Source organism: Mustela nivalis (assembly GCF_964662115.1).
Source record: "Mustela nivalis genome assembly, chromosome: 6".
In the NCBI taxonomy this organism is placed as follows: Eukaryota; Metazoa; Chordata; class Mammalia; order Carnivora; family Mustelidae; genus Mustela; species Mustela nivalis.
The window spans coordinates 44,050,136-44,194,314 of record NC_139025.1 but is presented as its reverse complement, the minus strand read 5'-3'; the positions used below and the strand labels follow the sequence as shown (position 1 = coordinate 44,194,314).

The 144,179-nt window shown below is 41.5% G+C and overlaps 3 protein-coding genes and 1 long non-coding RNA gene across 8 annotated transcripts in view; 1 reads left to right on the top strand and 3 right to left on the bottom strand.

The window, feature by feature from the left end:
* The window catches only part of LOC309866956, a 3,028-nt gene extending 2,331 nt beyond the window's left edge, over positions 1-697 (bottom strand). Inside the window, exons 1-2 of the long non-coding RNA XR_014312897.1 lie at positions 386-697; positions 1-273 (exon numbers count right to left, since the gene is read on the bottom strand). The exon at positions 1-273 is cut by the window's left edge and continues 2,331 nt beyond it. This is a non-coding gene — a long non-coding RNA (uncharacterized lncRNA). The remainder of the gene's footprint in view (positions 274-385) is intronic.
* The window catches only part of FBXO34 (F-box protein 34), a 132,376-nt gene extending 91,110 nt beyond the window's left edge, over positions 1-41,266 (top strand). For 3 of the 5 annotated variants that reach the window (XM_082735068.1, XM_082735067.1, XM_082735071.1), the window contains exon 2: positions 38,027-41,266. In XM_082735068.1, the coding sequence (XP_082591194.1) occupies positions 38,037-40,175 (2,139 nt within the window). In that variant the 5' untranslated portion in view covers positions 38,027-38,036 and the 3' untranslated portion in view covers positions 40,176-41,266. Of the gene's footprint in view, positions 1-3,937; positions 4,104-7,448; positions 7,564-38,026 lie in introns of all 5 variants that reach the window. The other 2 variants (XM_082735070.1, XM_082735069.1) reach the window with 2 other exon arrangements.
* Positions 41,267-48,418: 7,152 nt separating this feature from the next.
* Positions 48,419-84,976, bottom strand: ATG14 (autophagy related 14). The gene is made up of 10 exons (XM_082735078.1): positions 84,704-84,976; positions 71,980-72,042; positions 70,616-70,658; positions 68,087-68,168; positions 65,054-65,291; positions 62,180-62,409; positions 60,082-60,199; positions 58,389-58,479; positions 58,225-58,310; positions 48,419-51,371 (listed from the first exon to the last, which is right to left on the bottom strand). Exons 1-10 carry the CDS (start codon positions 84,922-84,924, stop codon positions 51,065-51,067), a joined length of 1,479 nt encoding a protein of 492 aa, XP_082591204.1. The 5' UTR covers positions 84,925-84,976; the 3' UTR covers positions 48,419-51,064.
* A 1,996-nt stretch (positions 84,977-86,972) lies between these two features.
* On the bottom strand, positions 86,973-116,314 carry TBPL2 (TATA-box binding protein like 2; the record flags this gene model as incomplete). The annotated part of the gene is made up of 7 exons (XM_082735094.1): positions 86,973-87,049; positions 96,366-96,460; positions 101,466-101,633; positions 109,271-109,362; positions 111,384-111,471; positions 112,303-112,763; positions 116,261-116,314. The coding sequence occupies 7 exons, from the start codon at positions 116,312-116,314 to the stop codon at positions 86,973-86,975; spliced, it is 1,035 nt and encodes a 344-aa protein (XP_082591220.1).
* Positions 116,315-144,179: the final 27,865 nt, after the last annotated feature.

Below are 144,179 nucleotides of genomic sequence, written 5' to 3'. Positions count from 1 at the left end.
GATAATTTATGTGATTGGTTCTTTTCTTTGTTTCTCAGTGTTGGAAATTGCACGGTAAGGTGACTTAGTGTGAGTTTGGTTCTGTTCATTGTGCTGAGTACTGGATGAACCCTTTAAATCAGGGAACTACTTTGTTCATGACTTTCTCCCCACTCTCTTTATTTAAATTCATTTAATTACTCTCTACACCCAGCGTGGGGCTCAGACTTATGACCTCCAGATCAAGAATTGCATGCATGCTCGGGTGCGTGGGTGGCGTACTGGGTTAAGCTTCTGCCTTCGGCTCAGGTCATGATCTCAGGCTCCTGGGATCAAGCCCCCCATCTGGCCCTCTGCTCAACAGGGAGCCTGCTTCCCCTCTCTCTCTGCCTGCCTCTCTGCCTACTTGTGATCTCTCTCTCTGTCAGATTAGTAAAAAAAAAATCTTAAAAAAAAAAAAAAGAAAAGAATTGAATGCTCATGGGACGCATGAGTGGCTCAGTCCATTAAGCATCTGCCTTTGGCTCAGGTCATGATCCCAGAGTCCTGCGATCGAGTCCTGCATTGGGCTTCTTGCTAAGTGGGGAGCCTGCTTCTCTCTAGACCTGCCACTTGTGCTCACTGTTATGTACTTGCACTCTCTCTCTCTGACAAATAAATAAATAATATCTTTAAAAAAATTGCATGTTCTTCCAGCTGAGCTAGCCAGGCACCCCAATTTTCTCCCCTACTTTTTCCTTTTTTTCCCTCTTATTTTCTCTTGAACTCTGTTACTCAGGTATTGGACTTGCTGAATTGATCTTCCAGTCTTGTTTTGCTATTCTAATGAGTTTTTCATTTTGGCTATTGCATTTTTTAATTACCAAGAAGGCATGGTTTTGCTCACTTTCACTTAGTTTTTCTTTTCTTTTCTTTTTAAAGCTTACTGTTCTTTACATTTGTGATACTTTCTTTTATGTTTCTGAAAATATTCATGCTGTCTTTTTCCCCAGAGTTTTCTTCTGTTTGCATAAACTCTGTAAGGACTAGCTCTGTAATTTGCAGGGCCAAGTACAGAGTGACTGTGTCGGTCATTTATTGAAGAATTTCAAGACAATAACAGTAAAGAATTAAACCTAACACAGAGCTCTTCTAAGTGCGGGGCACTCTGACTGTGTAGGTCACACACCTATGAAGCTGACCCTGCTCTCCCTTCCAACTTGGTTTTTCTGTTTCATCTTTTTTATGCCAGAGAGGCCTTACAGTTCTTGGCTTTTGCTGATATTTAGTAGTGGGATCTTAGAAAGCTGATTGGAAGCTCTGAATATGTAGTAGGACTTAGCAGTTGTCAGCTTCACCATAGGAAGATCTGGCCAAACAAATTTTTTTTTTTTTAAAGATTTTATGTATTGGGGCGCCTGGGTGGCTCAGTGGGTTAAGCCGCTGCCTTCGGCTCAGGTCATGATCTCAGGGTCCTGGGATCGAGTCCCGCATCGGGCTCTCTGCTCAGCAGGGAGCCTGCTTCCTCCTCTCTCTCTTTGCCTGCCTCTCTGCCTACTTGTGATATCTCTCTGTCAAATAAATACATCTTTTAAAAAAAAAGATTTTATGTATTTATTTGTCAGAGAAGGAGAACAAAAGCGAGAGAGAGAGAGAGAGAGAGAAGAGAGAAAGCGCGAGTGCGCATGCAAGTAGGGGGAGTGGCAGGCAGAGGAAGAAACAGGTTCCCACTGAGCAGGGAGCCCAAAGTAGGACTGGATCCCAGGACCCTGGGATCATGATCTGAGCCAAAGCAGATGCTTAACTGACTAACCACCCATCAAAATTCCCCTGAACGAATTTTGATTGAGAATTTGTCATTTTCTTTAAATTTTTCCTAGACTAATTGGTAATATTCCCCTGACAAGTCTCTCCTAATCTCCCATGCCTGAAGATGAAGGCCTGACTGTCAGCCTTTTGGGAAAGGGTATTGATGGGGGAGCTAGGGTTGGTGACTAGTATTGGCACATTAGAGACAATTCTTAAATTTTTAGGAACTTTGTGAGTCATTTGCTAAATGTAACAGTTACTAAAGATTAAACAAACTTAAAATGAAATATTATATTAATCACATCAGTAATACTAAAAATTCACCACCTCCTAATTATTTTTTTACATTTTGTTATTACGGAAGCTCTTGGTGTTATTTACATCTAATTTATATGGTGGAAATACTGTTTAATGATAGGTTACCATGCATGTCTTCTGAACTCTGCCTATAGCGGTATTTTTTAGCTTGAAGCAGCCATGGTAAGAGTATTTATACCATAAAAATTTTAGCAGATATTACAAATAACTCCCCTTGTTCCTCCCCTGACACCCCTGCTCCCCCAGGTAGTTGTTAAACATTTACTTTTACCAACACAGCGTGGATAGGGATCTAGTACACATATTAACTTAAACTGCCTTCATCTTATCTGGTGATTCCTTAGTCCATATAACTCTTTGTTTTAACTCTCTTTAGATTACCTTCAGCCCATTTTAAGAGTGAGGGAAGGGCATTTGCCTGCCTGTCTGAAAGACTGCATCTGGGAATTTCATTTTAGGAAGATTTTCTGTTAACCCTTCCCATTTTATCTTGCTTATCCTTTTGGGGGAGTGTTCCCTGATGCTTACCTTAGGATTCAGTTTTCTTGGGTCTTTGAGTCCTTTACCTTTTAGCCATTTATATTTCAGCTTTCCAAAATGTGTGGCTATAATCTCTAGTACTCTTTGTACCTTTGGGTTTGTATCTTAAAAAAAACCAACCAAACAATACACTACACTACAATACAATACATAGGTGTTTGGGGAAGAATCAGCAAATAGTGTTGTGTGTTTAGTCCACCATCTGGTATTACCCAGAAGTCTGGGATATAATTCTTGAAATAAATAGGTACATAACCTTAGCAATTTAAGGGTGTTCTGAATAGGCTTAGTCAATCTCCTGCTGGTTTGCACGTCCTATAAATACAGTCAGGAAATAATTCTTCTGATTCTAGGAGATTTTTTCTTTTCATAAAGCAGGAAGTAACTATAAGTAGGTATTAAATCAGATGACTTGCTGTTAGGTTTTTATGTGGATGTGTGGGGGCGTAAGGAAACACATAGTGCAGTATCAGGTCACATAGTTTGGTTTGAGGGTACTTAATCATCCTACGTCTATAGCGATTCCGGTTGTCCTTCAGTGGCTCGATCTGGTGACCCTGGTCTTCTAATCCAGTCTGAAGCAGGCAGACATTGATTACTCCATCATCTAGTGAGTCTTCTAATCTTAAGACTCTGTCTCCACTTGTAACCTCTTCTGCTCAAATTCAGTGCCCTTTCCCCACATTAGATTTGATGTAATTGGGTTGGTTGGACTCTCCTTTCCTTTAATTTCATACCAGGCCACTTCATAGTCCATTGAGATCCCCCCTTGTCTACTGATGGTTACCTTTGGAGAAGGTCAGAGTAGGAATGTCATAGGGTACCAGGGTAGTAGCTCAAGTAAAAACAATTGCCTGTAATCTCTAAGAAAGAGAATGTGGGCCACTCTAGCATTTAAGATACCTGAAAGGTTTTAGCTGTGGATAAAAAGAATAACTATGTAACAGGATATAAATACAGGAGTATCCAGTTGATAAATTAAGCATTTCTGGGGCGCCTGGGCGGCTCAGTTGGTTATGCGACTGCCTTTGGCTCAGGTGATGATCCCAGGGTGCTGAGGTTCAGTCCTGCTTTGGGCTCCTTGCTCAGCAGGAGCCTGCTTCCCTCCCACCCCTCACCCGCCTGTGCTTGCTCCCTCCCTGTCTTGCTCATTCTCTCAAATAATTAAAATCTTAAAAAAAAAAACCCAAAACATTTCTGCAAAAAGGGCATCTGGCGACCACTGCTTATTGCTCCTTTTTCTTGTCTCTACGTTCTTCACCACCTTTTGTGTTTTTTTTTTTTTTAAAGATTTTATTTATTTATTTGACAGAGAGAAATCACAAGTAGATGGAGAGGCAGGCAGAGAGAGAGAGAGGGAAGCAGGCTCTCTGCTGAGCAGAGAGCCCGATGCGGGACTCGATCCCAGGACTCTGAGATCATGACCTGAGCTGAAGGCAGCGGCTTAACCCACTGAGCCACCCAGGCGCCCACCTTTTGTGTTTTAATTAGAGGGTTTTGTTTTTGGTTTTTAAATCCAGGTCAGACTCTTCATATGTGCTAATGGCTTTTTCTTTTTCTTTCTTTTTTTTAAATTTTATTTATTTATTTGACAGATAGAGACCACACGTAGGCAGAGAGGCAGGCAGAGAGAGAGGGGGAAGCAGGCTTCCCGCTGAGCAGAGAGCCCGATGCGGGGCTTGATCCCAGGACCCTGAGATCATGACCTGAGCCGAAGGCAGTGGCTTAACCCACTGAGCCACCCAGGCACCCTGGCTTTTTCTTTTTGTTTGGTTGGATTTTTAAAAATCGTTTGTAAGGGCACCTGGGTGGCTCAGTGGGTTAAAGCCCCTGCCCTCGGCTCAGGTCATGATTCCAGAGTCCTGGGATTGAGCCTCACATCGGGCTCTCTGCTCCACAGGGAGCTTGCTTCCTCCTCTCTGCCTGCCTCTCTGCCTGCCTCTCTGCCTACTTGTGATCTCTATCTGTCAAATAAATAAAATCTTAAAAAAAAAATCGTTTGTAATTTCTGATCTCCTGCCTAGGAAGAAATGCATCTCTTTCTCAGGATTGGTCGAGAGGATTAGGTTAGGTTTTTTTCCATATGTTATGTGCTCAGGACCAAAATTCTATGGAGAGCCTGAAAAGCTTTTTTTCCATGTTTTGAACTTTATTCACTTAAAAAAACTTACATGAGTCTAACTATTAAATCATCATCACGTTTTTAACAAATCACCGTAGGTGAAAACAATAGAATACTGTGAAATTGGGACTGTCTTGAGATACTTAGGTCCTGTGACTAGCATGCATACCATACTTACCACACCATAAATGCAAGCTCTCAGAAATGGACTTGGATTTACCTTGGTGTTGCCCACATCATACATGTGAAATAGGAAATCTATAAATGAGGGACCTTGTCTGCATGGTGTGGGGAGAATTATGGTAGCACTGTGATAGATTTAAGAAAAACTCACTCGGCAGTAGGCTTTGTCAAGATGACAGTGATTGCCTGCTGACCAGCCACCTCAGAAGAGCTCCTTTCCTCAGCGGTAGATGGTAAAGCAGCGAGCCTTAAGGTATAACTGAGCTGCTGCCACACTGCTCAGATTTTGAAATGTCCTAAGCCAAGTGGTAGGGTGAACTTTTCACCAAATTTATCAGCAGTTTCTTTTTTCTGCCTCCTTTCACTTAGGGGACACTTAAGTAAGTTTTAAGGTGAGAAAGTTTAAAAAATTTTTATGTACAGTCATGGTCTTTATTAAAACTTGTTAAAACTGGCTTGCTGTGGAAATAGCAGATGGCTGTGATAAAATGGGAACACGTCTAAAAAGAAACCAATGCAGATTAAGGCATAATTAAAAATATCTTTTATATGATTCACTAAAATGTTTTTCTTTTGGGCTGTTAATATTGTGTCCTCTTTTATTCATCTTTGACAAAACCACGGAATTTTTAAAAGGACAGAAAATGACTAGTGAAGGCTTTGAAATTTCTTCTTTTAGAGATTTTTAGGACTTGGACTTTCCAAAGTCAAAGAATCTTGAAAATAAGACAGTTACTTTTAAGAGCAAGGCTGATACTGGTTTTTTTGCTTTTTTTCTTCAGTGAGTTGTCAAAATATTGGTTACTTATCAGGAATACCTGGTCCTCTTGTAATACAAGGAATATCAGAAGGATTTTATCTACTGATGTCTTAAAATGACAAAAGTTTTACATATATCCCTCACTTCTCCCACTAAAAAGAAGAATAGGTATTTTCCTTTATTTCCTTTGCACCATTGCCCAAAGTAGGTATATATGACCTTTTGGAGGGATAGCTTGTGACATTTCTAACTGGTCCCAGTGCTTACCTCAGTGCCAAGACCCAGTAGGTGTTTAACATTCATTGAATGAAATGAAGCAATACTGATTCCAATCTGGTGTGTCTCCTGTCCATTCTCTATAAAGCTGCACCAGGGATCTGTCAAAAATACTGAACCAACCATGCTACTTCCCCTTAAAAATCCTTTAGTGTCCCTCAGCTACTTAAAGTTTACCTCTCAGACTTTTTTTTCTTAAATTGTTTTTGGTATTATAAAATCAATGTATATACTGTGGTCAGAAACCCAAACATTGAAAATAGATTAAAAAAAAAATGTCCCTAACTCTCCTCCCAACTGACCAGTTTGCTGGACATTAATGTATTTTTCTGTGTATTTGCAAATTACACATAGTCTTTTCAGTTTTGTTTTACACCAATAGAATTATAGGAAAATACTGTCCCCTCTTTCCTTCTTCCTTTCCATTGGTTGGGTGAAGTTTTTAATATCATGGAAATTAATCCTTTGTATATATTACAAATACTATTCTCCTAGTCTTTTGCTTATGTTTTAACTTTATGGTGTCTTCTCCACAAATAGATATTTAGAATTTGTATTTAGTCAGATATGTCTGTATTTTGTATATTTAAGGAAGGAGGAGTTACTTCCCACTAAGAATTTAGAATCATTCATATTTGTCAGAATTGGATTTTACTTTTTTTTAAAGTAGGCTCCACTTGGGGCATGAACTCACAACCCTGAGATGGAGACCTGGGCTGAGATCAAGAATTGGACACTTAACTGACTGAACCACCTAGGCACCCTTGGATTTTACATTTTACTCATTCTGGCACTTTGAAGTTTTTATGATGAAGTAGGCATCTACCTTTCACTCAGATATCCAATTTTCTCAGTTTATTCAAACATCCTACTTTAATCATTTAGAATGTTGTTTTCTTGATCTATTTCTGATCTCTCTGCTGTTTTGATTACTCTAGCTTTTATGTATGTTTTGGGAATTTTATTTTTCCCACCACAAATCTTATTGACTGTTCTCTTTTAAAATTTAGATATAAATTCCATGCCATAAGATTCGCCTTTTAAGAGTATACAGTTCACTGGTGTTTAGTATAGTCACAAAGTTGTGGAACCATCACCTAATTTTCATAACCCCTTAGAAGAAACTTCACACCTGTCACTCCCTAACCTCCGACCCCTTGTCCCCACTTTCCAACAAGCCCCTAGGCAACCATTAATCTACTTTCTGTCTCTGTAGGTTTCCTATTCTGGACATTTCCTGCATATGGATCATAAAATATGGGATCTTTTGTGTCTGGATTCTTTCACTTAACATACTGTTTTCAAAGTTCATCCATGTCGTAGTATTGTGATGAGCATGCTGTGAAGGTGCCCTCAGAAGCTGTGTCTTTCCACAGTGTCGGCTTTATTCACTCAGGAAGCAAGATTAACATAATTATAAAGCAGGTTCAGGATTCCAAACTCAATGACATTTCATCACATGATTCACTTGGCTTCTTACAGGGCACACAAAGCAGAACACAAGTCACACAACAAACATGATAACACAGGGGGCAGGGAGTTAACAAACCAAATGAGAAGTCTGCCTGAGCAGTCAGTCCGTGAACACACAGTTGAGGTAAGTAAGGCCTCTGTCCTGTCTGCTTACAGCTGCTTACAGCGTTCAAGGAGTGAATGATCTCAGTTTGAAGGTCAGTCAGGCAGAGCCTTTGGTGGCAAATGCCTTTTTTAAGTGATCAGACATAGAAGGGTCAATGTCTGAAGAATCTGACAGTTTGCTGCAAAAATTCTCTCTTTTTAAAGGGATTTAATCAATTTTGGACCCTGCAGATCTCCTCTGCTTCTGCTCCTCATCAGTTCTAGGGTGGTGTTAACTGATACTTTTCTTGGTGATACCTCATAGCTATAGTACCCTTATCTGCTTGTGACGTTGCTTGACACAGTCCCCTGGTTGATACAAGTGACTCCATCTTGCTTTCTCCTGAGGGGTGGGCAGAGGGAGAGAGAGAGAATCTCAAGCAGACTCCCTGCTGAATGCAGAGCCCAACATGTGCCTTGCTCTCATGACCCTGCGATCATGACCTGAGCCAGAATCAAGAGTTGAATGCTTAAATGACTGAGCCACCCAGGTGCTCCCATCTTGCTCTCTACAAGTGCTTGTACCATCACTTTATTAATCTGTTGTATACAGATACCGTAGTTTATCCAGTCATCCACTGATGGACATCTGGTTTGTTTTCACCTTTCACTTTTTACCTGTTTTAAATAGTGCTGCTATAAAATTTGTGTACAACTGTTTCGGTGTCTTGTCTTCCATTCTTTGGAGGTATATCCCTAGGAATAGAGTTGTTGGAACATGAGGTAATTCTTTGTTTAGTGTTTTTTGTTTGATTTTATATTTTGATCTTTTGTCTGGTAAGTTTTTGAACTATTAGACCAAGTAATATTTAATTTAATTTTTAACAGGAAAACCCCATAGCCTGTAGTTTGCAAATAAGGAGAGATTTTTGTCTCTTCCCTTTGAATATTTTAGTTTCTGTTTTTTGGTAATGTGCTGGCTGGCATCTTTGTTTTGTTCCTGGATATAGGATGGGAATCTTTTTAATATTTTGCTATTTGGATATGCTGTGTTCTATAAATTTATGTTAGTTTCCTTTTATTAAGGTCAAGTTTTCCTGTTTGGTAAGAATTTTTTGAAAATCAGGAATAGGCGCTGCATTGTTTCCTTTTAGGAATTTATTGCACTGTAGCATCTTTCCTTCAAACTGCTAATGGTTCAGGAGCATTGGGCTTGTACTACTTGGTTGACACCTGGTCAAGTGGATTTTTCTTCCCTTCCAGACTGATGGTTGTTACACATACACAAAAACTCATTGTAGGAGATTAGTAGGAGACTAATGCAAGTGAGAAAACTAATGTGTTTTGTGTATGTGTGACCAATCTGAAAACCAATCTAAGAACCTCTGTTCTGGAAAATCTGTAGCAGCGGCAAGTTCAGCAATGGTATAGAGCTGTTCATGTTAGAATATAGTCCAACATTTATTTCCTTCAGTCCATTTATTTTGCTCATTTTTTCCTGTAAACTAAGCAATTTAAAATCTTGCTATTCAGAATCAAGAAACACACTCCTTTTAAGTGTTTATAAATATATTCCATAATTGGTTCTACTGCTCCTCTCACCTTGTTCCTGATAAAAAACAAAGCTACAAAATGCTTTGAATTTTTTTTTTTTTTTTTTTTTTTGGTTAAACAACCAGTGATTTCATTTATTTTATTTGATAGACAGAGAGAGATCACAAGTAGGCAGAGAGGCAGGCAGAGAGAGAGGGGGAAGCACGCTCCCCGCCACGCAGAGAGCCCGATGTGGGGCTCGATCCCAGGACCCTGAGATCATGACCTGAGATGAAGGCAGAGGCTTAAACCACTGAGCCACCCAGGTGCCCCAAAATGCTTTGAATTTTAAGCAAGTGGCAAATTGTCTCTGTTCACAGGGTGCTCATCACCATAGTAACAAGAAGCCAACTCATTTTTGAAGTGGGGCAGGATGCTGGTCCATCGCTTTTCAGAAGGACCTAAGACAATCCAAATACCTTTTTGTAGATTAAACAACAGGCCTGCTCAAGGTGTGTCTAAATATCTTCAGCAAACACAAGTCACAGATGAAATAGTTTGTAGAGGAAGTAAAATCCCCATTTAAGGTTCTGTCACATTGCAAAGACTCCAGAACAAATCTAGATGGGCTTTACTTTCTGCCTGATAATTATCAAGTGGCTTCCTCTTAAGGCTTATTAATGCACCCTTCACCTCCATGTCATACATGTTGAAGACAGCTGGTAGGGAAGGTCAGGGGGACTTAGGGAATTAAATGAGGCAAAGGTAAAAAGTGAGTTTTAGATTGGCCCAAATTGTGTGGGCAAGGGTCACAGATGTAATCTTTGAAAATTTAATTTACGTGGTTAGATTTTGAATTGCCTTGTGTTAGATCTTGCTATGGAGAAAGGTTATTTGGGATCTAAATCTCAGAGATGTTCCTTAAGTATGTTTAAAGCTGTATTTAAAGCTTAGTTCTGGAGAGAGGGTTGGTGGAGAGAGAAAAATAGATCAGGATTTGAGATTTGTCACCTGAAACATCTACCATGACTTTTGGAGGGTGTCAGAAAACAAAACCAAATTTTCAGGTAGCTAGTAAAATATAGAGGGCTATCTAATCCTTTAGATTATGAATAGAATTAGAGAGTTCAGGTAAATCAAAATATAATCTATTGAAGGGAGTCTGGCTGGTTCAGTTGGTATAGCATGCGACTCTTGATCTTTGGGGTTATGAGTTTGAGCTCCATGTTGGGTGTAGAGATTACTTAAGGATAAAATCTTAAAAAAAAAAAAAATCCATTTTGGACTAGCCAAATAATATGGATAGTGATGGCAAATAAAGCATTTTTAAAAAAGTAAACCACTGCACCCATCATGGGCCTCGACATCTTGACTCCAAGATCAACAATCACATGCTCTACTGACTGAACCAGTCAGGTGCCCCTAAAAAGCACAAGTTTAATAAATTACTATCAGGAAAACCGGCAAGTTTGACATTCAGGATCGAAACACTCCTACTTATACAAACTCTGGGGACATTTTGACGTTTAGAACATTGAAGTTCTCCTGAAACAATTGGTGAGATTTTTATTCAACAAGTTTTGTCTATAATATACTCTTTTAGGCCTCATAAAGCAGTGAACAGAAGTCTTCTTGAGCTGATACTCAGTCAGAGGAAGATGCACCAACATGGATACATATCAGGAGGGAGGGAGCAGTTGTTGCAGAGAATGTAAAGGAAGGATAAAAGGAATAGGAATGTGGGGACTAGCACTTCTTTATGTGGATATTCAAGGGGTGCCTCTCTGAGAAGATGACCCTTGAGCAGAAAGATGGAAATAGTCAGTGATACAGTAAATACCTGGGTGTTAAAAAACAAAATTCATCCAAATAAATTTGAAGATCTACTTGGCTTTATTAAGTGATTCATGAATCCGCAGCATCCCACCTAGTAAGTAAAGGAGAGCTCCAAGGATATGTACAAAATGGAAGGTTTTTATAGGAAGAGGGATGGAGCAAGAAGGTTATTAGGGAAAAAAAAAAAGGGTTTTGGGCTAGATCCCCTTCCCTTAAAGGGAAGGGCAAGGGGTCTGATTATGCTGATTACTCCATCTTCCATTGGGGGACTGGAGTGGGTCCTTGTGACAAATTACTTCATTTCTCCTAATCAGAAAATTCCTGACTGACTGGATAAGACTGCATTTCTAGGGGAGGTCGATACTGCAATTAGGTCAGGTATTACTTCATTTGGTGACTTTGCCTAGCCCAAGTGATGCCATTTTGGGCCTGTGGTTTTATTTTTAATAGGGGTTTGGTGCAGAAGAAAATGATAGATGGAATTTCCCTTTTCCTTTATGGGATTACACTGGCTGCTGGGTTTGAGAGTGGACCAGCAGGAGTAGAATTGAGAGAACTAGTGCAGGCAAGAAATCATGGTGGCTTAGAACAGAATGGTAGTGGAGGTGGTGGCTGGTACAAGTTGACCCTTGAACAACATGGGTTTGAACTGCATGGGTCTGCTTATCTTATTTTTATAGTACAGTACTGTAGATGTATTTTCCCAATATTTTCTTTTCTCTAGCTTTATTCTAAGAATACAGTATGTAATACATACACAAAATATGTGTTAAACAGCTGTTTGTTATTGGTAAGGCTTCTGGTCAACAGTAAGCTGCTAAGTTTTGGAGGAGTCAAAAGTTATACTTAGATTTTTGACTGTATAGAGAGGGGAGGTTGTCTGTGCCCCTAATCTCCCTCATTGTTAAAGGGTCAGCTGTAGTTGGAGTCTGAGTATATTTTAGAAGGAAGAGCCAATGGGAATTCCTGGTGTGGTTTGTGAGAGAAAAATGCGGTCAGGGATGACTCTAGGGTTGTTGTTCCCCCAAATGGGGAGGACCGAGGAAGGGTGGTGTGGAATGTGCACAGGGAATCAGGATTTTGATTTTGGACATGTCAAGTTTGAGACATCCAGGTGGAGATTTAATAATATACAAACCTGGAGGTCTGGCCTCTTGGGCTGGCCCCTTAGTGCACATTTAGGTTGTATTTAGAGCCATTAGACTTGGATGGAACACTTTGCCAGTTTCTGGTCTGTTTGAGGAGCCCTGGAACATCTTAGTGAATTCACATGTGTTGCTGCAAAGTATTCTAAAATTTCTAAGGGAACAGTATGGATGGTGTGTAGACTTGACATGTATTTAAAAAAATTTTTTTAAAAGATGTTTGACATGGGGCGCCTGGGTGGCTCAGTGGTTAGGCCGCTGCCTTCGGCTCAGGTCGTGATCCCAGGGTCCTGGGATCGAGCCCCGCATCGGGCTCTCTGCTCAGCGGGGAGCCTGCTTCCTCCTCTCTCTCTCTGCCTGCCTCTCTGCCTACTTACGATCTCTGTCTGTCAAATAAATAAATAAAATCTTTAAAAAAAAAAAAAAAAAAAAAAGATGTTTGACATGTGTGCTTGTGTTTTTTATATTTCTGTATTTCTATATAAGCTGAGTGCAATTTTTTGTTTAAGATTTTACTTATTTGAGAGAGCGAGCACAAGTGACGGGAGGGGCAGAGGGAGAAGGAGAAGCAGACTCCCCACTCATCAGGGAGCCAATGTGGGGCTTGATCCCAGTAGCCCCCAGATCATGACGTGAGCTGAAGTCAGATGCCTAACCAACTGAGCCACCCAGGTACCCTCTGAGTGCAGTTTTGAATGTACACTTAGTGTTTCTAATAAAAGCAAACACAAAATTCACATTTTATTAAAATTGTTTCCCAATCAATCAGCCCCATATAGGGGAACTGATTGTACTTAATTAGAAATTTCGGGAGGGTGGGGTAGAGAATTTGCCCTGAAAACTATAGAGAATCACTGGATGGCAGCCCAGGAAAGGGCTGTTGGAGATTTGTGCAAAGTGTCTTTAAGAAGCAGTTTATTTCTAAAATTGATGCATATTTTGAATTTTTCTCTTGTATTCTCTTCCCATTCTTAACATTAGAAATGTTTTTAAAATTAATTCCATGGAATAACATTCACTGCAAGAATGAATGTTCCAGTATGTTCTTCTCTTTAAAGTCAGTATACTATTCAGTTTTAAAATGTGAAGACTCAAAATTTGGGAGAGCTGGATGGTAATGGATGTAGTCAGGCATCTTTAGAAGGAACGTTCATCTAGGGGTGCCTAGGTGGCTCGGTCGGTTAAGTGTCTGAGCTCTTGGTTTTGGCTTAGGTCAAGATCTCAGCCTCATGGGGCTGTGTGCTTGAGATTCTCTTTCTCCCTTTCTACTGCCCCTCCTGTCCCCTCGCGCTCAAATCTTTTTTTTTTTTTTTTTTTGAGAGAGAGACAGTGAGAGAGAGCATGAGCAAGGAGAAGGTCAGAGGGAGAAGCAGACTCCCCATGGAGCTGGGAACCCGATGTGGGACTCGATCCCAGGACTCCAGGATCATGACCTGAGCTGGATCCTGAAGGCAGTCATCCAACCAACTGAGCCACCCAGGCGTCCCCAAATAAATAAATCTTAAAAAAAAAAAACACACACACACAAAAGAAAGAAAGAACATGGTCTCGTTAAATTAGCAGCTGAAGAGATTTAGAACAATTAAGGGAATTAGCTCAAGCTCAGAAGATTATGAATACCTAGGAAGTTAAAATCCATTTGACCGTATTACAAGAAAGTATTTAATAAACCGAAGTTGATGAGGCTTTAAGGAGGAGCTTAAAAAAATTGTAAGCTATGCTTGTTCTGCCTTTAGGAAGGGGTGGAGGTCCTGAATTTTCTTGTGTTGAGGAAGTTCTTTTTTAAATTTTTTAAAAAATTTTATCTGTCAGAGAGAGGGCACAGGTGAGAGCGCAGGCAGAGGGAGAAGCAGACTCTCTGCTGAACAAGGAGATGGATGCCTGACTCATCCCACCTGGGATCCTGACCTGAGCTGAAGGCAGACACCTGACTAAGCACCCAGGCATCCCAAGTTCTTTGGTTCTTAAGGGGGTATAATTAGTCATGAGTCAAAAACTGTATGTACATGAGGATTCATCATAACCTGGTTGAATTATTCCTTAGGTTATTTTTCTTTCTTTGCTTTTTTCACTTGTAACCCAAATCTTCTGATTTAATAATATTGGGACCAGGAGAGGAGACACATATGAATGAAGGACTCAGGTACTCCAATTTCTGAAATTGGAATTTTGATCCTCATTATAACTTAATAAATCTACACTAATTTTTAGTATAAGCTAACCTTTAGAGCCTTGTCAACTCAAGAGTTCGGTGATAAAATTGGGTTTTCTGGTCCTGTCTAAAGACATGGCTAGATGGTCATCTCATGGTTCTTTGATTGATAATTCCCACAGTAAGGAGGATTCTTTTCAGGAAACCAAATAAACATTACACTTTCTTTGTTTCTGTTTTATTTTGAGCATGAAATAACAAGATTGGATGATCTTAAAGGATGTTTAATCAAGTTTTAAATTTCTTGATGCCTTTGAATTGCTTCCTTTCTAAAATTTTAACATAATTCTATTCAGTATTATTTTGGATACTCACTGAATTTTTCTGTTACTGGATTTGTGGGATATGGGTAGAAATGTGATAGTGGAATAGGATTAAAATACCTGTGCAACTTTTATTTAGAAAAGGCATTTTGGGACTTAAGTCTTTGTTTAAGACCCAAAAGAAAGTTTACAATAATTTGATTTTCTGATAAAATTTGCCTTTTGAGCCTTCCCATTTCCTTTTTTCTAGGGCCATGCGTGAAAAATGTTAATTTTAATACTGCCTTTTTTTTTTTTTACTTTATAGCTAGCCTTTATTTTTGTGTTACATTCAAAGATAATGCTTTTCCTGTTTGATTTGCCTGTTTTTTGTTCCTCTACTGATGTTTCTCTTTCCCCTTGCCATCTTCCCGAATAGGAACCTATAAGAAGGCACTTATCTGTAGTTTTGATTTGTATGTTTCCTGTAATCATGCAAGAAATTTAGAGCTGAATTGTATCAGATAGCTATGATATTAGTCTTCTCTTTCCATCAAATTTAATTTTAGTGTTTAAAACTTAGGAAATACTGTACTCGTATGCTAACAGTGAGTGACCTAAAGAATAATGTCTTGATTTTTTAATGTGATTCCTAGGTGTTCTTCCTTTCCCTTATATTGTCTCAAAATCTCTTTGAAGTTTCTTTGTGTCTCTTCATAAATCTCCTAAAATTCGTTTCAAATCTATGAGTATTTCAGGAATGGTGTGAGCACACACCAGGATCCGATTCAGTTCCAAAAGAGACCTTGCTTAATGTGCCATTTTGTTTCTATTATACTGATGTTCTTTTTTTTTTTTTTTTTAAGATTTTAGTTATGTATTTGACAGCAAGATCACAAGTAGGCAGAGAGGCAGGCAGAGAGAGAGGGGGAAGCAGGCTCCCTGCTGAGCAGAGAGCATGATGTGGGGCTCGATCCCAGGATCCTGGGATCAGACCTGAGCCAGAGGATAAGCCTTCAACCCACTGAGCCACCCAGATGCCCCTATACTGATGTTTTTATCCCATTTCTAGATTTGTCATGTAAATGGACACTCATATTCTTTCTAATGAGTCCCTATTTATTAAGAATTTTTTTCACTTCATTATGTGGTTGACTGTAAAACAGCTTTCCAAATCTTTTGCATCAAATATATTATTTATGTATGATACATATGCTCAGTACTTCCTTTTCTCTCTATAAAGAGCTTTTATGTACATATGCTTTATTAGTCTATTTTCCAGCTAGAAGGTTTATTTAATGAGGATGAGAATTTTTATATTTTTTCACTACTGTATCCCTGGTCTTTGGAAGAGTACCTGGGACATAGTAGATGCTCAGTAAATAATGAGTGAGTGAATGAAAGATCGAATTAGTATCTTAGCTCCCAAACTGAGATTTGAATAGAAGGAGAAATGATTGCTTGAATGTTCAAATTAGAGAGTGGAAATTATTTTATACTTGTGATGTGAAATGTAAGAAAATTTACCAACTTAAAGGATTGGTGAAAACTCCCAGGAATAAGAAAGGCCCGATCTCTTTAGGCCCCACAGATAGTTGTAAAATTTTTTTTTTTTTAATTAAGTAGGCTCTGTGGCTTGAGCTCATATGGCTTGAGCTCATGACCCTGAGATCAAGAATTGCATGCTCGGGTTGCCTGGGTGGCTCAACTGAGTAAGCATCTGACTTTTTGACTTAGGTCATAAGCCTAGGACACTGGGTTCGAGTTCCACTTTGGGCTCCTTGTGCAGCAGGATGCCTGCTTCTCCTTCTGCCTGCTGCTCCCACTGCTTGTGCGTTCTCTCTCTCTGACAAATATATAAATCTTAAAAAGAGAGAGAGAGAGAATTGCATGCTCTCCTGAGCCAGCAGGTGCCCCAATAGTTGCAGTTTGAGTGCAATGTTAGTGTTGCGGATTTGAATGAGGGTAGGTTTAGAGATCTCTACCTTCTGTGTTTTAATCAAATCTCTGTTGCATACACTCATAAATATATTAATAATTTTTCTTACGCTACTCTCATCTTCTCTTGCACTGAATAATTTCAGATCTGGAGCAGTAGTTTAAAAATTTGAATAACATGTGAATCCCATCCAAAGGAAATTTATTGAAACCCTTTAATATAGATAGAATTATAACATTTTTACGTTGCATTATTATGTAGTTACTAGTAAACCCTGTATGCTTCTAAATCTTATACAATTCCAAAGAGAAAACAAATACATAGCATATATAATACTTGAGTATTATTTTGACACTATTTTGAAGTCTGAAAAAACTTGGGTGGCTCAGTGGGTTAAGCCGCTGCCTTCGGCTCAGGTCATGATCTCAGGGTCCTGGGATTGAGTCCTGCATCGGGCTCTCTGCTCAGCAGAGAGCCTGCTTCCCTCTCTCTCTCTCTGCCTGCCTCTCCGTCTACTTATGATTTCTCTCTGTCAAATAAATAAATAAAATCTTGAAAGTTTGAAAAATTAAATTGATTACAGTATAAATGCTGACATTCACTCTGCAAATTCTTTTGTGTTTGTCATATTTTTATTTATTTATTTATTTATTTATTTATTTATTTATTTATATGACAGAGAGATCACAAGTAGGCAGAGAGGCAGGAAGAGGAAGAGGGAGAGGGAGAAGCAGGCCTCCCACCAAGTAAAGAGCCCGATGTGGCCCCATCCCAGGATGCTGGGATCTTGACTTGAGCCGAAGGCTGAAGCCCAACAACTGGGCCACTCTGGTGCCCCACATATTTTAAAGATACTATGATAACTCATCTCTACTTTTCTCCTTTGGGTTGCTGCTAAAACCTTTGTTCACATACCGGCTTTCATTTTGCCTTCATTAAATCAGGGTTTCAAGCACATTGGAGTATATTTGTAGGTGTTAAATAATTATTTTCCAATTGAATTCAGGAACTGAAGAATTTTCCGTTTGACTATCCTTGGGTATTTAGTATTTTTCTCACCTATACATTTTACTCAGAGCAGAAGAATTATAGTAAATGTTATTCTCCTGGAGGGCATTGGTATATGAAACACTGAATGAACTGATATAAAGGGTCTGACTTATGCATGAACCTGGGGTTAGCACTGTCACCTCTCCATTAGATTCCAGTTAGGAATCTAAATTCCATACAGGTTAGCTTCTGGTTTGCCTCTGGGTGATATTTAGTTCTTTACTAATGACCGTAGAAGGCTTTTTGGATACAAAGCTCTTTCTCAGGTTGTCTTTTCCTTTGCTTTCTAAAAGTTGGAGGGAAATGTTTTAGATGGGACTCAGTTCCTAAAGTAAGACATGTTACAGAGTATTTTCATAGGGAGAATTTGGTGTACCTCTTTATTTGAATCTTTTATAACTTAAGATGTAGTGTTTTGAGTTTGTAGCATATCAGAAAATGCTGACCTTTGAAGTTACGGCTACATCACTGCTTGATTTTGAGCAAGTTTCAGTTTCTGGCTTTTATCTTCTCTTCTGACCGTGGTTACAGACTGCAATACAAAAACACTGAAGGTTATAGGTTTGTGGTGATATGTGGACCACAGCAGGGGAGGTGTAAAGAGACTGGGGAGAAAGGAAAGAAGGAGCAGCTGGTACAAAGGAGCCAAGATGCAAATGATGTGAGGAACAGAAAGAGGGCCATATGAAATGTTTGCAAAAGTGCTTTGTTAGGTACAAAACATTCCTTACAGCTAAGGTGCTGGTATGCTTAGGGAAGATATTTGTTTTCTTTTTCCAGTGGGCTACTGTTTGTTCGCTTGTAAGACCATCTTGCCTAGGGCATAGGATCCTGTTTTGGGGCTGGCAAGAGCTGGACCCATGAGTCACAAATTCAGCAGTCTGAATTACAATTAGTTATTTATACTAACAGTCTGTTTCTATAAGATTAGCAGTAGGAGAGAGAGGAATAGGCTTACTACTAAATATTTGGGGGTGAAGGAGTTTTGTATCATTTCTAATTCTTACTAAGTTTGGCTATGCTATTTGGTATGTATAATTTTGCCACCTATTAGCCCAGCAATGAAATCTGATCTTGGGTACCAGGTTCTTCTCTGTGGTTTGGTTTGTTAATAATTGAAGTACCTAAAGATTCTGGGTATGAACTCTGCATACTTGATAATTAATTTAGAAACAGAGAATTTAGAATTTTCTGTTGATGTAATTAATAACAAATTGTGGCTTTACAATTAATGTATGTATAACTGTTACACCAAAATAACCAAAACATGATAATAGGACATAGTTTTATGTTTTTAGTGCCCTTTAAAGATGAACGTATTTTTAAACTTCTTGGTGTCCTTATTCTTTCAGGTTTGGGTGTGTACGAGTCTATTTATCAGAAATATTTTAGCACTAATGTTGGTTTGGCATTTAAAAAAATATATATGTAAACATGGCCCTAGACAGCTGTGTTTAATATAGTAAAGAATCATGGGGAGACTTTATGGTGTTTCTTGTTGGGACTCAGTGTATGTGTATTTTGGTATTTAAAGGATGTGGTGTGGGGCTTTGAAAATGAGAGGGAGGTTGCCTAACTCATACCTGAATGCGTGGATATCTCTCAGTTGTTCTGTCTTAGAGGTTATTAGCAACATAATAAATGCCTGGATATCTCAGTTCTGTCTTAGAGGTTATTAGCAACGTGAAAGTTATTTGTACCCTGGTGAAACTGACAGTACTAAGTTAGAAACCTTTTGTGAGAGTATTTGCACATGCCTGGTGAGTAGGATTTTCTTTAAAATCTGACATTGCATCAGAATGTTTTAGGTAACTAGCGTGCTGGGAAAAGGCTGCTGTTTAAGCCAAACTACGTTTTGCTTTGCAGAAAGGTAACCAAGATTAAGAGTGACCATGACCTGGAGAGTAGCCTCTATCTTTCCACCTCATCCACCTCGTTTCTGAGCTAGCAGTGCACTAGATCAGGAAACAGTGGGTGGAGTTGCTTAATTGCATCAACTTCCTGGGCTGCCCAACTACTCATGTTCCATTTAAAAGATTGTTGCTGATTGGCTGGTTTCTTTTAAATCTTTAGGTTTGACATTGATTCACTCTAATGAATGCTTTCCAAGCACAAGGTACTGCGCTGCATGCTCTGTGAGAGCTACAGAAAGGAATATGATTACTCATACCTTTCACTTTACATTATAGTAGGGAGAGGAAGACAAGATAGACAATGTTAAGTGTCCCAGGGGAGGCATATAGCAGCCATTCTGTAATATTGATGGGTGGGGCAGGGGATGAGACCTGGGCAGGGTGGGCCCCAGCTGAGTGAGCAGTTTTCAGTAGTTCCAGTGGGTAAAGAATGAAAAAGATGGTGGTAATGGGTAGGGAAAAAAGGCCAAATGGCCACTGTGAGGATGAAGGGAAAAATACAAGGAAGAACTAAGGCAGCAGCTGTTAATTAGAAGCCCTGAGATTTCCCAAAATTCTGTGCGGAATTTTTTGTTTGCTCTGGCCTTTTTTCTTGGGCAGAGAACTTTGACTTTTTCTCAGATACTGAAGTGTCCAGAATCAAAAAAGATGGAGAACCACTGCTAACTTATCAGCCTTTGATGACAGAAGATACTGAGGCTTTGTAGAGAAATTAAGTCATGGGGTGTACAGTTTTTTTCTTGCAGGAGGTAGGATTTGGAGGAACAAGTTTATAAAATTGTTTCTGGAGCAGGGCAGGGATTGCTTTTTCCAACTGGGTGACCCACCCAGCATGTCTGGTGGATCCATTAGATTGTGTGACAGTGAAGGGTAGGTGTTTTGAGTTAAAGGAGTTTCCTAAATCATTATTTCCCCCTTTATTTGGAGACCAGATTGATGTAGATTGTGGGCTGCCCAGATGCTGTTACAGAACAATTCCAAGTGTTTACTTTTCATAGAGCTCCTCTTATGTGTAAAGCGTTCTGTGCTTATCCCGTTTCGGGGGGGTGATGTATAAAATACCATACAGACATCCTTCCCTTAAGGAGTTGATGGTATGCAATGCTTATCTTTTGGCTTTTTGTTCAGCTTGGATCTATGTTTGTTCAGTTAATCTTTGAGTCTGATCATTTCCTGGGCAAAAAAAAAAAAAAAACCCCAAAAAACTGATTTCTATTAAAATGGACTCAAAATGACTTTGGTCTGTGACTTAATTTTCCTTTTAAAGAATGGAGAACAACTGGGATTTGAGGGTTTAGAAAATACCACCATAAATACACTGTACTCATAATTGGGAAGCTCTGCACAGCTGATTTGGTGACTTTGGGCAAATCATTGGACTCTTCTTACTGTTGATTTTATATCAATATGTGCGTATACACACACAGCTTTAAAATGTTATAAAGTGCATTTTATTTGTTTTAATTTTTATTTTTTAAAGATTTTATTTATTCATTTGAGAAAGAGAGAGACAGACAGAACACAAACAGGGGGAGAGGCAGATGGAGAGGGAGAGGGAGAAGCAGACTCCCGGCTGAGCTGGGAGCCAAACATGGGGCTCAGTCCTAGGCCCTGAGATCATGACCTGAGCCAAAGGCAGATGCTTAACTGGCTGAGCCACCCAGGTGTCCCAGACTTAGTTTTTATTTATTTATTTTTAAAAATATTTTATTTGTTTATTTGACAGACTGTGAGAGAGGGAACACAAGCAGGGAAAGGGGAAGAGGGACAGGCTTCCCGCTGAGCAAGGAGCATGGTGTGGGGCTCGATCCCATAACCCTGGGATCATGACCCAAGCTGAAGGCAGATGCTTAACGACTGAGCCACCCAGGCGCCCCCAAGTTAGTTTTTCATTTAAATAAATAAATGGTCCTTTAGGTCAGTGCTCTTTAACCTGAGTCCATGGACCCTGCTGAGCTTTAGGGAGGTGGTTTGTGAATCTCCTAGAATAGCAATCATGCCAGACTTTGTGGATATATGCCCCCTTTTCCAGGAAGATTCCTTTGCTTTCATCAGAATTTTAAAGGTCTTATAGTGCCTGCAAAAAAGATTAAAAACTGTATTTTGTACAGATGAGATTTTAATTAATAAGAGTGGTAACATTTTTTTCCCTTCTAGACATATTTTGCAGGAAGACAATTTTCCAGGAGTTAATTATTGGAGCAGTGAATATTCTTGAATGATTTGAAGGGTTCTCTTAAAAAACTTGGATTGTATGAAGATAGGATCAGAATAGTATACTTTTCTGTTCTTTTTTTAAAAGATTTTATTTATTTATTTGGCAGAAAGAGATCACAAGTAGGCACAGGGGTAGGGGGAAGCAGGCTCCCTGGGATCATGATCTGAGCCGAAGACAGAAGCTTAATCCACTGAGCCACCTAGGTGCCCCTGTTATTTTTCTTTTATGTGATCTTAAAACATCAAGCCTTAACCCCTGAGTTTCTTACATTTACCCCATTGTTATGGGCTGAATTGCAAGCTGCTCCCCTCTTCACATGTTGAAGTGTTACCTGGGAATGTGATTGAATTTGCCGAGAGGGCTTGTGTGTGTGTGTGTGTGTGTGTGTGTGTGTGTGTTTAAAAGATCTTATTTATTTGAGAGAAAGAGAGAAAGCAGGAGCAGGTGGTGGGGCAGAAGGAGAAGCAGGCTCCCCAACAAGCAGGGAGCCCAGATATGTATACAATGCTGGGCTTGATCCCAGGATTCTGGGATCATGATCTGAGACGAATGAAGGCAGAAGCTTAACCAACTGAGCCACCCAGGTGCCCCAGGAGAGAGGTCTTTTACAGAGGTGATCAAGGGGACGCCTGGGTGGCCCAGTCATTTATGCATCTGATTTTTTGATCTCAGCTCAGGTCTTGATCTCTGGGCTTGTGAGTTCAAGCCTGCTGTTGGGCTCCTCACTGTGTGTGGACCCTATTTTTTTTTTTTTTTAAGTGAGTAAGTTAAAAGAAGTAGACAGGTTGGGCCTTAGTCTAATTTAACTGGTGTCTTTAGAGAAAAGAGGAATTTTGAACATAAGAGAAAGACACCAGAGGCATGTGTACCCAGAGGAAAGATCCTACGAGGATGCAGTGAAAAGGTAGCCATCTACAAGCAAAGAAGAAAGGACTTAGGAAAAAAACAAAACAAAACAAAACAAAACAAAACCCACTGTCACCTTGATCTTGGGCTTTTAGCTTCCAGAACTGTGAAAAGTAACTTTTCTGTTGTTTAAGCCATGCAGTCCATGGCTTTTGTATCACAGCTCAAGCAAACTGACACACTCATGATGAGGTGGTAGTTGAGTGTCAGTAAGAAATGCAGCAAGGTTACTATTTCTTTTTGCCCCAGTGCATTTATGGGGTAATGATGAGATGTTGTGTATAGCTTCACATAATCTAGTACTGGAAAGAGATGGTAGGATCTATGAAGTCTAAATATAATAGATATTAATATTCTTTTGGCCTTATTCTTGATCATTTTGTAGTTTCCCATTTGCCTGTGGTTATATTTTAATGTCATATCTTCTGTTCTCTACCACTTCTCATTCGTTGGAACTAATTTTTATAATTAAGTCTATTATAAATCAATATGAGAGTAGTGCTGTATGTATTCTCCTGTGTGTTTTCTGTACAGTCATTCCAGCTCAGCCTTATTCTCTGGTAATATCATCTGTACTACAGCCTCTGTTCCAGACTGTGGTATTTGCATTCACTTTTTGAAGTTTCTCTTTGCCAGAAATAGAATTTGAGTGCTCCTAGTGATGTCTGCCTTTATTCTGCACATTTTTAAATTTGCAAATTAATCAAAAGCAAAGGGATCCATATATATTTCTCGAGTTTGCCAGGAGGTCAGGAATTCTGTCAGTTGTCTTCATGCTGAAGCCCCAAGGTCTAGTCTAACACTTAAAGGGAAGTTAAGTATTTTAATAAATGAATAGTTTTATTTTAGGTAGGTTATCAAATTTGGGCACCCAGAACTGAAGCCATAACCCAAATTCTTCTTCCTCTCACAGTTAGACTTCAGTTTTCATGTCTGACATTGAGAATAAGCTTAGTGGTAGGGAGTGCCCCATCCCTGTGTTCCTCATTGGCTTCCCGTCCTCATTTCATAATGTGGTAGGTAAGAGCATACTTTGACTCCTAATTTCGAACATCCAGACTTCTTGATGTGCTTGCTGCAAGCTTCTTAACCTCCCTCTGCTTTAGTTTTTTCATGTACAATGAGAGATAATAAGGGTATGCACTTGTTAGGTTTTTAGGGGGATTGTGAGCTTTGAACAGTGTTTGGCACAGTAAACATTTTAGAGCTGTTAGAGCTATTATTATTCTAGAAGTGAAAACAGATTTTTCGCATCTCACTTATTTGTATCTTTTATCTCTATGTCTACATTTCTTTCTTTCGCTTTAAACAACAGAACTTTTGCCCATAAAACTGGCATGATTTTCCCTGGTAGTGGCAGTGTAAATTAGCTCTACTAGAAAGTGGTTGGGCAAGGTATACCCAGTCATAAAAATAGTCACACTCTGACTCAGGAATTCCACTTCTGGGAATCTTCTGTGCCTAAGAGAGTGCATCTGTGAAGTTTACATTATAACCTCCAGGGTTGGGTGGAATAGTTTATTAAATTCTGGCACTTAGACATTTACAGTTGATTGGTTTCCAGACCATGTAGTAACATGGAAAATATTTGTGATGAAAAGTATAACATTTTATGTATAATATGATTACAGCCATGTTAAGTAAATACATACTTCCAGGAATTTCAGAGGATAGGACATAGAAGAGCCCTTTTAACCCTCTTGACTTGTCGGATTCCAGATTTATGTAAAGCTGGTCCTGAAGGCCCAAAGTTTACCCTGTAATTGAGAGTTCTATATACCGTGTTTGTAAACCACTATCTTTCTTGTTTGGCTTTAGCAATTCCAGGCTTAATCAAATTCTGCAGAACTGAATGGACATGGGGATATGAAGGTGAAGACAGACCCTCTGTATACTCAAGGGATAGTTTATATGAGATTTAAGACAAGTGCATAAACTCTGTTATGTGATTTTTTTGTCCAATAATAAGACAGTTTGGGCTCCTGGTGCCTAATGATTTGTGCATGTGTGTTTGTGTAGTGTGTGTGTGGGGGGGCGTATAGTACAGATTTGTCACATTTACTTTTTGGGAATACTCATTTTTAACACCAGGATTTAAGTTGGCTTTGGTAAACTCAAAAAACAGGCCGTAGAACAGCAACTTTTGCAGTTTTCTTTTGACCATAAGCCTCATTTCTTTGTAAAGTGTACTTAGAACAGCCAGTGCATAGACTGCCATTTCAGTCTGGGTTCAACAGATCCTAGGGGAATGTGATAGAAAGAAGAGTAATTCCTGAACAGTTGGGCACAGGGCTGTGGCTTAGGCTTTATTTCTTCTGTAAATACCATGGGCCCTGTTTCTGAAGTAAGTCCCCCACCCCTTCCACCCAGGATTGCTGACAGAAGTCTTTATTTTATTTTATTTATTTTAATTTAATTTAATTTTACTTTTTTGGTGTCCCAAGATTCATTGTTTATGCACCACACCCAGTGCTCCATGAAATATATGCTTTTCACATATTTTGTCTGCATTGATACTGCAAACAGTTTTGGTTGGTGCATTAATATTTGTTACCCTGAATTTTTACTTTTTTGCCTCTTTTTTTATTTCCTGAGGGATACGCCATTTTTAAATTCATTTGCACATCAGGGGCCAGCCTATGCCCAATAGGCTTTGTGGTACTTTGCTCAAGATCAAGGCCCAACACAGGGTATATGTATGTTGGCAGACTTGTGGTGTGCTGTTGCATATACACTTTAGATTTTGTGCTGTTCTCTGATTGTTCATATCAAACTTTATTTGGCATCTGATGGATTGTTGAAATGTGTTTGTGGTTGGCCTTAAAACCTTTAAAATTTATTTCCTAGGAGAGTTGACGTCTTTACGTCCAACTTATATTTGGTCAAATAGGATATATGTTAAAGCTCTGTTCAGTTCAGAATTAAATTTATATAAAATGTATATATGGAAGAATGCTTTCAAAGTAAAAAGTATCAGGTCACTCAAGGAATAAAATTTTGCTATGTGAGAGGGTAGAGATTTTCTTTTCCAATGTTTTCTTTAAGAACTATTAGAATAGGAAAATAAGGTTTTAACAGGAAAGCTAAATATCTGAAAATCTATGGAGGTGAAATTTTTATGGTAATGCTCAATTTACTTTTCAGTATGTAATCAGTGATTGGGGGGCACTAAACTTTATTGGGTTTCATTGGATTTTGATGTTCATTCTAGTGGGAGCTACCAAATTGTAAATTTCTCCTCAGCTCAGGTAACAATGAATTATGATACACCAGGGTTAGGTGTTTGGCATTATGTCACAGGAGCAATAGGAAATAACTTTGTAAACCATTAACTGGATTAATATAAACATGGTAAGCTTAATAAAACGTAATATTTCAGTTTGTCTCTGTCCGCAGCTGTTACTTAATAAATCAGAATAGCCTGAGCAAGCGTTCTTTCCTCTAGCCTCCTCTCCGCCGCCTTCTCTACTCCAGGAAAAGGGGAAAGGAGGATCCATGTAAACTGATCACTCAGTATTTTGCAGTACTGTGAAACTGTTAGGTATTTATTGCTTCTGTTGTTATCACAATAGAAGTGCAAAGTAGTAAGTATTGGCTACCCTTCCCAACTTGTAATACTCCTTTTTGGTATGTTTTAGATAATTTATTGTCCCATCAGGCTTATCATACACTTTTGTTTTGGGGAAGTTAGCTTTCTTAAATTTTTAAATATTTCATTTATTTGAGATAGAACACAAGCAGAGAGAAGGGTCAGAGGGAGAGGGAGAAGCGGACTCCCCACTGAGCAGGGAGCCCCCAGGGCTCCATCCTGATATGACCTGAGCTGAAGGCAGATGCTTAACTGACTGAGCCACCCAGGCACCCCCTTGGGAAGTTAGCTTTGTTTGGTCTTTAATCATGATACAGAATCTATATTAGATAACCATGAAGCATGTATGTGCTGTATTTCCTGTTCTTCCTCACTGAGTACTTCAGCTCCTTGCCACTCCCCAGGGACATCACTGGAACCCACAGCAAGCAGGGATGGTGTACCCGGCGAGAGGTCCTATTCCTTGTCACCCCAGGTGATGACTGAGCCCAGGGTTGATCGAGGATTTCTGGTAGCAACAACATTGTGACATGAATAAGGGTCTATCATCCTTAGAGCTGTGGCTTGAGCATCTTATTTTTGTTCATTTGATTTTTTGGTGGGGGATGCAGTATCAGAGTTTAGAGGGAGTTATGTTTTCTTGATTAACTTGATTTTCCAGGTTGTTGCATCCAGGACACAGGGGCAACTTCAGCCTTAAACTTTGTTTCTGCTCCTACCCCCGGATCTCCAGGCAGCAGGGGGAGGGTCTGGCTACCCTCTGCCCAGCCACCCTATTGTAAGGAAACTCCATCAGAAATTCAACTGGCTTCCAAACTGGGGGGAAAAAATTGTGAATTCTAAGAATGGTGAAAGCTGTGAGCAGTGAGTTCTGGAAAACTATGCACGTGCTTCCAAAAGCTAATCTCTTTATTGTTTCGTATCTTTTAACAGACAGTAAAGGATTTTTCAATTAAATTGTGCACTGTTAACCATCTAGCCCTCCCCAGGTGAAGTTCAAAGATCCCATGAAATGGCTTTAGAAATGTTCCTTGAAAAAAAGGAGTGAACTCTCTCCCGCCGAGAATGTTAGTCCCCCACCCGCAATATTTTGGAGGTCAGTTTGAGAATTACTGTCTTTTCTGACTTAGTTTGTTCAGGGTTTTTGTTTTGTTTTGTTTTGTTTTTGTTAAGAAACTCAGTGGGAGTTGGATGCATTCTGTCAGTGTTTAGAGGCCTATGAAGGGAAGTCGTTTCTTATGCCTCCACCTGTATTCACGTCCTCCTGGTCTTGGAACTTTTTCTACTTTAACAGCCATAGAAGTCATTTCTACATATTTTAGATTATATGGCTTCTTATGTGATATGGTATGTGTGCTTTAATTCATTACAGATCTGTGTTGAGGTTTTATGTGGCACTGAAGAAAAACTGACCCAATTTGAAAGATAAAAAGCTCTTTGAATAGATGCTGTGAGAATTATTTAATTTTATTTGTGTCATAATTGGACCTAGTTTTTTAATATTTTTTGTTTGTTGTTGTAGCAAGGAAAATAGATCCAGGAGACTCTTACCTAATTCTCATCCTAATTCCACCACTATCTAGTTGTGGGGCTTCAAAAGTCATTATAATGGCTTTATTGCTTCATTTGCAAAAACAAAGATTTCATTATGTATACATGTAGTGTTCTGCTGGATTTGCTAATCATAAAAAGAAGTTGGTTTTAAGATGTTCTCTGAAGCTTTTTTTTTTTTTAAGACTTTTTGAGAGACTCAGCAGAAGCAGGGTGGGAGGGAGAGGGAGAAACAGACTCCCTGCTGAGCAGGAATACCCATGCGGGGCTCAATTCTGGGCTCAATCCTAGGACCTGGAGATCATGACCTGAGCCAAAGGCAGATGCTTAACTATCTGAGACACCCAGGCACCACTCTCTGGAAGCTTTTACATTTTTTTAAAATTTTTATTTTTTAAAGATTTTATTTATTTATTCAACAGATAAAGATCACAAGTAGGCAGAGAGGCAGGCAGAGAGAGGAGGAAGCAGGCTCCCTGCAGAGCAGTGAGCCTGATGCCGGGCTCTATCCCAGGACCCTGGAATCATGACTTGATCCCAAAGCAGAGGCTTTAACCCACTGAGCCACCCAGGCGCCCCAGCTTTTACATTTTTAAAGAAACAGTGAATTTACTTACTGTATACTTTTATCCCCTCTAAAGGTATCATGGGAATGGTCTTTCAAGGACTGGTCTATTTTAATTCCTCTGGCCTTTTTAAGTAGGTTCCATGCCCAATGTCGGGCTTGAACTCAGGATCTTGAGATCAAGAGTTGCATGCCCTACTGACTGAGTCAGCCAGGCACCCCTCCTCTGGCCTTTTGTAAAGGAAGAGTGGCTCTTACTATTGTTTTTCTTTTCTTTTTTTTTTTTTTTAAAGGTTTTATTTGAGAGGGAGAGACAGAACATAGGTGTGTGGAGAGAGGGGCAGAAGGAGAAGGAAAGGGAGAGAATCTTAACCATACTCCGTGCTAAGCGTGGAACAGGACATGGGGCTTAACCTCAAGTGGGTTAAGACCTGAAATCATGACCTGAGCCAAACGTTTAATGGGCTGAGCCACCCAGGCACCCACCCCCATTACTAGTAAAAGTTGACTTCTTTTTAGAGTGCATTCCTGTACCTTTAATGAAGTGGAAAGAAACAGGAAATATCTTCTAACCTGTTTTGATAGGCAAAGCTATATACTAAGAGTGACAAGTTAGAAAACAGGCATCTGCTTTTGATTTTTAGGCTTCCTGTTAGCACTAAGCCTATTATTAGCAGTGGGAGAAATCTCATCCCTTCTCCTGTTCTGATCCCATATTGCCATTGTCATTGGTCAAGTCCACCGCCCCCAGACTAAAGTTAGTATGATTCTTTAAACTTTGGGATGTATCCAAGCACTTTTTTCTTCAAAGTTAAATTCTCTTCCACGGTTCCATTTTGGGATTGTATACTTTGTTTAAAGGCGAGAGTTTTTCTAGCTTTTTAAAACTGAAAACAGAAGTTAGAGTCTAAAAAGGGGGTGCCTGGGTGGCTCAGTCGGTTAAGTGGCTCAGGTCATGATCCCAGGGTCCTAGGGTTGAGCCCCACATCGGGCTCCCTGCTCAGTGGGGAGCCTGCTTCTCTCTCTCCCTCTGCTCCTCTGCCTACTTGTGCTCACTCTCTCTGTCAAATCAATCAATCAATCTATAAAAAAAAAAAAAAGAGTTTAAAGGAATACTGGAATTATTTGAAAACAATTTTGGCCTTCAGTGGAGGAAAGTTGTTCAAGTTTTAATTGATTCGTTGTTATATCTCACCTTATTCCTGGAAAGGATTAAGGTGACAGGTCCATACAAAGACTTTCTCCTTCACAGCCATGCTTTGTGAAGGAGTTGCTAAGGTTCACTTTATCACCTTTGAGTCACAACTTCACCATGAACTTCTGGCTCTGCCCTACTCACCCACTGTAGTTCGTACAGGGGGACACCAGAAATCCCCTTCAGTTTTTCTTGGCCAGACCTGTGTCAGTCTGTCTACTAGATACCTGTCTTGCGGACAGCACTTTTTTTTTTTTTTTTAAGATTTTATTTATTTATTTGACAGAGAGAGATCACAAGTAGGCAGAGAGGCAGGCAGAGAGAGAGGGGGAAGCAGGCTCCCTGCTGAGCAGAGAGCCCGATGTGGGGCTCGATCCCAAGACTTTGGGATCATGACCTGAGCCGAAAGCAGAGGCTTTAACCCACTGAGCCACCCAGGCGCCCCACAGACAACACTTTTTAAAACCAAACTTACCAAGGGCGCCTGAGTGGCTCAGTGGGTTAAGCCTCTGCCTTTGGCTCAGGTCATGATCTGAGGGTCCTGGGATTGAGCCCCATGTTGGGCTCTCTGCTCGGTGGGGAGCCTGCTTCTTCCTCTCTCTCTGCCTGCTTCTCTGCCTGCTTATCAAATAAATAAATAAAATCTTTAAACAAACCCAAACAAAAACAACCAAACTTCCCTCTCTTTCCCTGCTCCAAAATGCTTAGCCACCTTTTTCACTATCTCAGTAAAAGGTGCCACTCTTCATCCAGTTGCTGAAACTGTAAGCTGAGGACCCATCCTTGATACCTCTCCCTCAACCTCCACTTAAAACCAGCAGCTAAAGTTCCTGTCTGTTGTTGCTTATTAATCCATTTACTTGTTGTCTCTCTGCTCACAGCACCTTAGCTGGACTGACTCTTCCTCACTTACCTCAGTTTCCTAAAAGCCTCATCTACTTTTGAACCTCTTAGGACTTTGTGTATCCTCTTTTAGGGCTCAGCTTAGAAAATCAGGGATTCTCTGACCTATTTATTTCTGTACCCTCAAGACTAAGCTTGGTATTGGTGGTTCCATCTCGTCCCTTCCTATGCCCCTTCCATCTGGGTGTTGGCCTCCCCACCCCCATACATGGGCTCTCCCAGCACCCGTACTCTCTTCATAAACACACATCACATTCTACTATAATTGCTTATTGACTTTCCTGTCGTCTTAAGGGCAGTGATTATGTCTTACTTACAAATTGCACAAGTAATATCCAGCCCAGAGTGTTCAGTAAATTCCTTATAATGAATAGATAGTCAGAAATGGGTGGTGGTTAGTATGGAAACAATGTTGAAGCTGTTATGTTAGTTTTATTGTTCTGGTTGCTTTAAAATTTGCATCTTAGGTGCTATGGTTGGCCTTCATCTACTACTGGGTCCTATAGTGGTTCTGTGCATAAGCTCCCAAAGTGTGAAGTATGGTAGGGCAAAGTGGGAGTGAAGCTGATAGGTGGGCTGGGTAGGTTCCACTTCTCATTCCATCAGTAAAGAGGTTAGGCTTTCTTATAAGTAGCAATCATGTAGCAGAGATAGGATGGCTGCTTAAACCAGGGCACTTGTGCCATAAATGAAGAAGAGGTAGCATTTTATTTATTTATCTATCTATCTATTTATTTATTTTGGGGGGCTGTAACTTTTTAAAAATGAACATATAATGTGTTATTTGTTTCAGGGGTACAGGTCTGTGATTCATCAGTCTTACACAATTCACAGCACTCACCATAGCACATACCCTCCCCAGGGTCCATAATCCAACCACCCCATCCTTCCTATCCCCCTCCCCTCCAGCAATCCTCAGTTTGTTTCCTGAGATTGAGTCTCTTACGGCTTGTCTCCCTCTCTGGTTTTGTCTTGTTTCATTTTTCCCTCCCTTCCCCCATGATCCTCTGTCTTGTTTCTCAAATTCTTCATTTCAGTGAAATCACATGATAGTTTTCTTCTCTTCAGTTGACCTATTTCGCTTAGCATTATATCCTCTAATTCCACTGATGTCGTTGGAAATGGCAGGATTTCATTTTTTGATGGCTATATAATATTCCACTGTATATATATACCACATCTTCTTTATATATTCATCTGTTGATGGACATCTAGGCTCTTTCCATAGTTTGGCTATTGTGGACACTGCTGCTATAAACATTGGGGTGCAGGTGCCCCTTTGGATCACTACCTTTGTATCTTTGGGGTAAATACCCAGTAGTATAATTGCTGGGTCATAGGTTCGCTCTATTCTCAACTTTTTGAGGTACTGCCATACTGTTTCCCAGATTGGCTATACCAGCTTGCATTCCCACCAGTATAGGAGGGTTCCACTTTCTTTGCATCCTCGCCAACGTCTGTCATTTCCTGACTTGTTAATTTTAGCCATTGTAACTTTATCATGTGTCTGTTGGCCATTTGAATGTCTTCTTTGCTGAAATGTCTGTTTATGTCTTCTGCCTATTTCTTGATCATATTATTTGTTCTTTGGGTGTAAGTTCTTCATAGATTTTGGATACGAGCCCTTTATCTTATTTGTCATTTGCAAATATCTTCTCCCATTCTGTTGGTTGTCTTTTGGTTTTGTTGACTGTTTCTTTGCTGTGCAAAAGCTTTTGATCTTGATGAAGTCCCAGTAGTTCATTTTTGCCCTTGCTTCCCTTACCTTTGGTGATGTTTCTAGGAGGAAGTTGCTGCAGCTGAGGTCGAAGAGGTTGCTGCCTCTTGTTGGTTGTTCCATCAAAATCCTTGAGGATTCCTGTCTTACATGTAGGTCTTTCATTCGTTTGAGTCTTTTTGTGTGTGTGGTGTAAGGAATTGGTCCAGTTTCATTCTTTTGCATGTGGCTGTCCCCAATTTTCCCAACACCATTTGTTGAAGAGACTTCTTTTTTCCATTGGGTATTCTTTTCCTGCTTTGCCAAGATTAGTTGATCATAGAGTTGAGGGTCCATTTCTAGGCTCTCTATTCTGTTCCATTGATTTTTGTGTCAGTTTTTGTGCCGGTACCGTACTGTCTTGATGATGACAGCTTTGTAATAGAGCTTGACGTCTGGAATTGTGATGCCACCAGATTTGTTTTTCTTTTTCAACATCATTCTGGCTATTTGGGGTCTTTTCTGGCTCCATACAAATGTTAGGATTATTTGTTCCATTTCTTTGAAAAAAGTTGATGGTATTTGGATAGAGATTGCATTAAATGTGTAGATCACTGTAGGTGGCATAGGCATTTTCACAGTATTTGTTCTTACAATCCATTATTATGGAACATTTTCCCATTTTTGTGTCTTCCTCAATTTCTTTCATGGGGGTTCTGTAGTTTTCTGAGTACATATTCTTTGCCTCTTTGGTTAGATTTTTTCCTAGGTGTCAGTTTTGGGTGCAATTGTAAATGAGATTGACTCTTTGATTTCTCTTTTCTTCTGTCTTGTTGTTGCTGTATAGAAATGTAACTGATTTCTGTGCATTGATTTTATATCCTGACACTTTACTGAATTCCTGTATGAGTTCCAGCAGTTTGGAGTGGAACCTTTTGGGTTTTCCACATAAAGTATAATATCATCTGCAAAGAGTGAGAGTTTACTTCTTTGCCGATTCAGATACCTTTTATTTCTTTTTGTTGTCTGATTTCTGAGGCTAGGACTTCTAGTATTCTGTTGAATAGCAGTGGTCATAGTGGACAGCTCTACCATGTTCCTGACTTTAGAGGAAAAGCTCTCAGTTTTTCCCCATTGAGACTGATATTTGCTATAGGCTTTTCCCATATGGCTTTTATGATATTGAGGTATGTTCCATCTTTCCATCTCTTTGAAAAGTTTTGATCAAGAAAGGATGCTGTATACTGTCAAATGTTTTTTCTGCATCTATTGAAAGGATTGTATGGTTCTTGTTCTTTCTTGTATTAATGTATTGTATCATATTGATTGACTTGCAGATATTGAACCAACCTTTTAGCCCAGGAATAAATCCCACTTGGTCATGGTGAATCATCCTTTTTAATGTACTGTTGGATGCTGTTGGCTAGTATTTTGGTGAGAATTTTTGCATCCATCTCCATCAGAGTTATTGGTCTATAATTCTCCTTTTTGATCGGGTCTCTGTTTTTGTGATCAAGGTAATGCTGGCCTCATAAAATGAGTTTGGAAGTTTTCCTTCCATTTCTATTTCTTGGAATAGTTTCAGGAGAATAGGTATTAATTATTCTTTAAATGTTTGGTAGAATTCCCCTGGGAAGCCGTCTGGCCCTGGGCTCTTGTCGGTTGGGAGATTTTAATTACTGTTTCAATTTCCTTACTGGCTACGGGTCTTTTCAGGCTTTCTATTTCTTCCAGGTTCAGTTTTGATAGTTTATACATCTCTAGGAATGCATCCATTTCTTCCAATTTGTCTAATTTGCTGGCGTATAGTTGTTCCTAATATATGTTCTTGTAATTGTTTGTATTCTTTGATGTTGGTTGTGATTGCTCCTCTTTCATTCATGATTTTATTAATTTTGGTCTTTTTTCTTTTTGATAAGTCTGACCAGGCAGTTAACAGTTTTATTAATTCTTTCAAAGAACGAGCTCCTAGTTTCATTGATCTGTTCTACTGTTCTTTTGGTTTCTCTTTTATTGATTTCTGCTCTGATCTTTGTTTTTTCTCTTCTCCTGCTAAGTTTAGGCTTTATTTGCTGTTCTTTCTCCAGCTCCTTTAGATGTAGGGTTGGGTTGTATATTTGAGAACTTTCTTGTTTCTTGAGAAAGGAGGGGGATCATTTTAGTGACTTAGTGATTTGATATGGTTCGGGGTGGGGAGGATCTTTAATTGACCCAACTTTCTGGCTTGATTCTAGGTACTTGATGCTTTCATTAACTAGTTGTGTTGATTTTTGAGATTGTTTCTGACATCCAGCAATGTCTGTGAGGCAGGCAATAGGATATGAAGTTTGGGGTAGCACACCACTGGCGAGTCGTCAGTATGAACTACAAGACACACTTACATATGTAGCCTGAGTAATAATGGTCTAGAAAAAGAAGGAGCTCTGCGGAACATGGATGTTTAAGGCTGGGGAAGAAGAAAAGAGAGCTGGGAAAAATCAGTGTCAAACTGAAGAGTTGGTGTTAAAGAGGAAATTTGGCAATAAAAAGGCCATTGTTTTTGTGTGTGTGTGTGTGTGTGTGTTTTAAGGAAAACATAAGTAAGAAAATGGGCTTATCTTTTTTTTTTTTTAAAGATTTTATTTATTTATTTGACAGAGAGAGACACAGCAAGAGAGGGAACACAAGCAGGGGGAGTGGGAGAGGGAGAAGCAGGCTTCCCGCAGAGCAGGGAGCCTGATGTGGGGTTCTATCCCAGGACCCTGAGATCATGACCTGAGCCAAAGGCAGACGCTTAATGACTGAGCCCCCCAGGTGCCCTGTAAATAGTTTGTCTTTAACCAGCTGTTAGCATAGATGTTTTGGTACATGTTACCTGCAGGGCTTTCTGTTGGACAGTTCTTCCTCAGCCAGGAACTCCAGAACTCCACTGACACTTCTTCCACATCCAGAACTCCACTGACAGTCTTACAGCAGATCTAACAATGACCTTTAATCCTTGCCAAGTTAAATTTAATAAAACCAGATGGCAGAAATTCTGGATCCAATCCCAGAAGTTCTGAATCATTGAGCCCAGGGATCTTAATTTTTTATAAGGATATTTCTGATTGTCTAAGGAACATTCATGTGTGTAGGTAGGTGCTAGAGCCCTTCATTTTGTTTAATTGCAAGAGAGCAGGACTTTATTATGGTGAACTTTAAAGTACAATTGTGATGGAGAGATTGGCAACCATGGAAACCTGGCTGGAGCTTTCCATAGCACTGGTCTGTGTTTGTGGGGGTGAGGTGGGGGTGGGCACAGCGCCACCATCTGGTGTAATATGTTAGAGATGGAAATCAACTATCTTACAGGTTTTGTGGCAGATGCCCCTGGTGCCCTGCAACAGACTCTCCTGGTCTACACTGATTTCAACCCAGACTCAGATTTCCAGTTTCTCACTTCACTCTAAGTCTCGCCAACACTTTTCTGTTTTCTGCTTCAGGACCTTCAAGCCCAGCAAAAGAAGGAGGGAGGCTGATATTCTGTGCAGCCTTTAAGTACGGGACAAGAGCCCATACCTAATTGTTGTGCTTCCTTCAGGGGTTCCACAGACTTGTTCCCCATGCCCCAGCAGTCACCCTGTTTGTATCCAATGACCTCACTGGCTTTTCTCCTTCCCAGTTCTCACGTCTATTCCCTGGGATCATCTCCTATTTTAATACTGCTAAAACCCTGTCCACTAGCAATGTGTCAGTTGAGCTGACTTCACAGGTTAATGAATTCAAACAAAGCCTTCCATAATTACATTAGTTTCTTCTTAATGTCCCTGCCTATCAATAATAGCACCTAAAATAATGTGTGGGGGAAGAAGGCGAAGAGAACATACTGTGCAGTGCAGAACGGCACACACATTGCTGAAGTTTAAATTTATTCACAGACACTCTGTAATGAGATCATTTTGTGAGAATTTATTGGATTTTTCAACAACCTCCATTTCTTTTTTCACTTAGAGAAGAGTTGAAGGGAATATGAAAAACCAGAAAATCATTTACACAGAAAGTTAACACTAGATGTCTCTTTTTATTAATTAATCTGCTTTTTAAATATGTATTCATCTTGTTCTTGAATTCTCAGTGGGTCTTTTTGTAAAACATAAATATACAAATGATAGAAAACTAATAAAAATGCTATACTGCAGGAAAGGGGGGACATCACAGATTTAGGATAGAAATTGGGAAAAGTTATCAACAAACCAGTCTAGTCTATTTCAGGGATATCTATGAAAAGATTCTTTGTCTTGAATGCAAGATTTTTCTTCACTTCGCTAGAAGATATTCAGATTCTTGTTTCTTCTTATAGCTGAGCCCAAACTGAAGAAATTAAGAGTTGAAAGGTGAAGAAACTTGTCCTGGATGATCACTTTCATCCTTGACAACTAGAATTAATATCTGAAAGCAATTATCATAGAGGCTGACATGTTACAGGCACTCACTAAATGTTATAAGGTGAACAATAGAGGAATATGACAAGTTGCCGAATTTGTGTGTCCTAGACTGGTGTCTCCACAGGTGAGAGTAGGGAAACTCCATATGCTTAGACTTGAGGGGGCTCTTGCTGCCAACCTTTGATTGTTGATGTTTATTTTATAGGTTTATTTTGTAGGAGGCCAGGCATCCCTACAAAACACTTTTTCTCAATTCTGGTAACATGAGATCATTAGTTATTTTAGTATTCTAACCCCTCTGTCAACATTTCAAGTCAGACCCAGAGAGGAAGTGACTTATCCAAAGTAAACTCACCAAGTCTAGCTAATTAATGGTACAGCAAGGACTAAAACACACATGTATGTGTGTAATCACATGTAATCATCTTTCTAATTTATAAGATGGCTCCCATCTCTTCCAGCTTTGGTCAGGGAGTAAAATGGCATTTGAACTAGTTCAAAATGGCTTTTAGACTTAATCAGGATTATGGGTTCTATATTTAAGGCATTTGGAGGAAATTTGATAGTTGAGCTTATATAAATAGATGATTTAGAAAATCAAAACTAGAGGCAATCAGGGACGCCTGGGTGGCTCAGTGGGTTAAAGCCTCTGCCTTCGCCTCAGGTCATGATCCCAGGGTCCTGGGATGGAGCCCCGCAGTGGGCTCCCTGCTCAGTGGGGAGCCTGCTTCTCCTCTCCCTCTGCCTGTTCTGCCTGCTGCTTCTCCTGCTTGTGCTCTCTCTCTCTTTCTGACAAATAAAATCTTAAAAAAAAAAAAAAAAAAGACTAGACACGCCTGGGTGGCTCAGCTGTTGTAGTATCCAACTCTGAATATCAGCTCAGGCCATGATCTTAGGGTTGTGAAATCACATCTTGTGTTGGGCTCCCTGCTCAGTGAGATTTGGCTTGAAATTCTCTCTCCCCCCTCTCTCTGCCCATCTCCCTGCTTACGCATGTGCATTGCACTTTCTTGCTCTGTAGCTCTCTCAAATAAATAAAATCTTAAAAAAAAAATCAGGACTGGTAGATGGGCAAAGTACATAAACAGGTGAAAAATTATAAACATCTAAAATAGTCAATAGTAAGAGAAAAGCTTAGAAAACAGCACAATATTTTGACAGACTGCAGCCAATAAAATGCTAGCTGTGATGACTAAGAAATAGTGTCCGTCCACTAGGGATTCTGGCCAGTTCTTTTAATCTTTTCCTTCTATACTGTACCTTGTATTTGGAAGCTATCAGTAAGTTATTTATTTTTTTTTAACATTTAAAGGACCAATTTTATGTAAGAATGTTAACTAATGTCAGTTTCTGAAATTCACTGTCTATTCAGCCTCAAATTTACCAATTTATTTTCTGGCCTGTACACCACAAAAAGTGGTTTGCTCTTGTTATTCTTGATCTGTATATTAAAAACAGGCTGAAATGAGAGTTGGTATGGTAAAGATTTAATGACCTGACAAAATGTTTCTATTACTCGCTAGAACTCTCCGAGATTCCATGTTAAAAAAAAACTTTTCTAAGAACAAAGGTACTATTTTAATCAAATACGTATTTCTTTCCTGTAGAGCCTCTGTTATGCACCTAAAGCCATACTGGAAACTCCAGAAGAAAGTGCGACCTCCGGAAATCAGCAAGGAAACTCTGAGAACTCCTATGAGCCACGAAGAAGCTATAAATGATGAAAAATGCAAAGCTAGCTACATGAAACCAAGTGTCTTCCCTTCACCCTCTCTTGGTAAAACATCATCTCGAAAGCCTTTTGGGATTCTTTCTCCAAATGTTCTGTGCAGCATGAGTGGGAAGAGTCCTGTAGAGAGCAGCTTGAACGTTAAAACCAAGAAGAATGCACCATCTGCGACAATCCATCAGGGTGAAGACGGGGAAGGGCCGCTTGATATCTGGGCTGTTGTGAAACCGGGAAATACCAAGGAGAAAATTGCATTCTTTGCAGCCCACCAGTGTAGCAATAGGATAGGATCTATGAAAATAAAAAGCTCTTGGGATATTGATGGGAGAGCTACTAAAAGAAGGAAAAAATCAGGGGATCTTAAAAAAGCCAAAATACAGTTAGAAAGGATGAGGGAAGTGAACAGCAAGTGCTACCAGCCCGAGCCCTTTGCGTGCGGCATTGAGCACTGTTCTGTGCATTATGTCAGTGACAGTGGCGATGGCATCTATGCCGGGAGGCCTCTGTCAGTCATCCAGATGGTCGCCTTCCTTGAGCAGAGAGCCAGTGCCCTGCTAGCTACTTGTACGAAAAACTGCACCAGCGCGCCTGCTGTGCTGAGGCTTCCCGGGCCGCCCAGAGGCGTGCTCCCAGCCTCCGAGCCCTTTCCTGCTCCAGGAGCTTGTGAGGAATCCACGGAAAGAGGAAGTCCTGAGGTCGGCGAGCCGCAAAGTGAGCCAGTCCGTGTGCTTGACATGGTAGCCCGGCTGGAGTCCGAGTGCCTGAAGCGGCAGAGCCAGCGCGAGCCTGGGAGCCTCTCGAGGAATAACAGCTTCCGTCGAAATGTGGGCCGGGTGTTGCTGGCGAATGGCACTCCGGCTGATGGAGGCAAAGCTAGCAAAGGCGCCTTGGAGGCACCAGACACTCAGGTGAATCCTGTGGGGTCTGTAGCTGTGGACTGTGGCCCCTCACGAGCGGACCGTTGTTCTCCCGAGGGGAATGAGGCATGGGACAGTGCTCCCCGGGGCTGTCCCCCGCTGCCAGCAAGTGTGAATTTCCTCACAGACAGTACAAAGTTTGAGCCAGATCAGCACAGTGCTATGAAGAACGGCAGTCGGTATGATGTGGAAATGACAGAGGAACTTGCCGGGTCACCTTTTCCTCCTCACACCTGCTCTCAGGCCACGGAGTCGCGCACGGATGCTGTTGATTGTATGAGCGGAGAGCTCGTGCCGCTTCCGAGCCAGGATCCCGAGCAGAGAAGGAAGGAATCTTTGTGCATTAGTATCACTGTGTCCAAGGTAGAGCAGGGCCAGCCTTCTAGTTTAAAGCCCTGTGAAGACCCACTTCCAGGGATGTTGTTTTTTTTGCCACCTGGTCAGCACCAGTCAGACTGCTCCCAGTTAAGTGAAGGCACAAGGGAGTCTCCTGAGGCCGGCCGGCTTCGAGATGCTGCGGAGGGCGACAGCGCCTCTGAGGACAAAAGCGTTTCCGCTGATGCATTTGTCCTGCCAGCCTCTCCTGTGGAAAGTACGTTACCGGTGCTTGAGACGTCCAGTTGGAAGAAGCAAGTGTCTCATGACTTTCTGGAGACCAGGTTTAAAATCCAGCAGCTTTTGGAGCCTCAGCAGTACATGGCATTTCTGCCCCACCACCTCATGGTGAAAATCTTCAGGTTACTTCCCACCAAGAGCTTAGTGGCTCTCAAGTGTACCTGCTGCTATTTCAAGTTTATCATCGAATACTACAACATCAGGCCGGCAGATTCCCGCTGGGTGCGAGATCCTCGATACAGAGAGGACCCTTGCAAGCAGTGCAAGAAGAAATACGTGAAGGGGGACGTGTCCCTGTGCCGGTGGCATCCCAAGCCCTATTGCCAGGCATTGCCCTATGGGCCAGGGTACTGGATGTGCTGCCACCGGTCTCAGAAGGGCTTCCCCGGCTGTAAACTGGGGCTTCACGACAATCACTGGGTCCCTGCTTGCCACAGCTTTAATCGGGCAATCCATAAGAAAGCGAAGGGGACCGAAGCTGAAGAGGAGTACTGAAGTCTGGAGAGGGGACAAAGGATAGATTTTTAAAATGGCGGAACACCACCTAGATCTACCATTCAAGTGAATGTTGCCTCTCAAAGCCCTCACTCCAGGAGAATCTGTACTTCCTCCAGCAGGACGGCCATTGATTGCTCAGGCATTTTTTTAAACTCTTGCTTTATGAGCTCTACAAGGAACTGATCTCATTGTTTTAGAGTGGCACCTCCCTTTGGTCCAGGGTGGGATCCCACAATTTGATTCACTTGCCTGTGAATATGCCTGTTCTCCCAAATCAAATCCACCCCCAAAGGACGAAGACTTGCTACCATCAAGGACATTCAGAAGAGTTCATTGCAGACTATGCAGGCAGTCCCCCGAAAGGGGTTCCAGAAATGTTTTAAGCACTGGCACCATATTTGAAATAAGCAAATAGCGTCCTATGGAAATAAGAGCAGCACTCTTGGATGAAAAGTATGCTTACAAAGGAAAAGTCAGGCACCTTACCTTAGCCCTTGTATGCTTGATCTGTGAGATTGAAGTTTGTGGTTGGAGATGGATTTCATGCCCTGTGGTGTTTACAGTGTATATAATGGTTGTGTTTTCATAGGGCTATGAAAGTGCACATTAAACCCGAGCGCCTTTACCTTAGATGAGTGCTTTTGGCCCCTCTGTAAATAACACTATTAAATCCAGTTGTATATAGTGGACAGCAGACTGAACATAATCCCCACAATGCAGCTAGGATAGTGTTGCGGCTACAGTTGTGTGGTTTTTTTTTTTTTAATTGTCTCGTCTTAAATTTGTACATCCTGTATAAAATATGAATGTTTCCCAAATAAACTATGAATGTTTCCTGTATAATATATGAATGTTTCTGAGAAGAAACTCTAAAATAGTTAAGAGGTTAACCTGTTGAAGATACCAAATAATGGTTTAACTGGACAACCTTATAATTAGCATAGAGAACAATCCTGTTATATTTTAGTGATCCATCAAGAATGAGAAGATATTATATAGTCAGATTATAACATTCTTGTCTACTTTACTCTTTGTCTGGTTACAAATTTTTTTTTTTTAACTTCAATAAAAACGCATCTTAAATGGAACCGGAGTTGATTTTTTTTTCCCTCCTTTTTTGAGGTAATTAATAATGGAGAATTATGTTGTGAATTGAATCGTAAGAATTAAAAAATTTTTTGAGTTGTTAGGGGATGGGGGAGAGAAAATTGTTTTTCTGCTGTGGAAAAAAGACCATCTTAACGTTATGAGCTTACATTTTGAATTTGTTGTCTTCCCAGGACCTGCTGCATCTCCTGATGGAGGATGTTCTCACAGCTTGTCTAGGCATGACTAGTTAATCATTAAGAAGTAATTGAGGATATGACCACCTAAATCTGTGGTCATGTAATGCTGGGTGGGAATGGAAGGTATTGGGCCCCAGAAGGCTCCTGAGAAGGACCTAAAAACTAGGTCAGTTTGAAATCTGGTACCCATCAGAACCCATCAGGTTCCCGCTGGGGAGAAGCATGATGAATGTTCCAGGGGGGAGCTGAGGGGGAAGTGGTGAGTGCAGGCTGTCATGGCCCCGAAGGACAGTTAAAGGTTGAGTATGCTCTGGCTAGGTCAGCCAAGCAGAGTGGGACAGAATGGTGCCAGGTGGAGCAAGGGTCACCTGTGGCGGAGGTGTTGGGTGGCCACGGAGCGGCTTCCACGCTGGAATCCGCCTTGGGCTCTTCTGCCGCTTCTGCCCCTTATCGGTAGGCAAGCTGCTCCTCCCTGAAAAGGCAGGATACTAACACTGAAAAGTGTCTCTCAATGGTCTCACCCTGTCAGGCAATGATAAGGATGCCTCTGACCACACTGGGCCAGAGCCTGTGACCCAGAACAAGGAGGGGCTGAGGTGCCCTTCCTCACGTCTTGCCCCAGCAGAGGGAGGTAGGTGGGAAATGCTTTTCAGTTGAGTGTCCTGGGCTGAAGTTTCCAGTGCCTGCCCTCCTCCCCTGTGATTTGCTTTAGACTGGCAGTCTCTGCACGCCTTCCTGCTAGCTTTGTCATGGCTCATGACTTAGGATTAAAGCAGATCTGCACACACAGGATTTCGAGTACAGCTGGGCAGGTGGGAAACACCGGAAAACACCACTGGCATTGTTACTGGCTGTCGGGTCTACCTTTGCCCAGGTGGGTGCACAGCATAAAATATTGGTTGGTTGGTTTTCCCAAGTCAGCCATTCCGGATCTGGTTTTCGCATGGGACACAAAGCCATAACTCAGGGCTGCCTGAAAGCAGAGGAAAGGTAAGAATGCCCCAACCCCATCTTGGCATGTGATCCTCAGGGGCCTTGGAAATCAATGACAATGATCCCCCCTTTTTTTAAAGATTTCATTTATTTGACAGAGAGAGATCACAAGAGATCACAAGTAGGCAGAGAGAGGGAGGAAGCAGGCTCCCCGCTGAGCAGAGAGCCCAATGTGGCGTTCGATCCCAGGACCCTGAGACCATGACCTGAGCCAAAGGCAGAGGCTTAACCCTCTGAGCCACCCAGGCGCCCCTGACGTCGACCCCTTTTGAACATTGCAGCCAGACCCGGTTCCCAGTGCTGTCAGAGAATGACGGAGGATTTTAGCAGGTGGCACCCCCTCTCTGCTCTTGCTGTAGACTAGTGTGACTTCTCTCTTTGGGGAAAGACACTGTGCTTCAGAGCCCCCTAGTGCCAAGCGTCTGAAAACAGTCAGCCTTGCAGCACTCCCTGCTTTCCTGCACTGCTGTAGAATCGTAGACTTGCAAGAAAGGAAGGAACAATATGGACACCAGGACTCTAGCCTCCTCCCTGCCCTGGGGACCCAAAGAAGACTTCCACCTTTCGGCTTTTGTTCAGAGGCTTTGATGTGCCTGGCCTAGTTTTCCTGTCCTACCATTAGAAAAAAATCAGAGAAGTCTGGAAGTCAGAGAGCCCTCTGCCCCTGTCTCTGGGACAGTTTGGCTTTGTCCCCTACTCAGCGGATGACATCAGATATCCAAGGCAGGGAGGAATTGGAAATGGGAAAGGGGCAAAGGTAAAAAATTTGTTTTCAGGCCTTATCAAAATGACTCGCATTAAAATGGCCATGTGAAAGGATCCTTCCAAACTGACCACGTACCCCGCCTGAGCATATTGTTAGCTCTGTGTTCAGGGGCACCTCTTCTGGGAGTGCCCTGCCCTACCCCACCCACCTCACTGAGCTGCCGTCTGACATCGGCTGCCACTGTCCCATCTTGCGGGTCGATCTTGCTCCCTGACTACTCTAGGTTCAGAGCGAGTAGCTCCGTCCCGCCATCCTCTCCGTGCCTCACACGTGGTACGTGCTGCTGGTGACCGTCTCACTGTAACGGGTGCTGGCGAGTTCTGATGGCCCTGAGTGATGCTGTAATTGTCCATCTGAAGTATGAGAATGCCGAAGTGGAGAGGATTATAGCTGGTCCCATGGGGGCGTTCTTGGTTAGGGACGTTCGCACAGCAGCCCCCAGTCTGCTGGGTAACTGCATTTGATATGATCTGGCCTCTGTTGCCGGTGGCTCTCCTGACCACAGGCTGCTTTGGGCCTTGTGGCTGCAGAAGGCTGTGGGCTGATGGTTATGCATGATCTCGGAGCTCTGTTTCTGGGCTCTGTTCAACTATCCCTTCTAACTCGGACTTGGAAGGGCGTCTCTGCCTACCTGTCTGGACTAGCCTTGGAGACTCTTTATTACATGGGTATTTCCAGGCATCTTCCGCGCCTTTCACTGCCTTCATTCTTAGCGGACTGGCAATTCATCCTCTCCTTTGTCCCACAGAAAGAGCCTACCTCCAAACCAGAATGAAGCCCGTCTGCGCCAAACTTCTGGCTGTATACGGCGGACGGCACTAGTAAGACTCTCCCTGTCAGGTACCATTGAAATGCTTGGTCTCCTGTGCACATTGCCTGGCATTTGGAGAAGCTGATCTTTTCTATCCCTGTTTTCCCTCGGGATTCTAACGAGCTAGTGTTGCAATCTTTGTGAGTTGGTAAAAGTGCCTCTGTGGGAAATGTGCAATCCCTTCTATTGACGGTCATGCTGTTCCGGAGTTTGTGGCCGTAGCTGGTGTTTGCACAACCTCATGGGAAGAGCAAACATCCTTGTGTTCGTGCTCCCTTGGGTGACTTCCAATGTATTTATGCCTAAGCAAAACCAGTCAGGCAGCACCCCTATTCTGGGTGGCTCATTTGACTTTGGTGTTCTCTTAGAGGAGCAGAGCCACTAGTGTTGGTAGCTGGGGAGTCATGAACAGAGAGGTGACCGTCTCTTAAAATGCAACGAGCCTGGTGAGAGGTGATGCTCCTCTAAAAATCAAAATGAGCCCCCCTCAAAGGCCCTCCTGTTCATGCTTTAGTGAGCAGAGAAAGGCCTCAGGACAAGTTGGTTTGGGGACAATCTGTTTCAGATTCTCTTTGGAACAATGAAACACAGCAGGAATTAAGTTCTAAGGTTGGCATTTAGGGGGGGAGATGGCATATGGCTGAATTACTCTTGGAAATCCTTTGAGTCCATCACCCAGTAGAGAATGATCTAGGCCCTGCATGGTGGTGGGAAATGTGTAGGGCTTGAGAGAGGAGGTGTTCTTGCAGAGGCTGAGCTCAGCAGAAACTGACTTGAGGAATGGCACAACCCATCTCCCAGCTCATCAGGGCAGTATCACCTGTGCTGCTTAAATGACTTCCTTTCTGCCCACCACCCTGAACAGTTGATCTATGAACTGGCATCTTCAGGTGTCTGTTAAGTAGTATGAAGAGTATGATGCAGTTCTTCAGAAAGTTACCACTCAGTAAAATGTGGAGAGCAAGTTTGTATTTGTGTCAGTCCTCGTCTGGTAGGAGGTGAGATGTCCCATTTGCTCAACAGTTTGCAGTCCAGTGGGAGTAGGGGTGAAGCCAGGCCTGGCCCACCAGTCTTCCCCATCCTGGGACTCAGCTCTTGGCTTTCAGTCTGGTCATCCTCAGCAAGCCTCTGGAGGCAGCCGGGCAGGGTTTTCCTGCAGGGCACGGAGCCTGCCAAGGACAGCTCTTGCATTTCAGCCCCGGCTCACTCCTCCTTAAGTAGAGGTGGTAATGACACTGCCCCAGGACACAGCTAGGACCTTTCCCATTCCCTCTTTCACGGCCCGTAGTCTTGGCTTAAGGCCCCTCAATTTGTTCTGGTCTGTGCTCTGCAGAGGGTCTTAAGAGGAAACAGAGGGGAGAGGGGCACACCCAAAATGAGCGAATTCAAGGAGGACTTATTCTAAGGGTGTAGGTATAGGGGCAAGTCTTCTCCAGTATATTTGTGGCTCGGGCAAGAATACCAGTGTGACCTTTTGCAGATCCCCTCTTCTCTGGCTCTCCATCTTTTTTCACATTGATTACATGTTGAAATAATATTTTGGGGCATTTTGAATAAAATATAAAAATTTTTACCTACCTTTTTAATGAGACTAATAAAATTTAGTCACATGCAAATTCCATTATTTCCATTGAATGGTGCTGATTCTGATTCAGGGGTGTCCAAACTCCTGCATTTTTAAAATACACATATACACAGAGACTCATTTATAATTCCATCTTTTAAAAAATGTTTATTGGAGTGTAGCTGACAATGTTTTATTAGTTTCAGGTGTGCAACGTAGTGATTCAGCAATTGTATACCTTACTCAGGGCTCACCACAGGTAAGTCTACTTACCATCTGTCACATACAGTGCTGTTGCAGGATCTTCCGTTTCTGTGACTGCATTTTAAGTAAGCTCTATGCCCAGTGTGGGGCTTGAACTCACGACCCTGAGTGAGTTGTATGCTCTACAGACTCAGTCAGCCAGGTGCCCCTGTGACTTACTGACTGGTAAGTCTGTATCTCATCACCGTCATCTGTCTCATCCATCCCCTCTACCTCTCTGTCAACCACCATTTCTGTGTGTTCATTTTTTCCAGATCCCACATATAAGTGAAATCATGGTATTTGTCTGATTTCATTTAATGTAATACCTTCTAGGTCCATCCATGTTGTCACAAAAGGCAAGATCTTGTTCTTTTTTATGGCTGAGGAATACTCCATTGTGTATACAGACCGTATCTTCTCTGTTCATCAGTTAGTGGACATCTGAATTGCTTCCATATGTTGGCTATAGTAAACAACACTGCCATAAACACAGGGTACCTCTATCTTCTTGAAACTAGTGTTTTCATTTTCTTTGGGTAAATACCCAGTAGTGGAATTACTGGATCATATGGTAATTCTATTTTTACTTTTTGAGGAACCTCCATACTGTTTTCCACAGTGGTGCTACCAATTTACATTTCCACCCAATAGTGCCTGAGGGTTTCCTTTTCTCCACATCGTCACCAGCACTTACTTCTTGTCTTTTTTATGTTGGCCATTATGATTGGTGTTGAGGTGATATCTCATTGTGGTTTTAATTTGCATTTCCCTGAGAGGAGTCATGTGGAGGGTTTTTTCATGTGTCTGTTGGTCATCTGTCTGAAGATTTTAAGTAAGCTCTACACCCAGTGTGGGAAACTCACAACCCAGAGATCAAGAGTTACATGCTCCACTGCCTGAACCAGCCAAGCAGTCCTTTCCCTGTCTTCTTTAGAAAAAATATCTATTCAGGTTGGGACTTGGATTGTTTTTTTTGTTTGTTTGTTTTTGGTGTTGAGTTGTATAAAGTATATTTTGGATACTAACCCCTTATTGGATTTATTATTTGTTAATGTCTTCTCCAATTCAATAGGTTACCGTTATGTTTGTTCATAGTTTCCTTTGCTATTCAAAAGCTTTTTATTTTGGCGTAGTCCCCAAATCCCATACTGTGTATGTGTTCTTTGAGTTTTATGGTTTCGTCTTGCATTTAGGTCTTAACTCCATTTTGAGTTTTCCTGTGTATGGTATAAGAAAGTGGTCCACTCTCAGGAGCTGTCCAGTTTTCCCATAGAAACTCTCTTTTCCACATTATGTTCTTGCCTCCTTGATAACATAGATCAATTGACCATATACAGGTGGGTCTATTTCTGGTCTCTTTATTCTGTTCCACTGATCTGTTTTGGTGCCAGTACCATCATGTTTTAAGTACTACAGCACTGTAGTCTATTTTCAAGTCTGGGGTTTATGATACCTTCAGCTTTGTTTTTCTTTCTCAAGACTGCTTTGGCTATTCAGGGTCTTTTGTGGTCCATACAAATTTTAGGATTATTTGCTCTTTTTTTTTCCCCAGGGTATTTTCTCCCCAGATCCTCGGAGTGTGCTGTTGGTGGCTTTCTCTCATTGAGCATTTCACAGCTGAAGTTTAGAGGACTTCCCCAAGGCCCGCTCCATTTCACTGATGTAAACTTTAATGATCACTAAGGACAGAGCTATGGTTCATGCTTCCCGTTTGGTTCACCCTGTTTCCTGCATCAGTCATGACGTAACTCTGGGGTATGCACTAGACAGGAGCGTGTTTTTAAGTGTAGAAGGGCAGTAGAAGGTAGGTAGGAGGAGCTAGAAGGGCAGTAGCCCTGAAGCACATGCCCTATTTGGGAACCCTTCTGTTCGCTAGCCTTGGTTCCTCCTGCTGCTGGACTGCAGGCAACAGTTCCGCCGTAATCACTCCTGGTATCCCTGTCTGCCTGCAGGTGGCCCCACTCTATAACCTGAAAGGGGTAGAGGGCAGATTGGAGGGGGTGATTCTCCAAACTACTTGGTTCTCCTCTCAAATGAACAGATCCCCTCTAACCTCCGATACTTCACTTTCTCTCTTGTCCTGAAAAGTCTGGGCAGATTCCAAAGGCAACCTCCTCACGGAGCTGTCTTTAAGGCACGGAGTCACTGTAAAGCAATTAGTTCTCAGCTTACCAGAGATAGACCATTATTGTTAATCCACCATAAACTATAATTTTGGGGATTACCAGACCTTTTTCCTTACCTAGCAAAAAAATTCTTAAAAAATTACCCTACAGGGCGCCTGGGTAGCTCAGTGGGTTAAGCCGCTGCCTTCGGCTCAGGTCATGATCCCAGGGTCCTGGGATCGAGTCCCGCATTGGGCTCTCTGCTCAGCAGGGAGCCTGCTTCCTCCTCTCTCTCTGCCTGCCTCTCCGTCTACTTGTGATCTCTGTCAAATAAATAAAATCTTTAAAAAAAAAAATTACCCTACAATTTGTATAAATTATTCCAGAGTTAAATTTCATTTTTGCTACCCTCGGTGTATCAATAGAAATGAGTAATCAGAGCTTAAAAAAGACACACATATTAGTAAAGTACTGTTAAAAGATTTATTGCAATAATACAATAAAAGTTTAGAAAACATTTGTTATGACTCAAACTGGTTTGGAAGTCGCAGAGTAATGGGAAATTCCTGCAACATTACACCACAAGGAGATTCTCAGACACTGTGGTTCTTTTAAAAACAGCATGGCCCTGAATGTTCTTTCCCAAATTATTGATACATGAATCCTTAAGTGAATCCTGTCCATATACCCAATGTTAACATACAGTTTTTCCCTTTAATTTAAAGATGTGCAAAACTTCTCCTATAGTCCATCCCAAAAAAGAAGTCTTTAATCGACCATTTTAAGCAGTCTATTTGGTGCCTGTAGGTTTTTATTAGTATTACCTTGTTTCAACAAATCATTTTATATGGAAAACATGACCCAAGTTCTATGGCTTTTGTTTAAAAAAAAAAATACCAGCTTCAGTTTTTTAAAAAGCTGTTTACATATGGTTCTGGCACCTACATGAAAGATTTTAATGAGCAGCAAAGAGAGTAGGAAAAAACAGTGGTTGAAATGTGTATTTAAGAATATTTACAGAGTGGATCCAGTGCAAAATAATGAAAACCAAAATATCTCAGCAGTGTAAGCCAGTATGTTGGTGTTCCAAACCACTAAAGGGTTTGATCATTTAACCCTAAATAAAGTGCCTCTAGTTGGTATAAAAAAACAACAAAATATACTCTATCAATCCCTACTTCCTGTGTCCTTTAAGTTTTGTTGACTTACTCTTTAGACAGGAGTTGTGATCTCTGGTTTCTACTCTTTACTGTAATCTCACACTCATGGTTTCTTAAGCGGCCTACGGGAGAGAAACCATGATAACTGTGCATCTTTTATAAGTCAATCTCTATCCCCAAGCCCCAAATCTGTCTTCCGTCTTCTCTCAGCTTGAAACTAAACTCTTCTTGAGGATTTGAAGTGCCTAGACAACCCTAACCTCATGGGATTTTAAGTTCATTTGGTATTTGTTCAAGTCTACGTACCCATTCCCTACGAACTTCCGACCTGGGTGGTACTACGCTAGCTCAGCCGTCACGAAGCTGAGTACTGACACCAGCTACTAAGAACCCACATGGAGCAAAGCCTGTTACCTCCCTGAGTGGAAAATTCATAGAGTCCGGGAACTTGGAACTCCTGGATAGGAATAAAACCCTTCTTCTGCAACTCTACCAAACGTTAAATATACCAATAGCAAAAGCTATATAGCACCTCGGATTCGGAGGCAAAGTATCAACTATAATAATTACAGGAAGAAAAGAAGCTAGGGTAGGGTAGGTCTCTGAATGATTTATCTGAGGTACGGTCATGCTCATCACACTAACAAGATACGGTAATAATGCCTGTTAGAAATTTTTCCATAGGATTTCTTTTTGTAGTTGTTACATAGGAGTTTTTGCAATTATTAAAAATAAAAAACTACTTACACATTTGTACATAATGCCTCTCTACAGTTTTCTTGTGAGATTGTCACTAAAAGAATGACACGACAACACATTAGCTGAAAATGATCTCTTGGTGAGGGAAAATTCTGTCAGAGAAGAGTAGGATCAGCTGTGATTCGCTCTGCATTTCTGAGTGAAGGGAGTGTCCCTAGAGCAACAAAGACCTCTAAGCAAGCAAGCAGGATGGTTTTCCCTGGGAAAACCCGCCACCTACTGAATCCCTTAGAAAAAAACTGGGACACCAGAAGAATGACCAGAGGCCATTTAGTTAAGTGGCTTTTAACCTGTGCCCAGGCAGGCATTTAGCTTACATAAGGGAACCACCTTAATGACTTTTCACTCAAAAAAATAAGTTCAATTTCAAAATGCACATAGTATAGATGGTAGAATTCAATAACCTAGGTGAGAATGAATTTAATTCCTTTCAGAATATAAGAATATAGTTTTTAAATCTCCAGCCATACTTGCAGCTGGGATTTCTTCTGTTCATGGATGTGGGTCCAAAAATAAAGACCTTCATTTCTTTGGCGTGTGGGAGAAAGAAAAACAGGAATGTCTGACAAGCTACAACAGCAGCAGCATGAGTGAAATAATTTTATACTACTCCCTCCCCATAAGCCCCTCCCAAACAAAACCAACATCCTTGACCTAAAAAACAAACATGACCATATTCTAAAGAAATCAAGTATTTCAAATTGCCTGCTGGTGCTCCATACAAAAAATGATGGCATAAGCACAAACTCATATGAAACAGTTTTTATCTTTCAAGTCCTAATCATCAAGAATCACTGGCTTGTGATTCAACTTCTAAAACATAAAGTGTTCAGGAACAGTCTCGGCATCACAAGGACCAAAGTGTCAGCCTGCCTCTGCAGGCCCAGTGGCCCATGACCAAAGGGAGCCCAGGTGAATTTTCTGCTTCAGCAGACCAGCACATACACGCTCGTCTTCCACCAACACGGGTCTGGGCAGAGGGACCCCTGACCTAGCTATTCTAGCATAAGCATGTGGGTCACCCCATCGGCCATCTGATACATAGAAATGCTTGTCCTCCCTGCTTTAAAAAAAAACCAACAGTTTAACCTCTTTTTGTTCCAGGCACTATCTTAACGGAACACACAAAGTTTACTCGAGGGTAGCGGAAGAACAACTTTCTTGACACAAACCTGGCGCACTTTGGCCGGTGCGCACTAGCGGTGTCCAGTGTAAGCCTTAAACCAGGAGGTCACCGAGGCGGCAGCGGACGAGATCATCCCGCCCGCACTGCTGCTCGCGATGGGCGGGGACACCTGGCTGCTCTGGCTCTGGGAGCCCTCCACGGGCTGGGAAGGGATATCACAGAAGCGGGGGCTCGGCAGGTTCTCCCAGTCCGTGCCCAGGTCTGTCTCCTCATCACTGACGTGCTCGTCGCCACTCTCGTCTGATTCCCCAGCAGCGCTGGGGTCCACGAACTCCATGGACTCCTCCAGGTCAGCTCGCACTTCAAAGGGTCCCGACCTGCACGAGCACACAAGCAGCATTGTGACAACAGTGACCCAGGCCTGCCGGGACCGAGGAGGTCCAGAGCCTGCACTGTACCCCCTGGTGGTCTGTAACGGCAGATATTGACCCAGATAACTGCCCTGGGAGGAATGCACACCACCACGCGCCCACACTGTTCCTCGGTCCCCCGGCTTGACTGGTGGAGCTCCGGGACGCACAGAGACCAGCCGTCCTGGTCCCAGGGACGACTTCCTCTCTGAACAACTGCAGGATCCACGCATCTCGGGGGGACAGTCCCACCAACAACCGTCACTTGCTGTATACACTGCTGTATCACTTGGTGGCACAAGTAATAAATGGTATAGAAAAAAAAAAAAGTACAGCTGTTCTCTGCCTTATGGAAACTCCTCATTTCTACGTTCTTAGGACTCAAAAGAGCTAAGTGGCCCAGCTGTATGCGTGTTAGCAGTGCTTCCTCGGACTGCTGCCAACAGCAGGCTCTGCACACATTTTCAGACATGATCACAGTCTTCTAGGGGCGCATTTATAACAGAATGAGCTATAACTATTAAGAATATAGTCATCTGGAATAATGCATATTTCTGCACTGTACTTTAGGAGAAAACTATTCCCCAAAGGTCCCTGATGACATCATCCTCTCCAAATCTAATAACCCTTCTCAGGCCTCACCCTCTGGGAACAGCTGCTGATGACCGCTGTGGGACGGCATCAGCAAACCCCACCCAGGCCCGCTGCTGCTCCTCCCCCGCCCCCTTCCAAGTGCCTGTCCGCCCCTGCCTCTGGAGAGCCCCGCTACACTCGCTCCGGGCAGGCAGTCCTCCCACAGACCCTGCTCTTCTCCCAGGATTTTCCTGGAGCCAAGGCCCTCCAGCAGCCCCTTTCTCTCCACCACTGCCCCCACGATAAGGACACATGCCTCTGATAATGACTTTGGGGGAAATGACAGGGGTTAGCAAAAATAAAATGAGATATCCTAGAATGGGTAGAGCTTGCCATTTTAGTCTGTCTAAAATTCTTTATGGCCTTAACAATGACAAAAGCCTAGCACTGGCCTCCAGTGTACCTCACCAGGCCTGCACCTTCCAGCTCACTTTCTCCTGGGTCAAGTAGCCTTTGTTCCTCCAAGACAACCTTGCATCCTGGCTGTACCAGCAATAGTTAACAGCGAACATTTCTGTCCCAGGCACCGTTTTTTAGGGCTTTACCTTAAATTGGAAGATGTACCATGGGGTCTCCCCTTGGTCTCCCTCAAGCAATTTACATATCAAAAAGCCCCTCTGACCAGGGGTTCCCAAGTCCTATCTAGCCCAGAAGTCCTTACTTTGCAAGGGCTGAAGGCATTAAGAACCAAGAGCCTCTCCCCTTGACCCCCTGCAGCTTTTCCAAACAAACCAACAACTGGCATCTTATCTGAGTATCCCTTTCCCGTCTCCTTACAATTCCTCTCTTTTCTCTCTTCCCCTCCCCCCACCCCTCGGTAAACAGGTCTACTCCAAAGATTTTCTTCCGAAGACGCCTCTCCTTCCTCCTAGCTTCATGGCCTGCCAGAGCTCTCCACGTGAGGGCTAACCTCTCCGGCTCATCTCAGGTTATCTGAGCCAGGCGACCCTTCTTAAAACAAGGCAGCTGGGCTGCCGCCCTCACGCTCCTGCCTGGTATCACCCAGTAAGTCCCCCCTCAATGCTCCGCACGTGCCCCAGCTCAGGTCCTCTCTGTAGCAGCACCTCCTCGAAGCAGCGTCTGCTTGCAGCCAGCGGCAGCCACCTCTTCCCTTCCGGAGTCACCTACGCACAAATGTTCACAGCATAGCACCTTAGCTAGGTTCCCTCTTTCCCTAAACACAGCGCCTGCTCATTCCGTTCTTTGAGCTTTGTTGTCCAAGGGCCTCAGCCCCTAGCGCCACATGAAGCCTGCCTCCCTGCTAGCTGGGAGGCATAGCCTGTTTTCTGTTTCTCTTCGATGTTGCCTTACCTACATGGCACAGGACTGCCACTGTCCCCAGACCTCCTCTCAAAAGTTCCCCCAGGAGACAGACCGGAGTGATATTGGGTGGGGGGTGATACTCCCTCCAGGCAGAGCTCCGTGGGAAGTCACTTGGGACTCCAGCTCTCTGCTGGAATCCCACAGGGCAAAGTCTGGTGACATGCAGCAGACACTCAACGGGAAGTATTTCAACTGAAAAACCACTGGATGATCCCCAAAGTGGCCAGGTGGAGCAATTTTTGTTGCCCAGCATACGCTGAGTCAGACACATCACACAAAATTAGCAAGACAATGAAATCTTTTATACTTAATGTCACCAGGGAATAAAAATTACTAATTTTCTCAAGATGCTGCAGGGCATTATTCTTATCGATTAAGGTAACAAAATGACCTTTTTGGTTTTAAAACTCTCTTTTGCAAAATATTTCAAAAATATTACTGGACAGATATACAACAACAAGAATGAGCTCTTTGTAAACGACACAGTCTGGATGATAACGATATTAATGTAGGCAACATCACAGTAAAGACTGAATCTGATAAGAAAAATCAACCAGTATTAAACCCAGGGGGAAATTCTGATGAGCACAATAACTGCATGGTCTCAAAAACATGGTCTCCGCACAGACTGGGGCTTAGTTGCAAGGAAGGAAAAAAAATCTAGGAATTAGACAGTGGAGAAGGTGGAAAGCATCGTGACTAGGTGATCAAATTAACATCACCAATGAGGGACAGATGGTCACTGTGGCCCTGAGTGTCCAGGAAACACTCCTGGCCCAGGCAGTATTCTACCTCGAATGCTTGGATTCTTGGAATCTCACTACGAAGAAATACCAAATTCAGAAAGAAAGTTCTAGTAATATGAAGGGAAAAGTGTTAATGTCGTAAAAGACAAAGTAGGCCATGGAAACGTTCCAGATTTAAGAGGTTCAAGAAACATAGCAACTAAATCCAGCACCAGACTCTAGGTTGGATCATATATGGAGGTGAAAGTGCTGTACAGGACATTAATCTGGTCCACAGACAAAACGTGCAGATGGGCAGTGGATTAAACTACTGTATCAATGTGAAATTTGCTGATGTTGCTTAAAAGGAAAATACCCTTATTTTTAGGAAATACAGATATAAGTATTTAGGGGTCAAGAGCCATGATACATGTATGTAACTTACCCTCACAGGGTTCAGGAAAAAAAATGTGTGTATGTATGTCTTTATGGAGATTATACAAATGATAAGGCAAAACAGTAACAAGGTGAGTCTGGGTAAAGATATATATGTCTTTGTACTACTTTATTTTTTGCAATTTTGACTATTTTTGCAAGTCTGAATTTATTTTGAATAAGATTTATGTTGGATTCTGGATGGGATCCTCACTTCAGCTGGTCTCCATGGAAACAGGAAGTCCCACCCAGGTTCCAATATCAGTCTCTCTACAGCCTTGACTCTGACTGAGGCAGGTCTGGAAGGGGACTTCTGAAGCTCTAGCTCCTGGACTCCCGACTCACAGACGACCAATGCGGATGTAATGAGCCCGACTGAGCATGTACACTTCACATACATCACACAGACCCCTACCCTAACTGGAGAGCTGACTCAAGGGCAAGCCCAGAGAAAACTTCAGATCCTCCAAAGAAATCCACCCCTAGTAGGAGAGAGCCTTTTTTTTTTTTTTTTTTTTAAGGACAACCACCAATACTGGATATCATCCATCCTTTCCATTTTTGTCTAACCGATGGGTAAAAAACTGGAAAGCTGTTTTGAATTGCACTTCTTTATTCTTCACTGAGGCTGAAGACTTTTTTCACTTGGATACTGATTACTTGCATTTCTTTTGTGTGAACTGCCTGGATTAATCCTTTGGCTATTTTTCTATTAGGTCTGCCTTTCTTTTACAGATTTGAAATTTTAAGTGGTCTAGATTTTTAATCCATTGTCTGATATACAGGCTGCAAAACATACTGTTGCTTATCTTTTAACTTTCTGGTATCTGGTTTTTTCCAGAGGCATTTAGAGTTTTTACACAGTAAACTATGTAATTCTTTTTCTTCATGGTTTGGGGGTTTTGTGGCTTGCATGGGAATTCCCTCCCCACCCTGTGATTATAAAACACTGTCTTTTCTCCTCGCTATTTTATAGGTTTTTTTTTTTTTTTTAAATAAAATAAGGTATTTTCTATCATCTGGAATTTATTTTTACATGCGGAATGTAGTATGAGTCCAGCTTTGTCCCTGTATGAATACTCACTGGCCCGCTGCTATCGATCTATTATTATCTGGTTCAACATGCCGGGCCTTGTCGTGGTCCCTTCCCTGCAGGGACAGGGCCCGTCTCTGGACTCTCTTCTCTGTGTCTAGTTGCTCCACATACCTGCATGCTAACAGCACCTGGTTTAATCACCTTTACGCTATGTTTTAAAAGGGGCCAAGCCCATCCTTTACTATTCTTTTCCAAAATTTCCTTGCAGCCTGTGCTTCTAGCTCAACTTCAGAATTAGCTTGTCAAAGTTCCGTGAAATATCTGTTGAAATTCTGATCAGGTTTCCTTTTGGGGAGAAGGAGCATTTTTCTACTACTCAGCCTTTCTCTCCAAGAAAATCCTGAGGGTGTTCCCTGCCTCAGGCTTTCTTTCATCCAGGCCCACACCTCGTGCACTGCCTAGCAGAAATTCAAGAAATAGATGTCGAACCATTTTTTTCAAGTTTCCTATTTTCTATGATGGTTCTACGGTTTGCACATGTTTTGTAAAGATTATTCCTACGTAATGTATAGTTGGTGTTGCTACAGTAAAGGGGAGCCTTTCCTCATTCTGTTATCTGACTTGCCGTCAGCACATAAGCAAGCAAGCTCTCCCGGATGGCCAGTTTAACCATTTGCAACAACGCCAACCTAGTTTCTTTCTTCCCAGCATAAATAGACCTTACTTCTTTGTAAAACTGTTCGGCTTCGCCTAGGCCTCCAGAACGAAGTGAACACAGCAGCGACAACAGACCTCCTCTTGTCCTCACTGTAGAGGAATGCCTTTATTAAACATCCACATAAGGAACATGTCACTGAAATAGTCTTTTCTGTAGGCTTAAGGCAGATATTCTTAATAATTTTGTAATTTGCAACTAATTTTCTTTAATTATTCAATGGAACTGAATTTTATTCACTGCTGTTCTGGCATCTATCAGGTTGATCTTATTAAACTGATAAGAACAGATACTACACTTGATCTTAGCCAAAAGGCCGAGAAGCGATCAGGTTGATCTTATTATTATTTTTTAAAAATCTGTTCATGTGATTAAGTAGTGTGTACTTGTTAAAAGCACGAGCATCTACCACTTTGTGGAGTCAGATGCGGGCTGGGACTGGCTCTATTACTCTGACTGCCTCTGTGATCATGAGAACGAATTACTTGATTATGCTAAGCTTCAGTTAACAGCCAGCCCCTTCTGTAAAATAAGAATAATCAGCACACCTATAAAATATTGGCTCAATAAACATTAGCTCTTATTATTAAGGATTAATTTCCTAATGTTTAGGGGCACCTGCGTGGCTCAGTGGGCTGAGCCTCTACCTTCAGCTTGGGTCATGATCTCAGGGTCCTGAGATCGAGCCCAGCATCAGGCTCTGCTCAGCAGGGAGCCAGTTCCCCCACCCCCCCGCCTCTCTGCCTACTTGTAATCTCTCTGCCAAATAAATAAAATCTTTAAAAAAAAAATTCCTAATGCTGAACTCTTCCTAATGTTGAACTCTGAAATAAAGTACAAAGAGGATGGCAAACAAACCCACAGAAATCAACCACTAAAACTGGGGTGGATTTCTAACAGGTTCTTGTGCTTTGTGAACTAATGAATGCAATTTGAAGCAAGGAGCATGAACTCCCTATAAAACGGCACAGAATTCTAGATGTGTGTGTGCAGTTCCCCAGAGAGAGTGCACAGCTTTTTCCACAGGGTTCTAAGTCCCAGGTAAGTTACTGTTTTAGGTGGGGGTGGGGGAGGTGCAGAAAACACAAGCCAGTGGCTAAGGGCAGATTCCCATGGAAAGTTCCCTGCCATGGGGAGGAAGCCAAGCACCCTGGCCGGAGTAAAGACCCCCCCGAACCTTGGTTCCAGCTGTAAAGGCAAATGAACGATGGGAAGGGGACTCCCCAGAAGAACATCCCTGCCTTTTCTTTAGCCTCTTTCAAAAGTGCAAATACATTAACGAAGTCGTATCTCAGAAATGTAGGGACAGACTGCTAAGAGCATGGAAAAAGGATATGTACTCAAGAGGGGTTACCTGAATGGTTCTAAAAAAAAAGCTTCCTCTACGTTGGGCTGAGGGCCTAGAAGGATCCCACAGACCAGCCCTAGTTGGTCTTTTTGTTACTGACTCTCGTTCTTAACCTAATGGATTTTAATCTAGTTCACCCCTGAAACTTCTAATACCCTTTATCTCCAGCTGATGGTGGCCAGAGAGACAAAAAGATGCCTGGGAAGAACTATTACGGTGGCAGGAGGCATGAAAGGAAAGGCACAGGAAAAGGGACAGACACTACACAGTGATCAGAAGAAAGGGACATGGAGTCCAAGAAATAGCTTCTGGTCTTCAAGCGTGGCACGAGGCGCCCCCCTCCGGGAACATCTGGGGTCTTCTATTTCATTTTAGGTGTTAAAAATGTCTGATATTAATTTTCCAAGAAATGATTATGTAAGGACCATAAAGGCTCAAACTTGACTAGCTGCTCTGCCCTTCTGTACAGGACCACATTATTTTTGTGCTTTGTGGAGACTCTGGGGGTGAGGACCAGGCCCCTGGGCTCTGCCGACACACACAACCACTCTGCTTTGAAGTACTCACAGCACTACCACTTAGAAAAAAGCAAGAAGCATTCTTACCTGCCCAGGTGTTCAGAGCTCGGACTGACCAGGTACATTAGGTTCCTGAGAGTATGCAGTGGTTGTAACTGATCTAAGTTTACATGCTAGAAAAAGCAAAAAACTGATTAACATTTTCAACCAAGTAACACATTAAAAATGAGCTCACAGCATATTTTCCATACCTGAGAAAAGCACAGGTAAAGAATATTTGCATTCAGTTTCTTCACTGCTCGAGTAAATTTCTGTCTACTGAGATTTTCCCCACAAAATTCACTGGAAAACAAACATACAGTTTGTAAAATTGTATCTTTCCGAGGAAATTCTATGGTAAAATGTCTATTTGGAAGAGTGTATTTTACACCACAGTTGAGTATAAAACATACCCCACATCCTTTGCTTCTTTGTAAGTTAGACTCAACAGAGACTTTCTAAGAATGAACTGCTGCCCTCACGACGAGCGATTCCACCACATCTATAAAAATTAGGAATGCATATTCCCTCTGACCAGCAATTCCACTTCTGAAAAGTTACTCAACACAAATACCTGCACACTAATGAAATGACAAATGTACAAGACTAGTCTGTGAACAGAATTAGGGGACTGGTGAGATCGTGGCACACTACACCGAGAAACCTCTGCTAACTGTCCGCTCTGTGCAGAATGACAGCTGGAGGCTCACAATGGCCCCACGAGGCCCACCCAGTTTTTACCCCCACCTTCCTCACTGTCCTCGCTCTCCCCAGGGCTTTCTCTTGGTGCCAATGGACCCACGTGGTCTGCGCCCTCTTTCCTTCCCTCAGGGTCACAGGTGATTGCACACGGGCCCACTCACATACTGCAAGCCCCTGCCTCCCCATCCCCCTCTCCTCCACTCTGCTTTTGTGTCCTCCACGGGCTTCATGACCAGCGGACACACCGCTCATTGATTATCTGTCCCTCTGTTAGAATGAAGGGCCAAGAGGGCAAGGATTAGGTTTTCATCACCCCTGTACCCTCTCAGTGCCCAGAAAAGGGCTCAAATATTTGTTAAACACTCAAAAAGCAAGATGTAAAACACCCTGGCAACTTTTATGTTTAAAAGGGGAGAGAGATGATAATACATATTTATTTGGCTTGAAATGTAAGGATGACTCAACAGTGGTAGAAAGGGCTGAGCAGAACTTAGAACTGAGTATGCTGTAAATGTTTACTTTTTTTTTTTTTTTAAGATTTTATTCTGGGGAGCCTGGATGGCCCAGTCAGTTAAGGATATGACTCTTGGTTTCAGCTTGGGTCATGATCTCAGGGTTATGAGACCGAGCCCCGTGTCAGGCTCCCCACTCAGGGCAGAGTCTGTTGAAAGGACTCTCTTCCTCTCCCTCTGCCTGCCCCACCCCCGGCCCCTGGATGCACAAGCTCTCTCTCAAATAAATCTTAAAAAGAAAAAAAAAATTCATTTTTAAGTAATCTCTACACCCAACGCGGGGCTCAAACTCACAACCCAGAGATCAAGAGTCACATGCTCCCCCAACTGAGCCAGCCAGGCACCCTTACATTTTTTTTTAATTCTAAGGCACTTGTTTTTTATTTTATATTCAGGTGTTATGATTTACCCAGTTCTTACACAGGAGCATACCCTCTGAAGATCCTAGTTTTTCCTTCAATTACTTTCACAAGTGGGAGAATTCTCCGTGGTCTTCTCGAAGACTTCATGTGCAATTTTAAGATAATGAAACAAACTTGCCCAGTAGGCTTTGGAAATTAATCTCAACATTTCCCAGTCGTTTTTCTGGCTTAATAATACTTAAATTCCTATTTTTTGTTTAATTAGAGTAAGTACTAATAGGAAAACGAGATCTGTGATAAAGAGGACTTCGTCACCTTCGATTACTTGCCTGTTGCACAGCTTTTTAGGAAGATTTATGTCAAGTATATGAGACAAGATGTTGAGTAGCTGAGTCGCGTAGCACAAGGCGGCGCTGATCGTGTAAGCAGGGTTACTGTGCTCCATGTCTGAGGCAGAGAAACAACCACACACAGCTTTAATTTTGACAAAAAATACCAGGGAACCTAGATTTTATGATCTGTAATTTTATCATTACATTGTTGATGGTTCTGTTTTGCTCCTAATAGACTAATAACACGTTCCTGGCTGCACATTAACGTTTCATCACTTCTGATTTTTGCAGTGTGGAATGTAACCCAAGCAAATGAGCCCAGACAGACCCAACATAAATGAAATTGAAGTCTGAACTGCTTGGACCTGATAATGTATTATTTATTAGAACAGTAAATGCCCAACTTAAATGTCACCTCCTCAGAAAGGCCTCACCTAGGCTACACCTGTCTTGGTGACATCACTTTGTCTCACCAGCACCTGGCACCATGCGTGACAGAAAGCACACACTATGTATTTGCTAAATAACTAAATGAACAATCTTTTCTCCACCAAAGAAAGCTACCAGAGTTTTAAAGGGTTTTTCTATTGGGCAATTTCTATCTCCGTTTTGGGCTGCTAAAAACAAGCTTTTTACAAAGATACTACAAAAACGACTCTACTGGATAAATATACTAATTAGTGAGGTCTTTTATATAAATAAAGCAGTAGCAGCCCCCCAAAAGTGAAATACCTAAAAATGGATATAACGTGGAATATCCACATTACATACAATGGAATATGACCTAGTCATAAAAAGAAAGAGATGCTAATTCATGCCACAAAATGGATGAACCTTGAAAACACTACGCTATTTAAGAAAAGCCAGACACAGGGTGCCTGGATGGCTCAGTGGGCTAAAGCCTCTGCCTTCGGCTCAGGTCATGATCTCAGGGTCCTGGGATCGAGCCCCGCATTGGGTCCTCTGCTCAGCAGAGAGCCTGCTTCCTCCTCTCTCTCTGCCTGCCTCCTCCTCTCTCTCTGCCTGCCTCTCTGCCTACTTGTGATCTGTTAAATAAATAAATAAACTCTTTAAAAAAAAGAGAAAAAAAGAAAAGCCAGACACAAAAGGTCACACATTATATGATCCCAATTCTAGGAAATATCCAAAATAGATACCTCTAGACCTACAGAAAACAAAATAATGGATCTTCCTCGACTTAGGATGGGGTTATGTCCTGATAAACCCATTGTAAATTGGAAATATCCTAAGCTGAAAATGCATTTAAGGCACCTAAATAACTACCACCATAGCTTCACCCGGCCTGCCTGACCCAGGCCCAGAACACGGACGTCAGCCTGGGCAAAGTCATTTACTTATAAGAACATGCTGGACATGGGGCGCCTGGGTGGCTCAGTGGGTTAAACCGCTGCCTTCGGCTCAGGTCATGATCTCAGGGTCCTGGGATCGAGTCCCGCATCGGGCTCTCTGCTCAGCAGGGAGCCTGCTTCCCTCTCTCTCTCTCTCTCTGCCTGCCTCTCTGCCTACTTATGATCTCTCTCTGTCAAATAAATAAATAAAATTTTAAAAAAAAAAAAAAAAAAAAAAAAAAGAACATGTTGGACATCTCACGCAATGCACTACATGCTGTACTGAAAGTGAAACATGAAACATTATCGGTGTCTCTACCGGCTGTGGACCCTCACAGCCGCAGAGCTGCCTGGGGGCCTCGGGGGCTTGGCACCCTGAGAGTACACATGCACAGCACCGGCCCAGGAAACGATCCAAATTCAAAATTCAAAGCGTGAACTCTACTGAACATGTATCGCTTTTGCATCATCATAAAATCAAAAAATTGTAAGCTGAACCATCATAATTTGATCTCATCTGCAGGGGCTGCCCAGGGCAGGGAGCAGAGGGGACAGGGGCATGACAGCTCCGGGCCCCAGAGCTCCTGTCTGGGGTGATGCCAGCGCTCCGGATACCAATGCACAACACAGCAAATGTTGTGCCGCGAGATGGTTCGCTTTACAGCTGTTCGTCTCGTTACGTAAATTTTACCTCAATTAAAAAACATACGTACTTCTAAGTTTTCAAAGACTATTCTGATTCTCACCAGGCCCCTGCGTGGTTTTCTTCTCTTCCACCCAACTGTAGTAGGCAGAGTAGTCCCCGTTGTTGGGAAGGCTAATCCAAGGCCCTGTGATGCTAATGCTGGTGTCCCCATTGTGATCGTCACAGACCCATCTTCCCGAGAGGTAAGTCGTCCTCCGGGCTTCAGCAAGCTTGCTCACGGTGCTGGAGGTCATGGCACTGTCGCTCTCCGAGGACACATCTGCGGGATCTCTGAAAATCAGAACACACACACAGATTTCAAGGGAATGGGTTACAAAGAGCATCCAAGTTACCCGCCTGACCAGCAGGACACTGAAAGATGCACGCGCGAGGACAGGAGTTTAACTGGAATATACAGAGGTGAGTAACTCTGTCAGAGATGAAGCTGAAACCACTGTGGCACAGAAGCCCACACCGATGTGAGAGGGTGGCACCTGCCGCCTCACTATCAGGTTCTCGAACTATTTGGTCTCATGCTTACACACTTGCAATTTTTGGAGAACTCCAAAGAGCTTTTGTGATGGGCAGATTATTGATATTTGCCTGTATTCGAAATCTGAGAAAATTTTAAATGATTCATTCATTTGGAAATAATAAACCTATTATGTTAACACTATATTTTTATGAAAACAAAACAAAAAAAACTGCTGTACTTTTCAAAACAAGAAAAGTAGTGAAGAGTGGCTTTGTCTTTTAACCACTGAAACACAAAGCAAAACAGCACTGGTCAAGACTTCTGAAAATCTCTTTCACACTCAAGTCTTGCAGTAGTTCTTTCAAGTAAAAACAGTGTCCTATGCACACACCAGCTCGTCCCGCCTGCAACTCACTCGAGTGCTTTTTGATAAGCTGGCTTCGGCCCTTCAGAACAGAGCAAAGGAGCTTCTGCCCACTTCCCGTTTCATCGTATGGTCTACTAAAACGATGTGTCCACAAGGATCAAGACAATAAAATTTAAATAAAAATATGATTTCCACTGCTTCATCAAGAGCGTCCTTGACGTGAAATGCCTTTCTCTCAGAAAATGCAAGTACACGGTAGAATAATACAACAACAGGTGACACAGTTGGCGTCACTGCTCAGCCATCTGTCAAGGCAGCAGTTCTGACCCACAATGGCTTCTGGGGCATCAGTGCAAATGTCTGCACCATGAAAAAGGGAAATGCAGTGTTACTATCCACACAGAAATACTTGTGACAGTGTGGATGGCGCTCTGAACTGAGGGCCAGGCGAGTGGGAAGGCGCGAGAAGTCAGCACGCCCCATCAGGGGTGGGGGGCAGGTGTGTGTGTGCGCGGGGGACAGTGTGTGCTCAGTGGTGGCGCAGAGACAAGACGATCCCTGCCGTTGGGTCGGTGTCAGTGTAGGAAAAGTAGGTGAGAAAGGGGCAAACTGGGGAGGGTGTCTGCGCTGCATTAAGCTGAGGTTCTGTTCTCAATTCTTTCTCCTCCAGCCACCCCATGCCTGTGGGGCGAGGGCCCTGGCAGTCACAGGGAGGGGAGCAGGGCACTACAGCCAGTTCTGGGCGACACTTCTGCTTCTTCCTTTTTCCATGTAACAAGTTTGAGAAATGTGAATGGACAAGAAACCTTTTTACAGAAGTAACTTCAGAACTATGGGCTTTAAAAAAGTACCAGCATATAGTATCATATACTGCTATAAAAGATTTAACAGCACAGAGAAGAGAAAGTTTTTCTCCATGTTTTCTCTTCTGCAAGTTCGCACTCAGCTGCTGGTCTCCCTGGTCTCCTCCGATCTGAGACAGTGTCTTAAGACCGCGTCTTTGTTTACTGTTTTAACACTGATACCTTAGTCCATCAGAATCTAATTTAGCCGTGGGGCTGCCCGGCCAGCTCAGCTGGAAGAACACACGACTCTTGACTCTTGGGGTGAAGAGCCCTATGGGTGTAGAGATTACTCAAAAAATAAACAACTTAAAAAAAAAATGTTTCTGTTTTATGAGCTTTTTCCTCCCCAAAGGCCTGGTCACCTGTTCTCCCCACTGACCCAAAAGGCTACCTTAGAGTCTATTTCTGAACTTCCTATTCTGCTCTATTTTGAATCTGCCTTTTTATTTTTATATTTGCCTACTAATTACTAATTACTATTATTACTAATGAAAAATTACTTGGTAGAGAGAAGGGTTTCAAGCCAGAAGAACAATGAGACCTCTAGGCTTTTAGGAAGTTAACTCAGGCAGAGGCTGAAAGGACACAGTGAAGTAGAGGGAGCAGACAGAGTAATGGTCCTCACGAGTCATAGTCCACGGACCAGCCGGGGAAGGGTGCTGGGCAGTGAGGGCAACCAAAAGAGACAGGAAAATCCTCAACTGGAACAACCTGATGGTTAGTGAGAAAGCAAATGAATTCCTCCGTAGCAGTTTTCAAACATCAATTGTCCTCTTGGGAAGTTTAAAAAAAAAAAAAAAAAGATATTACGAGATGGGCTGGGGACCAGATGATGTGTCCTCTGGAACCTCTATTTTTTAAAAGTTCCTGAGTGACTCTGATGAACATGCAGGTGGGGAACCACGGTCTTGTCCATCCGATGACTCCTGAGGGTAGCCACGCACTAGAGCCTAAGACTAAACTCACGGTCTTCACTGCTTGCCAGCAGCTAGTTACCAGGAAAAGGCTAAGTCAATAGGTCAGTCAACAAGTGAGGGCCCCACTTCTCTGAGGGCCACCACCCTCCACCTTGGCAGCCTCCCCAATGTCATGCAGCGTGTACTGTTTGCTGAAGCAGATAAGACTTTAGTTTCATTACCAGGAAAGCCAATGACCCCAGAATGAACCCAATAAATGAGGTGCTGCCATATTTGAAATATACTTGCTCTGAAACTTGATCTATTCCTAGAGTCGAAAGACTCACTGTACCTCACACTAGTCTTTACTTCCTCGATCGGAAAAATGACAGAGGTGAGCTCTAATATATGAGATCGCCGAAGTTTTGCCAGACGTTCATAATGACTTCTTAAGTCAATGGTTTTTTTTTCTACCAGGTCACCAAGTCTGCGATTGTGCCTCTGAATCTTCTCCTTTTTCTCCTGGTGCCGCTGTGCCCGAGTGTAGAGCTTCTGGTTCTTTTCCTTGGTTTTGAGAAGGCCTTCAGAATCTGAAATAAATCACACCCAACAATTAACTCTATAAATAGCTCCTGGAGACTACAGAACCCACCTCCCAAGGGTAAGCATCTTCCTGTGGTTTAAACCAAAAGCAAAACCTCCATCAGGTTAACTACATAATGTTCACTAAGTGAAAACTGGGAGTTCAGCTTATGTAAACCAATGAATCAAAGGGGCCCACCACTGAAAGGGCTCTGGGTCTCCATCTGTAGTCATCATTTCAAAGAATCACTCAACAACTATCAAGTTTACCTGGCTTACGGTAAGCACTGAAGAATAACCATGGCGGGCAGAAAAGGTACCTAATCCAGTTTGAAAAACTTACTGGCTATCTGGCTATCTATTAGGCACTTCACTGCAGGCCTAAGGTTTCCCACAATTTTATTTCCCCTCACTTGTGCATTCTCTTTACCAGTCTTGCTCAGTGTGGATGTTCTAATGTTTAAGTCACTAGTTCCATCACGCTTATCTTCCAGCAAGCTCACTCATTTTCATGATCGCTACTGAGCTCTTTACAAGTGCTCAAATGAATGTCTGGCCAAGGCCCCTGGTCATGGTGGTCAGATTTTGTAAGAACAGTTTCCAACTTGATATCATGACCCTTCCCAGGTGGCAGGAGATCACCAGTCACCTAATCTGCACTTGTGCAGACTCAGCACTCAAGAGTTTTATTTGTCCTTCTCTCCATGCCATCTCTCCCTAAACATAAAAACACTCATGCTATTTCTGTCATCTACTGTTGCTTGTCTGGATAAGTAACTTTATAACACCGATCGACTCAACCTTAAAGTTCATACAATCCAACTTCCTTATCTACACCATATAACATATCTGTATTATTCTGTATCATGACACAGAACACCAAAAGATTCTGGAGAAATACTCATCAGGTTCTACAATTTATAATATATGACCTTTTCTGAATATATGTGGTATTTTTAACAACAAAAATTTTTAAGAAATACTATTTGCTGAGATATGGGATACATCTAAGGATACAGGGTTTCTAAGAGGACTCTCCTAAAATCTGACAACCATTTACGATGAAGGATGTGGTACACTAATATAATGTAAGAATAATACAGATTGAAATGTACATGAGACTCACTAATGGAGAGAAAAAGCCAATATTCTGTGGTTCTGGAGTGAACTAGTAATTATAACTGAGTACCAAGCTTCCTGTTAGCGAAGGCGAATGGGAAATATGTATTTAAGAAATACTATTTGCTGAGTAACAAGCTCTTCATCTGTGGACTTGAGACCATGCATAGTTTCTGGAATTCATGAACTCCCCTAAAATTGTTTGCAGAATTGTCTGAGTCTCGTCTAAAGGGTGGCAACTAGACTGCATTTATGTTCTAAAGAGCAGTGGTTCCCATCCCTTCGTAAGTCATCAGTGCCACCCAGAATAGTACTACTCAAAGTGTGGCCCCTGGATCTGGGCCCGTCAGTAAACTTTCACCAGTCAGACAAGAGAGGTACAGAAATACAGAGTAAGCTCAGCAACATTTCTCTTTGACATGGCAATATGACATACCATTCAAGTGTGCAATCATTTTCCTAGCATTTTATGGTATTTTACAAAAGTACTGGGATCAATTTATGAGAGATTAGAAATCAGAGAGGGAGAAAATGGTCTTTTACTACAGACAGTTTGAGAACCACTGACCCCGGCCCCACGCATGAGACTTGAACTTCCTACGTCCAAGGTGGGTCCCAGGATTCTCTCTCTAAATTGTACAAGCATCAACAGGTGACTGAGGATTTGTAGGGATGGGAAGCACTCTCACAGGGTCCACTGCTCTAGGGCCAAATCTTTTCTGTGGTGGTCGTTTTGTTTTGGGGAGTTAGGAATCTGTGAAATTCAGCTCATCAAAGATTTAAACTTGCTCATCAGGCGAGGCACAAACTCAGTGAATCCAGCAGTTCCAGGACGGTCACAGACACCTGGGAGCACATGTGAGCATCACGGGAGGATGGGGGAGAGGGGTCAGTCACAGGCTGCTACACTGCTGCTGAACCAGAGCCTCTGGAGGCGCAGGCAAAGCTCCGTGGGTAACCGGCTGTGTGTGGTTCTGAGCAGCTCTTCCCCACGCGGCCCTCCTCTCGGGCTGACTAATCCTGTGAAACTCCACAGGAGCCCTTTATGAGGACAAACATTTTCAAAGGAAGCTTTTGCTCTATTACATACCACTATAAAATACTTGCTTCTGAAAGCACAAGCAGACAAGAAAGGGAGTCATAAGGCATGACGGTGACTCACTCTGAACTTTAAACAATGATCTTCAGAAACAGACAGGATACGTCTAAGGACACAGGGTTTCTAAGAGGACTCTCCTAAAATCTGACTACCATTTACGATGAAGGATGAGCTACCTAATACAATGTAAGAATAATACAGATTGAAATGTACATGAGACTCACTAATGGAGAGAAAAAGCCAATATTCTGTGGTTCTGGAGTGAACTAGTAATTATAACTGAGTACCAAGCTTCCTGTTAGCGAAGGCGAATGGGAAATATGTATTCCTTAACCTTTTTTAATTGAGAAAAGTACTTTATTCAAACGTCATTATATTTGTGTGTATGTGTGTATATAAAATACAGGTATTTGTGAAAATATTTACTTAAAATTCTTATACAAATGCTTGATAAGAGAAGCAAGTAGGAAACCTTTCCAGGTTGCTGTTGCCTCCCCCCCACTTCTGTCTCTCTAGCTTATGAAGCCAATGACATTCCACACTAGCCCTTTATTAGGTCTAGAAGAAGGGGGACAGATTACTTACTTATTTTCATTTCTTCATTCCCTTTACATATTGTTTGTTTCAGCTGTTCAATCCTCATCTTGCAGGACATTATTTTCCATCTCTTAAAAAAAAAGTATGCAAAAAATATCACAAATGTTGGTCTCTTATGAGTAATAGGATTATCAACCTAGGATCACCATTATTTTGAGGCATATCTTAGAAAACATAATGAAGAAAAGACCAATATATTTATTATAACTTTTGTGACTACAGTGGATTATGAAAAAACAAAGTGTTATTCTGGTTCAGTGCAGAAGCTGGTTGGAAATTAAGACAGAGAGAAAGAAATACACATAGTTCTTTCGTGTGTTAATGAGGACAGAGAAAAAATGGCAAAGTATATGCTCTGTCCAATATACAGCTAGTGACCACATGTGGCTATTAAAAAGTCATATGAAATTCAGTTCCTACTCAACACTACCCACAGGTCAAGTGTTCAACGCCACATGTGGCTAATGGCTACCACACTGGTGGCTTTAGACACAGAACATCTGCATCACCACAGAAAGTTCTACGGCTGCACTGCTCTAAACTCTTCATGCTGTTTACTAAGGAGAACATTAACATCACTGTATTATCTCACTAACACAATACAGAATTATTACTAGCAAAATAATCAAAACTTCAATAAAAACAGAAGGTTTTCTCCCCCAAGATGAAATAAAAGATCAGTAAAAATGCAACCTGGTAGTCAGTTAAAAAGTAGGATTACCTATTCTATAATGCCTCTATAAATGTGGATAATTAAAAGCTTAAAACAGCATTCAAATATTTATGGTGTTTAATGCCGGCCTAAGGAGCCTGACAGTACAAGACAGAGCAGACTGCAGAGCTGCTGCAGGTACGAAGTGCCACCCTCCCTGGAGGGACACTTGAGAACAGACCCATGGGACCCCGTGGACTGACTCAAAGATGAAACAGCCAGAAGACGTCCTCACTTGTAAACAGTATTAGTCTTCAAGAAGCAATACTGACATTTTTGATAGAAAAATTAGAAAACAGTACATGGAATTTAGAAAAATGGGGATGGGATTCTTTATAAATAGTCTTTTCCCATACAGTGTATTTTGTTTTGGCAACTCCAAGTATTTAAAAATGATGAATGATGCTTATTGTGAAAAAAAAATTAAACATCACAGAAGAGAAAAAATAAAGCGATCACAAACTGGACTCCTTCAGGGGTAATCTCAACTAAACTTTGATATGTATCTTTTCAGATTTTTATTTTTTTTAATTTAGTTTAATTTTTTTTTAAAAAAGATTTATTTATTTCACAGAGAGAAAGATCACAAGTAGGCAGAGAGGCAGGAGGAGAGAGAGGAGGAAGCAGGCTCCCCACTGAGCAGAGAGCCCAATGCGGGGCTTGATCCTAGGATGCTGAGATCATGACCTGAGCTGAAGGCAGAGGCTTAACCCACTGAGCCACCCAGGCACCCCTCTTTTCAGATTTTTTGGATTTCAGATTTTTCAAAACACACACACAAAGGGAATCATACTTTATCCTAGCCTACTTTTTGTTTGCTCTATCATTAGAAAACTCTTGGATATCACTCCATATCAATACTTATGGACTGGGGATTCTTTTGAACAGCTACACAGTATCAGTTATCTCATCCTGTTTAATGAGATTTTAAGATATTTATGGATCACTACCCACACTCTGGTCAATCAGTTTCTTTATCCATTAATCTCTGCCTTCATGTATTTTCTTAGGAGGAAACCTGCCGAAAATACCACATGTGTGAGAAAAAAACCATAAACACCCCAACAAACCACCAACTTGTTCTCCAACCAAATACATCGATGTATACTCACACCAACACGGAATAAAAGTGTTATCAATCGAACTCCTTATTTTCTTTTTTTAATTAATTGTTTTTATTAACATATAATGTATTATTTGCCCCAGGGGTACAGGTCTGTGAATCGTCAGGCTTACATACTTCACAGCACTAGCCATATCACATACCCTCCCCTGAACCCCTTATTTTTATATGCTATACTCATTTTTTCCCAGTTATGTTCATTTTGCCTAGAGTTTTCAACATACAGAACTTTAAAACTTTTATGCAGTCTGTGAAGATGTTTTCCTTTATGACTTATAAAGGTCTGTTCATCAGTAGGTTACATTTATAAATACTCTCCCATATTTTAATATTTTTATGAGTTTACTTTTCACATTTAATCATCAATATGTGTAGGGAGTGTATGTTTACAATGAGTAAGTTTTTCCAAAAAGGATAGTTCGTCATTCTTGTATTCCTATGTCAATATCAGACTTTGTACTTACCCTTTATAATGGCTCTATAATTAATTGCCAGTACTCTGTGTTTGGCATCTAGATAAAATATTTGAGAGCCCACACTACAAATATATTCAAATAGAGGGCTGCCAAAAAATGATTAAAATAAAGTTAAATTCAAAGTGATATTCTAAGCACCACCAACTGAAAAGCATGTAACGTCAAGTATAAAGAATATTACTATTTAAATACTTCTTACAGCTTACCAACTGATCTGTTATCCATTTTCCTTCCATAGCTTTTAGCACTCTGCACAGAGAAAAGACAATAATAAATGTTGTGAAGCTCAAAAATGTAAAATCAACATTTTTTTAAAGTAAGTTCTTAAAAATGTCTGAAAATACCAAAGTGAGACTCAAGCACTTAATAACGTTTTCCAGGGGGGTCCCTGGCCAGCTCAGTCAGTGGAGCATGCAACTCTTGATCTTGGGGTTGTGAGGCTGAGCCCCACACTGGGTGCAGGGATCATTTAAAAATAGAATCTTTAGGGCTCTCTGCTCAGCAGGGAGCCTGCTTCCCTTCCTCTCTCTCTGCCTGCCTCTCCGTCTACTTGTGATTTCTCTCTGTCAAATAAATAAATAAAATCTTTAAAAAAAAAAAAATAGAATCTTTAGAAAAATAAAAAATAAAAATGTTTTCCAAATTCCAAATTCTCTATTTTTTTCTCATTTCCTTCTCTTTGCACTTTTAATGCTGCCGAGAACCTTTCTGTAAACATTTACAATTTCTAGTAATAGCAAGAGCCTTTGTCCTCAGTCATAATCAGTAATTTCTATCAGTCACATTTATTAACAGTAACAGTTACAAAAGAATTCATAATCTAAAATGTGATGCTCAGTTATCAAAGAAATGGCACAAGCCGGCATCTGTAAAAATCTGTTCTGTGGAGTGAAGTGCTCTATGGAAGAAATAAAAGTTTCTGTGATTAGGTTAGAGAAATGACTTAAATAAATCTAAGCAGGGTTCTGTAACGCAGGGCATCTTAGAAGATTTAATCTGCTCACAGATGTTTTCAGAGACCTGGGGTGCATCTGGAGAACAGCGACTAGGTCAGTTTGGGAGAGAAAATTCTACGGACGATGCTCAAATCAGCGGGTGGGATTCGTCAGGGGGGCAGATTCCAGGGCCTTCTCCTCCAGACCGCAGAACAGCTGACGGTAGAAGATCAAGGATCTGCATTTTAAACTGTTACCTCAGCTAACAAATTCTGATGGTCTTGATACCAAGACCATGCTTAGGAAAATGCTGATCCAGAAAATGGAAGGCGTGACGTCTTACAGGAACTACCACTTGTCTGCCTGCTCTAGACCCACTTGCCGCACATCAGTTATCTGGGCCAGGGGTCTTGCTCATGGGTCTAGTCACTGAGTGCCTGCTGCAAAGGGACTGGGTCTGATCTCAATGATTTCCAGGAACTTGAGAATCTCTATTTTGCTTCTCCCAGAGGCACTGTTCTTCCCCACTTTGAGACTGTGTCCTAAATTCGACAAGTCAGCCGTCCATGTGTCTGCATACCATAGCACTGAATTAAACCACACGGTGACAAGAGAAAAGCAAAAGGGAAACTCACTCTTTTTGAAATTCTTCTTGCTTGCTCTTAAGTTGGCTTAACCTTTCTTTCTTGTCTATAAACCTATAAGAAAAAAGTGTAATATTTTATTAAATGTTCATTTTTTCCAGTTCAGTAGATTATACGAATTCCTAAGAGCCAATCACTTCCACACTCTTCTGGAGATGCCAGGGTCCTGACGGTCAACACACATCTTCTCAAGGGGGTGTGCACACAGCTGCTTACACCATTTGCTCATTTTAAAACGAAGTTCAAATTCTCAGCTTTAAAATACTTGCATGGGTTCAGGGGTGCCTGGCTGGTTCAATCAGTAAAATTCTTTCATGGTTTATAAAATATGTCTAGAAGCTACCCCCTCACCCCACCCAGATTAAATTATCTTCCAAAACAGGCACATCAGAGCACTAGAATGAATCTGCGTTCAAAGAAATTGAGGCTTCTCACATAAATATGATTTTAATTATTTAGTTTAATTCAATCCTTACCTTACCTATAAATTGGTTACTTATAATTTTTCAAGTACACTGTTGGCTTTTTTTTTTTCTTACTAATTTTATTGCTGATCCTTATGGGCTAACAAGTTACTGAGTACAAGTTATCAAAACGAAGAGATATCACATTGTAGTTCATTTTCTCTACAGTCTTCTCCTCTTATCCTTTTCTTCCTGTTACCTTAACTGGGGTTTAGTCCTTTTTTCCTTTGTGCAGTTTAAGACAAAAACTTAGATCATTCATTTTAAGCCTCTCCCTTTTAATTATAACCATATAAAGTTATACATTTAGTATATTGTGTTAGCTAAAGTATTGTGTTAGCTAAACCCCAAAGTGTCTGATAGGGTATATTTCCGTATCCTTTAGTTTGGAATTCCTGATTTTCCAGTAATTCCCTCCTTGACCTCTAAGTTATTTAGAAGTATAGTGCTTAATTTCCAGATAGAGGGCTTTTCTAGGTGACTTGTTAACTGTTTTCCACTTTCTGACGTGGTCACAGAATATACTCTGTGAGATTTCAATCCTTTGATTTCAGAGTATCTTAGGGCCTTGCATCTGGTCTGCCCTGGTGAAAAGTATCCTGTGTACTTGAAAGAATATGTATTCTACGTTTGTTAAGTACTGTGTTCCAGAAATGTCAACCAGCGAAGGTGATGAACAGTGACATTCAGATCTTCTAGATTTGTGCTACTAAGAGAGCCACCGGTCACATGTGCTATGAGTACCTAAAATGCGGCCTGTTGCCTAACAGGGATCTGCATTAAAAAAAAAAAAAAAAAAAAAAAAAAAAAAAAAAAAATATATATATATATATATATATATATATATATATATATATATAAAATATATGACTAACATCATGCAGCTGACTTTTAAACAAGCTAACAGTGGCTTGCTATTTAAAAAACACATGATAATGCCATATGCTATAGTAACATAGTATGGTGTCCAAGATTAGGTTTCTGGCAGTCTCCCAAATTCTTAAGCCTAAATGAAAACTAAAAATTTAACAGAATAGTAACAAACCTAGAAATTACTTCCTTAAAATGGTCTAGACTAATAGCAGTCTAAAATATTTCTAAAACCCCATTTTTGAAACATTTCCTAAGATACCTACTTCAAAATGGAAGGGATGGATAAAGAAGACATGGTAAATATATATGATAGAATGTTACCAAGAAAAAAGAATGAGACTTTGCCATTTGGGGCCACATGGATAGACCTAGAAGGTATGCTAAGTAAAATTAGTCAGTCTGACAAATACTGTATGATTTCACTTATGTCTAGAATCTAAACAAAACAAACAAGAAAATACTGAACTATATATAACTGGTGGTTGCCAGAGGGGAGGTGGGAGAGGGGAGAGCAAAATAGATAAAGGGGATTAAGAGGGACAAACTTCCAGTTATCCAGGAAATAAGTCACAGAGATGGAAAGTATAGCATAGGGAACATAATCAACAATATTGTAATAACACTGTATGGTGTATGTGACAGATGGTGACCACACTTACTGTGGTGAGCACTGAGTAACATATAGAAGTGTCAAATTACTGTGTTGTACAGTACGCCTGAAATTAATTTAACACTCTAAGTTAATTGTACTTCAATTTTAAAAAGAGAAAAAAAATGGGAGGGATAAAATATTCTAATTATGACCCTACCATTTAATAGGTAGTCACTGAAAATGTATAATGTATGTTAAACAAACAAAAAAGCAAATCAAGTGGTATTATATACTTGAGTGACTAAATTAAAATAAGATTAAAAATTCAGTTCCTGGGTGGCCCAGTGGGTTAAGAGGCTGCCTTTGGCTCAGGTCATGATCCCAGGGTCCTGGGATCGAATTCCCCATTGGGCTCTCTGCTCAGGGGGGGAGCCTGCTTCTCCTCTCCCTCTGCCTGCCACTCCCCCCGCTTGTGCTCTCTCTCTCTCTCTCTCTCGTTGTCAAATAAGTAAAAAAAATTAAAAAAAAATTCAGTTCCTCCATTCCACTAACCACACTTAGCTAGCACCCATGGCTGGGAGTATCTCACTGAGCAGCATAGATACACAACACCAGCGTGGTAAGGTAGGAACTGCATGAAGCAGCAAACACTCAGAAACCAGTGTGGAACTGAGACAAACTCATAGATTCATCCATGACTTTATCAGGCAACTTACAACAAAACATCTGTCCGAAGATTAATAAATCTAATTATATATTCTGCAGCTGTGTATTCCTTGACATACTGTTACGTGCTTCCATCTCCACATATCAAAAGTGAGAAACTGATGTGGTATTTACTTCTACCTCACTGATGCAATAAGGTGATTCACGTTCTGATAACCTGAAGGAAGTGATGAACTCACAAGACTCATCAAACCAGGCAAACAAAGACTGACATGGAAGACAAAATCTTGTTTTTAAAGGCTATAAAAGCTCTCCCTCAGATCTGTTGTAGAAATGCCACTCGGCACTACAGTGAACTGGGATGACAAACAACCCTATCCAGCTTTACACTGAGCCGGTTCTCTTGGGCTTCATTAAAAACAAACCAACTTAAAATGTAAACATACAGTCACCAGCAGGGATAATAAACAAAAGATAACCATTCCTACTGTATCAACCACGTCATGAGTAATGGTATTCTTCATGAAGGAGATTAAAAATAGGTGGTGTTCACAAAGCTAAACAGCAGATGAGGTCAAGGAATGTGGTGAGTCAGCATTTCGACAGCTCATCTGCACACTCATCCATTCTCTGCATTCTCTGTCCCCCTACTCATGGAAAGATAAATTCGTTCCACAATTCTGTGCTTTCTCAATAGGGTTTCCAAGAAATAGAAAGATTAATGCAGTCATCCGATTCAAACTAGATTTTCTTTAAAGCTTTTATTTACTCATTTGAGAGAGAGAGAGAGAGAGAGAGAGAGAGAATAAAAGTGGAAGGGCAGAGGGAAAGGAAGGAGACTTTGCACTGAGCAGGGAGCCCGATGCGGGGCTCGATCCCAGGACCCTGAGACCATGACCTGAGCCAAAGGCAGATGCATAACCCACTGAGCCAACCATGAGCCCCCAAACTAGGTTTAAGGATACATATTTTACCAAAAAAAAAAAAAAAAAAGGTGGGGAGGAAAGGAATATTTTATGTACTATCTTCCAAAAGTAGGGTTTATCACATAAAATATCTTGTGTCCTTTTCCATGTCGGGACATACCAACTAATTCCATTCTTCAACAATACACAGAATTTCAGTGAATGAACATCCTATAATTTATTTATGTGAACTCCTATTGATGAACATTGGCATCACTTCCAAATTTTCACTATTATCAGTAATGTTATAAGTGAACATCCTAGTGCACAAATCTTTAAAAGCTTTTAGGTTTCTCAGAAATTCCTATTAATAAAAGAAACTGCTGGGTCAGGTATTTACATACAAAATTCTGGCAGTTATCTTTAAATTTCCTCAGAATCATTTCATATAATTTACAACCCCACCAACATTGAGTATCTCACTCTCTCCAAATTGCACACTTTTTAGTCTTTGCTAAGCTGACCAGCCTCCCCCCTCCTCCCCCAAAGATCATAATCCGTCTTTTTGCTTTTATTTCACTATTAGAAATGTTGAATGCCCTTTCCTATCTTATTGGCTACTTACTTTTCTTTTGTTGTTCCCGTGTCTCTTGTTCATTTTTCTGTAGCTTTTTTAAGGATTATTAGGAAAATTAGCCATTTTTCTTTCCAACATCTTGAAATTAATTTTTCTCACTTTGCTTTCTGACTAAAGTGTGTTTCTGCTCTACAGAACTTTTCAAACTCTTATGCAGATACATTTAGCAATTCTTTTGCTATTGTCGAATGGCTCTAGTTTTGGGCTGATTCCTGAAAGGAATCTGCCAGTGAAACTGTACGAGGCTCTGGGGATTTTATAATACCAGATTTTCTCTCCCAATGTAAAAATGCCTTATATTTACCAAAAATCCTCCACATGTAGCATAGTTTTTTCCCTAAAAAAAGTACTTCCTTAAATGGACTTTGTCTCCTAAATTCTCCCATACTTTGCAACTATGATCCTCCCCCCCCCACCCCATTAAAAAAGTACTCCCTTGGGCAAACCTGGGTGGTTCAGTGGGTTAAGCAACTGCCTTTGGCTCAGGTCATGATCCTGGGGTCCTGAGATTGAGCCCCACATTGGGCTCCCTGCTCAGCAGGGGGTCTGCTTCTCCCTCTCCTATCTGCCGTTCTTCCTGCTTATGCTTTCTCTGTGTCAAATAAATAAAATCTTAAAAAAAAAAAAAAAAAGAAAAGAAAAAGTACTCCCTTAAACTAACTTTTAAACAGCTCCCCTGCAGTGGAGACAGAGGAGAATAGGGGTTGGTGGTCCCACAGTACGGGGGTGGTCCCAGCATCGGCACACAGCCCAGCTCAAGGCGTCATGCCTGTCTGGGCTGACTTGGGGATGGGTTAGAGCCGGCCCTGAGAAGGGAAGGAAGACATGACAGGCAGAGGGAATTCTGCCGTTTCACAAGACAAAGAGCTAATTTGCCCTGCATGAAAGCATTTCAACACAGCAGGCAGGGTAACAGGGTTAGGGGTGTGCTGCTGCTGAGGCATCAGCTAGGAGTGTGAGCCCTCTCTCTCCACACTGTTCCAGGGCAACAATCACAGGCAACTGAGTGGCTCTATCCACAGGCTGGATTATTCACACAAATCTGCTCCATACCACCAGAAAACCAGCACCAGGCTGTGTACTCTATCAGGGATCCCTTTCGTTAATTCGGCTATTAAGTCTAGGTGATAACATTCTCATAACACCCACAAATTGAGTACTTACTATGTCCTAAGCATGTCCTTTCCTAAAATAACTAATCTCTCCACCTGCTTGCCCTGTCCTTGCCCTCATCCTAGCAACATAAGTTTACTTTGTGCCTAAGAATATGGCAAGAGAAAAGTCTAAGAGACAAACACTAATGGATTTTAAGAAAAGCAGGAAAGAAATAATAACGTTTCAAATGTGGAGTTGAGAGCCTTAAAAATATTAAACCCTTTGAACCAGTTAATGCAGTTCAAAGAAACAGATCAGAGATGAGGAGGAAAATTTATATCTGAAGGCACCAATCATGAAATCGGTCATAATAGCAAAAATTGGAAACAACTTTGATGTCCAATTGGACAATTTATCAAATGATACTATATTGCCATGCAGGAGATAATAGTATTTTTGAAGATAAGTTTATGAGATGTTGAGTTAAAAAAAAAAAAAAAAGGTACAACACACTATACACATGGCATGTATATATTTTATTTTCCAAATGAAAAAAATCTGTAAGCACACACATACACATGCAGATCAACAAGTCTGAAAGGAAATATAACAAATTATTAACAGAGCTGCAAAAATATGGGTAAAATTATCCTTTTTTAGGGATTTCTGTATTTTAGTTTTCTACAATAATGACATGTTCATCTACAGTCAGAAAAAGAAAGATACCAATCAATCAAAATTTCTCGTGCTTCTCCTCAGAGGATCATATATACCATAAAAATATATACATAATCCCCTAAAAGTACTTAAGTTCTTGGGTCTCCTGAGTCAGGTAATAGTCCTTGGGGTCCTTAAATTTAAAAGGGGGAAATAAGTACTAACAGTTTTTATGTTGAAAGTAGAGAAGATTCCCCATCTCTGATTTGGGCATAGGTTTGTTAGAAGAATTAATGGTAATTTCTGGTTCTAGAAATAAGGCAGTGAGAGCACAGATCTCTCTCTTATGTAAGCAGAGACGGTTAGAGAACTAAATATTTCTTCAATTAAGATACTAACATGGGGGCGCCTGGGTGGCTCAGTGGGTTAAAGCCTCTGCCTTGGGCTCAGGTCATGATCTCAGGTCATGATCTCAGGGTCCTAGGATCGAGCCCTGCATCAGGCTCTCTGCTTGGTGGGAAGCCTGCTTCCCCTCTCTCTCTCTCTGCCTGCCTCTCTGCCTACTTGTGATCTCTGTCAAAAAAATAAATAAAATCTTAAAAAAAAAAAAAAGATACTAACATGGTAAGAATTCCTAGTCATCAAATTTTTCTCCCTTAAATTCCTTAGGCATACAAGGGTATGCCTGAGGAAGGTTTACAGACAAATGCAATATGAAAAACAACAACAACAACAACATGATCCTTATCAGGATGGTTCTTTTATCATGTTAGACTACTTAGAATATGAGAAAATAGGATAAAAATATACTCTACTGGCAGGAATGAAGGGTAAGTCATTAAAAGAAAATAGAAACAAAGCACTGCTTAGTTTCCTCACTCATAAAACAGGAACAAGGCTTATCCTACTTGGTTACAAGGATTAAATAAGATAAATGTGAACATTAAGGCATTAAGGTACAGGCAAGTTCGTACATAACATACGCTAGTTTCCCTTTTTCTTCATTGCAATGAGTGATTTTTGTACTTAATCTCACTAATGTATTAAACTGAACTACATATATAAAAATATAGTTCAGAACTGAAAGTGAGTTTAAGAATTAGCAGAGAGAGCCCAGGAGTAAATAAAGATACAAATACTCTATTTCCTCATGTTAAAAATAGGTTCATAACTCATGGGTTTGAGGTAGGGAACAAATGAGATCATAAATGTGAAAGCCTTTTACAAATTCTAGAAGGCATAATGATAAGAGTAGCCACTGATACCAACTGAAACAGAAACTGCTATCTTCTTAGCAGACGTACATATGTTGGTATAAACACAATTACTAAGCTTCACGGGATGGCAGCTGAGTTCCTTCCTGAAGGACACAGTCAAAAAGAGAAGAGAGGCTGACAAACTGAATAGGGTATTCAAATGTGGGCTTGGAACTGAATTCTCAAGACAGTAGATTCTTATAGGCTACGTCAACTGACAACAAAAAGATCTGGAGAACAGAAATATCTGAAGAATAATTCTGGGTGGAGATGGGAGGGCACCTGTGTGGCTCAGTCGGTTAAGTGTCCGACTCTTGATTTCAGCTCAGGTCATGATTTCAAGGTGGTGAGATCCGGCCTGGGGTCTGGCTCTGTACTCAGTAGGGAGTCTGCCTGAGATTCCTTCCCCCTCACTCCCTGCCTCTTCCCTCGCTCTCTAAAATAAGTAATTAAATTTAAAAAAAAAAGAATAATTTGTGGACATTGGATGAGTCGTCCCTTTGAAATCTTTAATAACATTTAAAATTTTCTGCTTGTCTTATATCCCACCACCCAATTTATTTAGCACCTGTATTTTTCTGGTAAAAGTGTAACATATACTCTTAAAAGTCCTAAGTGAAGATAATTCTCCATCATTTCTGAAAACCTACTTATAAAAGCAATATTCATATGCTTATAAATGTCTTTCTTTTCTGATCCATGAGTTAAAATAACTGGTTCCTAAACCAGCAGGCGGACTTTTTGGGATGCTACAGTCTCTGATTATCCTCAGATTATGTTCCCCATCTCATTCCTACACTTATCATTCACTTTATGGGTTGAGTGGAAAGATTAGTTTAACTTGTCAGTTATCTACTGGGTAACAGTATTATTTTTGGTGTCAAATAAATGTAAATCCAGAAAATTATGTTCCAGTAAAAAGCACTGTAATTTTAAAACGTTAATCAAAATTCACATAAGACTGGGTTGAGAGGGCTGCTTAGTATCACTCCTCTTCATCTCTTAAAGAAGTATACAAGAGGCAGATAAAAATCAGAGAAGAAAGTGGGTATTGTTTTAGGAATGGGGCCAAAGTGGGAGATGAGGACAGGAGAGTGTTGGTGAGGATACCATTATTATAAATCTTCCCACTGAACAACAATAATAAAATATTCATTTAGATATTCTTCAATCAATCTATCTGCCAAACTCGTTCAGTCCACAAAATTATGTGAAGACCCATGTTCCCTATTTAGGAGTCAAAGGAACTAACTATTGTGAGGTAGACTGTTGATATCTAATTTTCTCTGAACTGCTTAACTATTAGAACCTTTACATTCAGCTAGTCTATTAATGAAGACTGAAAAAATAAATTTATAAGAACTCTGATATACATCATTGCATCCAAGATCCACAGAGGCACAGCTAATCCGGCTAATTTACCAAAAAGAAATCGGAGGTTAAACAAGGGTTTTCCAACCGTGCTGTAGTGTCCACATTCTATATCTAAGTGTTTTCCCGAAGCTAGTGAGGGGCTTCTTACAGAGTATGAGAGACTGAAGGCAGCAAAGCAGAGAATACAAAATTTTTCATAAATACTGAGAACAGGGGGCGCCTGGGTGGCTCAGTGGGTTAAACCTCTGTCTTCGGCTTAGGTCATGGTCTCAGGGTCCTGGGATCGAGCCCTACATCGGGCTCTCCGCTCTGTGGGGAGCCTGCTTTCCCCCCTCCCTGTCTACTTGTGATCTCTCTCTGTCAAATAAATAAATAAAATCTTTAAAAAAAAAAAAAGAAAAAAAATACTGAGAACAGGAGAATATTTCAAAATCAAGCTATGACCTGCACAACTTAAGGCTTATTAGTATTAAGTGTAATGCCTGGAGAGTAAGAGACCTTTCTCCTCTACAACTTGCCAGGGTATTTTGTGCAGATAGCTGTGCCCACTGAGAGCACATTAAAAATCATTTCACAATTAGGACAGTGGTCCTGGGTCTTAAGAGATTCTTACATCCTACTGGATATTGGGCACTGTTCTGCGGAACAACAACAACAACAAAAACAAAACACACAAAACATTCCACTTATTAAGGAATTAAGGAATGCACAGTTGGGAAAGGGGAAAGATGGAGAATGAAGTGAAGTGGGATGGGCAGAACCCTAAAGTTTCTTTTTTATCTCTAAAAATTCTGGATGATTCTGGTATTTGCTCTTCATTTGTCTGCTTGGTCAGAAAAAGAAATCCATGATTGCAAACCCCTCTTCTGAAAATTCACTTTAATGTTCAGATTTAGCAAAAAATTTTGATCTCAGTTTTGCAAGTGGTATTGCCTTTGCCACTCTTTCAACAATATGCCTACCATGTGCTACCCTCGGCTGCCACACTCAGCACCAGTGATCTGACTGAAAAAAATCAGAATCCACACTGTCACGGAACTGCATTCTGGAGGCAGGTATCTTCCCTGAATAAATAACATCATGTATCATGCTCAGTACCAGGAAAGAACAGAGTATTGCAACAGAAAATGACGGCATAGCAGAGGGGAGATGGAAGTGGGCATATATCTTACTGACGGTCAGGGCAGGCCTTGCTGACTAAGTTACATTTAAGGTGAGAGTTGAAAGACAAAGTGGCAATCTGAAGGGAAAGTGTTCGGGCACAAGGAACAGCAAGGGAAAAGGCCCAGTGGTGGAAAAGTTTTGTATATTTGAGGATCTGATAGAAGGTTTCTGACTACAGAGAAGTATGAAGGAACATGGCATGAGTTTATTTTCTGAGCACTTAATATATGCTAGACATCATGCTAAGTACTTTAATGCACACTCTTACATCAACATTACCAAACCTATGAAGTTAGAGTTTCTCTCCCCATTTTCAAAAGGACCTAAACAAGCATAGGAGAGATTAAGAAACTTGTTCAAAATCACATAGCAAGTGGTGGAGTGTGGATTCAATTCAATGCAACATGAATCCAAACTTACAGCCAAAGTTAGAAGATAAGCAGAAGACAAATCAAATAAAACTTTATATGCCACAGTAAGGAGCTTGAATTTTATTCTAAGTGCAGTGGAAAGCCACCAAGAAATTTAAACAAAACTGTGACATTATCTGATTTACATTTCTGTAGCTGCTGTGTGGAGGAGTTATATGGGTAAATGAAAGGAAACCAATAAGGCATCAGGAAAGAAATGGTATTTGTCTGGACTAGAAGCAAACCAAACCGAGACCTGTTTTGGAGCAAATCAAATTAGCCTTGCCAATGACTTAAAGACATGGGATAAGAAAAAAGGGAAAGTCTAGAATAACTCCCAGGTTTCTGGCTTTAGTAACAAATAGATGACGATGGATAATCATGAAATAGCTTAGGATCAGACTAAGTTTAGGAAAAAGGGGTAGTGTCATTCAATTATTCAATAAATCTTTACTAATTCTAACATGTGAAGGTACAAGAGAGTACAAAACTGATGTAGTTCTGTCTTCCTACAGCTTCCACCACTGGAGTGTGTGTGTGTGGGGGGGGGTAGACAAATTGACATGTAAACCATAAGAGAGTACTAAGTGCTATGGAAGACAACAAAGCAGGTGGGAAAGGAGGTTACAATTTTAATTAAATGGTTAGAGAGAGCTTCTCTAACATATGAGTTGAGGTTTGAAGTATACAAAGGAAGCAGCCCTGAAGATTTCTGGGAGAAAACAGCTCTTGGCAGTGTGAGTAAGACTGCCCTGGCCCTTAGGCAGGAGTGTTCTGGCAGGAAGGCCAGGGTAGTACAGCAGAGTAGGTAAGGAAAAAAAGAAATCAGAAGGGAACAGACAATATGGAACTTCTGTTAAGGATTTCGCCTTTTTTTACTTTGGGTAAAACAAAAACCCTTGCAAGATCAAAGATTTGTAGAGTAGAGGAGTGGTGTTACTTCAGCTGCAAGATGGAAATTACACTATAAGGGAGCAAGGGTAGAAGCAGAAACTCAAGAAGCAATATTCCTCTCGTGGATCAAACCAGGAAATAGTGAAAGGGTCAGATTTAGATAGGTTTTAAAGAGCAAACAGAATTTCTTGACAGAATTAGATATGGTGGTGTTAAGAAAGAAGTCAAGGAAGGCTAGGAGGTTTTTCTGACCTGTATCAAAGAACAATATAAGCTACCATTTACTGGGTTGGGATGAGCATGGGAGGAAAAGATTTATCATGGAAAACCATGAGTTCAGTTTGCAATCTTAAAATGGAGATACTTAATTACAAATTTAGAAACAGATGTTGAGTAGGCAGCTGCTTACTGGATCTCAAAGAGGTCTGGGTTGGAGATACAAGTCTGACAGGCATCTTTAACGCATGGCCATTATTTAAATCATGGCAGCGGATCTGGGAAAAAATAGAGATAGAGAACTGGGGCCAGAACCAAACCTCGATAAACTCCATCAGTTAGACCCTGCCATCTCGTGCCTGGTAGTCTAATAGTGAAACAACTGGTTTAATTTTTAAAGCTATCACTTATTACACCAGCAATTTCTGATCAAGAGCATCAATGAGACACAGTAATGAACTAAAAAATTACCATACAAAACTCAAAAGAGAAACTGCATTTATGATGAGAGAAATACTAGGAACTCAAAATGTCTCCAAATATAGAGATTGTACAATCCTGTAGTTAGGTACATGATATGCGATATACTCAGGCTGTCTGGATTTTAATTCTGGTCCCTGTGCTTATTATCCGTGCGACCAAGGCAAGGCACTTACTGTGCAGTGTCCTCAACAGTAAGTTGGAGATAAAAACCTACTGTCTTGTTGTAAATGAATACTTGAACTTTCGCTCTCAAAAAGTTACCTTACTGTCAATGACACTAAACAAAAGCTGAGATCCTGCGGTTAATCACACTAATTTTTCAATTATCTTAACCAGAGACCACTAGCTCTGTGTTTAGTTTCAAAACAAGGCCAAAACATGCTTTGATATTTAATTCTCTTAACTAAAGGCTTATGGCTCTCAGTCTGGATTTTTAAATAAAGCCAAAACATCGCCAAATGCCTTAATATCCAAAGTGATCTTTGGAGCCATAGAGGGGGAAAGAGAACAACTAGCTAGTCCTATTGAACACATCAGAATAAACATGTCTCCTAACAAGGTCCGGCTGTGACATAGGGCACCATGGCCCGAATCCTCCTCAATCAGTTATCTGATTCTCTCCTGGTCTCTCCTCTAGAGAATGAACGTGCTTTCGAAGATAAAGAAAGGTTAAACCCAGCTTTTGAATGAAAATCCAGCAAAGTGCCGAGAATCCAACCCTATGACAGCAATAGGGGAAAACTCCTCCAGGGTCACCATCTATCCCTTACCTTTAGTACCCAGGAGCACCGTAGGGTTGGACTCCTCTCGGGGAGGTGGGTGCTGGGGGGAAGGATGTGGGAAACCACAACCTTCCCTCTTCTGGTCCCCACCCCCGACCCCTGAGAGCAAAGCGGCTACCCTCCCCATATTCCCTCTCCTCTCGCGGGGCTCCGGGCCCCGGACCCGAGCCCCAGGCTCTAACCTCCGTTCGCAGAGCAGTAGGAGACACCCAGGGAAGAAACAATAGAGCCGTGGCGGCTGCCGTACCTCTCCCGGTCGCGGCCGTCGAAGTAAACGAAATCGCCGTTCTGGACGCACTTGGCGCAGGTCAGCCGCCGGCGGGTAGTGTTGCACAGCGGACACCGCTCGACAGCCACGTACAGCCCCTCGGCGTCGTCCACAGAGTCCACCAAGTCCCGAGCGAGCGGCCGGGGCCCGCAGCCAGGAGCCTCCGGCGCCCGGGCTCCCTTCCCACTGGGAGACGCCATGATGGCCTGAGAGCAGAGCCAGTCACGTGGGATTTTGTTTTCAACCAGGTGCATCCTGGGCGAGGAGGAGGGGCCTGGGGAGGTGCCGAGAGCGCGGGCGGGGTCTGACGAGCCCCTTGCCCAGCCTCTCCAAGCTCGCGGCCGGGAGGGCGGGTCGCGCTGTCGCTCTTCCTGTCTGCGGAGGGGGAAGCCTGCCCGAAGCGTGGATGACGTTAGAGGAGCGAGTCAGCCAAACAAAATGTCATCATCCGTTTCTTCACGCCAAGGCTACAAGTTAAAGCCTCAAACTCGTGCAAGAAATAGTAATATGGTGCCCTAAGGATTCTGGGGAAACGGGAACAAAATAAGGGAATTTCTTTAATTCGCTATGGGTGGTTTTAAATTTGCTGCAAGTACAGCGAAGTCGGGTGAGGGGGCTGGGTCGTGGAGAGAGGCAGTATTTGGGCTCACCCACCTGCTTTATAGGTTTGTGATTTGGGTCAAATTCATAACTTCTCTGTACTTGCGTTCTTATCTGTTAAATGGAGATCCTGCCCCTACCCAAAGTCGGGAGGATGAATCATACGTTTAACCGTACGGCGATAGTACTCTACTGATAATAGCGAACAAGTGGAAACAATCGTGCTAAACGTGGAAATCAAAGTTCTCTTTCTGAAAACTGAATTTTAAATTAATGTCCAACATTCTTCTACTCTGGGCCATGCTCTGAGAAAGAATGTGAACTAGGTAGAATTTAACCGAATTCGATTACTCCAAATTACTTTCTGTGGAGGTAAACAGGGTGCGTGGGAAGATTAAGGTAGAGTAATTCGTGTTTGAAAATGCCTCCAAACTACAGAAGGAAAAAAGAAAAGTGTGCCTATAAGTCAGCTTACCTAGACCAGTGACTCTCTGGGATTCTTCTGGTAGGCTGTCAAGTGATAACTGCCTTGAATTCTCTAGCTGCGACTTCTCGCCCAGGTATCACACCCAAAGATTCGCAGCTACCTCAGAGGCATAAAGCGATGGAAGGGGAACACCACAAACTTGGCAAGTCAGAAACTGACTCTCCCTCCTCACAAATCGGTTTCCTCATCTTGGTGCAAGACGTGATAGAATCCCTGACCACTTGGGAACCAGAGCCATGAGTCCTCTTAGCCCCATCTCTCCCTGAGAACCAGCACATCTCCATCAAATTCTGAAGATTCTGCAATCTAATTAGGTCTTGCATATGAACCCTTTGCTCCATCCTCCCAATCTGGTCTATTGTAATACCATGACATAGAATTTTAAAGGCACAAGAAAGCAAGAAGTCCCTAAGCTGTTTTAGCTTACGCTAAACCTGAATGGTTCCCCAGTTTCTTTTAAGCAAGAAGAATAATTTCCTCTGATCATTTCAAACAAAAGGATATATAATTTGTCTTAAGGTTTCAGACTTTCACGTTTCACTTGTATTCTGATCATTTCAAACAAAAGGATATATAATTTGTCTTAAGGTTTCAGACTTTCACGTTTCACTTGTATTCTGATCATTTCAAACAAAAGGATATATAATTTGTCTTAAGGTTTCAGACTTTCACGTTTCACTTGTATTCTGACAGGATCCTTCATAGTGCCTGTATAGTGGCCAGGACCATCCCTCAATATTTTAAAAGGCAAAAAAATAGACACAATTTCTATCCTGCCAGATGATGTTGCAGATATAATCTATTCTATGCAGTTATCTGAAACTTCTGTATATTACTGTGTATTTTCAGAGAACACATTAACAGACTAAATCTTTCACAAGAGCAGAATATTAAATTTTAATGATTAAACATCATTAACATCATTCTAGCAAGGCCCTAAATCTCTCAAATTCTGAAGTGTTTACTTTTTCTGTTTTTAAAATAACATACATGTCATTTTTGAAAAAGAAGTTTCTTCAGTTCTTGGGCATGGATACTCCCATAGAATCATTCTTTAACAAATAGAGTCAAAATCTGCGTGGAAAATCTACAATCCAGTGGTTTGCGCTGGGCTTATGCACACACTCAAAATAGTATAATGTGAGATGCTGAGTGACTTGCTCAGGCTTTTTTAAAACCCTTTAGAATAGGATAGATGTTTTCAAATGCTTCATAGATCTCAGAACGTTCTTTGGCACCTATAAAGAAACCCAAATTGATACAATCTTTAATATAAAGACAATACCCAAATTTTCTTAGGACTAAAATTTCATTGTCATCTCCAAGTACTTTTAATACAAAGACATCTCCTTAGGTTTACTTGGGAAGTGACATTTTGGTAAAGACAAAAGAATTTGCTGGTGACAGCTATATCCCACAAACACATACCCTAGAGCAGAGTTTTCTAGTACTTCACTACATGGGCGTATCAGTTCATCTTTTGCCTCACAGAGCACAGTATGAAATATGGGGCTGTTATCACTCAGCATGCCATGAACAGGACCACAGAACATGACCTTCATCAGGACCTGTGGACACTTAGCTATCAGCAAATGGGACTTCCTTTGATCCACTCAGATCTAGTTAATATCTTGATTGCCTAATATTGACTAACAGGGTGAGACAAACTACAGCAAATGTTTTACATTTCATTGTATGAAAGAGATTATTAGAGGAAGAAAACTGTACCCCTGTCACTCCTTAGTGACTTAAGTTTCAAGGGATCTTTCATTAGAACTGCTGTAGGGATTAAAATAGATAAAAACATGAATTAGACATGGTCTCTCCTCTTGAGAGGTGATCAGTCAGATGTTCATCTCTCCCCACCACCCACTGCCACTACTTCTACCTTCAAGGCTACACAGGTACACTGTACAGAGTGGGGCGGTACCGGGTTACAGACCGGTAATACTGATGTTTAGATGGATCTCTCAGCTAATCAGGAAACTACTGCCTGATACCACTGGCAGGAGGTTAAGGAAAAGAATATAAAAACAGCATGAAGCGAAATAGAAAATAGCTTAAGCTGATAAAAGACTCTTCCTTGAGAGCCATAGAGCTAAGGCTCAGTAAGAGAGAAATTGCCAGTGAGAAGTGGTTATCTGGTTTAATCACAAGACTAAGAGGAGGGGCGCCTGGGTTGCTCAGTCAGTTAAGCATTAAGCATCGCCTTCTGCTCAGGTCATGATCTCTAGGTCCTGGGAGAAGCCTACATCCAGTTTCCTGCTCAGCAGGGCATCTGCTTCTCCCTCTCACCTTATGCATCTACCCCCACTCACGGTCTCTTTCTTTCTCAAATAAATAAAATCTTAAAAAAAAAAAAAAAAAGATGAGAGGAAATCACCAAAAGGAGGATCACCAGATTTGAGAATCAGGTAGAAATCCCAATTCAGAATCAAGGATGAGCTGTAATAATAATTTTTAAAATGGAAAATAAAAAAGTTTTGGCAAAGGTACGGAGAAATTAGAACTCTCGTACATTGGTGATGGGAAGGTAAAATGATTCAGCCACTGTGGAAAACAGTTTGGCAGTTCCTCAAAAATGTTAAGAATTACCATATGACCCAGCCATTCTACTCCCGGGTATACACCCCCCAAATTGGAAACAGGTACTCAAACGACGTGCATTCAGACACGTATTCATGGGAGCACTATTCGCAAGAGCCAAAAAGTGGAAATAACTCAAGTGCCCATCAACAGATGAATGGATAAACACATTGTGATGTATACATACAATGGAATATTACTTAGCCACAAAAGGAATGAAGAATGAGGTTGTTATACATGCTATAGTGTGTGAACCTCAAAAACATTATACTAAGTGAAAGAAGCCAGACACGAGAGGTCACACGTTGTAGGATTCCATTTATATGAAATATCCAGAATAGCTAATTCCAGAGACAGAACACAAATTGGAGGTTGCCAAGGGCTAAGGGGAGGTAGGCAGGGAGAGAAACTGCTTAATGATATGGGAATTTCTTCTGGAGTAATCCAAATGTTTTGGCACTAGCAAGAGGTGGTGGTTGCAGAAACTGAGTGTACTAAATGTCACTGAATTATTCACTTTAAAATGGTTAGGTTTATGTTATGTGCATTTCACCTCAAGTTTTAAAAAAAAATGTTAGAGAGTCAGTAAGTCCTTATAAGCTTAAATTTCTTTGAGAGGTTGGTGAAAAGTTACTTACGTGGGACACCTGGGTGGCTCAGTGGGTTAAAGCCTCTGCCATCAGCTCAGGTTGTGATCTCGGGGTCCTAGGATGGAGCCCTGCATCAGGCTCTCTGCTTGGTGGGGAGCCTGTTCCCTCCCCACTCCTCCACCCCCACCTGCCTCCCTGCCTATTTGTGATGTCTGTCAAATAAATAAATAAAATCTTTTTTTAAAAAGTTACGTATTCATCGCTGATGAGTTTACTATGTGTGAGTCTCTGCCTTCAAAGAAGATGTGGGGTGGGGGGAAAGGATGAGGAAGACGGTGCGTTACTGACATGAGTAACAGAAACTCTGTACCTTGAGGGGTAGGAAAAACTCCATAAGCCTCAGATTTTTATTACAGGATGAATATTTTAATTTCTCAAGTGATCGTTTTTGTAGAAACCAGTGAGTTGGGAAAGCAGTAAGTGAAATACTGTAACAAAAAAATCCTGCCTCTGGTTTGATGGACCTTTTCTGCTTCTAGGTACATTTGAATGCGACAGCTTTCTTATTAGGAGACAGTGAAGTGGAGTAGATCTAGCAAACACCCACCTACCCATTCAACCTCCAATCCCACCCACCAAAATCAGCATTCCTTTTATATTTAATTAAGAAACAGAGGGTCTAGGTCCAACATTCTAGGTAATTATGTACTTCAGTTTTTCGTAACACTTAAATCATACTTAAGAGGATTTTGATGTCCCTGTTTAGCATTCTGGCCTCTGCTACAGAGCAGAAAACACCCATCGCCCAGGAGGAAACAGACACTGAGAATGATCATTATTTTATATCACAGAAAAACTTCTGTAGACACAAAAGGGCTTTATGGGAATTAACTAATCCAATTCCCTTCATTTCCTTCATGGGAAAACAAGGCCCACCAAGATGAAGTTCCCCTGAATCATGGACAGCAGCCATGGATGAAGTCCTCAGGATCTAGTATCCCTTCTAAAAGTCAGAAAATACTATGTACAGAAGAATGAAACTCAACCATTCTCTTACACCATACTCATGTTAAGACATGAAGCTGGAATCTATCAAAATCCTAGAGGAGAACATAGGCAGTAACTTCTTCAACATCAGCCACAGCAACTTCTTTCAAGACATGTCTCCAAAGGCAAAGGAACAAAGGTGAAAATGAACTTTTGGGACTTCCCCAAGGTCAAAAGCTTCTGCACAGCAAAGGAAACATTCAACAAAGAGGCAATCCACAGAATGGGAGAAGATATTTGCAAATGACATTACAGACAAAGGGCTGATATCCAAGATCTATAAAGAACTCTCAAACTCAACACCCAAAAAACAGATAATCATGTCAAAAAATGGTCAGGAGACATGAACAGACACTTTTCCAAAGAAGACATATAAATGGCTAACAGACACATGAAAAATGCTCATCATCATTAGCCATCAGGGAAATTTAAATCAAAATCATATTAAGATACCACCCTATACCAATTAAAATAGCCAAAATTAGCAGTACAGGAAATAACAAGTGTTGGAGAGGATGTGGAGAAAGGGGAACCCTCTTACACTGTTGGTGGGAATGTAAGTTGGTGCAGCAACTTTGGAAAACAGTGTGAAGATTCCTCCAAAAATTAAAAATAGAGCTACCCTATGACCTTGCAATTGCACTACTGGGTATTTACCACAAAGATACAGATGTAGTGAATAAAAAGGGGGGGCATATGTACCCCAATGTTCATAGAAGCAATGGCCACAATCGCCAAACTGTGAAAAGAGCCAGGATGCCCTCCAACAGACTAATGGATAAAGAAGATATGGTCCATATATACAATGGAATATTACTCAGCCATCAGAAAGGACGAATATCCAACTTTTCTATCAACATGGATAGGACTGGAGGAGATTATGCTGAGTGAAATAAGTCAAGCAGAGAGAGTCAATTATTATATGGTTTCATTTACTTATAGAGCATAAGGAATAACATGGAGGACATTAAGAGAAGGAAAGGAAAAGTGGGTTGGGGGAAATCGGAGGGGGAGACAAAGCATGAGAGACTGTGTACTCTGAGAAACAAACTGAAGGTTTTGGAGGGGAACAGGGTGGGGGGGTTGGGTGAGCCTGGTGGTGGGTATTAAGGAGGGCACATATTGCATGGAGCACTAGGGGGTGGTGCACAAACAATCTTGGAACACTGAAAAATTAAAAATTAAACTAAAAAAAAGTCAGCAAATAAACATAGCCAGCATTTATAACTGGGTATTACAATGAGGGAATTTGGTCCCTTTAGTCAAATACTTCCTCACCAAAAGTAAGTATCACAACTTTATGGGAACTGCCATTGGTCCTGTAGTCTTAATAATCTATAATTAAATATCTCAATCTGAAGCACCAGGCTCCAGCTAGAGGACTCTAGCTTTTACGCAAACCTGACCAGTCTTTTCCTTTAAGTAATAACGAGCACCACTGTGGGGGATAAACACCATTCCTCACCATGGTGACAGAGGTGGAAACTCTGTGGCCTGTGCAATAAAGAAAGGACTGGCTCTGAAATCACTCTGGATGGGCTTGAATACCAGCTCTACCATTAACTCGGTTTGAATATCACAGGCAAGTTATTCAACTTCTGAGTTCCCATTTCCTTACCTGTAAAATAGCCTTCTCAGAGGGCTGCTATGAGTTTGATGAGTGAACATTTGTAAAAAGTCCTTTGTAAGCCATCCCATTTTATAAAATCTAAGCCATTATTATTGTCCTAGAAGAACAGGCTTCAGGATCAGGGATGTCGGGACAGCTGGCCCAAGCACACATGGTCTAATGTAAGAGCCAGTTCTCACACAATCTGTGTCCTTCCCCAGGGCTGATTCCTGGCGGGGACTATGGGGACTGCAGGAGATTTGCTTTTCTATCCTCAGCACCTAAAAACAGTATGGGTACCTGATGGGCACCCAAAGTTGATGAAATATCTGCCATCTGTCAAGAAGGTTTATAAGCTCATCCCTACCCACTTAGCCAGCCCAAACATCAATTTCCAATACTGCTTGGATTTTCCAATTCTATTTTTACGCCAAGTCATAACTATGTACCTTATTTTCCCTATGATACCATATGTGTATGCACACAAGGGAAAAGGCTTACAAATTGCAAGAGACGGCATTAAATCCTTCCAAGTATACATTTTACAGCGTATACTAACTTGCTTTATTGGGGGACTCCCAGTAATGACTGGCAGGGCTATGCTCTCTCGGGCCTACTCACTAACAAGAACTGCGGATGTCTAGCTGATGGACAGTCCCCTGAAGTAACAAAGACCCAGCTTCTTAAGAATTATGCTGGAGGGAAAGAAAGAACTGTGAAAGCATTTTAGATGCTAGACTAAAGCCTCTTTAGATGTCAGATTCCCATCATCAGGACAAGGCAGCACAGCAAGACTCCAGTCTTCCAATGCTAAGGGGGAAACGAGTGGGCTTTCACCAAGGGAGCACCAGCTAACGTTTATAACACATTCACCGTCTACTGGTACTGTTCTTTGGCCTGCTCACACAGAGCAGGTAGTTTCTCTGGCCACCTGCCTTTTACAGGTGTGAAAATCAAGGTGAACTTAAACTCACCCAAGGCCACACAGCCAAGAAATGGTCGAGCCTGGATTCAAAGCAGACAGTTGGTTCCCAGAGCCCAGCCTCTTAGCCATCACATGTGCTACCTCTCACCACTAAAAGCATTTCTCTTTCCTTAAGCTGATGAGGAAGATAAGGGAAAAGGTGACCTCAAAGACCATAGAGGCGTCTGCACAGACACCTAAGGAGCTGGGGGACAGGATGAGTACAGGGAGGGTGGGGGCTCCGGAGCCAGGCTGCTCAAGTTCCCACCCATGCCGTAGCACATACAGTTGTCTGACATTGTTAATGACTTCTCCACTGGCCCCATTTTCCAGGTGAGGAAACTGAGCTGGAAACCTCATAGAATTAACTAGAACCCACATAAAAGCTCTTATCACAGCGCCTGGAACGGACACACCCAATGTATGTTCACTTTATGGTGTCTGACCTTAGAAATGAAAGCTGACATTATTTGCTGTTCATTGTATATCACTCCAGCAGATCCTAGCTATATTAATTTTACTGTGGTTTGAGAAAGAAAAATCCTAGGTCCTAAATATCATACCAGCTACAGGAAAACAGCATGGGCTTGGGAAAACAGAGGTAAGCTTGGCTCAGGTCTCGTTGCTTTCTGCTTTCGGGGGGCACAATGCAGTAGGGCGGTAGGGCTTCTTTGCCATCAGCTCACTTAACTATAATTAGAACATTCAGATGTAGCCTTGGACATGGTGGCCCCAGCTTTGGCACCTCAGGGAGTAAGACAATTTTACACAGATAAGTTATTTTCAGAGGCCCTGAAAATGGCACATGATACAACGGTTTAGAATTGCACTTACGGTAGGTGTGCTGGTGTTCTACAGTGCCTACTGAGGGAAGGGCTGGGATCCATCATTTAATTACAGCGGAACACAGAGTGCATTTGTAATTTCAGTACTCTAACATTTTCTAGGCAAAAATTATTAGCCATTGTTGGGACCTTTCAAAACAGCTCTGCAGTCTTGCTGTGTGGGCCTCTAGGAGTCTCCTGGACACTCCACGTGACCATCTCCTGCTAAAATACTAGAAGCAAGGCTAAAGGGAGGCCTCCTTGGTCCCTTTCCTTAGGTTTATACCCAAAATTTGGGTCCTTGCATTTTTAAACCCTTTGCAGGTGAAAAGTCTAGATATGCAAGGATAAGAGAAAAAGGAATATGTGTCTCAAAGTGTGAAGCAAACATAACCTAAACCATGGATTCTAGAGGAAGTGCTTTTAAGACAGTATAGTAGTGCAAGCAGGGAAAGATCCCAATAGATAATTACTCCTATTTCAGTATCAAGACATCGGTTGTCTTTTTCTACATATTGTAAGCAGAAGTTTGGACTTCAGTTAATACAACTCATTCCTCCCTTCACAAAACTGATGATCTGCACCTCGCAAGAATGAAGAAGTTCAGCTTTGTTTGTTCTACATGCTGAACTCATAACAAGCTTTCAGGGAACGGTACTGCACTGTCTTTGGCATTGCACGTAGACACCACTTCTGTCACTTGAAACTTGTAGCAAATGTGTACATGCAAGTTGTTTTCCTTTTAATTGGGGTAAGCAGGAAAGCTGGTTTGAATTAAGGATATTTAAAGGGGCTTGTTTTGTGTATCTATACTAGAAACTTAGCCTGTGCTTGTCAACGGGCACTTTTAATAAGACTGATTAATAACGACACATAGCAAGTAGGTAAACGTGCCCTTCCCAGGATCTTCAAAAGTTTGTTCCTTTCCATAGGCTGTACGCTTGTTCCAATATTTATATTGTTCAACTTACTTGGCATACTTTCCCCCACTTCCTTCAGGACAGATAGGAGTAAACTTTATGTCAGTCACTTGGAGGTCTTGATTATTCTAGACTCTACATTCACGGTATCTGAGAAGCTGTAGGTTTGCTGTATTTGAAAGGCTCTTGAATTCCAAACAAGCTTTCCCCACTTCAAAGACTAGTTATTTGTTACAGTAAAACAAACAATGAAACTTTACTGGGAGTTCTAAAAGAAGACTTAAGAACAGAAATTCCATGTTTTTGGATGCTGAGTGATAACTTCATATAGAAATATAAAGGTCAAATGGAGTCATCATGAATTAATAATAAGGAGACTGATACATCATGGGAAGCTGGCTGGCTGGCTGTTTGACGTTGGGCGTAATCAGTATGGCCTCCTGCCATACGAGGTCAGCATTCATCTCGATAGAGAATAGTAAAATGTGTAAGAAGTCAGACACAATTAGATAAAAGAAGCAGACTTCAGGAAGATGGTATGGAAAAGAGTCTTAACAATTTACCTCAAGAATTTTAACCCTTCTCTATGTAAAAATAAACCAACTGGAAAAAGCTGTAAGTGTAACAAAGAGTAATTACTTTCAATATTATGGTGAACTCCTATAAATCCTTACTGGAAAAAATAATTTAAAAAGTAAGTAGACAGAAAGAAGTAAGTTATGTACACACTCTACAAAAGATAAAATGCTATTACTTGAAGAGGTTTTAAAAAATCATCAATTTCTATTTCTGATTACCAGTGAGGTAAGGCAGTGAGATCATTTTCACTTACAAATTTTCTTTTGTGCCATTTTTGTTTTGAATGCTACTGAGAGTTTGTAAAAGATACTTAAGCAGGAGCACCTGGGTGGCTCAATGAGTTAAGCCTCTGCCTTTGGCTCAGGTTATGATCTCAGGGTCCTGGGATTGAGTCCCACATTGGGCTCTCTGCTCAGCAGGGAGCCTGCTTCCCCCACTCTCTCTCTGCCTGCCTCTCTGCCTACTTGTGATCTCTCTCTCTTTCTCTCTCTCTGTCAAATAAATAAATAAAATCTTTTTAAAAAAGGATACTTAAGCACATTGCTGGTAAGAACATATCATGGGAAAGAACTATACTGCGTATCCCTTTAAAAAAACAACTTGGTAATTTGTACTCAGAACCTTAAGAATAGACCTATCCTTCAACAAAGTTCCACTTCCGAACATACACAGTAATTATTCTCCACACATAAAAATAGCCAAATGTCTGTGCCATTATAAGCAGCAAACAAAGAAGGAGCATTTAAATGTTTTACAATGGAAAAATAAGTTTGATATGATAATATGTTAGAGCAGAAGTCAGGAAACAGACGGCTAGTCCTATTTTTGTATAGCCTATGAGCTAAAAATGGTTTTAAATTCAATCATTAAAAAAATGGATGGGGGCAAAACAAAACAAACCAAAAAACAAAGAAGAATATTGCATGACCCATGTAAATTATACGAGTTATATTAAATTTACATTTCAGCATACTTTCTTTTATGTAATGTCTATAGCTACTCTTGCACCGAACATGGCAGAGTTCCACTGTTGCAACAGAAGCCCTATGGCCACAAAGCCTAAAATATTTAGTGTTTGGCCCTTTACAGAAAAAAGGTTTGATGACCTCTCTGTTAGAACACTGTGCAGCTGTGAAAAGTGTTCTTGAAGAGTTTGTAACAATGATCGAAGCTACGTGGTATAATGGTTAATAAAAATGCAGGATGTGAAGATAAGCATATATATCAAAAGGATGTAAAAACATGAAAAAATTATAATTTTTTGGGTATTGAGACCAATGAGTGATGGTATAATCCTTTCTGCTTTTTTTCCCCCAGGTGTTCTACAATATTAAGACTTACTTTATAATGGTGAACAAAGCTATTTAAAAGGAAAAGCAAAGCAACATGTAGCTACGGAATTTTATGAAAGTCAGAAAATAACCTTAGAACTTACCTGTCAACACAACTTTTCCAGATACAAAGATAAGCAACACAATCCGTGGTTTCACCATTCTATAAATAAGGCCAGGAAACAGTTCAGGTTCATAACTGTTCAGATATAAAAGGAAAAAGTTAAAAATAGTGCTATTCAACTACTTTCCCAAAACATTTGAGACCCAGCATGTTAAAGCTACTCTACCAAAAACTTTTGGCCATCTTAATAAAAATAGTCTGGAGTGCCCTATGCAGTTCCTTGTGACGATCAAGAACAGAATTCATCTTTGATCATAACATTTTTTCAAGTGCAGGCCATGCTAAGCTAGAAACTAAGGTAATGTAGGGCATCAAATTTAATGTATTAAGATCCTGTTGGTTAAAGAAAGTCTATCGATAATAATACATAAACACACTTTCTAAATTTCTTAAATTATCCAAGTTTCCCAATAATGAGCATATTTTCTATATATTTATAACCTGCTAAAGATAACAATTTTAGAACCTATGAAGTTTTCCAGACCACCATCATTTGTCTCTGGACAAGTGCTGTAAAGAAAACTAAACTACCCCAACACTTAAAAATTTAGGATTTGTAGGGCGCCTGGCTGGCTCAATTGGAAGGGCACTGGACTCTTGATCTCAAGGTCATGGGATCAAGCCCCATGTTAGGTATAGAGATTACTGAAAATAAAAAAATTTTAAAAAAAGCAACTTAAATTTAGAATTTGGTCCTATAAATAGTAACTCACTCATATTTACTACTAAATGGAGGAGGAGGAGGATAGGGCTAAGAATTACTTTAGTCTCCCCCATAGAGAAGTAGAGAGACTCTTAGAAAGGCTTAAGGAGACTTCAAAAAAGAAGTCAAGAGTTAAAAGGAAGCTGACAAAATAAATGCAATGGCTAAGAACAGATAAGGAAAAAAAAAGAAGAAATCTGAGAAATGAAACACAACACACATAAATCTTTGCTTTTAATGGGTGAATCAGGACCACACAGAAAAAGTCTCTCTGTTTCATTCTGCAATGAGTAAGACCCATACAACAGATGTGAAATCTCCTACTGGTACCAGAATGATGCGTTACAGCGGGGAGGCTACCCTTCTGAAGCATATGGAGTTGGCTCTGGGTAGACTTGTCTTCCTGGGATGTTACTCTTACTACAGAAGGCCTGTCAAGACTTTACCCATTTACCACCTCTCAACACGGGAGTCAATGATACTGGCTGGAGCCCTGGAAAATTTGTATGGGAGCAGAGGTTTGAACCAAGAAAGTGAAAGCTAGAGACACAGAAGGAATGCTTCCATTTGATCTTCCAACAGAATCTTAGCATTTTTAAGGGGAAAGAGGTGGGGGTGTGCCTTGTTGGCTCAGTTGGTTGAGAGTCTGATCTTGGTTTCAGCTCAGATCATGATCTCGCAGTTGTGAGATCAAGCTGCACATTGGGCTCTGCACTCAGCAGAGACTCTGCTTGGGCTGCTCTCTCCCTCTCCCTCTGTCTCTCCCCCTGCTTGTGTTCGCTTTCTCTCTCTCCTCACTCTTCCTCTTGAAAATAAATAAATAAATAAATAAATACATCTTTTAAAAAGAAGAGGGAAAAGAGAAAACAAAGTCTTCGGTATATAAGTGATGGCAGACTGCTGTTGGCTTTCACAACCATAGTTTTAAAATGCCAGCACAATAAACTTCCAAGGAGACACTTACTTCATTTTACTTATCCTCTGCCTCATTGCAAGAGAAAGTTGAGGCAAGGGGGGAAAAAAGGAGATTTTAGAGAGGGATGGAGAATTTTGTAAGTTCAAGAATAACAAACTTTTGCCAATCTCTTGCCAACCCAACTTCAACTCACCATTCAAGTCCTGGCTTAAATGTCACTTCCCATGAGAACTTCGACCTGCACACTCCCCTGACCCTATTGTATTAAATATCCTGTTTAATGGTACCATGGCACTGCAAGGAGTGCCCACCTTGGAGTTACTGTGTTATCTTTAGTTACCATATTGTCTTTAGCTTTTCGGTCTTCCCTTTTAGACAGTGAGCTCCAGGAGGGCAAGGAACAGTGGCCGTATTTTTTTTTTTCTTCTTTTTTCCTTTTCCCTTTTTGAGGTAAAGAGAGTGAACCAGTGTGGGTTCAGGGCCTGGGAGGGTAGGGATGGGGGTTGGGAGGGGGAGAGGGAGAGTAGGCTGCATACTCAGCTGGAGCCCATTGCAGGGCTCAACCTCACAACCCTGAGACCATGACCTGAGCTGTAATCAAGAGTCTGACGCTCAACTGACTGAGCCCCCTGGTGTCCTGAACCCTGGCTGTACTGACTATCATGGTCGCTGTAGCATCTGCTCCATGGTAGTCACCTAGGTATTATTCACTTAAGAAATAGTTATTATCAGGATAGCTTGGATTTAGAAACTGAAGGAAGGGAGAACAATGCTCAGGGAAAACTGGAAATAAATACGGTGTAGACATACTGACATCCCCCAGTGACAAGGGGATACTTGTGGTATCAGATGCTACTACACAAACTTGTAGAACCAGGGGAATTAAAGGAACTTGAGGTTTTAACATAGGCTAACTTTTTTTTTTTTTTTTAAGATTGTGTTTATTTGAGAGAGAATGAGCAAGCACGAGCAGGGTAGAGTAGCAGAGAAAGAGGGAGAAGCAGCCTCTCTGCTGAGCAGGGATTCAACCTGGGGCTCAATCCCATGACCCTGAGATCATGACCTGAGCCCAAGGAAGATGCCTAACTCATGGAGTCACCCAGGCGCCCCTTGACATAGGCAAACTTGACCTAATAATTACAACTGATGTGGGCCATGGTTCCCCACACAGTTGCAGACACTTAAAGAGAGGCCTCATTTTTTTTAATTTTTTTTTTTTTAGAGTTTATCTGGTCAGAGAGAGAAAAAGTAAGCACAAGTAGGGGAGTGGCAGGCAGGGGGAGAAGAAGACCCCCCACTAAGCAAGGGGCCCCATGTTGTACTCTATCCCAGGACCTGGGGAACATGACCTGAGCTGAAGGCAGACACTTAACCAACTGAGTCACCCAGGCGCCCCATGAGAGGCCTCACTTTAAAGACACAAACCTGTTGGGAGAGAAGTGTTTTAACGCCCAGTGTCATCAATACACACACTGGAGCTGTAATCCATAACGTAACAGTAGAGCCTGAAGGGCAAACTTTTGGAGCAGGCAAAAGTAAGACTAGAAAGATAGTGGGATGGATACGATGCAGGCTTTCTTGCTAAGTTTTTTGAAAAGATGGATGAGATCATAAAACTGTTCCAGAATGAAGATAGAGCAGTGATGGACCCCTCCAAGTGGCTAAAGTCAGCTCATATGATGAACTCTCATCTTGCCCTGCTCTCCATTTTATCTCTCAGAACGTGGCAGTAGTGACAGGAGGCACTCCTGCTCTAGACTTAAACCCGAGCTACAAAGACAACAGTGTTGGAGAAAAAGAAATGAAAGGCACCTTGGGAGGAACAGCACAGATCATTTTAGAGCCCTTAAGAGCCAGAGAGTGGAGAGCTCAATCTGATGGAGACAGGCAGAATTCAGGCAGAGATCTTTCATACATTCAGAAAAAGTGGGTTTGGAGAAGAGACAGACTGGTGGCCCATGGTTGAGAATCTGGAAGAAAAAATAGCTTCTGTGTTGAGATACTCTTAATAACAACGGTTATGAATTTATAAACCATCCCAAGATTGAAGAAAGAAAAAGATCCCTAAAGAGGCAATATTTCTTGCATGGGGAGCTTTGCAGTGAGCTCAACAGGCACCCAATAAGCACACATTGAAAGAAAAATTCATGCAGGGAGGAAAAAAAATACAATCAAGGGGAAAATAAACATTGCCTAAAGAATATCACCAAAGCCAAATCTCAGCATGAACTTGGATTTAAAAAAAAAAAAAAAAAAACTAGGAAAAAACAATGCAATTTTTAACAGCTGTTCAGAGCATGTCTCAAAAAGAAGGCCAGCGAGTGTTAGAAAAAGTTCTGCTGCAGGACCCCTGCTCACTCTGTTCATAGGAATGACCACTCCAGGGCAAAGGGGAGGAAGAAGGGAGCAAAAGGACAGAAGTTGAGGCTAGAGAAGGAGAACGTTAAGAGCGTCTGTGATTCTGAACAGCTCAGTGGCCTTGAACTGGTATATGTGCCCCAGGGTGGTGGGGCCCCAGGGCTGACCCATTCGCCTCTGTCACTGCTAAGGGCCCGACAGTCTGGGAGAAGCATCAAAGCAGCTGAGGGGAGAGGACCCCGAGCCTCTGCTGGTGAGAAAGGAGGTTACGTGGGAAGCAGCAGCCTACAGAGGCTCCCTGAGGAGCAGGAGTCCACTAAAGAAGAAACTGGAGAGGGGGCTAGAACACAAAACCCCTGGAAATCAACAGGACAGTGGACACTCGATAGACTTGCCTTCACAGAATGTGCTAGGCCACTCTTTCTTCATCCTCTCCAACCCTCTTCCCCATGCCAGCTGTCAGCCATCAGCCCCTTCAGACCTGCCTAACCCGCCTCATAAGCCTTCTCTTCTGGGGTCCCACCCTGCCCCCAAGGCAGGTGTGCCTGTCTCGGAAATCTGCGCGGTAGTGAATCTCAAGCCTCTGGTGAGCAGGACTGACACCACCTGTGAGCTTGTTAGAACTGAAAATTCAAGGGGTGCCTGGGTGGCTCAGTGGGTTGAAGCCTCTGCCTCGTGGTCCCAGGGTCCTGGGATAGAGCCCCACGACATTGGGCTCTCTGCTCAGTGGGGAGCCTGCTTCCCTTCCTCTCTCTCTCTGCCTACTTGTGATCTCTGTCAAATAAATAAATAAAATCTTCAAAAGAAAAAAATAAAAAAGAACTGCAAATTCAAGCAACATCTGGGACGATGCAGCCCAGGTAGCAAAGTGTTTTCAGAAAAGCGGGCCAAGTGATGACTGTGCAGTTTAATTTTGAGAACCATGTTTCAGAAGACTGGACACATGCAGTAACCAGGAAGGAGTTAAGCTCAGCATGTTAACCCTCTCACCTACAGTCATGAAAAAGAAAAACTCCATTTTCTCCAAAAGACACACTATATATGGGGCCCATAACACAACTGCCGTGTCTTTGTAAACTCAGAAAGTTACAGAAAGGTCATACCTACTGAACTGCTGGTGGGTTAACACCAGACCTTCCAGCCTGATGGCGAATCTCACATCGCAGCTTCCAACCATGTTCTGAACTTTAAAATCGAGGAATCTGGCTGGGAACCCCAGCTTCTGCACCACACGAGCATACTTCCTCGCTGCAAGTCGAGACTGCTCCTCACTGGGGAAGGACAAGTGTGTTTAAAGAGATCTTCATCGTTCTATCCTCTATACTGCTTGAGCTGTGCTCACACACTTCCCTGATTGTACTTTTAGCTTTTTTTAGTACTAGATCTATCTTTCAGTATATCTACAAACCTGTAGATGTGGAGGACACAGCCCAGCCTCCCCTACTTGTGTCCTTAGCACCTAGCCAAAGGTATGGCACAATGGTCAAAGCCAAGCCATATACACGTTTGCGTCTTACTTTGACATCTCTCACATATAGCGTATTTTTCTCCTTTACTTGTTTTAAATGCAATTAGATAAAATTAACTATTCCCCTGGTTCTCAAAGTGTGTGCAGCAGAGCAGCACCACCTGAGAACTTGCTAGAAATTCAAAGTCCCAGGTCCCAGCCACAGGTACTCTGGGGTTGGGGCCCAGCAATCTGTATTTTAACAAGCCCTCCAGATAAATAAGGACACATGCATTAAAAAAAAAAAATCAACATAAGAAAATAAGAGGTATGCCAATTAGGTGGCAAAGACAGGATATTAGAACTTGAATCTTTATGCAACAAACTACATTTAAAAAAACAAACAAACAAACATGAAAACATCTTGAAACCTGACCAGTTTTGCTTGGGCTTTCTCACAGAATGTCACTCAACATACACCCAACATGAGAAAGAAAGTCATTCAACTTTGTGGCCATACTCTTCTGAGCATTTGTCTTGCTCCAGCCCTAAACCCAAGTCACAGAAGGTGAAGTTCCACGAAGTGAAGCTTTATTTGGCAAAACAAAACAATGAGTGGCAAGGGATGAAAAACAAGGGCAAAACCTGGTGGGTGAACCGTGTGAACTCTACCTTCTCTTATGGGTTGCCCCATCTTTACTTTGAAAACCAAAACACCTGATTTTAATTAATGAATTAATGTATATTAATTCCTTCACATATTTCACTCCACTCCACATTGCTTTTCCTCACCCACTTCCAACTCCTGAGATGTCCCTCGCAAGGTCATGTCTACAAGTTAGCACCGAAATAAATGGTTTCTATTTTGAAAACATACAGTCTACTAATTGGCCCATTACATTGCCCATTGTGCTCATGTTTATAAGGCCAAATTTTAAGAATTTGAGTGGCCCTGTAGTTTCGTGAGATATTAGCTGTGAATAGGACATTGAAATTCCCATGCAAACAGCTTGTGGTTAGAGTCTACATACATGTTTTTCTATGATCATTAGGAAATAAAGAACCTTGAACGTCACCACCAGTGGTGATAACCACAGATTACATTTAACACTTTTGTACTCTTCCTGGGCAAAAATAGCTATCCTTCACTTGCAAACTTTGGTTATTACAGCTAAAAAGAATAGGTTTGTATATCCTTTTTTGGAGAGAATTCTGACAGCTCATAGACTAATCAAAATTTCTTATTACCTGAACTCAGTATTCAAACTTTCACAATCAGATTTTGGGAACCAGATAAATTCAGATTGGGAAAGATACTCATGAATATGTATGTAATATAAGCATATTTTAAAGTGAAAGTTGGATAATAGACATAATTTAGTTCCTATTCCTCTATAACTTAAAACAATGTTACCATCCTTCCAACTTGATATGTGTGTGTTTTAATTGCTTAATATAATTTTATTTAATAACCTATTCAAAAGTTCATTACTCAGTATTTGTGTCCCATGTTTTAATTTTTATCCCCTCCCCCCATTTTACACAATGCTGAAATGAACATCCTTGCAGATACCTTGCAGGGTTGTCCAATAAGGACTTAAAAATGGTAGATCTCTAGGTCCAAGGATGTCATATCAACATAGGAGAAAGCCCAGAAACTTATCCAGATACATGTAAAGAATTTAATATGTAAAAACAGGTAGTGGGGGAAATAGATTAAGAATGGACTCATAACATAAATGTACAAATCCTCCACAAAATATTAGCAAACCACATATAACAATACATTAAGAAGATCATTCACCATAATCAAGTAGGATTCATTCTGTCGATGCAAGAAAGATTCAATATTCACAAGTCAATCAACATGATATACCACATCAGCAGAATAAAGGATAAAAATCATTTGATCTTTTAACAGATGCTGATAAAAATATATGACAAAATTCAGCATTCATTCATAATTAAACTCTCAACTTGGCTTCAGTGGGAACATACCTCAACTTAATAAATTCCATATATATGAAAAACCTAACTATGGGGAGCCTGGGTGTCTTAGTCATTAAGCAGCTGCCTTCGGCTTGGGTCATGATCCCAGAGTCCTGGGATCAAGACCCACAGGGGCTCCCTGCTTGATAGGAAGCCTGTCTCCCCCTCTCTCTCTGCTGCTCCCTTGCGTGTATTCCTCTCTCACTGTCTCTCTCTGTCAAATAAATAAATAAAATCTTAAAACAAAACAAAACAAAACAACCTAACTGACAACATACTCAATGGTGAAAAACTGAGAGCTTTTCCTCTAAGATCAGAACAAGACAAGGATGTCCACTGTCATTACTTTTATTCAATGTAATACTGGAAGTCCTAAACACAACAATCAGGCAAGAAATAAGAGGTACTCATCCTGGTAAAGAAGAGGTTAACTGTCACTCTGTGCAGATGACAAGATATTATATATAGAAAATCCTAAAGAATCTATAAAGAACTCCTCAAACTCAACACACACACAAAAAAGATAATCATATCAAAAAATGGGCAGAAGATATGAACAGACACTTCTCCAATGAAGACATACAAATGGCTATCAGATACATGAAAAAGTGTTCATCATCACTAGCCATCAGGGAGATTCATATTAAAACCACATTGAGATACCACCTTACACTAGTTAGAATGGCCAAAGTTAGCAAGACAGGAAACAACATGTGTTGGAGAGGATGTGGAGAAAGGGGAACCCTCTTACACTGTTGGTGGGAATGCAAGTTGGTGCAGCCACTTTGGAGAACAGTGTGGAGATTCTTCAAGAAATTAAAAATAGAGCTTTCCTATGACCCTGCAATTGCACTACTGGGTATTTACCCCAAAGACACAGATGTAGTGAAAAGAAGGGCCACCTGTACCCCAATGTTTAAAGCAGCAATGGCCACAGTCGCCAAACTGTGGAAAGAACCAAAATGCCCTTCAACAGACGAATGGATAAGGAAGATGTGGTCCATATACACTATGGAGTATTATGCCTCTTTCAGAAAGGATAAATACCCAACTTTTGTAGCAACATGGATGGGACTGGAAGAGATTATGCTGAGTGAAATAAGTAAAGCAGAGAGAGTCAATTACCATATGGTTTCACTTATTTGTGGAGCGTAACAAATAACATGGAGGTCATGGGGAGATGGAGAGGAGAAGGGAGTTGAGGGAAATTGGAAGGGGAGGTGAACCATGAGAGACTATGGACTCTGAGAAACAACTTGAGGGTCTTGAAGGGGCAAGGGGTGGGAGGTTGGGAGAACAAGGTGGTGGGTATTGGGGAGGGCATGTATAGCATGGAGCACTGGATGTGGTGCAAAAACAATGAATACTGTTACGCTGAAAAGAAATAAAAAAAAAAAAAAAAGAAAATCCTAAAGACTCCATCAAACAGCTACTAGAAGTAATCAATGAATTCAGTGAAGTTGCAGGACGCAAAATACCCAGAAATTGGTAGCATATCTATACACACACACAAAAAAAAGTAGTAAAAGGAGAAATTAAGAAAACAGTTTCACTTATAACTACATGAAAAAGGATAAAATATATAGGAATAAACATAATCAAAAAGAGGTAAAAGACCCGTACTCTGAAAACTGCTAAACATCAATGAAAGAAACTGAAGACGGGACACCTGGGTGGCTCAGCTGGTTGGGCAGCTGTCTTTGGCTCGGGTCATGATCCCGGTGCCCTCGGATCGAGTCCCACATCGGGCTCCTTGCTCAGCAGGGAGTCTGCTTCTCCCTCTGCCTCTGCCTGCCACTCTGTCTGCTTGTGCTCGCTTCCTCTTTCTCTCTCTATGATAAATAAATAAAATCTTTAAAAAAAAAAAAAAAAAAGAAACTGAAGACAACACAAGTGAAAAAAAATATTACGTGCTCATGGATTGAAAGAATATTATTAAACTGTTCATATTACCCAAGCAATCTATAGATTCAATGCTATCCTTATCAGAATACCAATAATGTTTTTCACAAAATTAACCTACTACTAAAATTTGCATGGAACCACAAAAGTCCCCAAATAGGCAAAGCACTCTTAAGAAAAACAAAGCTGAAGGTACCACAACACCAGATTTCAAGATACACCACAAAACTGTAGTAATCAAAACACACAAACAGGCACAAAAACAGACCTACAGATTAATGGATGGAGAATCCAGAAATAAACCTATGATTATATGGCCAGTTAATCTATGACAAAGGAGATAAGAATATACAACAGGGAAAGGAATAAATTAATAAATAATATATATATATATATATATATATATAAAATAAATAAATAAATCATTCAATAAATGAGGCTGGGAAAACTGGACAGCTACATGTAAAACTGGACCACTTTAACACTTTTCACAAAAATAAACTAAAAATGGATTAAAGACCTAAATTTAGACCTGAAGCCACAAAAACATCCTAGAAGTGAATATAGGCAGTAATTTCTCCAACATCAATCACAGCAACATTTTTCTAGATATGTATCCAAAGGCAAGGGAAACAAAAACAAAAATAAGCCATTGGGACTACATCAAAATAAAAAGCTTTTGCACAATAAGAAAACCATCAACACACCAAAAAGTAACCTACTGGATAAGAGAAGATATTTGCAAATGACATATCAGTTAATGGGTTAATATCCAAAGTATATAAAGAACAGATACAACTCAACACCAAAAAACAATCCAATTTAAAAATGGGCCTAGGACCTGACCAGACATTTTTCCAAAAAAAGCATAGAAATAGCCGATATACACATGAAAGGATCTCAACATCACTCATAATCAGGGAAATGCAAATCAAAACCACAATGAAATATCACCTCATACCTATTAGAATGGCTAAAATTAAAAAGACAGTAATAACTGTTGGTAAGGATGGAGAAAAAGGAACCCTTGTACACTGTTGGTGGGACTGTAAATTGGTACAGCTGCTGTGGAAAACAGTATAGAGGGTCCTTAAAAATTAAAAAAAAAAAACCATTAAATTCAATAATTCCACTATTGGGCATTTACTCAAAACAGAAATGCTAATTTGAAAAGATAAATGTACCCCCATGTTACTGCAACATTATTTATAATAGCAAAGATATGGAAGCAACTTAAGCATCCATTGACAGAAGATAAGGAAAATGAGGTCTATATACACAATATATTATGCAGCCATATAAAAGGATGAGATCGTGCCATTTGAGACAACATGAAGGGCCCTCGAAGGTATAAGGCTAAGGGAAAAAGTGAGACTGAGAAAGACAAATACCACATGATTTCACTCACATACAGAATCTTAAAACAACAACAGCAACAACAAAACACAAACAAAAAGCAGAAGCAGTCCTATACATACAGAGAACAAACTCATGGTTGCCAGAGGGGAGGGTTGGGGTTTGGGCAAAATAAGTGAACTGGAGTGGGAGATACAGGCTTTCAGTTATGGAATGAAGAAACCAGAGGAATAAAAGGCACAGGAATATAGTCAACGCCATTGTAATAGTGAGGACAGATGGTAGCTACACTCCTAGGGAACCTAGCATAGTGTCTAAACTTACTGAGTCACCTGAAACTAATGTAACATTGTGTGTCAACTATACTAAAAAACCATATATGGATTCTTCAATAAATGTATCAGGTCACTTACTGGCCATTTGCAAAGAAAAATATATAGTGAAACAAAATTCCAGGCCAGCTCTGCCCAGTATGGTAGTCACTAGCCACTTGTAGCTAATTTTTTAAAAAATTCTATTTATTTATTTGAGAGAGAGGTAGATTGAGAGAGAGAGAACACAAGCAGGATGGGGAGGAACAGAGGGAGATGGAGAAGCTGACTCCCTCCAGAGCAGGGAGCCCAGCATACAGGCTCACCCAGGAGCCCCTGCATGTAGCTATTTATATTTAAACTTAAATTAAGTAAAAAATTATGTTCCGGGGTGCCTGGGTGGCTCAGTCAGTTAAACATCTGCCTTCGGCTCAGGTCATGATCCTGGGGTCCTGGGATTGAGCCCCGCATCAAACTCCCTGCTCAGTGGGGAGTCTGCTTTTCTCTCTCTCCCGGTCTCTCCCCCAGCTTGCTGTCAGAGAAAATCTTTTAAAAAAAGAATAAAACAAGCAGTTCCTCTGTGTATTACCTATACTTTAGTTGTTCAACAGCCACATGTAACTGGTGGTTACCACACTGGAGAGCACAAATGGAAAACATTTCCATCACCTAGAGAAAGCACTCATTGAATCAAAACATCAACATCATTTGCCAGAAAAATGTACAGAGGTCAATATTTGTATAATGTTGCGCAAGCAGAAGCTTTCTTCCTAAGCATGAAGCCAAACATCAAAACTCTGAAGAAAAATGGGACTGTACACACCCAAAAATGTTAATTGTAAAAAAAAATAATAATAAAACACCACTAACTGTAATTTGGGAAATAATATTTATAGTACAAAATGGTGGGAATACTTAGAAACAAAAAGCTGACAAAAGAGCAAGAACTCAGACGATTGGGCAAAAGACACGTTAGGCCGTTTACATGCTTATGCAATATTCGTCTCACTAGCAAATCAAAGACATGTAATTAACACTTTTCTTCTTCTTTTTTTTTTTTTTGCCAAACCATTTGGCAAACTTTAAAAAAAATGTTAACACTCAGTGTTCTTGGGAGGAAATGAAGCTCAGTATATCTGTAGAGTGAAGACAAATTCACACAGCCTTTCAGGAGGACAATTTACTACTCATCTTCTAACACTTAGAGGAACGAGCAGTGCTCCCACTGCAATTTGATGGTGAAAGGCTCTGTATCAGCACAGGCCTTCCTCGGTGTGAGATCCAGGAAAAGGGAGCCTTTTCAGAGTTGCCTCCTGAGCTAATGCTCAAGATAATGGGCAAGATGTACCTAATTTGCCACCTTTAAGAAGTTCTATCCAGGAGTGCCTGGTGGCTCAGTGGGTTAAAGCCTCTGCCTTTGGCTCAGGTCATGATCCCAGGGTCCTGGGATCGAGCCCCGCATCGGGCTGTCTGCTTCCTCCTCTCTTTCTCTCTGCCTGCCTCTCTGCCTACTTGTGATCTCTGTCTGTCAAATAAATAAATAAAATCTTAAAAAAAAAAAAAAAAAGAAGTTCTATCCAATTACCTGCAATAAGGAAAATATACAATAACTATTTCTCCAGGCTTGTAACAGGTTTCATCACTATGGTAGTTTTTAAGTGCATCTTAAGATCAAGTTCTAACAGACCACCTACGTCCCCTCGGTTTAATGGGGGAACTGCAAAATGGGACAGGAGTCGGTATTACACAACTGAATGTTTTTAACCCCCATTTTGGCATTTCATGCAACTCTTCGGCAAAATATTTTGCTCCTCCTAGGTGTTTTGGAACATAAATTCTATCCTTCCCTGTTTTATACACTGAATTATTTGTCTGAGAAGGTTTGGAGAGTGGTTCCGCATACCTTTTGGCTCCCGTGCAGACCATTTTTCCAGAGCTAAATATGAGGGCGGTTGTTCTGGGCTCTCGGATCCTCATTATGACAGCAGCAAACCTCTATACACAGAAGTCAAAAGGACAATTAGCCTCTGCTAGGATGTAACACTATTCCAGCTGAAGAGTTGATCTGGACATAAAAGAGTCTTGAATAAATGGAGATCAGATGGGAAAGTGAAACAGTGGTCTCCCCGCGCTAAGGTAAACAAAACAAGTACATTCTAAAATGTACTTAAAAAAAAAACAAACAGGTAAAAATAATAACAATAAAGCTAAAATTTAAGTGCCTGTTCTATTTCAAGCCTGCTACCAAGAGCTTTACAGGTTTTGTCTCTTTTAGCTAAGGATAGAGCTCACCTGTGTCCATGATCATCACAATTTAGTGCATAAGGAAACAGAGTGGTTATTTAATTTTGCACATTACACAGACAATGGTAAAGTTGAGACTGGAAGCCATGACTAATTAGATGCTGTGGTTTTTTACTTGGAAATACTTCCTTTTTCTTTCAAAGACTATTTGGGGAGGGGAGAGTATAAAGTATGTTATAGTTTTGCCAAGACTCTAGAATGTATTAAAAAAAAAAGCCAAACTATAGAACAGAATATATATATTGATAGGCATGCTGAAGATGAAGGACACATTGATTTTCAGTTCTCAGTATAATGCCCTGCCCTGCAGCATGGGCAGGTTCTCTGGAAGGTGCTGAAGCAAGGGGCACCAGGACTACTGGCCTGCCATACTGATATGTCATCAAAGACTTGCTACTCCTTTTGGTCCTACCCAGGCGGCCCCTTCTGTGTTCATCTTCCCCCAGCAAGCTGGGAAGGAAACCAGGGTGAGTATTCTGCACGACAGCAGCTTCCATGGGTTGGAGGGGGTCCACAGGACCAAGATGGGACTGGCAGTTTCAGATTTGAAATGTGGACAGTGAAAGAGCCTTGAGTCAGCACTGCACAGAGCTGATTAAATCTGGTGAATGTTTTCCAAGTGTTTAAGGTAATACTCTAACCTGGTATGCATTTTTATTAAATTCTGAACAGAGCTTAAGTGCCAAACCAGAATTTCTCTGGCTGTCAAGTTCAAGTTTGGATAGATCCTATATACAAAAACAAAATGAGGGAGAGCAGAAGATGATGGACAACAAAATATGCTTAAATATGCTGACTTAAAAGTGTGGGCAATCATGGCTGTGGCCATAAGCATCCTAGCTTATCACTGTGTTTCTGTGCTCATCCTGGTCAAATATTTCCAGAAAAAGGAAATATTTGGCTAATATTCAAGTACATGTAAATTTAGAAATCAGCAAGAATACTCCCACAACAGCAAAAACGACTTTATCCATAAATAGCTGATGCTCACAAGGTCCTCTGTGTTCCTAGAAATACGACCTTTTCATCTAAGGCCGTAAATCCTCCACCATCTGAGACAGTGAACTTTTCCCTAATAGAGACAAGGCCTTACTCGTCTTTGCATTCATAGGTACAGAGACCAGCCAATTACTAAATGTTGATTGAATGAACAAGTCTACTTCTTCGGTTAATAGGCCATTAAAATTGGATGCTTAGCCTTGGCAGGACACAATAGAGTAAATTTTATTAGACTTTGAGAGAAAAGAAATACCTGAATCTTAGATCAGAAAGTAGAAGCTTGAACATCACACTTGAAACAATTTACCTTTCTCAAGTAAGGGAAATTATAAATGGAAAAATATGTAGCAGGCAGGTGGGACAGCATTTAGGAAAAAAACTATGAACTCTAATGGCATTTTAAAGAAGGTTAGCATTTCCATGGGCTGAAAGGGGTCATACTGAAAAATCTTTTTGAATGACAAGGGGAAAACCTTAACTTTTAGGAACTGCTCAATCACTGCTTTTATTCGGCTTGGAGAATGAGGTAATTTTTTAGAACTTCAAAGCAGACAATGAGGCAATTAACCTCTTGAGTTGTCAAAAGTTTTGCCCTAACAAAATTTTCTTTTTCCGTTTTAAAAACAAAGACAAAGGAATGAGTCAATAACATGATCATATGAAGTAAATCTAAGTAGAAGCTAATTGTTGAAAGGAATACAGAGAAATCTCACCTTTGGGTTATACTCTGCATTTTTTGCGTGCAAAGCTATTTTCTTCAGATCCAATTTACAGGCCAGGTTTACAGTGGAAACTATATTCCTGATGAAATAAGTCATTTTAGGAAATTACATAAGACATAACAAGTAAAAAAAGAATTAAAATGTATTAACTTCCTCATTTTATAGATAGTATATTAGCAACTTCCTAGGAGAATTAGTCTCAATGTGAATATACTATAACGTGATAAACCCTAGTAAAATGTAAAGATTCCAAAGCAAAGCACTAAAAATAGCTTCTGAAATGTCACGACTAGCTGATGAAAAGCAAGTTTTAAATCTTTTTCAAAACCAGGCCTCAAAACAGAAAGCATAATTCTAAATCAATTTTCAAACTGAATTCAAATTTTACATCTTTATATTCTGTTTATCCAATCCCAACCACAATTCTCAGCAATCACAGTGCTGTAACATAAACAATACAACCCTTCAAGAATATATATACTAGTCTTAAGTCTCTCTTAGGAGATCAAGAACTAGTACTTCATTTTACAGATAGCCAAACTGTGTAAAGCCACAAGAATGGACAAAAGAGTAATTAAAACTGAAATGCTCTTCCCTACACGATTACTCTGAAATTCGTCATCATTACATTTGGAAACTAAAATGTGTACCTGAGAGCATCACCCATTAAAAACACACACATACAGGAGCACCTGGGTGGCTCAGTGGGTTAAGCCTCTGCCTTCAGCTCAGGTCATGATCCCAGGGTCCTGGGATCAAGCCCTGCATCAGGCTCTCTGCTTGGCGAGGAGCCTGCTTCCACCTTTCTCTCTATCTGCCTGCCCCTCTGCCTATTTGTGATCTCTGCCTGTCAAATAAATAAATAAAATCTTTAAAAACACACACACACACACACACGTAAACAACTTACTGTAGCTGAGGCACAATTCCAGAACATTCTGAAACAGGGGTCATTGGTGTCATGGGCGTTATGGACACCAGAGGCATGGAGTTTGGTTTCTCAAGAGAAGGCTGGACTGAGTCAGCATCACCAGGATGCAGATGTGAGTGGGAATTTGATACATTGCTGCTGCTTATTAACCCCAGACCAATGTCCTGTTCTCTGGGTAATGACATCTTCCTTGGCTGACTTTGAGTTTTACAATTTTCTTCAATTTCATGCTTGCTTCTAACGACACTCTGGTCTTTATTTTCTTGGGTAAATTCATCCGGTAGGAAGCTAAGATCCACACATGAGAAATGGCCAGAGGTTTCTTGGACTACTTCAAGATGTGAATTAAACACAGTCTCTGGATGGGATGAATTAGGGATGTCCACAACATCAGGTGTGACTGGGCTGAGCAGTGGCGACCTGGGCGCAGTGAGGTCATCCTAGGCCATTCCCAAAACAAAAACGCAAGAAACAGAACACCAAGTCACACCAAAGGGATACCACTATTGCTAGCCAGCAGGGTGTTCAGGAATGCAAGCAGTCCAAGACAGCTTATGTTCATTCCTTGTCTCTTTCCATAAAGTACCACTAAAGTTATATTTCAGAGTTTCCGCATACTTAATAGAAACAGGAAAGTCGATCTTAAAATGCAGAAAAAGCATTTTACCAAAAAATGTTTTTCCTACATTTGATCCATAGTAAAGTTGCCACTCTAATTTTGTAATAAAGGCAACTGAGCAACTACACTCTAAATTGTGTGTACTCTGGGTCCTCTTTCTGCCCTTTCTGTGCCACCAGCATGATGTACATGAATGGCCTGGCAGGTGCTCTTAGAAGCATTAACAACACTGGGAAGAGAAACAATAAGGCCAGGTTCTTATTAAGCCCTGCTCCAAAGTCATCGTCTGGTGTCTGTGATGATGAAGCCTGGTTACGTTGGCAAATTTGAAATCGCTGATGATCACAGAGCTGGGAAAATTACTGTGAACCTCCCAGGCAGGCTAAACAAGTGTGATCAGCCCCAGATTTGATGTACAACTCAAAGATTTAGAAAAATGGAAGAATAATCTGTTCCTGTCCTGCCATTGTGTAGACAACCTCAACTGGCATCACGCATCATGAAGAATCAAGACAAAAACACACAGGAGGGAAAATCCTGGGATTCTTTTTCTAGGGATATAATATATATATGCAAATAAAATGCCACAATGGACAAAATAAAATTTTAAAAAATAATGTGGACTTTGAATAGACTTATTGTACTCCTTGATTATGAACTTCAGTTAAGTCTTTTTTTTTTTAAGATTTATTTGAGAGAGTGAGCACGCAAAAGCAGGGGCAGCGGCAGGCAGAGGGAGAAGCAGACTTCTTGCTGAGCAAGGAGCCAGATATGGGACTGGATCCTAGGACCCTGGGATCATGACCTGAGCTGAACGCAGACTCAACTGACTGAGCCACCCCAGTGTCCCAAATTAATTCTGAGTGGGTTATTTTCCCACTCTATCTTTTTTTTAAAAAGAGTTTTTAATTGAGAAAGAGAATGGGAGGGGCAGAGGGAGAGGAAGAAGCAGGCTTCCCACTGAGCAGGGAGCCCAACTTGGGGCTTGATCCCAGGACCCCAAGATCATGGCCTGAGTCAAAGGCAGACGCTTAACCGACTGAGCCACTCAGGCATGCCTATTTCTTAGAGCCTTAAATTCATATTTTATAAAGAAACAAGTGCTGGGGTGCCTGGGTGGCTCTGTGGGTTAAAGCCTCTGCCTTCAGCTCAGGTCATGATCCCAGGGTCCTGGATTCAAGCCCCATATCGGGCTCTCTGCTCAGCAGGGAGTCTGCTTCCTCCTCTCTCTCTGACTGCCTCTCTGCCTACTTGTAATCTCTGTCTGTCAAATAAATAAATAAAATCTTTTTTTTTCTTTAGCTCATTTTATTAATTTTTTATTTTTTATAAACATAAATAAATAAAATCTTAAAAAAAAAAAAAAGGAGAAAGAAAGAAACAAGTGCCTTGAGTGCTAATCAGTACTCCACTGAAGACCCAAGGTTATTCCTTCTAGTCAAAGGAGATAGAAGCAAATATTCTAGATTTGTGAATCTACAATAGGAAAACAGTCATTGAAATTTAAATGGCAAGAACAGTTTAAATCAATGTATTGTACTTTCAGTCTGGGGAAGGCTGTTCAGCCTCCATTATCATCAACTCACGGAATGAGGTGTGCAACTGAGCAAAGCAGCTTCATGTCCAATTCACAGGCTTCCTTATTGGGGAAAAAAAATCGATTACCTTGATATAAATGTTACCACCTGCGTTGCCCAGGCTGTAGACCTAGATTCCAGATTTTGAGTGCTGCTAGCAGGAAAACCTCATCCCTTAGAAAATCTGACTTCTGACAACTGGTTGTTTGTGAACACCTCACGCTGGATCCTCATGACAAAACGACCTCAAGCGAATATAAAATGTCTGGCTAGATCCTACTGAATTGTTCTATTACTCCAAGTCCAGCAGATGGCAGGGGTGACTAATTGTTCAAAGAAAACACTTCTCTAAAAGAAGGCAGCTATTCTCTTGAAAGAAGATTTTGGACAAGATTTTGGTCTGTATTTCGTTCTGAATTATATAATTCCACCCCCCCCCAACCCCACTCCACAGATCAGCTTTATGAAAAGTGAGGTGGGGAACAGCCAGGATTCCTCTCCATGGTCCCAGTGGCCTCTCCTATACTGGTAAAAGACTCTCACCAGCCAGTTCACAATATTTGCAACAATCCCTGTCTCCCCTCTTTCCCATCACAGCATTTGGGCAGGGAGGTGGCACTCACCCAAGGAAACCCAATCTCCTCCAGGAATCTAAGGCAGTGGCAGCAAGATATGGGATGTTTTATAGCAAAAGCAGCTTGACAGCCTCCTTTTCAAGTTCACCGTAGGAACACACCTTACAGGATGTAATTACAGCATATTCACTGCATCTTTGGCCGTCTATCTGCAGAAATGTTTCGTTAGACTGTTTTTGCAGAACCGTGAACTCATCTTTCCTGCGTGGGCTTTCATTTGCTATATTAAACGCAAGGAGGCTTCGCTATTTCTACTTTGGTGTGAATCCTTGTATTTTCAAAAACCCCCCACACAGGGCTCAGTGGGTTAAGCCTCTGCCTTCGGTTCAGGTCACGATCATTGAGCCCCACATCAGGGAGCCTGCTTCTCCCTCTCTCTGCCTGCCTCTCTGCCTACTTCTGATCTGTCCGTCAAATAAATAAATAAAATCTTAAAAAAAAAAAAAAAAAAGAAAAAGAAAGAAAAAGAAAAGAAAAAAAATCCCCCACACAGACGGCTGCACTTTTTTCTTTTTGAGGACTCCTTGCTCTCTACAATACTTGACTCTAAGGATTTTTTAAATTGTAAAAACAAACAACTTAAGAATCGTGAATTGAAAGAAGCCACAGGTGTCTTCAGTTCCAATTTTGCGACACCCCCACCCCACCTGTCCCTAGAGACTTTTTTTTTTTTTTTTTTTGAGGCCTGTTCTTGGCATGGGAGGCTGTCACCCCTTACCACAGCTGCACGGGATAGTCTGCCTAGGTTTGCCATAGCACAGCAGAGACATTTGGAACCAGTGGTCCCCACGGGAGACACAGAAACGAACTCTCCATGTCTGCATCTTTAAAACGGAGACGGGGTCTTCTAACCATGGCTCTGGAGTCACACCACACCGGGTTCCACTCCTGGCTGGCACCCGTGGCGAGTTATTTCCCCCCTTGAAGCTTCGAAGCTTCTATTTTTCAACTTAAAGACGAGGACCAACCAGCCCACCTCTGCAGTCGCTAGGAGTTCAGGGCCAGATAAAGAAGGCAAAGCCCTCGCGCTCAGGTGTGGGCGCGCTCAGCCATCGGGTAGGGACGCGCTTTGGCCCCAGGACAGTGGCGACGGCTTTCGCGCTCACCTGGGCGACACACTGGTCCAGGTAGAGCTCCAGGTACGTCTGCTCCTCCTCCATGGGTGGAGGCCGCACCGTTAGAAAGTCTGAGAACCGAAAAGTGCCGAGACGAGTCGAGCTACAGCGAAACCCGACCGAGCGCACTGGGAGCGCAAACCATTTATCAGCCCCGCGGTCGCACGCGGTGGGCGGGGCGGGGCGGGTGGGCGGGGCAGGGGGCGGGGCCGCAAAACTGAGCTCCCGCCCAAAGGCCTTTGGGAAGATGGAGAGAATGGGGAGCATGCAAGGACACTGGAGGTTAGAGGCCCCTCTCTAGGATGCAATCACCGCACTCCGCCCACAGCTGAGCCCCAGCTTGGCCCGCAAATCTGGAGATTTCCTTCAGTCCCTGGCCTGCAGGACAGAGGTCTGGGTGTTAGCAGCATAAAAAGTGAACACGTGGGACAAGGAGGAAACGAAGGATATCCTCAACCCCTTTTGAAGGGATTTTTTCCCCCTCTCTCCTGAACAGAGCGAGGGGGAATTTGAAACACCCTTATCCAGTCAAGTGTAGTACTTTTACGCTGTGATTGCTTCTCACCTTCAAATCCCAGGTGTTTCTTCTCCGCTCACAGAGAATTCAGTCTAAAACCACATCGAGTCTGAAACTAATATAACACTTTATGTTAACTATACTGGAATTGAAATAAAATACGTAAAAAAATAAAGCGACGCACAATGGAATGTGCGCTGCAGTCTGAGGCAGCTCAAGCAGGTCCTACACAAACCAAATGTTCAGAGGTGCCTCTTTCTTGAAATCGTTGTTTTAATTTTCAGTGCCTCCGCTTTCCTGAGAACTTAAATGTGCAGATGGTTCTATACATAAAATTGACACTTTCTATGTAAGATATTTCAAAATGTACACGGAGACGCACATAAATTATGTCTTTCCTGTTAGACTATACCCTCTGAGAGCAGGAATTTTGATTACTCATCTTTGTGGCTCTGTACCAAGCTCAAAGATAATCCATCAAACTTCGCTGGTGAATGAAACTCAAATGGAGCATGGGGTGGCCCCTGCATGTCTTAGTGGGTTAAACAGCAGCCTTTCTCCCAGGTCAGGGTCCTGGCCTAGGGCTCCCCCCTCAGCAGGGGGTTGGCTTGTCCCTCTGCTCCTCCCTCTGTTCGTGTTTGTGTGCACGCTACTTTTCTGGCTCTTGCTCTCACTTTCTGTGTCTGAAATAAATAAAATCTTTTTAAAAATGGAGCATGGGAAACACATCATGGTAGAGACAGATGGTTCTCACAATCAGATCACAATAGAAATCTTACAGAATTTCTAATCAAGAACAAGGAAACGCTTTGATAAAGCTGACTTTTATATAATGGTTTATAATGACATGGAATTTTTGTTACAATTCTGCCCACAAAAAATGTTTAGCATAGTTCCTGCCTAGTCACTGAGGTACTAGCTCTTGGTTTTGTTATTAGACTCTTAGGTCTGAATTGTGTTCTCTCTCAAATCCATATGTCAAAGCTCTAATCCAATATGACTGGTGTCCTTCTAAGAATAGAGAGAGAGATCAGACAGAGATGCATGTGCACAGAGAATAAGGCCATGCAAGGACACAGCGAGAAGGCCACTATCTACACGCTGAGGAGAGAGGCCTCAGGAAACCAAACCTGCTGACACGTCAATCTTGGGCGTTCATCCTCTGGAACTGTGAGAAAATAAATTTCTGTTGTTTAAGCTACTCACTGTGCTATTTTGCTGTGACAGCCCTAGCCAACTAATGTGTAGAATCATAAAGTGTCTCATCATATGTAGTGGGCAGAATTCTGAGATGGCTCCCCAAATTCCCACCTCTCTGATGCATGCACAGTTTCTCCCAGTTATTCAAACACTAATCTTGGTGCTACCATGAAGGGATTTTGCAGATCTAATTAAGTTCTGAAATCAGTCAACTTCTAGAAAGGCAGATTATCCTGGGTGAGCCTGACCTAATCAGGTGAGATTTTAAAAGAAACGAACCCAGTTCTTCTTCCTCATGTGGGAGATTCAAAGCATGAGAAGGAATTACAATGAAGGAGATTCTCCACTGCTGGCTCTGGAGATGAGTGGAGCCATGCTGCAGTGAAAGTGGGTGACCTGTATTTGCTGACAGTGGCCCACAGTTGACAGCCAGCAAGAAAATGGAGACCTCCTCCTATAGCTTTAAGGAACTGAATTTGGCCAACAACAAAGAAAGAAATCCCTGAAAGGAACTCAACCTGTTCAATATCATCATTTCAGCCTTGGAAGCCTTGGAAGCCCTGACCAGAGAACCCAGTCATGGCATGCCCAGACTTCTGACCCATACAACTGTGAACTTATAAATGGTGTTGTTTCAAGCCAACAAACTTATGGTAATTTTTTACTCAGAAATAGAAAATGAAAAAAAGAGAGAAATGGAAAAGCAATACATCATAAATTATAAATAAGAAGTAGGGACACAGTTTTGCAGTGATCTGCAGTGCAAATGGTAAAGCAAATGAATAAAATGTTAACAATAAGCGAATTTGGGTAAAGGGTTCATGAGGGTTCATAGTACTACTTTTCCTTTTGTAACTTTCTCTAGGTTTGAAATTATTTCCAAATCATGTTTCAGAATAAAAGAGACATGACTGTTTAGGTGAATATTTTCAGTTGTTTTGTTGAGAGTTAACTTGTCCAAAATCTTCAACTGTTTTATTTATGAGAATCAAAGATTGATATGGTTTGACTGAATAATAATTAAATGCTAGAATTCACTGAACTCTTATTATGTGACAAGCACTCTTCTAAGTGTTTCAGACACGAACTCATTTAAACACAACAGCTCTTTTATTCCCATTTTACAGTAGAGAATACTGAGGCTCAGAGAGATTAGGAAACTTGTCCCAGGAAATGCCGCCCCATTCAGAGTATTTGACTCTTGAGCCACATCTATGTATTGTCTCCCATCAAAGTCTATGTATGCCATTTCAAATTAGTAGTTTGTTTTCATTTGAACTGTGTTTGTTAATCAGTTTCGATTCTGATTTTTTCTTCAGATTTTGTAATATTTTGTACTTTGGCAGAAAAAGAAGAAAAAGAAAAACAAAATAACCTTATCCAAAAACTTTAATCTATACTTTCTTAATTACTGTTGTGAAGATTAAATGGATTAAATGGGAGTATGGGTAAACTTTTAGGAACCATTTTGCACCTATAAAATATTGTTTTTAATGTTTTTAAGAGAATAATATCAAGACTTAGATGGACCACACCAATAGTTATTATGAAAAGTGTTTAAGAGAGGTCAGCTCGGGCGCCTGGGTGGCTCAGTGGGTTAAGCCTCTGCCTTCGGCTCAGGTCATGATCTCAGGGTCCTGGGATGGAGGCCCGCATCGTGCTCTCTGCTCAGCAGGGAGTCTGCTTCTCACTCTCTCTGCCTGCCTCTCTGCCTACTTGTGATCTCTCTCTCTCTATTTCAAATAAATAAATAAAATCTTTAAAAAAAAAAAAAAGAGAGGTCAGCTCTTTGGAAAATAGGCCTTTACCTTTACCTCTTATTTTAATAGGCCCTGTCCCTCATCATAGAAAATATTAAAATAAAGCCATATCCCACATTAAATGTAATTTATAAATCACTAAGAGTTGAATTCCTTTGACCAGTTGATTTGTCCCATTTTGCAGACATTTAATCAAATTTACTAATTCAGTTTTGGAATTTAAAGACATTTTGGAGGGCGCCTGGGTGGCTCAGTGGGTTAGGCCTCTGCCTTCGGCTCAGGTCATGATCTCGGGGTCTCGGATCCAGGATCTCGGATCTCTGCTCAGCAGGGAGCCTGCTTCCTCCTCTTTCTCTGCCTGCCTCTCTGCCTACTTGTGATCTCTCTCTGTCAAATAAATAAATAAAATCTTTAAAAATAAAATAAAATAAAATAAAAACAAAACATTTTGGAGCCAACAAATTATCCCCAGCTCTCAAACAATCAAGAGTACTGGGCCTTAGCCTCTAAAATGCAATTGCCTGCGTGGGACCAGATAATCAGTCTTAGGCAGGAAAAAAAAAAAAGAAAGATGGAACTTCAGCGTTGAAGGAATATTGGGAAACATGTTTCACTAGGGGGCGCTCTTTTCTCTCCATAAATATCTTCAGGTTTGGGACACAAAGGACTTTCAGAATGAGATTACAAAGGGATCTAGATGTTAAAATAAAAAGTGGATATTTCTCCGTGGCAGAAGACCAGGGGGTGCTTCCAAAAGATAAGATTACTCACTGTACCATCAATTCAAATACATTTATACATATTTATGCAAAGAGATTCAATTTACAGTGGCTAAACCAACTAAAAGTGCGAGTAGAGTAATCCACACCCCACCACCTTGATGAGGGTTATATATGAGGGGCAATTTGGCTGCCTAGGAAAAATCTGAAAGGCAAGCATTTTCATGAATGTGATTAGGTTTCTCGAGGCCATGTTAGGAGAGCATATTTTGAATCCGTGGCCATTTTGCTAGACGCAGCCTTCTTTTTGTCTTAGGAGCTGTGGACGTTCATTGAGATTAATCTCTATATTGAGCTGCCAGCTTCCTGACAGGGATTTTTATACACAAGAATATGAAGGTGGGTTTGAGCAGTGCCTGAAGGTCTTTTCTAGATCAAAACTTAATGAATTGTTGTCCTTTCAGTAATCATGGGACATAGAAATATCCCACAATAACTCATCCTTACCCTTCTCGCTGGAGATGGAGTCTAAGCGTCAGCATCTGGGAAGGATCCTGTGGGATGGCTCCATCAGGAAGGTGCTGAAGCATTGTCACGAGTGACCTTCTTAGTCACTGTAGCCGTGCCTCACCAACCTCGGTCCCCTGAAGATCTCAAATGGTAACCTCCCCGTGCTCCCTTCCCGGGGATGCTATTGCTGCCCTTCTATTAGGTGAGGCCCTGCGCTGAAAGTAAAGAAGACTTGCTGTATTTTCACTTTCCCAGGAACATGGTTCAATCTCATGTAAAATTAAAGCCAAGAATTAAAATTTCACAAGCTCTCTTTTCTCTTTTGGATTAATCCCGCTTATTTTCTTTCTGCGTGGACCTCTACCATCAGAGGGATTCTACAATAATGAACACATTATTTTTTAAAGCACGGTATAAATAGGAAGTGTTATTCACGGCACAGCTTTGGCAGCCCTTACGTGAACATGAAGCTGAGTACGGCACCCGATTCTGAGCAGGAGAGAGGTGCTCGACTGGTTCTCAAACTGAATGCCTCCAGGGCAGCCTGGCCCCAGAGGACAGCTGCCTGACCCCTGCCGTGCACGGTCGCTTAGGTTTTAAAGCAAATGCTCAGGAAAGTACGGACAAGGATTTCAGCTTCCTCTTCCCACTGAAGTGAACTTTGTACACACCTCCCTAAACTGGAATCTTTGTACATGCCCACACTTGCTTTCTTTGTCATTAGCGTCAAGTTGGGAATGGCTCTCTGATGCCGTCTTCCCCACCCTGAGAATTAACATCTTAACATTGAAAATCTTAATTCTGATAGACATTCTCATGAAACTTGAACCACGTTTACATTTACTATGTAAAGTCAAGGACCGTTCCCAGGCTGCAGCTGTTTGCCCACCTGTGAAGGGTCGGCCTCCATGTTTCTAACCTGGGAAATGCAAGAGGACTTATTTCCACTCAGTACTTCGATATTGAGTGGGCCTCTGTTTTGCTCTTGTGGGGAGAGAAAAATCTGCCTTTCCCGTTGTGCACATGTGTCATCAGGGGCAGGAGAGTACGGTGTGTGAAGAGCCTGAATCTGAGACTTAGAACTCAGTTCAGGTCTTTGTGTAATCACGCCCAAGTCTTGTGACTTAAGGCAGGTTATTTAGTATCTGTAAGCCTTACCTTTCTCCCTTGTGAAATGGAGCTGACCCAAGGGTCACGGTCAGGATTACATGAGATGATCGGTAGAGCACTGAGTACAGTGCCCAGTTGGTGGGGGGTGGTGTTGCTAGAACATTCTGCAGTGAGCGGGGAGTGCCTCGTAGTTCTCCTTCCTGATAGTGAAAATCTTCTGGAAACCTTCAGAGTATATTCTAAAACAAAAGAACCCTCCATCAAGAGCCTTTAGAAGGCAACTTTACAGAGTAGCCCACGGGATTACGTGCGAACTTCATGCTGGGGGTAGAGAAGAACAGGCAGTACCAGTGAAAGCTTCCACAGCTCCTGCGAGGCCCTCGAGGGAAGCAACCTTTGGGAGCGGGCTGGAGGCTGAGGTGAGTCAGCACACCCACCCAGTTCCTGATAGAAGGCTCCCCGGGGCCACTGAGTCACTCTTCCCTTAAGCCAGGTGTCAGCCCCTCCCCCACCACTTTTTTCTTTCTGTTTCAGAGTCAAGTTAATGCTAAGAGGTATAATGGAAATAATATAATATAATTACCATGATGACACATCTGCAAATGATGTTACTTATGAAAATGAATTCTCCTTCGGATGCACTGTACTTACTCAGAAGGGCCACTGAGAGGCAAATCTCCAAGTGGTGCTTCTTTCTAAGTCAGAGGTAGCAACTGTTGACAGAAATGTCTTAGGAGTGACCAGAAGGGACTCTCCACCTTCACGGAAGATACCACTGCTGATAGGGGAATGCGCAGGGGACTCGCTCCCTTCATAACATTTCTGGATGCATCTCTGAGTTACTATCTTATATCTTTTCCCTTTTTTTGAGTGGGAGGACATGAGTGGGAGGGGGAGCAGAGGGAGAGAGAGAATCCTCAAGCAGACTCCCCACTGAGTGTGTGGAGCCACCTCAGGGCTCCCTCCCAGGACTCTGAGATCATGACCTGAGCAGAAATCAAGAGCCCATTGCTCAAGCAACTGAGCCACCCAGGCAGCCTGACTATTTTATTTCAAGAGAACTTATCTGTCTCCCCTCCTCCCCCATCCCAAAATGTTCACTCATCCATTACTGTGCACGAGATACTCCTTAGATCCCATCAAGGATAGAGAGATGGCGGTCTTCAAGTAACTTACAGCATGGCAGGGAAGACAGAGCAACAACAGTAATAAGGACAGTGATAATAACCACGCTTATGCAGCACTTACCATGACTTCCTCCATCCAGGCCCTCTTTAAGCTCCTTAAAACCTCTTTTTTTAGTGCTCATGATCACTTGGCATTAGGGAAATACCAGTCAAAACCACAGTGAGATACCACTTCACACCAGTCAGAGTGGCTAAAATTAATGGCAGGAAACAAGAGGTGTTGGCAAGAATGCAGAGAAAGGGGAACCGTCCTACACTGTTGCTGGGAATGCAAGCTGGCACGGCCATTCTGGGAAATAGCATGGAGGTTCCCCAAAAAGTTGAAAACAGAGATATCCTATAACCCAGCAGTTGCACTACTGGGTATTTACTCCAAATTACTACAAAGGTAGTGATCCAAAGGGGCACGTGCACCCCAATGTTTATAGGAGCAGTGTCCACAACAACCATACTGTGGAAAGAACCTAGATGTCCATTGACAGATGAATGGATAAAGAAGATTTGGTATAGATATACAAAGGAGTATTATGCAGTCATCAAAAAACCAAATCTTGCTATTGGCAACAACATGGATGGAACTAGAGGGTATTATGCTAAATGAAATAAGTCAATCAGAGAAGGAAATTATCATGTGATTTCACTGATTTGAGGAATTTGGAAAATAAGATAGAGGATCACAGGGGAAGGGAGGAATACTTGAAACAAGATGAAACCAGAGAGGGAGACAAAACTTAAGAGACTCTCGGTCTCAGGAAACAAACTGAGGGTTGCTGGAGGGGAGGGGGGTGAGAGGGATGGGGTGGCTGGGTGATGGACATTGGGGAGGGTATGTGCTATGGTGAGGGCTGTGAATTATATAAGACTGATGAATCACAGACCTGTACCCCTGAAACAAATAATACATTATATGTTAATCAAAAAAATCTTTTTTAAAAAATCAAAACAAGGTTATAAGTAGATGTAATTATCATCTCAGTTTTAAAGACGAGGTAACGGAGGCCTGGGGAGTTAGGCAACTCAAAGATAAGCACTGCATACAAACACGCAGTAACAACGAGCTGAATTCTGCTCTGTGTCCTCACAGTTTATGAGGGAGAGATCGCTTCCTGTGGCGAGGCATCAGAACCTAATGCACAGAGGAGGCACGGATAGAGCAAAGTCTTGAAGGGTGTAGGGGGCTGACGTGTGGCCCCTCCAAAAGACACACCCTCCCCAAACCCTTGAATGTAACCTTATTTGGAAAAAGGTTATTGCAGATGTAATTAAAGAAGTTGAAATGAGATCATCCCAGACTTAGGTTGGGCCCTAAATTCAATGATAGGTGTCCTTATAAAAGAAACACAGAGGGAGGGACGCCTGGGTGGCTCAGTTGGTTGAGCCGCTGCCTTCGGCTCAGGTCATGATCCCAGCGTCCTGGGATCGAGTCCCACATCGAGCTCCTTGCTCAGCGGGGAGCCTGCTTCTCCCTCTTCCTCTGCCTGCCACTCTGTCTGCCTGTGCTCGCTCTCCCCCACCCCAATAAATAAATAAAACCTTTAAAAAAAAAAAAAAGAAACACAGAGGGAGATGTGAGGGGCACAGGCACCAGGAGAGGAGGCCCTGTGAAGACGGAGGCAGAGACTGACAGCCCAGGAAACATCCGATGTGGACAGACATCAAAAGCCAGGAGCAAGGCCCAGAACAGACTCTCCCTCGGAGCCTCCTGGAAGAACCAACCCTGCCAACACCTTCGTTTTGGACTTGTGGCTTCCAGAGCTGTGTGAAAATAAATTTCTGTTGTGTTAAGCCACCCAGTCAGTGATAATTTGTTCTGGCAGCCCCGGGAAGCGAGCACAAAGGGTCAGCGAGAATCGCCCGGAAACACTGGCAGGAGCAAAGGCACCGAAAAGGAAAAATACGGAGGTTTGAGTGTGTCTATTTTGGTTTGCTTGAAGTATAAGGACCCTGAAAAGGAGCTGGCTTTTTAAGATGAAGGTCATAGTATGGAGACTTTGAATGTCCGGTTAGGAAATCTAGATTTTCCTTGATTAGCAAAGAGGGATGCGGTGAGCGATGTATATTTAGAAAATCAAGGTGTCCCAGAGCTGGCAGGAGGTAACACAGGGCTGATTTAGGTCAAGGGTTGTGGGAATGAAGAGAATGGACAGCGGGAAAGGATCTTGTAGGGATCCAAGAGAATTAGTGATCCACAGATCTTCAATCTGGCTCCTGCTAAGTAGCTTGATTCATATCTTACCTGCCATGGTGTAGCCATTTTTGTCTTCTGAGATGCCTAACACCCACACCTTAAAAGAGTTGTCCCAAGTCTTTTGGCTACCTGTCCAGTTGGATTATTAACTTGTCCTGGCCTCTTGGTAGTCAGGTTGAGCTCTACGTTGAGGGCTTCCTTTTCCTGAATCTTAGAAGAACGTTTCTTTTACCTTCTCTGGCCCTGTTTTTCCTACGTGAGCTACGCCTTTTGAAACTGTTTCAATACCCTTAGTCACCTCTTCTTGGCATCCATTCTGCCTGAACTGAGGGCAGGAGGCAGCGTTGCAGGGATGTGGGGCCATGGGGCTGGCCTCTCTCCAGCATCTTATTACAGATCCTGTCTCACCATTTGATGCTAAGTGTGATGGAGAGGCGGCATTGATCAGGCTGTGACATCTGGAACAGATACAAATCTTAGAGCCATGTCAGAAGTTGGACGCTGCCAGTGCCCTGGAGACCTCTAATGGGGTCTGAACCTTCAAGCCTCATCAGCATCATATTCCTTTTGTTGGTTTCCAAATCACACTGACTCTCTTTAGCTGGCTATAGGATATGGGGCCAGTGGGAGGGAAAGAGGAGGAATGGTGCCCACGCAGGGCTCACTCATCCTGCGAGGCGCTTTGCCTGTGTTACCTCATTTCCTCTTCATGTCAGAACCATGAGGCAGGTGCTGTCATCCTCTTTTTTGGAAATTGAAGCTCAAAGCAATTAGGTCACACAGTGACTGGTGCTGCCAGGATTCAACGTTTGGGCTTTCCCAGATACCACACTGCCTCCTACATAGGAGATTAGTTTTGTCCATGCCCATAGGACGGTACGATCAGTTTGTGGCATACGTACAGAATTTGCTTGATGCCTGCTGGGTTTTGACTTCAGGACTTCAGGACATGATTCTGTACCATCATGTCTCCCCATGTCTCCACTGACCTAACACTTCCAGGATATAGGTTCAAGAATGTTTGAGAACCTTCTAGGCTAATGAACTTGTGCTGTTTCCCAAAGGAACCGAAGTGTGGTTTTGCATCAGGTAACAGTCTGCAGTTGTCTGGTTTCATCTTTAGGTTTGATTGTATTGGAAAGAATGAATGAAATGGTTCCTTTTATGTAGCCTCAGTCTCTACATTGGTGTGGCCAAAGGAATTGGCTTGGACGTGGGTGGTACCATCTGCAGTACCTGTTCCCATCTTCTAGTTTCCAAACCCAGGCTGATATCCTCAGGACTCCAAGCCCGCCACCCTAACCACCTTTATTCATGCTGCTTTTGTCCCACCTTTCTCCTGCCCAACCCCAGAAGGTACTTCTCTCTTCTTTCTGCAATTCCAGTCCTAAACGTTGTTCGTGGCTTAGGACCAGATCGCTGCCTCCAGTAAGCCTCTCCTGGTCTGCTTTCCATCACTGAGTTCCTGCAGTCCTTTTGCTTTTATGGAGCTCTTCCCCGGCTTTCTTTTGGATTTTGGGTCTGTGCATTATCTCTTTAAAGGATTACAGCCTCTTAGCATAGGGAGTTCGGGTTTCCTTTTGGCCTCAGGGTGCCTGGCAGAATGCTGGGCCTACAAGGGGAGTGTGAGGAGGAGATATTAATTATTATTTTTTTAAAAAGATTTTATTTATTTATTTGACAGAGAGAGAGATCACAAATAGGCAGAGAGACAGAGAGAGATGAGGAGAAGCAGGCTCCCTGCTGAGCAGAGAGCCCTATGCGGGACTCAATCCCAGGCCCCTGGGATCATGACCTGAGCCGAAGGTAGAGGCTTAACCCACTGAGCCACCCAGGCGCCCCAGGAGATATTAATTATTGACTGAGTCTGTAAATTGCAGATACATTTCTAGAACACAGATTACCTTATAAAATCTGCATTGTATATAGAATAAATACCTTGCTATGTATAGAACAAAGTACAAATTTCTGAGCCTGGCATTAACAACAACAAAAGCAAAGAGCAAAATATAAAACAAAACAAAATAAAATAAAACCTCTCCACCATTAGCTTCCAAACTATACTTCCAAGCTCTGCCCAGCACTAGGTCGCCGTTGCTCTTACAGTTCCCACAGGTGGGAACATCATTTCCAGACACTCTGTTCTGGAAATTCTTCCCAGCCTTCTGATGCTGCCTTCTGTGTGGAGCCCTCCTTGATCCCCCAAGACACAGCAGAGACTGTTTTTCTTCCACATGCCTGTACCATGTCACGTCCGTCCAATTTGGCCCATTTTTTACTTAACCTTGTCCTATATTTCTTTGTTTATGTCCCTCCTGGATTGCACACTGCTCAAGGAGTGGAAAGCTGTTGACTCGCTTTTGCATCCAGTTAATGCCTAACGCACAATAAGCAGTCTTTCCTTAAGGCTGGCTGTGCTTGGTGTAATTCCTGTCTGATAAGAATCTGCAGCAGCTCTAATGCTTTTCAGCAGCTTGCTCGCCTGTAGAGGAGCTAAAAGGGTAGCTAAAACCCAGCGGGAAGTGCACCTGCTCCTTCTTCCACACCTTCCCTGGTAGAAGAGACCAGGTTCTTAGGTCTGTTTCTGATGCTTTAGCTGACCTTCCTTAGCAACCTCTCTCTGCTGCGGAGGGTGGGGGGTGGAAATCGTCCCCAATTCGAGTGCGCACATTGCCTCAGAGGCAGGCCAGGGCCCCTGTGTCTTATGAGTCAGCAGGCATTAAACCGAGCTCATCTCTCCTGCTTACTTCTAAAGCCCACAAAGCAGCAAACTCATTATCGCTGCACAGATGATAATGAACGTCGGGCCAAGGACAGAGCAGTCGGGACTATGGCGCAGGGCTGCTTTTTCTCAGGGATGGTGCAGAGAGTGATTTTTCTTCACTCTCTCATGACTTCCATACTACTCACTGACAGTGAACCTGAGACACCCCCTTGACATCATTATTGTGGGAACCAGATGTCAGCCACTAGATGTTGCTAACTTCCCCGGCTTGCTGAGCTCATCCGGTTCTTTATGATTTTGTAAAAATTGTCTCAAATCCCCACCCTTTATGCAGTAAGTAGCCCAGATGCTTTGCCAATAGCTCTGAGAATTTTTGCTGGCAGGATGTCTGGAAGGGACCTGGGTTCCCTCTGCCTTACTCTCTGCTTGCTCTGTTTCCTGGTCTTTTTTCTGCCTCTTGGGTGCCCTGTTTCTTTTGCAGGGAGCATCTGCTTACTGGACTCCTAACAACCCCTCAGTCCCCAGAGTGCCACTTTTCACCCACTGTGTGTGCTGCAGACTTTACTGAGGATTTTGGCAATAGAGCAGTGTGTGTGTGTGTGTGTGAGAGAGAGAGAGAGAGAGAGAGAGAGAGAGAAAGAGAGAGAGAGAGAGAGAGAACATCCAAGCATGCTTACCCATGCCTGTGGATTCCTAGGGCTGCTGTAACAAAGTAACATTGGCTTAAACAGCAATTTACAATCCCACAGTTCTAGAAGCTAGAAGTCTGAGATCCAGGTGTCAGCCAGGCTATCCTTCATCTGCAGGCACTAAGGAAGTATTCATTCCCTGCCTTTCTCTTAACTTCTGGTAGTTCCTTGGCTTGTGGCAGCAGAACTCCACTCTTCACACAGTGTTTTCCCTGTGTGTGAGTCTGTATCCAAATTTCCTCCTTTTTAGAAGGACACTAGTCACACATGAACAGGGGTCCACCCTTTTGCAATATGACCTTGTCTTAATTATGACAACCCTATTTGCAAATGTCACATTCTGGGTATAGGCATGTTAGGTCTTAAATGTGTGAATTTGGAGGGGATATAGTTCAATCCATAACTGTGGGTGTGTGCACGTGCTTGCGTGTGTGTGTATGTGTGTGTGAGGGTTGGGGTGCTACATGACAGAATAGAAAGGCAAAGCACTTACAATTGAATATTTAACCACCTCAGGTTTAAAAATTCCTCAGCCATTCCATCCTCTGGGGAGCTTTCTGGAGTCCCCCCCACCCCCCCACCCCCCACCCCGCCTCCTGCCATGTGGCTGGACCCCTTCTGATGCTCTCCTTGAACCTCTCCCCGCTCCTTCCTGTTTCATTCAGTTACAACTCCAAAACTTACAATGCATTTCTGAAGCAAAACAGTTTAACTATTTTCCTCTCTCCAGAGGAAACCAGCCAGACTTGGCCTACAGAGCCATCCTGATCACTAAAAGCCCCATTTAAGATGTTTCTCACAGGGCACCTGGGTGGCTCAGTGGGTTAAGCCACTGCCTTCAGCTCAGGTCATGATCTCAGGGTCCTGGGATCGACTCCCACATCGGGCTCTCTGCTCAGCAGGGAGCCTGCTTCCCTTCCTCTCTTTCTGCCTGCTTCTCTGTCTACTTGTGATCTCTGTCTGTCAAATAAAAAAAAAAAAAAATCTTAAAAAAAAAAAAAAAGATGTTTCTCACAAAGACAGGTCTCTGGTTGAGGAGAAATTCTCTGATCAGCTCTGATAAAAACTGTTTTTTCCCTCCCTTCATCAGTAAATTAAATGAAATCATTTACTGATCTAAATATTTTTTGTGAACAAGTTTCTGTTTATATCTGGGTACATCAAAAAAAAAAAAAAAAAAAAAAGAAGGCTTCCTGCACAAATTGAGAAAAAAACAGACATAAGGTGAATGTAAGTTGTGCCTCACAGGCAAGGGAAGGAAAACTTATTATATTTCCTTCTACTGATAGCTCTGGCACCTTTTTCCTCCTGGGCAAGGACTTGGTTTTTGAGTCCTCTATGGAGCTGATTCAGGCTATTGTTATGGGTCCATTAGAGTTGATGTGAGAAATGAAGCCACTTTGCTACCATAGTTCCAGACATTCTGTGGAGGGAGTTTTGTGCTTCTGCTGATTGCTTCTGTTTCTGTTCATTAATAGTTGCTGGTTTGGGGAAATGGATAGAGGTGGGGAAATGTGATTTCTGTATTAGTCAGCATAAACTGGGATATGCTATAGTAATGAATGACCCTCAAATCTTGGTATTTCTTGCTCATGCCACGTGGTTTTCAGGATCAGCAGAAGCTCTGCTCTATGTCGCCTTTACTCAGGGAGTCAGCCTCTCTCTGGAACATTGCTGGTCTTGTGGCAGAAGGAAACAGATACTGCTGAACCATGCACTGCCTTTTTTTTTTTCCCCCATAGATAAAGTTTTATTGGAACATGTCTATGCTCACTCATTGACGTGTGGTCTGGGGTTCCTTGTGTGCAAAGCCTAAAATGTTTACCATTGACCCTTTGTAGACTTTCCCTGGCTTCCTTTGGTTTGAGGCATTTTTTTTTCTTTTAAATTTTTAAAATTAACATATAATATATTATTTGCCCCAGGAGTACAGGTCTGTGAATCGTCAGGCTTACATACTTCACAGCACTCACCATAGCACATACCCTCCCCAATGTCCATAACCCAGCCACCCACTCCATACCCCCCTACCCTGGCAAACCTTGGTTTGTTTTGTGAGATTAAGAGTCTCTTATGGTTTGTCTCCCTCCTGATCCCGTCTTGTTTCATTTTTTTCCTTCCCTACACTCCCAACCCCCCTCGACTTTGCCTCTCAAATTCCTCTTATCAGGGAGATCATATAATTGTGTTTCTCTGATTGACTTATTTTGCTCAGCCTAATACCCTCTAGCTCCATCCTTGTCATTGCAAATGGCAAGATTTTATTTCTTTTGATGGCTGCATAGTATTCCATTTTATGTATATACCACATCTTCTCTATCCATTCATCTGTTGATGGACATCTAGGTTCTTTCCATAGTTTGGCTATTGTGGACATTGCTGCTATAAACACTGGGGTGCACATGTCCCCTCGGATCACTACATTTATATCTTTAGGGTAAATATCCAGTAGTGCAATTGCTGGGTTGTGGGGTAGCTCTATTTTTAACTTTCTGATGAACCTCCATACTGTTTTCCCAGAGTGCCTGCACCAACTTGCATTCCTACCCAACAGTGTAGGAGGGTTCCCCTTTCTCTGCTCTCTCTCCAAAATCTGTCATTTCCTTACTTGTTGATTTTAACCATTCTGACTGGCGTGAGGTGGTATCTCATTGTGGTTTTGATTTGTATTTCCCTGATGCCCAGTGATGTGGAGCACTTTTTCATGTGTCTGTTGGCCATCTGGATGTCTTCTTTGCAGAATGTCTGTTCATAGCCTCTGCCCATTTCTTGATTGGATGATTTGTTCTTTGGGTGTTGAGTTTAAGAAATTCTTTATAGATTTTGGTTACCAGCCCTATAAATGACATATATGATATGTCATTTGTAAATATCTTCTCCCATTCTGTCAGTTGTCTTTTGGTTTTGTTGACTGTTTCCTTTGCTGTGCAAAAGGATCTTGATCTTGATGAACTCCCAATAGTTTGTTTTTGTCCTTGCTTCCCTTGTCTCTGGCGATGTTTCTAGGAAGAAATTGCTGTGGCTGAGGCTGAAGAGGTTGCTGCCTGTGCTCTCCTTAAGGATTTTGATGGATTTCAGGTCTCACATTGAGGTCTTTCATCAATTTGAGTCTATTTTTGTGTGTGATATAAGGAAATGGTCCAGTTTCATTCTTCTGCATGTGGCTGTCCAAATTTCCCAACACCATTTGTTGAAGAGACTTTTTTCCATTAGACATTCTTTCTTGCTTTGTTGAAGATTAGTTGAGCATAGAGTTGAGGGTCTATATCTGGGCTCTCTATTCTGTTCCATTGATCTATGTGTCTGTTTTTGTGCCAGTACCATACTGTCTTGATGATGACAGCTTTTTGTAATAGAGCTTGAAGTCTGGAATTGTGATGCCACCAACTTTGGCTTTCCTTTTCAACATTCCTCTGGCTATTCGAGATCTTTTCTGGTTCCATATAAATTTTAGGATTATTTGTCCTATTTCTCTGGAAAAAGTTATATGGTATTTTTAAAAAGATTTTATTTATTTATTTGACAGACAGAGATCACAAGTAGGCAGATGGGATGGGAAGCAGGCTCCCTGCTGAGCAGACAGCCTAATGTGGGGCTCTATTCCAGGACCCTTGGATCATGACCTGAGCCGAAGGCAGAGGCTTTAACTCACTGAGCCACCCATGCACCCCCAAAATGATGGCATTTTGATAGGGATTGCCTTAAACATGTAGATTGCTTTAGGTAGCATAGAGATTGTCACCATATTTGTTCTTCCAATCCATGATCATGGAACACTTTTCCATTTCTTTGTGTCTTCCTCAATTTCTTCATGAGTATTTTATAGTTTTCTGAGTACAGATTCTTTGCCTCTTTGGTTAGGTTTGTTCCTAGGTATCTTATGGTTTTGGGTGCAATTGTAAATGGGATTGACTCCTTAATTTCTCTTTCTTCTGTCTTGTTGTTGGTGTATAGAAATGCAACTGACTTCTGTATATTGATTTTATATCCTGACACTTTACTGAATTCCTGTACGAGTTCTAGCAGATTTTTAGTGGAGTCTTTTGGGTTTTCCACATAAAGTATCATATCTTCTGCAAAGAGTGAGAGTTTGACTTCTTATTTGCCGATTTGGATGCCTTTTATTTCTTTTTGTTGTCTGATTGCTGAGGCTAAGACTTCTAGTACTATGTTGAATTGCAATGGTGATAATGGACATCCCTGTGGTGTTCCTGACTTTAGGGGAAAGTTTTCAGTTTTTCCCCATTGAGAATGATGTTCGCTGTGGGTTTTTCATGGATGGCTTTGATGATATTGAGGTATGTACCCTCTATCCCTGCACTTTGAAGAGTTCTGATCAAGAAAGGATGCTGTACTTTGTCAAATGCTTTTTCAGCATCTATTGAGAGTATCATATGGTTCTTGTTCTTTCTTTTGGTAATGTACTGCATCACATTGATTGATTTGCAGATGCTGAACCACCTTTGCAGCCTTGGAATAAATCCCACTTGGTCCTGGTGAATAATCCTTTTAATGTACTGTTGGATCCTATTGGCTAGTAGTTTGGTGAGAATTTTTGGATCTGTGTTCATCAAGGATATTGATCTTTAATTCTCTTTTTTGATGGAGTCTTTGTCTGGTTTTGGGACCAGGGTAATGCTGGCCTCATAAAATGAGTTTGCAAGTTTTCCTTCCATTTCTATTTCTAGGAACAGTTGCAGGAGAACAGGTATTAATTCCTCTTTAAATGATTGGTAGAGTTCCCCTGGGAAGCCGTCTGGCCCTGGGCTCTTGTTTTTTGGGAGATTTTTGATGACTGCTCCAATCTCCTTACTGGTTATGTGTCTGCCTAAGTTTTCTATTTCTTCCTGGTTCAGTTTTGGTAGTTTATACATCTCTAGGAATGCCTCCATTTCTTCCATATTGTCAAGTTTGCTGATATATACTTGCTCAAAATAAGTTCTTATAATGTTTGTATTTCTTTGATGTTGGTTGTGATCTCTCCTCTTTCATTCATGATTTTATTTATTTGGGTCGTTTCTCTTTTCTTTTTGATAAGTCTGGCCAGGGGTTTATCATTTTACTAATTCTTTCAAAGAACCAGCTCCTAGTTTCATTGATCTGTTGTACTGTTCTTTTGGTTTCTATTTCATTGATTTCTGCTCTGATCTTTATTATTTCTCTTCTGCTGGGTTTAGGCTTTCTTTGCTGTTCTTTCTCCAGCTCCTTTAGGTGTAGGTTGGTTTGTGTACTTGAGCCCTTTCTTGTTTCTTGAGAAAGACTTGTATCACTGTATACTTTCCTCTCAGGACCACCTTTGCTGTGTCCCACAGATTTTGAGCAGTTGAGAAGTTTTAAAATTCTTCTTCAATTTCCTGATTGACCCATTCATTCCTTAGTAAGATGCTCTTTAGCCTCCATATATTTGAGTTTTTTCAAACTTTCCTCTTGTGACTGAATTCTACTTTCAGAACTTTGTGGTCTGAAAATAGGCAAGAAATGATCCCAATTTTTTGGTACCACTTGAGACCTGATTTGTGACCCAGGATGTGCAGTAGAGAAGAATGTGTATTCAGTTGCTTTGGGATGGAATGTTCTGAATATATCTGTGATGTCCATCTGGTCCAGTGTGTCATTTAAGGCTGTTATTTCCTTGTTGATCTTTTGCTTGGATGATTTGTCCATTTCAGTGAGGAGGGTGTTAAATTCCCTTACTATTATTGTATCACTGTCAATGTGTTTCTTGGATTTTGTTATTAATTGGCTTATATAGTTGGCTGCTCCCATGTTGGGGCATAGATATTGAATACTATTAGATCTTCTTTCTGGACGGACCCTTTGAGTATGCTATAGTGCCCTTCCTCATCTCTTATTATAGTCTTTGGCTTAAAATCTTATTTATCTGATATAAGAATTGCCATCCCAGCTTTCTTTTGATGTCCACTGGTATGGTCAATTGTTTTCCACCCCCTCACTTTAAATCTGAAGGTGTCTTTGGGTCTACAATGAGTTTCTTGTAGACCGCATATTGATGGGTTTTTTTATCCATTCTGATTCCCTGTGTCTTTTGGTTGGGACATTTAGCCCATTTACATTTAGGGTAACTATTGAAAGATATGAATTTAGTGCTGTTGTATTGCCTGTAAGGTGACTGTTACTGTATATTGTCTCTGTTCCTTTCTGATCTTCTACTTTTAGGCTCTCTCTTTGCTTAGAGGACCTCTTTCAAGATTTCCTGTAGGGCTGGTTTGGTGATTACAAATTCTTGTAGTTTTTGTTTGTCCTGGAAGCTTTTTTATCTCTCCTTCTATTTTCAATGATAGCCTAGGTGGATACAGTATTCTTAGCTGCATATTTTTCTGATTTAGTGCTCTAAATATATCATGCCAGTTCTTTCTGGCCTGCCAGGTCTCTGTGGATAAGTCTGCAGCCAATCTAGTATTTTTACCATTGTATGTTACAGACTTCTTGTCTGTAATCCTGAGCTACTTTCAGGATTTTCTCTTTGTCACTAAGACTTGTAAGTTATACTATTAGATGACAGGGAGTGGACCTATTTTTATTGATTTTGAGGGGAGTTCTCTGTGCCTCCTGGATTTTGATGCTTGTTCCCTTTGCCATTTTAGGGAAATTCTTTACTATAATCCGCTCCAATATACCTTCTGCCCTCCTCTCTCTTTCTTCTTCTTCTGGAATCCCGATTATTCTAATATTCTTTTGTTTTATGGTATCATTAATCTCTCACATTCTCCCCTTGTGGTCCACTAGTTGTTTGTCTCTCTTTTGCTCAGCTTCTTTATTATCTGTCATTTGGTCTTCTATATCATGAATTCTTTCTTCTGCCTCATTTATCCTAGAAGTAAGAGCCTCCATTTTCTTATTGCACCTCATTAATAACTTTTTTTATTTCAACTTGGTTAGCTTTTAGTTCTTTTATTTCTCCAGACAGGGTTTCTCTAATATCTTCCATGCCTTTTTTGAGCCCAGCTAGCACCTTAAGAATCATGATGAACTCTAGTTCTGACATATTACCAATGTCCATTTTGATTACGTCCCTATCCTTAAGACTGCCTCTTGCTCTTTTTTTGTGGTGAGTTTTTCCATCTTATCATTTTATCCAGATAAGAATATATGAATGAGAGAATAAAATACTAAAAGGGTGGCTAAGACCCCCGAAAAATGTATGCTAACCAAATCAGAAGAGACCCTAAATTGGGGGGAGAAAAAAGGGGGGTATAAAGAAATTTTTAAAAATTTAAAATATATGTATTTATATTAGACTGGTGAATAGAACAGAGCTACCCACTTGATTTTGGGCATATTTTGGTCTCTTAGAAGAAACTACCTCCCAAAATTTTAAAGAAAGAAAAACTTGTATATATACCACAATAAGAGTAAACATGATGAAGGGATGGAATATGATTGTAATGATGAAAATTAAAAAAAATTCTAAAAAAGTAATTGATAAGATAAGTTGGTTGGAAAAAGAAAGTGGAGAGAATTTGCTCAGGCTGGAGAGTAGAACAAAGCCCTGTGCTAGATTTAGGGTATATTTTGATCTATTTGAAGAAATTGTATCCCAAAATTTTTTACAAGAAAAAACCCTACATGTACACAAAAATAAAGTTAGATATAATGAAGGATAAAATATGACTATAATAACGATGGTTTTAAAAGATTTTTTTAAAGAAAGGTATTGTTAAGATAAACTAGTCAAAAAAACATTAAAAGAGGAAAGAGGAAAAGTTTTAAAATTAGAATAAGAAAAAAATAAAATTAACAAAAAACTAAAGAATCATGGGGAGAAAGCTATGAATTCCATGCTTTGCTTTCACCTTCTCTGGAATTCTACTGTTTTCCTTGATCACTGAGCTTGGTCTTGGCTGGATGTTCTTGTAATATTCTGGGGGGGGGCCTGTTGCCATGATTCTCAAACGTCTTTGCCCGAGGTGGAATTACATCGCCCTTGCCAGGGGCCTGGCTAAGTAATTTGCTCGGGTTCACTCTCTGGGAGCATTTGTTCCCTGAATGTTTTCCGTAGAACTCTAGAGGACAGGAATGGAAATGGCGGCCTCCCAATCTCTGGCCCACAGGAGCCAAGACCTCGGGACTGCACTCCTTAGTGCACCCTCAGAGAAAAGCGCTCAATCACTCCCATCTTCCTGGTCTCCAGCCCCTCTCCAAACTCACCCCGCCTGTGACTGAGTGTTTCTGTCTCTGGTGCACAATCCCATTTGGATTCTCCAAATCCAGCAGATTCCTACCTCCAGAGAAGGAAGGTGAGTCTCCCCAGATCTGCCGCTTGTGGGATCCCTGCTCAAAGGGCAGTGGTTTGACTGTGCCTCGGATCACAGTTTAAGGTAACCATGAGCTGAGAGCTCACTCCTTTACTCCGTCTCTAGTTGGCTTCCCCACTATGATACCTGTGAGCTCTGCTACACTCAGAGGCCCCCAGTCCTTCTGTGACCCTGGGGGACCTGAGACCACACTGTCCCCGTGAGGGTTCCACCCTCACTTAGTCTCTGGAGCAATGTCCCTTAGTGGAGCAGACTTCTAAAAGTTCTGATTTTGTGCTCCGTTGCTCCACTGCTTGCCGGGAGCCAGTCCCTCCCTGCCGTGGTCTATCTTCCTGTCACTTTAGATTCACTTCTCCACATGTCCTACATTTCAGAAAGTGGTTGATTTTCTGTTTCTAGAATTGTTGCTCTTCTTTTCGAACTCCTGTTGGGTTTGTAGGTGTTTGGAACGGTTTGATAGCTATCTAGCTGAACTTCTGCGACCTGATGTCATCTCAGTCTGCTATTCTTCTGCCATCTTGACTCATCTTTTTCTTTTTATTTTTCTCTTTTTTTTTTTTAGATTTTATTTACTTATTTGACAGAGAGAGACACAGTGAGAGAGGGAACATAAGTAGGGGGAGTGAGAGGGTGTGAACAGAGAACACAGTGATGCATGGCTTGATCCTGGGACCCCGGGATTCTGACCTGAGCCAAAGGCAGACATTGCTTAATGACCAAACCACCCAAGCGCCCCCATGTACTGCCTCTTAAAGCTTCTACTTGTAAGTAATGCTTGTCACTTCCACTCACATTTCATTGGTCAAGGCTAATGTCAGTGAGGTGGGCCAAGTGTAATCTTCCCTTAGGAATGGACAACAAAAACATTAATTTCATTTATATCAGATACCTCCCTTTTTTATTGTTCTTAAATGTCTGGGGAATGAAGTGAAAGGAAATGGAGATTTTCCCTTTATATCAAATTTTAATGGCCATTCTTTATTCTTCTTACTATATATGGTAGAAATCTTATTATGAGGGTTAAAGAATAGAAATACATATTTGATGTGATTAACATCAAGACCTTTATGATTCAGTATCTCTTCTTCAGCTGGGATATAATTAGTTTTAACAGAAGGCTGCTTAATGGTCAAAATTAGGTCTATTAATGCAGACCAAGATAATAATCTTAGTGGTTAAATCTGGACTCTAATTATCCAACACAATAGTATGGTCTTTTATTTACCTTCACAGCAGAATAAGGTAAATTTAACAATGTTAATCTCAGGAACTACAGCCCTTTCAACATTTTAAAAATATGTTGTACTCTTATACATACTTTTAATAGGAAAATAATCTTCCTATTGAAATACATTAGAGCAGATATAAAAATAATTATCACACGCTGTGGTAATTATTTACTTCATCCCATTAATGGAAGAGTTTCAGCATGTGACCTACAAAGCAGAGTTGCTGAAGGATGTTTGGAAGAGCACTAGCTTAGAAAAATGTTAATAGATGTTACACTAAAAAAGGTGTATTAATTCAGGGGTTCAGGGAGTTCTTAGTTAAACACAGTAAACAGGTTTTGTGATGCAAGTTATCTCAGAATTTTAATGATGCATTATTAGAACCTGAGCCATTTATCTGATCATATTCTTCAGAACACACTGAAATGCTGACTCACAGCATTAGACCAGTCCCATTACAACCACTTTCTAACCTAACTCAAACTCTAATCCTTTGAGCCTTCTGCTTACTTCTAATCAATAGCCCTCTGATTTCTTTAGTTCCTTGTTTACCCATCTGACTCTGAACATTCATCATTTTAGTATCATGCTTGGCCTATTATCTTATCTTAGTTGTACCCAGGTGAACCCCTTGTACCCAGGTGAACCCACCCAACTGTGGGTGAATCCAACTTTCTACTTCCTCTGAGCCCTGTTGGAGAAAGCTGTATGACCATTTACTTCAAATAGGCTCCTAATATCTGACAATTCCCTGTATTTCCTGTCAACTCAGCTTTTACTCTCCTGCCTCCTCGTGATACTATTTCAAACTCTTTCTACTTCCTGGATTCGATAACCAGCTCTCTCCATCCCCACTGCATGCCCTACCCACCTAGCTCTTCTGCAGAGCACAGAGGGCCTGCTGTTCCCAGTCTTTCACCTCCAGCTGCTGTCCTCATTCTAGCTTTCTTTCCCCCTTTTGGGAGGGTAAAAATGCTTCATCTCCATCCAAGGACCATCCCTCCACCTGTACTTTCATCCCCACACCCTTCCCTCTCCAAGGAACTTGTGCTATCAAATATGTAGAGTCAATCTTCCTTTTCAACTGGTTTGGCTCATCAACAATTGGCTTACTACATATGCTGTAGTCTTTCCCATTAGGGGAAGGAAGGGAGAAAGGAGATAAGGGAAGGAGCTAAGAAGGAAGGAAAGAAGAATATATTCAACATTATATTCTGTTCCAGCTAATGCTTCCTCTTCATGGCCAAAAAGCTTACTGTTTCTGTTTCCTTTCCTCCCACTCTACTCAACCTGCTCCATCTATTTTTTGTAAATTTTAAATTGAGATTTCATATATGTATGGAAGTATGGATTAATCTTAAATATACAGCTCAATGAAGTTTTGTATAATTACATACCTCATGTAGTTACCACCCAGATTAAGCTATAAAGCATTTCCAGGAACAAAAGTAACAATACCCTCAATGTTTCATAACTTGATCTCTTCACTTAACCATACATCCTGTTCATTCCACAGCAATATATTGAGACCCTCTTCATTTCTTTACTACTGAGTAGTGCTTCATTATGTAGCTGCATCATCATTTATCAATATTCTGCAGATGCACATCTAGATTGATACCAGTCTTTTGGTATTCTAAATAGTGCTTCAATGAAGAGTTTTGTAGGCATCATTTCATATTTCTGCCACTGGAAGTTAGGTACAGATTCTTAGAAGTGGAATTACTGAGCCAAAGGTTAAATGCATTTGTAATTGTGTTAGATGTTGTCAAATTCTTCTCTGTAGAGGTTGTACCACTAGTATTCCCACCTGCACCGTATAAGGGGAAAGCATCTGCTTTTCCACAGACTTGTTAACAACATGAGTTTAAAAATTTTTAAATTTTATATGCTTATCTTTTTAGTCTCTTTTTATTTTCTTTCAGCCTGATGTAATTGACATATAATATGTAGCACACAATTTGATGAATTTTACCATAAGTGTACAACTATGAAACCATCCCTACAATCAAGATAGTGAATGCATCCATCTCACCCCAAAGTGTCCTTATGCTCCTCTGTAATCTCTCTTTCCCTCCCCCCTCCCTTCTTCAAGCACAAGAGGTCTCAGCAATTTTATTCCCTATATGCCTTTTTTGAGGTATCTGGAGATGTGCCTTCCAACCTGAGGGAGAAAATGAAGACCGAATGAAAGAGCCCAGTAAACCCAGGAAAGAGAATATGTCAGCCTCAGCATGAAGGTGAGGGGAGGGCTGGTCTGTGGCCTGCTGCAATCTAGGCTTGGGGCACCAGCATGAGAGCAAGCAGTTTGGACTGGCAGCAGATCAGAAGACTCCAGGAGAGATGAAGATGAAATCAATCCAAAACCTGATATATCAAACGTGGAGTGAAGATTCAGAGACTTAAAGAGAACGTGTGGCTGAAAATCAAGCAAATGAGCAAAGAAAGATCAGAAAGAAAAGGAAATGTTGTGATATGCCAAATGACCCAACTGTGTAAATAGTGAAGTTGATTTAATGAAAATTATGATATGAGTTTCTGTGGGGAGTGGGGGAATGGGAGGGACAGGGCTTGAGGTAGGGGTGAAAGAAGGCTAAACTCTTGCTTCCTGCAGGGCAAGGTGAAGGAGCATTCTTATAATTGAAAGATCAAGAAGGGGCAAAAGAAGCATGTTTCTGGGGTGCCTGGATGGTTCAGTAGGATACACATCCAGCTCTTGATCTCAGCTCAGGTCTTGATCTCAGGGTCCTGCATTCAGGCCCTGTGTTGGGCTCCACGTTGGCCAAGGAACCTACTTTAAAGAAAAACAAAGAAGAAGCATGTTCTCAGTAATTCCTACATAGCTTTCTAGCTTGGCTCGAGTGACAACTTCGCATGAGCCTTTCTCTGACTGCCCTTGGTGCTCTCCTTCAAGGAAATCTTGTGCATACCTCTATTAGGGCAACTATCATAATTTTTTATTTACTTTTCTGTATACCCATGAGATTGTGAGGATCTTGGGGGAAGGACAGTATTTTATAACTCCTTGGTTTGACACACAGGAAGTGCTGAATTCGTGAATAATACTACAGAATATTGTGAAAGCAAAACTGACCAAGTCTTGATAAAACTAAGAGGAATTTAAAGAGTCTGTTAAGGACCACAGTATATTGAAATTTAAATCAAATCATAATGATTTCAAGGCATTGACTCATTTTACTCCCAAAAGTCTCAAAATATTCCATTTTCCAAGGTAATGAACAGTTAGCATGCATGTATCTCTACTTAACTCTTCAGGCTACTGTGAATTTTTCTTAATGAGATTAAGTGCTTGGGACCCTTTCGTGGGAACATTTATTTAACTTTTCCCATGCATTAATGGAAAGGTTTTTATATTCACATTTCTATTACCTCCTGCTGGGATAATTTCATAAGCCCTAGTTATCTCATTAAGAATAAGAAACCACTGTTTCCAGGAAACATGATGGAATATTAAATTGTGCTTAACAGTGCAGGTGTGTATTACTTTTAAAACTCAGTATCAAACAAGTTGATTGATAAAATACATTCATTTTGCTGGAGGTAGAGAGCAGGTAGAAAAAGGAAGTTAGGCAGTGATTAATAAAAATAATTTTCTTTTTGCAGAACAATTTCCTTTACATTATGAGCTCCCCAAATGCATTGGAAAATACAGTTCAGTTTGCCACAATTCGACTTACATATAGATATTTTTCTAGGAGCACACCCACAATATAAACACGCCAATATGTTTTCCTAAAGCTACACTATTTTGAGCTATATGCTCCAAATGACAAAGGGATGGAGGAGGCACCTTTGACCATTACTAAACTCAATGACCCAATGGGAAAATTTTCATTGCTATCTTCAAAGTTGCGTGTTTTTCATGCCCACAGGAGGAAAGCTTCCAGCAGCAGACACAATCCCGAATGGACGGGAAGGTGAGGTTTCCACATACCAAATGAGCAAAAAGACCCCCCAAAAAAGATAGTTTGTAATGTTGTAATGTTGTTGGGGTGACTGTGCCTGCCTCCTAAGGAGCCATGGGACTGTGGAAAGCAAGGAGATGAGCCATCCAGATTTCTCTGAGGGAAATACTTGTTCCCCTGCTATGCACAGTTGTGGTTGGCAGGCAGCTTCCAGCTATCAGGTCCTCTGGAGCTGCAGAGAGCCAGCTCGCTGGGGACCACATCCCTCCTGGGTTAGCCAGTGATGGAGCTTTGCAGCAACCCTCCCACTGGAGCTCCCCACCAGGCTGGCTGAGGCTCTGCCAGGTTTGCTCTGCAGTGTGAGTCTTCCGCTCAATTCTGCTTCTGTTCTCTCTCTTTTTAAAACTTTTATTTATCAGAGAGAAGCACACACAGAGGAACAGCAGGCAGAGGGAGAAGCAGGATTCCCATTGAGTGAGAGTCCAATGGGGGACTTGATCCCAGGATCCTGGGATCATGACCTGAGCCAGAGGCAGACATTTAACCAACTGAGCCACCCAGGCTCCCCAACTTTTGTTCTCTTAACATTATAGGTGTTGATCCCTAAACAATACCTTGCATCCCAGACTCTACCTCGGTATCTGCTTCCAGATAACCCAGTTGGCACATGTGGCTCACAGTGAGGGGATGAAGGACTGGGACCCAGCGGAACCGCTGTGCTGCCTCCTCTGTTGCCACTGGCACTGCCAATGGTACAAGTCAGTGCAACACTACAGTCACTCGATACAAACTGGACCACAAGAGACTCAGACCCCACAGAAATTAAGGTCAGGCTCACTTCATCACGTGAAAAATCCCCATCTGCTGAGATGCTTGTAGAATGCCAAGGAAACATGAGAAATAAATCATAAATACCAACTACGGTATTTATACGCCATTGCAAAGGGAAGAACAATTTCAGCAACACATGTTTTCTCCTCTGTTGTGTCATGCATATGCTAATGTACTTCAATTTTCCTTTCTTCTATCCTTTCCCCCCGCAGTTACTTATGGGGCATATTGGTGGTCATTAACTTTAAATTTTAAATTGCATAATACAGACCGTCAATAAAGACTGTGATGGAACAAAAGAGAAATAGATATTCCCTGATATCCCAGACTTAAAGCTGGATCTAGCAACTGCTTAGGCTTTGAGACTTTTCTTTTACAAAAAGATTTCACTTATGTATTTGAGAGAGGCAGAGAGCCCTCTGAGGGGAGGAGCAGAAGGGGAGGAGCAGAAGGAGAAGGACAAGCTGACTCTGCACTGAGGGGGGAACCCAATGCGCGGCTGGATCCCAGGACTCCCAGATCATGAGCTGAGCTGAAACCAAGAGTTGGATACTCAACTGACTGAACCACCCTGGTACCCCAGCTTTGAGACTTTAAAGAAGGGCTGAATATAGTTTTGTTTGCATGAGTATACTTTAATTTTGTTAAAGAAAGAACATTTTGGGGACTATAAGTATGTGCAAAAAAGGTATATGTTGCTATTAGGCATTGAAGGAGTGGAATGTAAGAAGAGGAAGAAGAATTACTTTAATATCTCACATTTACTGAGCACTTGAATTAACTCATTTAATGAATTAAATCATTTAATCTTTGCGACAGCACTGAGAGTGGTGCTATTACTATCTCCATTTACAAATGAAATGGAGCCTCCTAAAGCTTAATTAACTTGGCTACAGTGGCAGAGCATTTGCACGCAGGCGTTCTGTGTATCCTATATGTGCTCTTCGTCTCCTTAAGTTCTAGCGTCTTATTTTACTATACAGGAGATGCGTCAGTCTTTCGGGTCGCCCAGCATCTAAATCCTCTGACTGTGTTTGGGAAAT

Excerpts from the sequence above, each read along its gene's own strand:
- ATG14 (XM_082735078.1), bottom strand. The coding sequence starts at position 84,924 with ATGGCGTCTCCCAGTGGGAAGGGAGCCCGGGCGCCGGAGGCTCCTGGC. Across the intron at positions 70,659-71,979 it reads CAAGAAGAATTTCAAAAAGA|AGTGCTAAAAGCTATGGAAG; the intron begins GTGAGTTTCCCT and ends TTCTCTGTGCAG. Across the intron at positions 51,372-58,224 it reads AGCTCTGAACACCTGGGCAG|GTCGGGACCCTTTGAAGTGC; the intron begins GTAAGAATGCTT and ends GTGCTCGTGCAG.